The sequence below is a fragment of the Hippocampus bargibanti genome, linkage group LG16, assembly GCF_051943395.1.
Source record: "Hippocampus bargibanti isolate YZ-2025 linkage group LG16, ASM5194339v1, whole genome shotgun sequence".
NCBI classification, from domain to species: Eukaryota; Metazoa; Chordata; class Actinopteri; order Syngnathiformes; family Syngnathidae; genus Hippocampus; species Hippocampus bargibanti.
Genome location: NC_142749.1, coordinates 6,065,370 through 6,209,548, shown reverse-complemented (window position 1 = coordinate 6,209,548; position 144,179 = coordinate 6,065,370). Strand labels below are relative to the sequence as shown.

Here is a 144,179-nt window from a genome sequence, read left to right as displayed (position 1 = left end):
TATTTTTGTAAATGAAAATTGGTGTTATTCTTAAGCTACAATTTGGCACTTATGATATTTATCAGCTCTTTCTCAGGACTGGGCATTGGGAAGAGAGGGGAATCACATGTTGACACAAAAGGCAACATTATTCCCTTGTGGATTCATATTATATCCTATTGTGAAGGGAGAATTTTCCTCTTTGATCGCTGAACAATTGTTCCAAAGTTGCAAATGGTTCGTTTGAATCGGGAAGTGACACAACAGTGGATATTCAAAATGGAGTTACATAAAAAAAATTGTCCTGCCGAACAAACGTATTGCTGAAAATGAACTCATTCACGAATTTATTTGGTAATTAAAAATATGACTTACAGCGCCATTCCCGAATGTGTTTGGGTTTTTTTCAAGCTTCGGTGCCGATAAAGCGCTGGTCATGGCCTCTGTCAATGTTTTTTTCCTTCCCACAAGGGGGCTAGCATTTCACTTTCTTCTATGTTAGTGCTTGTTGCAGCTTCAGCTGTTGTTAAAGCGTTATATAAACAGCCCCCCTCATTCCAAGCTCATATAACTCCAGAGCCATATAATTTAGGAATTAACTTTTTCTGGTGAAAGAAGAGTGTCTAAGGATTCTAACGCTCCATTGAATGTGTGCAGTCCAAAAACTCAATATTTAGTCGGTCCTGGAATTCAAGTGACTATGACAAAAACCCTGGCACTGGAATGGACGTATTTTTGCATGTTTGGCAGTGAATGAGTTATATGCATTCAATGTGCCACATGGCCTTTTCCCACACTTCCATTGCATAATCTGGCAAAAACAAAGTACATTGAACTTTATAAAACTAGCGGCTAATTGTGTCTTCCGATCGTTCAAATTATACCTTAGCTGAGCGAAACAGTGGCTAAAGATTCTAACATGCAGCCTGCCTTCCTCCTGTCGTCCAGAAGATGAGAGGCACCTCTGCGGTGTCATCAGGTGCTGAAGTGTTTTAATGACAGATTACAGGAAGCAGTGTTAGTCCTGACGATGGGGGCCATAGAAAGCAGAAATGTCTTTTTGTGCCCCGTGGGCCCGGAATGTCCACTATCTCATGGGGCCAATATCAAATTCTCCTCTCATCATCCACTCATACACATTCCTGTGTAAGGTCAGGGGGAAATCTACGAAAGAAAAAAAGCAATTCCCCAAAAGAGACACGACACATGGGAAATTCAAAACACAGACGTTATCTATTTCCAGTGATCCTATTTCCAAATGACTTGCTAACTTCCATTGTGTTCTCTCCTCGTACTATATAGATCGGTTTGATTTTGTTTCAGTCACAGTTTGTAACCATTTCAACTTCCATGAAAACATTGAACGTGCTATTTGAACAATAGTTATTCATCACGTTAGACGAATGTTCTCTTCCATCCCCCCTCCCAGCCCCGCCTTGTGCTATCTACCTCCGATTACTGAGTGATTGTCTGTGAATCCCAAAATTCTTTGTCTCAAGGGAATCCCCCTCTACAGTGAAAACCACAACACGGGTGACAGCTGCCCTCCCTCCGCCCGCCCTCCATCCTTGGGAAAACGATTAAACCAAATGTTAGCAACCATTCCACACCCCGTTGTTTTTCAAAATGGACGAAGGGAGCATTGTGATTTCAAACCACACTTTACTACAAGTCTGTGGACCATTTTGCAAAACGGCATCAATACCGACTACCGCTGCAGGCTCATTTGGTAACACAATCCAATACTATAATTAGGCTACACTGTAACGAGGCCACAAAGACGTGGTTGTTTGTTGTATGATATGCATTGCTCGGTGTGTTGATTTGTAAGACGGAAAGTATATTCGTGTTTTGCAGGCGGATGGTTATTTAATCAGCCATGCGAGCGCAGCGTGTTGTGGAGAGCCTATGCAAGTGCTGGAACCCGACTATCTGTCTCGTGGTGACCATGGTGGGATCTCTTGTTTTAGTGGCTCTCAGTGTGCTGTTGCGATTAGGTGAGTACAAGGGTTTAAGTACTCGATGTGCATTAAGCCCAATTTTGTTCATGCTAAATCACGGTTTTATATAGTATCAGTATGTTGTAATATCAAGAATACTTTTTCCACACAGTGACCGGTAGCTTTCAATACTTTTTACTGCCTTAATAATACAATGACAGATATAAAAACTGTCCTTTACAGTATGTTGACTTGAATGATTTTTGTCTGTAATTTCTATTTGTTTGATGTTTGAGTTTTCCCGGCCGCAAATGCTTGTTTTTCACATGCAACATAACATTACTCCCTTTGTCCACATGTTGGCATTAAAGATGTTGAACTGTTTCTGTCAATCCGATAGTAGTAAATGGTAACATATCTTCACCAGTTTATATTTTGTGTCATTTATTTTTGGTTTTCTGAATCCGAATGGACTGTGAATGTGCCGCACTCTGTTTACAGGGGACATCAAAATAAATAGACGAACTGCACCCAGTAAGTAATGATGAATTGCTGGTTTCTGATCTTGACAAAAGTCTTCTTTTTCTTTCACCTTTCCTCTGATTTTGATTAAAGTGACAATTAGAAAGTATGGACGATTAACTCATCTACTGCCAGATGATGTAAAAATATGTGTCCACACCAGTTTTTGTCATTTTCATTCAAATTGCAGGACCCACCGAATATTGAGTTTTACGACTACACAATCATTTAATGCAGCGTAAGAAAATTTACTGTCTTCTTTTATCAGAAAAAAAAATGAGTTAATTCCTAAGTTATGTGGGTCTGGAGCTTTCTGAGCTTGAAATTGGGGCAACTGTACATAATGCAAATGCTGGCCTCTCGTGGGAGGGAAAAACATTGCCAGTGGTCTGAGTGCAGCTTGATTCACACCCTGCCGCAAGAAAAAACATAACCCAAACAAATTCGGGAATGGCGGTCCACATCATGCTTTACAATTCCCGAATAAATTTGGGAATGGCAGTGAATATGTTTAAAAGAATCACGGAGCACTAAAGAGGAAACTACTTTTCCCATCTACTCTTTACACCTATGCAATTTGAATACTCCGACTAATCCCATGTGTAATCCAAATTTCACTGTACAAAGGAAAAGGGAGAAGTCTGACAAATGACCTCATGTGAGTATAATGTTTAGAAATATGCCTCTCAAGTCTTTGTGAGGTGTTGAAACCAAAGAAAAGTCTTCGGCGTTGCTTCTTGTTGGCGGATGCAACCAAAACAAACACAAGGTGTCATGTAGAGGTGTTGGCTCAGTCCTGTTTACAAACTTGGAAATTTGACGGGTGACTTCCACCTAATCCAGAATTTGCTCATGTGTTCACTGATTCACTTCTTGTCCTGATTGTCTTGGTTTTTTTTTTTTTAGCCAGTGACCTTCAATTCCCAGTGAGGAAGAATTACCAAAGTAAGTTTGGGCGTCCATTCACAAAAAAAATATAATAACATTGGCAATGGGCAGTTTGGAGAACCTCTTTGTGGCCAGATAAACCCTTTGGTGGGAAATGACAAAGTATTGAGTAGATATTTTAAATGACAACCGACGTCACTTTTTTGTTATTTTAACTAACATCAGAAATACGTTTGATAGCATCTAAAATACCCAAAACACGCAGTATGATATTTTTAGTCAAATGCAAAACACCAATAAAAATGATTTAAAGTGTCCAAAATCTGCAAAAAATTGAGCTGCGAATTGGGCATTTTCAGAAAGTCCCGCCCCCAGTTCGTGACGTCACGCCAAGACGTCTTGCATTGCTGGAGAATCAAAACAATGGCTTCAGATTCGGCGAAAATGCTTTCTTGTTACACATCCAGTTATGAATATGATTCAAATAGTTCTGAAGAGGAAAGCATACATGTTTGCAATCGATTAAAGAATTTATTCCATGCCATTTTGAGGCAACATTGGGGCAACAATGGATCATCAGAAAAGAGGCACAAAATGGCGACCTCCAGTGGCCACCGCCGCTTCCACAGGCTGATAAATTCCTTATATGGAGCTTGGACTCCCTCTTCTGGCGGCTTTTTGGTGCAACACGGTTCTCAGACCAAACATGCATAGCAAAATACATTGACGTGATGGAAGCACGCTACAATGCGTCTTTTTTACGGTCAGGGGGCGGTCCTTTCATGACGTCACGTACGGACTCATCACCAACTCAAAAAGAAGACTTCCTAAATATTCAGAGCGAGTCTTAAAACGTAAAATATAGCTCTATGCGGTGGAATCTTATTAAAATACGCTCAGTAGAAGTCATTTGACGCCATTTTACAAATTATGGACACAACTTGTCCGGAGACGTCCGTTGTCCTTTAAGTCTCTGTATGATCGAGCATGGGCACATTTTACTGAGTTGGAAGAATCATAATAAATAAATAGATGGAAGTCATCAATGTCGTCTTTTTTTTTCTGCTTTTTTTTTTTTTTTTTGTCCAAAGTACGACTGGCGAATGGGCTGAACAGGTGTGAGGGCCGCTTGGAAGTCTACTTCAATGATGACTGGGGCACAGTGTGCGACGACGACTGGGACATTTTGGATGCCCAAGTCGTGTGTCAACAGCTGGATTGCGGAGTGGCCGTGGCTATGGACAGCAACTCAAAATACGGGCAAGCCTTTATACCCATTGTGCTGGATAATGTGGACTGTGAGGGGAGTGAAACAAACCTTGGTCACTGTGACAGTCTGGGCTGGGGCGTCCACAACTGTTACCACTATGAGGATGTGGCGATCAAATGTCGAGGTAAAACGTTCTCATAAAGAATTTAACCAGGGTGGTGTTGAAGCATCATTCATCCGTAAGAAGAAAATCTGACTACTCTAATGCTTAATTCTGTGTGTGCGTGTTTTTTTTCTCTCTCTCTACTAGAACCACTGGTGGTAGGAGCAAAAGCTTCAGGAGATATTACAACACCACCTCCACAGAATGTAATCTTAGGTAAGTGCTCTCTCTATTTTATGGGATAAGTTGTAAAACCGATTGGTGCTTTTCCATTATTAGAACTACAGGGTATAAATTGCAATGCAGTGGGTGATCAGTCTTAGTGTGTCAAGTCAGACTGATGCAAAAAGGATGCTTTCTCCTTAAGACCGTTTTTGTCTGGTCTGGTGGAAATCAAATGATTTACCATACATTTTTGTATTATTAATTTATGTTCTAACCCTTTCATACATCCTCTAACCTAATAGTATCATTAGCTGTCCACTGTAGTATTGATATTTTTTTTGTTTTGGTATTGCATCTGATTATGTAACAGTTAACAAGAATATCCTTAAAATGGAACACAAAGGGAGAATGATTGCTATTTGGCACACATTTCCATATAAGTATCACAATATATGAATAGGTGGGGAAAAATACTTTTTACTATACCTTTACATTCCATTAGGGTCAACACGTAAATATTGGTCCTACTCTCGTCTCCACTATTCTGATGCATGAAGTTTGTGTTGCAATGGGAAAAGTCAGGTGTTCGCCATTCATCACTCTGGAGAAATAGATGACTCATAAGCTCCATCCCTATTGCTTACTAGGTTACCTTTCAAAAACATTACTTTGAGCCATAAATTTGACAAATGTCTGTGATAATCTTACCTACAGCAGATGATCCTATTGAACATCTCAAACATGAACCATTTTTGGGGGGTAAATTCCGTCATTTCATAAGTTTTTAGCTACGCCATTTGTTAAATCTTCATGAAAGGTATCCCCTCAATTAACATCTCGGTCTTTAGATGGCAGTGTACGTCTACTGGATGGAAAGGACTTCTGCCAGGGCCGTGTGGAAATCTACTATCAAGGACGGTGGGGGACAGTGTGCGATGACGATTGGGATGCAAGGGAGGCTGAGGTTGTTTGCCGGCAGTTAGGTTGTGGCCAAGTCGTTTCCGCTCACACCAACTCCTATTTTGGATACGGCACCGGCCATATTCTTCTGGACAACGTAAACTGCATGGGCGGTGAGGAGCAACTCGCTGAATGTACAAACCTTGGTTGGAGCAACCACAACTGTGGCCATCATGAAGATGCTGGGATCACCTGCTCTGGTACGTTATGCTGAATCTTGCATGCATACTTGAAGAAATATGCACCAGGTGTTGATTGCACTGTAAAATCAAATATTCCACATCAGACTTGATCTTAGTTTTACTCCCTGGTGCTTTCCACTATATTTGTGACTGCTTTATTTCCTGTACAGTATATGATAGTTGTCCAAGTAAGCGCTTTGTTTCAGCTTCAGCTGTTGTTAAAGCGCTATATAAATCCAATATGTATTGTATTGTATACATTTGGAACTAATTAAAGCGATATTCCAATATGTTGTTGTCTTTTATTATGAATCAAATTGTGTTTGAAGGTAAGATAACTTTTAACTCTAAAATGTTGTCTACTCAGGTACAGGACCCACCACAACTGTGCCTTCAGTTTACCCTTCCACTGGAAGTCAAAGGTCAACCCGCTCCACAAAGGAAATGGCAGGTATTGTTGTTTTCATATCACCTGCATGGGCATGACTTGAGCATTTTTTTTCTCTCTCTTGATGCCAAGACTTGACTGATACGTGTTGGCAATCAAAGACAATAAATGATTTTCATGGATTCTGCTTCATAAGGGGGCTCTTTGTTTTTTAAAAAAAGCAATCATGTTTGGTAGGAAAGTAGTTTTAACTAAAGTATACTCAACAAATAGAAATACCTCGGGCGACAAGGCAACGGCAAAAATGTTTCACGCACCATGGTGACAGAGGCAGCATGGTACAGCGGCCATATGCAAACTAATGAACACCCATTTAATTTAAAACAGATTCTTTACTTACAGACAGTGTATTGTAGGTGTTTCGAATACCTGACATGTCAGGTATTTGAAACACCTACAATAACTAAAGTATACTCAACAACAGTACTCAACAACAGTGTATTGTAGGTGTTTCGAATACCTGACATGTCAGGTATTTGAAACACCTACAATACACTGTCTGTAAGTAAAGAATCTGTTTTAAATTAGATATCAAGTAGACAGGATGAACTTAATACGACGATAATGAACACGCATTGTATCCAAAGTGGAATAATGAGTGCATTTATTCCATACGCATAAATTTTAATAATTAATAGTATCTAATTTTTGAAATATTATTCATTCATTTAATGAATGAAAAAATCCTAGTTCAGCGTGCAAGGCGTAAAGATGTGCACAGCTGTTAATTGACCAACAGGTGGCGACATTTCTCCCTCAGGTTTCTTATGCCACCAAGCCGGAAAACTGCAGCTGTATATTATTGTTCTCGTCATTTTTTTTCCAGTAACAAATGTTGATGTCACAGCTACAGACCGGAAAAGTATTTCAACCATTGCTCAGACAAAAGGTACTCATCAACCCGGTAACATGATGTGCTTAATTTTAACTGTACACTGTGAATGAGAAAAAAACATGTCTTAAAAAATTACTATAAATGTGTCTTTCTGTACAGATGTAATGGCTATTCGTGTGGTGGATGGATACGACACCTGCCAGGGTCGTGTAGAAGTGCAGTACAATGATGTATGGGGCACAGTGTGTGATGACGGCTGGGACATGGCCAATGCCATAGTGGTGTGTCGGCAGCTTGGCTGTGGCGTGGCTCTTGAAGTGAAATTGCAGGCCTATTATGGCTATGGTACAGGTCCCATCCTGTTGGACAATGTGCATTGTACTGGAGAAGAAACGCATCTTTCCATGTGCGCCCATTCTGGCTTGGGTCAACACAACTGTGGTCATCATGAGGATGCTGGAGTTACCTGTACACGTAAGGACTGACTATTTAACATGAGATCACTTGGGGTCAGTAGACCACATTAAGTTAAGAAAAGTAAATACACTACTGAGAATAGGCTTTGCCTACATATCCATCATGATGCTTTCACGTCCATGGAGGGCACATTTTAAATGTGTATTTGGCAAGCCCCCTCGCTGCCCATTTTTCAAACCCATCTCACAACTCACTTGTACTCTTTGGCATTGGACTCAGCATGATTCCGACTTGGTCTTGGTTTTACTCCCTGGTGCTTTCTACTATCATTTTCATTGCTTTGTTTCCTGTGTATGATAGCTGTCCATGTTAAGCACTTTGTTACAGCTTCAGTTGTTGTTAAAGCGCTATATAAATCAATATGTTTTGTATTTAAATATCATACTACAATGCTGAAACTGACAGTCAGATATCAATCCCAATCACTTTAGCATATTATACACTCTGACAAGCGGTACGGAAAATGGATGGATGGATAAAACACGAGCAATTGAAAATGACGCCATTGTGGAGTGAGTGTTCTATTTTCTTCTTTATACATTTAAAGATATCCATAACCTTGCCCCCCCATACCTTTCTGACCTTCTTCAAATGTCTATTCCTTCTCGTTCCATCAGATCCTCTTCCTCCCTCCACCTCTGTGTGCCCCGACTACCCGTCTCAGCACGTTGGGGTACAGAGCTTTCAGCTGCTTTGCCCCCAAACTCTGGAACTCACTTCCTCCCAACATCCCACCTTCAAATCCCATCTCAAAACCCACCTATTTAAAATTGCTTTTTCTGTGTAGCTCTATGTCTTGTTTCTATTTATACTTGTATTCTATTTGTCGTTGTCGTTGTTTTATTTATTATAGTATCTATGCTTGTCTATGACTGTAAAGTGTCCTTGAGAGCTTTGAAAGGCACTTAAATTAAAATGTATTATTATTATTATTTTTTCAAGCCCAGCACACAAGCTATTCAATTCTACACAGAGGCAGGTTAGACCGAGTGTTGGCATTTTCAGAGAAGTCCCACTTTGCCGCAGTCAGCGGGATGATTTAAAAACTACAATTACCATGGTGATAATAAGACTGCTGAAAATAAACTGGTTTCTACAAATGTTCAAAGGATTTGACACATTCAGGTCAACTATTTCTGAATGAAACAGCAGATCTGTTGTTTGCCTGTGAAGAAGCACACCACCTCCATCGCCATTAAATTCACAAAAATTAGAAAAGCCATCTAACTTGCGCCAAAAGACTGACTTCCAGCCACCAAATAGGCACGCATGCATGTCAAAGGAAATGCCCTTGCTAAGCCAAAATGGCCAGGACAGCACAACACCGGTTTGCCAAATTTCCAATCAGTCGCAAATAGGCTTGCACTGACTGGCAAGGGAAAAAATGTGGATGTTTTCACACTTGAAATTACAGCCCATACAGTACCAACTAACTAGCATTTACTGTATTTACATTCCACTCTCATTTAAGTTACAGTGTCAAATAATCAGCAAAGTAGGGATGTTTGTCAGTAATTATAAAATGCAGATAACATTGGCCTCTTTTTTCCCTCTCAGCGGTTACACCCTTCACTGATTTTAGCCATGACTTGAGAGCAACTGACGAGACAGCCTACGAGACTTCCACTAGCTCCACGCTATCTACTGAAGGCAAGTCGACATCATTTACACATTATCAGGAAAAGGCTATTTCAAGACTGTGTCGTCTTTCTACAGGAACACTCAGGCTGGTTGATGGTCAGCATAAATGTGAAGGTCGCCTGGAAATGTACCTACATTCTAGATGGGGAACAGTGTGTGATGATGCATGGGATATCCCTGATGCTAAAGTTGTTTGCCGTCAGCTTGGCTGTGGGGAGGCAATCGCAGCGTGGGGGGAAGCCCATTTTGGCCAAGGAAAAGGAACGATCCTATTGGACAATCTCAAGTGCAACGGTACAGAAGTCTCCCTGCGGAATTGCTCCCATATATCTTGGGATGTGCACAACTGTGACCACTCAGAAGATGCCGGTGTCACTTGCTCACTGTCATGATTTTAAAAGAACCACCCTTCCAGATTGGGTGAAATAGTAACACCAATACTGGACTTTTGTACAATATGTAAATAACAGCTATTGAATCGCAAAGGGAATATTCTGCTCCCGTCGGAATTCATGCACAACTTGTGACAGTATACAATGACACCTCAGAAATAGTAACTTCCAATGTCTTTAAAGCACTTTACAACTCGCTAGAGGTTGCAATTGTATGTAATGTAAATTTTTGACAATGGTTAAAATGCAAAAAAATATGTGGCTGGAGAATAATAATGACATTTAGCAAATTTTCCAGTGTATAAGGCGCACCCCAAAGCCTTGATTTTCTTCAAAAGATGACCCTGTGCCTTATACGCAGGTACGCCTTATATGTGAAACATTGAGCCACAATAGGTTTCGCAACTACTGTTAGCAGCCACCAACTTCATTTCCCCCTGTAGAAAAAGTAGTGCGTAACCCCAGCCTCTACTGTAGTGCCTTATACAGTAAAGTCTCGTTATATCGATATTCAAGGGAGTCCGAAAAAATATCGATATAACCGGGACCATCGATATATCCGACCCTGTTTGCATGTCATTTTCTCCGTGCGTGCAAAGAAATAGTATCGATATAACCGGGACTATCGATATATCCGATATCGATATAACGAGACTTTACTGTATTTAGAAAACCTTTCTATATTTATGTATTACAGTATATTTGGAAAGGTTTTTTTCGCTTATTGAAAGTGTGTCTTATATATGCAAAATTTTGAAAATACACCATTCATTGGGGGTGCGGCTTATACTCCGGTTCGTCTTATACACCAGTAAATCCAGTTCATGTAATACGTAACACAACATCAACAAGTCCGGTATTGTAGAATGAGAAAAGCACTAACTTGCCGCTTTTATTTCGACAGAGATTTGATAAAGAAAAGTTAGATTGTGTCAGCCATAAATTTGGTCTCAAATACAATGTCACCATAGCATACATTACTGCGTAAAATCCTACTAATGACAACAAATGGAACTCATAAAAGAATACAAAGGGAAAGAGGAACCCTAATAACAACACACCGGGAAAATATAACCATGCATGAATGAATGGCTTGTGAATATATTGTATCATCTCTTTTATGAAATCTCATACACATACGTCGATTGCAAAAGAATCCAAATATATCTTATTTTTTAGATTTACCACATGATCTTGTTGATGTTCTATTGAGTCACTGTTGTTTGTTCAGTCATAGAAGCATGCAGATATTTTATGAAGAATATTGAGTAGTGATCATTTTTTGTGGAGCATAGTTTGATTTCGTTACATGGTTAAAATAGATAAACTATTCCAACAGATAGTAGAATAAAGTGTTAAGGAAGAGTTACAATATCACTATCGAAACAGTAGTTCATTTGATTGAGATAGATGGGTTTGTCTATTTAATCTAAGAGATCAATCCATCAAGAGTGTAAATGTTATCCAGGGTTGAGTAGTAGAAACTAGTATTCAGGGTCAAACATCCTCCTCCCCAGTCACTTCATTCACCTCTTCCGGGGCATTCCCAGCCCAGTGGGGGTCTTCCCGTGCTCAGAGCATCTCACTGGGGAGGTGTCCAGAAGGCATCCGAATAAGAGGTCCAAGCTTCCTCATCTGGTTCTTGTCAATGTGGGCGAGCAGCAGCACTACTCTGAGCCGTTGGAAATTGCCACAGAGGAGCATAACCTCAACCCCAGACATACAAGAGCTCGCCTCAGAAATACGAGATTCTGCTTCCTCATGGGAAGGCATGTCAGGGAAACTGAGAAGGTGATCCAAGTATTCCACCCACTGACTCACAACATCGAGGTTAACAACGCCCTAGCCCAACTAAACATAGTTTTGATGTTGCACTGCACCTCCCTCTTGAAACACAGAATGGTGGAACCAAAGCTGCACTCTGCTTGCCCAGCTAGTACCACATCATTGTATATATGCAACGTGACAAAAAAAAAAGTTGTATTATATTGAAGTACAGCACTCCCTTGCTATTTCGCGGTTCAATTATCACAGTTTTGATGCAGCACAGATTTTTTTTCCAGGGAAAAAACATTCAGAATTAAAAAAATGCGAATGACTCAGAGGTTTTGCACATGGCTGCAGCTTGATTGGTTCCAAGCGCTGACGTCACCCAATGACAGCACGATATCCCCTCATTTACAGCCATGTGGATTGGCTGGGCACCTTCTCAGCCCCACCCAGCCCTCCCCCCCACCCTGCATCTTATCAATTGGTATTATATAATTGTATTTCGCCCATTTTCATCCATTGCGGGTGGTCCTGCTCCCCCATAAGCGCAAAAAACGAGGGATTACTGGAAATATATGCTGTGGCATTTTATTTAGTTGAATCAGTACGTTTACTTTTTTTAATCATAAGTATCTGTACTTCTACTTTATAGTACGAGCACTTTTACTACCTCCGTGTAAAATTGCTGTTTCACCACGTTACCTTGTAGTGGTAGTAACGTAGTACAGAGCCAGGTTGCCAGGTTCGTTACATCACGAACAAGGACACGCCCAGGTGGGCGGTGACAAGGCAGTGGAAAGTGTCCCGTCGGCAGGCCCCTCAGAGTCAGACAGCAGGCAGCAGCTGCAACGAGAGGAGACCACCGCATTACGCTCTCCATTATTAAAAAAAGAAGACACAAACAGACACACACATCTACACAGCGACACATTTCTTAGCTTTTGACGTACTGTGCACAAAACGACAGCACGCTCAACATCCGACATGGTGGACCGCGAGCAACTGGTGCAGAAGGCCAGGTTGGCCGAGCAGGCTGAGAGATATGACGATATGGCAGCTGCCATGAAGTCGGTAAGTCGCCCTTCCCACGATTGACCTTTTTCCTTTTTCGCTAAATATAATCATTCCGTGTTACCCGTACGCGTACGGGTGCGCTGCGCTTGTATGAGCAAAAACACGCCCATTACGCTCCAGGGTTGGAGCGCAAGGTGTCTTTCGTGGCATACATGTCCTTATTCAATCCAAATGAAAATGGTGTACGAAAGTTCTAATCAAAGACTGCAATTTTACGAACAAATTACCAGTAAGTCTGACAGCCTGCGGTTCAATAACGATTCGAACACCGTTATTTGGATCGGGGGGAGGGGGGGCTGCAAGGCCCGTTAAGCCATGTTCGCATTATAGCTTTGACATAATGTGAGAAGGGAGAGAGAGGGGGCACAGCGATACGATTTGGCTCATTTAGGGTCCGATCATTCATTTGGAGTATTAATAGTGCTGGTAGCGGTCTGTGGTCGTGAGAATGCGGACCGCTTGATCTTGGGGCGGTGCCTTTCGTCCAGGCTCCCTTTTTACGGTCTCTGTGCGTGGTCGTGTAGGCAGCCCCCCACCCCCTCGCTTTGACACACACACACACACACACTCCACGCGCAAATCATCTACACCCTGGGGTGACCAGATGAAAAGGCGTCGAATGCAATGGTTTAAAATGACAGCTCATAGAATAGTGTTCAGGGTGCCCCAGTAGCAGGGTTCGGTGGTTGTGCGCTGATCAGGATCTCGAATAGACGGTTGCCGTTGACGTGATGCTGAATTGGCATCGACTGAATATGATTTTGCAGTTTTTCACGAGGGGGTGCGCCTTTGACGCATAAGGTAGAACGATATCGGCTCAAGGTTGATCGCAATCGATCCTGGCGCAGATGCGCGCAAGATAAGCGCCCTTTTTTTCGTCGACGTGGGTGTTGGTGTACGCGCAGCCTTTTCAGCCATCTCCATTTCTATCTTTCTTAATTGTCGTATTGCACCAAAAATACGATCGAGCTGTCGCATGATGGAAGGCGCAGCCGCAATAATCGATGTCGTGTATGGCAGCCGCACATCCCACCATCGGCCCTGCTCGGCTCTGCAGCCATAGTGTAGATCCGCACAGAGGCGTGCCGCAGCATTTGCCAAGATGCGGCGCAAGCCCATCCGTAGTGCACCATTTCACGAGCAGCATATTGTCTGAATAACTACTGTAGCTACTGTATTGACAAGCTGCTCCTGTGATATGATAGTGCCTTAGACATGTTTTATTATTCCAGTGAATATGAGATACTCAATTATATACATTGTCATACTTGGATGTGCCCTGAGAAGCTCAACATAAAATCATACTGCAAGCCTATGACCACAAGCCAGTATTATGACATACTGTACGTCCGCAAAAAGGGCAAGGCAAGAAACCAACTAAATTTTTTCCATGCAGTGTGTTACACTATTTTCTTCCAAACATTAACATGTAATGGTGATATGTTAGTTATCCACAATGTTACAGGGACTGTGTTTCCAAACCGTCCCATTCATGCAGAGTCAGAGGGAAAGTGGACTGCTCCTCATCCTGCCAGTGTCTTCTCTGCAGCACTGGGCAGAAGGGGTGTGTCTGCACTCTGCAGCCTCACCCAACATTTAAAGTGGGGAATCCCTTGCTGCTGTAGACATGGCAACCGGCTTGACGGGAAAACAAAAACTGAGGTTAGGCAGGTTCAGGATTCAAGGAATTGATCCACAATCTATGTTCTTCTGCTGACTCAGTGTCCAAACCAGTGTGGCACCCGATGCACGATTTTATATCAACGCCATCGTATGAAAAGAATATCGATATTTTTCAGAAGATGAAATCACCCGGTTGAAATTCTAAAATGAAACATTAAATCGATTGAGAGTTGATGCAGAGGTTCCATTCCTTACACTAGTCATGAGCAATGAGGTGCTTGAAACACACTTGAGAAATAGACAAAAGTACCATGAGAAAAAAATAGTGCAACTACTGTATATGAAAGTATCAAAAAGTAACAAAATACATCTGTGACACTCTGATGAAGGCGGAAGTACACGCTAAAACATGTCAGGTAATTGAACACCTAAAACACCACTGTCTGTAATAAAAGAGCCTGTTGTAAATTATGTAACAAAATACCATTTTTGAATATTCTTGTGACAGCATGAGATTGTCGTTATATTTCCAACAGTCAGTGTATTTACATGTTCTTATTGCCTTTTAACTAATTCACTGCCAGACCATGTGCAAATTTGATATTGAAAATTGTCATATTCACTCAAATTGCTAGAACCACAGAGTATTGAGTGATAGGACTATATAAACATTCAATTCAGCGTAAGAAATCTTCGAATCTCTTCTTTCATCAGAAAAAAATAGTTAATTCCTAAGTTATTTGGGTCTGGAGTTATCTGATCTTGAAATGGGGGCAGATGTACAAAATGCAATACAGTATTGATTTATATAGCACTTTAACAACAGCTGAAGCTGTCATAAAGTGTGACATTGGACAAAAGGCAATTGCCGCCCACTCATAAAAGGGAAAAAAAAACATCGCCAGAGGTCTGACCAGCACTTTATCGGAAAGAAGATAGTCTGAGCTTTCTTCTATGCATTGAATATGTATGTAGTCCTAAAACTCAATATTCTGTGGGTCCTGCAATTTAAGTCAAAATGACAAAAATCCTGGCACTGGAGTGGACACATTTTTGCACATCACGTGGCAGTGAATGAGTTAAGTAGGGCCTACATGTGATTTTCATTCCCATGTTTATATATATATATATATATATATATATATATATATATATATATATATATATATATATATATATATATATATATATATATATATATATATATATATACAGTAAAGTCTCGTTATATCGATATTGGATATATCGATAGTCCCGGTTATATCGATACTATTTCTATGCACGCACGGAGAAAATTACATGCAAACAGGGTCGGATATATCGATAGTCCCGGTTATATCGATATTTTTTCGGACTCCCTTGAATATCGATATAACGAGACTTTACTGTATATATATATATATGGCAACCTCGAACTAGCAACAAGGAAAGCGGCTACAACCAAATACAAAACGGCTATGCTCTGCCAGTAATCAGATACCCTGCAGGAATAATAAGGTAGGAAGAGATTCAGACCACAGATGTTAAGACCAGAAAACTCCTCACCATGCATGAAGGGTTCCATCCCAAGTCCAGCACCCTGAGACTGTACACAAGCCGTAAGGAAGGAGGTCGAGGACTCAGAGAATGTCTCAGACAATGGGGAACAGAGGATGAGGTGCTGGAAGAGGGACAATCATCCCGTGTAGGGGACACGGGATGTACCACCGAACCATAACTGAAGTGGCGGATCTCAAGAAGTCCGATCAGTGGCTAAAGAGGGCTGGCCTAAAGGACAGCACAGAGGCATTCATCCTGGCTGCTCAAGAGCAGGCCCTGAACACCAGAGCCATAGAGGCACGGACATACCACACCAGGCAAGACCCAAGGTGTAGGTTGTGCAAAGAGGCACCTGAGACAATCCAACACATAACTGCAGGGTGTAAGATGCTGGCAGGAAAAGCCTACATGGAGCGCCATAACCAGGTGGCTGGCATAGTCTACCGAAACATCTGTGCGGAGTATGGTCAAAGGGGTCAAAATGGGAAACACCTCCCAAGGTAGTAGAGAATGACCGAGCAAAGATCCTGTGGGACTTCCAGATACAGACTGACAAGATGGTAATGGCCAACCAACCAGATATCGTGGTTATAGATAAAGGGCAAAGGAAAGCCGTTGTCCTGGATGAAGCGGTCCTGAGTGATGGAAACATCAGAAAGAAAGAACATGAGAAAATCAAGAAATACCAAGGGTTCAGAAAGGAGCTGGAGAGAGCCTGGAAGGTAAAGGTGACAGTCGTGCCTGTGGTGGTCGGAGCACTTGGGGTAGTAACCCCCAAACTCGACGAGTGGTTGCAACAGATCCCGGAAACAACATCGGATATCTCAGTCCAGAAAAGCGCAGAACCCTCAAGCTTCCTGGCCTCTGGTAGAGGACCCTTGCTAAAATGGGGGACAGACATATATACAGTATGCTCAAGACCTCAAACATGCTCATATTCAGGTTTTTAAAAACCCAAATGACACCCCCGCTGGGCTACTCATTTTTTAACCCAAATATTTGGATTGGATTGCATTTGCCTTTATTAGTCTGGCAGTGGAGAAATTTACATTTAACAGATCATACATCTGATCGGAATACCTCCACAGAAAGGGACATTGGTTTGTGCTCCGCTTTAGCCGCAGGTGGGTTTAGGTGCTTGATTACAAGAAGTACCAGTATGTGCAACGGAATCGAGAATCAAAAAGCTCCTCAGAACTGAAGCCATTTGGCGGCCATTTTACATGGCCACTGTTACTGATAACTTTTATTTTTCCTGCTGAAAACATTGTTTTCAGTTCATGTTTCATGACAAGAGAATGTCAAAGAAAGAACTTCACTACATTTGACCGTTCAGAGTATACAGTAAAGTCTCGTTATATCGATATCGGATATATCGATAGTCCCGGTTATATCGATACTATTTCTATGCACGCACGGAGAAAATTACATGCAAACAGGGTCGGATATATCGATAGTCCCGGTTATATCGATATTTTTTCGGACTCCCTTGAATATCGATATAACGAGACTTTACTGTATTATCCTACTATTGTGACCGACACAGGTTTGGTTTTAATTTTAGCGGAAATTTTCTCCCAATGGGCTTTACTTTCATATCTTTGTTGATGGTTCTGACAAAATGATGCAGTCGAATCTGAGTAGCAATCAGTATATACGTACGTTTTAAAATAAAAATATTATATTCACAGTTAAGGCACCAAGTCACGTGAAAACGGCGCAGACAAATCACATTATTCAAGTTATGCAAGCTTAGCGATCGGACATGCAAAATATTCATGGGACATAATCCATTCATTGATACCTCTGCGGTAACTCACTTTCTCACTCACATCTTATGTTGCCACTATTGTGTAGCGAGCTGAACTTGAATACTCTGTGCTGATTTCTGATTATTTTATGTCTCTGTAGCAAAATGAAACAGTCTATACAGACACTTGTGAGTGTGTGTGTGTGTGTGTGTGTGTGTGTGTGTGTGTGTGTGTGTGTGTGTGTGTGTGTGTGTGTGTGTGTGTGTGTGTGTGTGTGTGCGTGCGTGCGTGCGTGCGTGCGTGCGTGCGTGCGTGCGTGCGTGCGTGCGCGTGTGTGTGTGTGTGTGTGTGTGTGTGTGTGTGTGTGTGTGTGTGTGTGTGTGTAACTTGTAGATAATAGAGGCGAACAGATGTGGCGGAATGGAGCACAGAACCATCCTTTTGGAGTGATTTGAAACCGTATGCTTTAGTCATGTATTGATTGACATGAATGTAATGTGTTTTGAGTGATGGTAGAAAGTCCATGCGGCAGAAATAAGAAGAGGAAATGAGGTCTATTTGCATCATGACATTACCCATACGGCACCTGTTTAGATTGGGATATTCCTGTAAGAAGGGCTAACTCACACACGTTAACAGTCTACCCCGAATGTTTCAGAAACTGGAATCTTGCACAAGCTCAAGTATTGACTGCACTTTACCGGTAAACATAATCAGTGAAGTACAAAGGTAAGGCTGACAAGACCACATCCAAATAATGGCAATCAGAAAAAGCAAACAGAGACTGGGAACCAATGGCAGACACGATGGATCATAAAGACATAAACTCATCAAGCACATCCTGATACTAACAAAGTCCAACAGAAGTTCTAAAGTCCACAAGAAATTGCAACATTGATTGACTTCTTACACACCAGCACATCTTGACACAAACACAAACCTGAATCAACCAATCATGAAAATCTGTAAATTAACACTGGCTAACAAATGTTCACAATTTGTTTAACCAAAGATGCACATAAACTTTTCTCCATGATTTTTTAAAATTTCATTCCCCCTAATTAAAAATATATTTATAATTTTATGTATTTATTAATGTATTTATTTTTGGATTGGATTGGATTGGATTTGCCTTTATTAGACACGCAGTGGAGAAATTTACATTTCACAGCAGCAAAGTTATGCAAGGAATGAAAGCAGTTGAACATGGTTGCCTCATGGACTCGAGAAGTTCTTTGATTTAAAATTAACATCTCCGTTTTTGAGATTGCATTTGTGGATTTCTCCAGGAATTCACGCTTCCTTTTCCGTCTTTATTTGGACCAGAAGCAGTCGAGATACTGTCTATCACACTAATCCTATATCTGTAAAGTTATGACTCATCAAGTAATATATGACCCCGTGTGCAAGTAGCTTTACAAAAGAAAAATATATTGCAATATATTGGAATATATCATGAAGTAATATATGGATTTTCATATATGGGGTTTTATATTTGTTTTCCAATACATACATTATATATATGGATAGAGAATATGTGTATACTGTATATTGATAAATGTGTTTTAAAAAGTGTTGCGAGTATCATATATATTTTTTAATTACATCTTCTGATCATCGGATATAATTCTCATCTATCAGACTACACCCTGCTACCCCCAGCCCACATTGCCTCCCTAGTCCACACATCGCTTTTGAAATGATAAACCTGTCATTGTAACCTTTCAAAAGCCCAGCGGCTGTCTTAACAGGAAATGTTGTTCGCACGCGGCAACAAAGTGACACTTGAAGCCGCCGCCATAACTCGAAAGTGTATGGCACTGCTCCTCCCCCTCTTATTAGCCCTTTGTGGCTAAAGCAACAATCCCCATTCACGCTGCCAGTGACGTCAGGTAGTCCGCTACGCCTTTGTGCTCTGCAGCCTGAAAAGAGGGTCAGCAGGGGAGCTTGTCACATCAGCTTAGGAGAGCCAACAGACTTGGAGTAAATGAGCAAGGAAAGCCAGAGAGGAAGCGCAGAGTTGGGAAGAGATGGGAGAATGTTAAACGCCTTTGCTCTATGCATCAAAACCTCAGTAAATGAAATGTAAGATGGTGGCTTCACATACACGCACATCTCCAACACACTCCACATTTTAAAAAAATGCTGTTTCCTGTGTGCGTTTAATGACTAAGGGAGCTGTCAGAGAGGAAGCGATTGATCACCCCCAGTTGTTTGGAAGTTAGGGGCGCCGTGTGTCAAGGATGAGTCAGGAGTGAGCAGCCGCGATTGATGAACATTTCTGGGTAGACAGAGCACCATTGTCATCGCCCCATCGTGGCTTTCGTCATGGCTTTCTGCTCACATCCGAAGCCTTGAACACAAAGATAGCCATCTTATTTTCCTAAGCCTCGTCACTTGGATGCTTGGCTCATTCTTTTGTTTGCAGTCGGTATTAGCGAGGTCCTACTCTACGTAAATTGTAATTGAATGGAAATAATGCAACGGGCAGTATAGAACCACAATCATCGATGTGATGTGCTTGTACAGTGAGCCATGGGGGTTGGGTGACTTTACTCTGTGCTTGGAAGTGATCTCATTATGCAACTGATGTCACTTTATTGTTTTCCCTGCCTTTCTCCGCTTCCCGTACAGAGGTCGTTTTATTTACGTGTGTAAAAAAAATGGATCCATTGTTGAGGAAAAAATAGATAAGGGTCAAATTTTTGATATACGTTTCATCAAGCGAGAGACTGAACAATAATAAATGTCAGACTTTTGGTCCAGCTTGAGTTTTATGTCTCAGTGAATAATAGTTGACTTATTATAGATCCGGTTAATGGACGATGAAACGGCCTCTCCAAATAGATGTTGGAACTAAAAGAAAAGTCAACCCAAATGGCTTTTTGATTTATGTACGCACGCTTTGGCGTTGTTGACAATGTGTCATTTTTGTAATAAATATTTTTTTTAAATATTGAAATATCATTGTACTTTCAATGCTCAAATACCTACAGAGTCATTTAAAAAATGGAGCAGGGTGCACGGCTTTAAAGGATTGAAAAAAGGACACGTTGTAGCAGTCCTCCCATCACGTCAATGCTTGTTTGGTCTGAAAACATCGTGTTGCACCAGAAAGAGACAGAAGAGGGAGTCCAAGCTCCATGGAAGGAATTTATCAGCCGGTGGAAACGGGCTGATTCATTCCTCACTGCTCGGTGGCTGTTTTCTTGCCTCTTTTTAGGTGAGACATTCCCCCCCGCCCGTTTGCCTCAAAATGGCACGGAATATATTATTTAATCAATTGCAAACATGTATGCTTTCCTCTTCAGAACTATTCGAATTATATTAATAACTGGATGTGTAACAAGAAAGCATATTATCCGAATCTGAAGCCATTGTTTTGATTCTCCAGCAATGCAAGACGTCTTGGCGTGACGTCACGAACTGGAAGCGGGACTTTCTGAAAATGCCCAATTCGCAGCTCAATTTTTTTGCAGATTTTGGACACTTTAAGTCATTTTTATTGGTGTTTTACATTTGAATAAAAATATCATACTGCGTGTTTTGGGTTATTTTAGATGCTATAAAACGTTTTTCTGATGTCAGTTAAAAAACAAAAAAGTGACGTTGGTTGCCCTTTACACTAAGATAAGCTTTGTTGATGGCAAAGTCTGCTGCTGTTTGGTTTTCAGTTTGTGGAGCTTTTAGTCGCAATTTTATCTTCAATGGCTTGAATCTGAAACCGGCCACAAAGCAAATACGATGAATCGCCACCGCATGAGCGGGCTGAAAGGTATGAGAAAGGGAATTGGTTGATTTGGAAGGATTGCCACCCACACTGCTGCGGCTTTGTCCACACCAACAGCCATGTCAGCATCCTTTCCACTAGAGATTATAACTTTGACAAGATTTTGCAGTTGCTATGGAAACAGCTGCTTCTACCATCAGATTAGCTTTTCCTCCTACTTTTGCTTTTACATTTCAGGTATAACCTCACGGCAAGGCATAGCTCAGTTGAAAACCAACACATTTCCTATTCTAACAAATACTTTTAACTGCATTTCACATCCATGCTGGCTTCTTAAGGGTTTGTCGGAATGACGCATCTACTGTAAATTGCTCATATTGCCTGGGGTAAACCTGATGGACAAACACTTTCCTCCGTGAGTGATGCCGCTGGACAAATTGATGTGTTTTGACACTGAAAAAAAAAACCTCACGTGTCATCCCTCGGGGCTTGTTCACACTGGTTGTTCAGAATCAGAGGAAATGTGTTTCAGAAGTGACACACATGGCCAAAAATGCAATCTTCGGAGGACTAGACCTAGGATTATAGATATAGGCATAGTACAGGGCAAAGTTAGCCCGGCCCCTCCTTTCTGCTTTGGTTTGCTCATGGAACAGAATTTGGTTCAGAAAAAAAAGAAAGAAAAAAGCAACAACAGGCTTTTCACTTTGAAAAGCTCTGTAAAGACTCCTCTGTTACAGAGTCCTGGTGGGGTAAAAGGATTAAAGCTTTTAGACAGACACGGGCCGGTCAAAACACTACAAAAAAAGCTTTGAGGGATGACGACAGCCAATCGGCATTCATCAAAGTCAGTGTGATGTCAGTGTGCTGAGGCTGGGCTTCCGCTTCTGGATGGCAACGAGCACTGGTGTTGACAAAACAAGTAAATACATAGAAAACAAAATGACAGGAAAGATGAAATCTGGCACTGTAACACCCCTTAACTGGGATTCTGTTATATTGATTTTGTCTGACAGGTCACAGAGCTGAACGAAGCACTTTCCAATGAAGAGAGGAACCTGCTCTCCGTAGCTTACAAGAACGTAGTTGGCGCTCGGCGTTCATCCTGGCGCGTCATTTCCAGCATTGAGCAGAAGACGTCCGCTGACGGTAACGAGAAGAAGATCGAGATGGTGCGCGCCTACCGGGAAAAAATCGAGAAGGAGCTGGAGACCGTTTGCCAGGATGTGCTCAACCTCCTCGACAACTTCCTGATCAAGAACTGCAACGAGACGCAGCACGAGAGCAAGGTGTTCTACCTGAAGATGAAGGGCGACTACTACCGCTACCTGGCTGAGGTGGCCACTGGCGAAAAGCGAGCCGGCGTCGTGGAATCCTCCGAGAAGTCATACAGCGAAGCCCACGAGATCAGCAAGGAGCACATGCAGCCCACTCACCCCATCCGCCTGGGTCTGGCTCTCAACTACTCTGTCTTCTACTACGAGATCCAAAATGCCCCCGAGCAGGCTTGCCACCTGGCCAAGACCGCCTTTGACGACGCCATCGCTGAGCTGGACACCCTCAACGAGGACTCCTACAAAGACTCCACTCTCATCATGCAGCTGCTACGAGACAACTTGACGCTGTGGACAAGCGACCAGCAGGACGACGAAGGCGGCGAGGGCAACAACTAAGAAGAGTCTGCAACCTCATTGTGCCGAAAACACCGCAACAGTCGCGCTCACAAATGACAAAATAAAATAATACTGAAAAAGTTAGCAATTAAGATAAACAGCGGGTGGGGGGTAAGTGGTGGAACATCAGCAGCCTACGGTATTAACACGGCTGCTGTTCTTTATTTTTCCACAAAAAGTTAAAGTAGGAGAAAAGAAGACCTTAGCTTGAGGTATAAACTACAGTTATTACAAAAAAAAACTACATAAAAGAAGAACAAATCCCTATTCTTGAGAGCCTCTGCAGCATTTGCTAGGATACCACCGACAAGCAAGTGGTGTATCTTTAAGATGGCTGATAGAAGCTGGTGTCATTGCGCAAATGAAGCGGAGGTTGTTTTATCGCATTGAATGAGGGGCGAAGTACCCAGAAATTCAGTTTTGATGTTCTGAGCAACAGGGAAAAATTTCAGTAACCTTGAATGTCATGACCCTTGCTTTTCTCCAGATGGCAAGCACACGGATGACAAAATGCGGCTTTTAGGCGTGTCTACATACATGCGTAATGACGTGACATCTTTAGTTTGCAGCACACTATGACCGTTGAGTGAAACGCAGGATGTCTCCGTTATTGAAGATGAAACGTGAGAGGGGGGAAAAAAAAGTGTTCTTTTTGTTTTGCTTTGTGTCAGGTGTGTGTCCGGCTAAGTCACACAGTCATACTGTAACTAAATAGAACTTCATAAAGTAAACTTAGTGCAGCTTGTCCCGATCATGTGCTGATGTGCTTTATTGAATAAATTAACTGTTTTTTGACACCTAATCCTTAGTGTCAGTATTGTCGTCACTTATAATAGCCTCAATTGGCTCCTGTTTGGAGTAAAACGATTCTATTCACATAAATGACAGAGATAGAAAAAAGGGAAAAAATAAATAAGAAGTGGAGTTCGCTAGTGGAAAATGATCACAAGGCTAGAAAATGGTTCCACCCTTACTCTTCAGTACGTCGTCCGAAATGGCTTCTGGAACCACAAAGCTCAAGTATTCATGATGGCCAGAGTTGATGCAATGTGACCAGAAGGCTCCATTTGGGGTTTGTGGATTCACTTTATCTGCAGTTTCTTTTGCCTATGACAGTATTTCGTTTCTTCGGTGTAAGATGAGAACTGCTCCGGTATTCTCCATATTACGGTATTGTGCATGCTGGTGATGTGTTTATATAGAGTAGCTTCAATTTATTAACTTATACTGTAGATGTTATGTATTCATAGGGGTAATGGAAAATACTAGACCTTATTTCAGATGATTTTCTATTTATTTCTTTTTATCGCAATTGTTAGCTAGATCTTCTTTTGAAATGTGTTTTCTTTCTCCATTTGCTGAAGTACGCTATACCAAAACAGTAATTGTTACCAATAAATTGACCTGTTACAGACATTACGATGGTGACATCCAATTCTTGGGAAGCGGACAATAAGGTGCGAGTGATGGTTTGTCGCGTTTGTCAGTGAGGAGTCTCAAAGTCAAAACGTTCTCAACTAGTAAAACACTGTTTACAGGTTTACAAACAAAAAGCACACACACACCCCAAAATTGTCGTTGTTAACTTGTTTGATTAGTCACCACCACCACCACCACACTTCACCTTTATTCTAATATGAAATATTTTGTATGGATCATTTAAGTGATTACAAAATATTTATATTCCAGCCATCTGGCAAAGTACAAATGCTTGTACTGCACGTTTAAGATCAATACTGTACACGTCTATTGGTTCCTCACAAACCTCGAAACAAAATTTGAAAACTTTACATTTTCTTTTTTGGAAAATGAAATTCTTCTGTAACCACAAAGACCAAAACAAGATAATGCCAACTTGTACCCTGCTGCATTTTATGATTGCAGCAACCTGTCCATTTTCATATCTGATGACCCTGGAAGGATTCACTACCAGGAAATTAATTTGAATCTTAATGCAAGACATAAAGAAACAATGAATCAAATTAAATTAGTGGATGAAAAAAAGCATGACATTGAAAATTGGATGAAACATGCATTAGATGAGAGGCTCCACCCAGGCTGACTTTAGACAAACACATATAAAGGTGAACATCGTGATCCACATTTAATATTTAATTTGTACATTAAACTGTACAAATAGTAAGTGAAACCTTATCGTTCAACTCACGTTTGAGTGTCAAGAAATCATCACAGTTCAAAGTTATTACATCAAATGTTTGCACTCAATGAAAAATAATCCTAACCCATGTCGATATTTATGGATTAGTCAGGGATTTTATTTGATGCAAGCAATATTAAAAAAACAAATCAAAACAATCAATTTTTTTTTTCAGTATATAGTATCCATCACATTTTGAAACACATTTATACGGTTATGTGATGTAAAGCTTTTTACTGCCAGCATATTCAGGGCTCCAGACTATTATTTTATCATTATTATTATTTTTGTAACTCAGAGCAGTGGCCCTTAGCTGAAAGTTTAGAGTGCATTTATTTTCACGACATTACTGCAAAAGCTATATCTATTTAAAAAAATGCTAATTTTCTGGACACTCAAACATACACACGAGTTGGAAAAGGTGACTTGAACGGACTGAAATTTTCGAAGTGAAAGGCCACCAATTAGGGGCATTCTGGAGCATTGATGATGATAAACAGTTAACATTGTGTAAATGTTGTGCTCAATCAATTTAACCACAAGCCTAAAACTCAGTTAAAAAAATACGGGGTAATTTAATTGTCCATATTTTATGTGTTGTGTTTATTTTATTTACGTTAACTGTTTTGCATTTTTATGTGAAACTATTTTTTACAACTGTTAATGGTTGTGAAAGCGCAATATAAATCAGGATTTGTTTTGTTTTATTACCTTTCCAACGGGCGAAGAGCAGATGGACGGAATAATCAACCTCGAAGGTGACTTTCTTGTCATAATTTCTTCAGTTCTGCAGAGGTAAGTAAAACAAACAAAAGTAAAAATCAATTAATCCTTTGAATGAACACACGACAAAAAGAAGTGTTTTGGGTTCCTCAAATGTTTGGGGAAATAAACAAAAAAATAAAATAAACAGCTGCTTGAAGCTAACTGGTTGGAAGCTCAGTGCTCTGGTCCTTCCATTGGACGACATGTGCATTGCCTATGTTTGTATTAACCAATTCCTATTTCAGAACCAACATTTACGTTATTTTATTTTATTTTATTTTATTTTATTTTATTTTATTTTATTTTATTTTATTTTATTTTATTTTCAGGTATGTTTTGCTGTAAAGATTCATTTTCCAATTATGAATTTCAGCACAAAGTCATTTCGAACAGCTCAACTTGGAGGTGAAAAAGGGACGACTGAAGAAAAGTAAAAATGGTCACCACTAGGTGTCGCCATTATTTAGTGTCTCTTTGGAGAACACTGCAGTCCGTTTTCCAGTCTGCAAACTGAATATTCGGCAATTCTGACTGAATTGGGAATACAGAGACAAACACGAAAGGAACATGGAAAAGTCATTTAGAGAGAGGAAGGAATGGGGAGGTTTTCAGAAGAAAGCTGTGACTGCTTCTTCATGTGAGGCACTCGCCTGGTTTCAGGGCCTTGAGAGCTACTGGTTTGATGGGAAGCCACATGAATCATTTATGCCTACATTGAAGTGGAAGGGAAGGAGTGACTCAGAGGAAATGTTGAAATGTTAAGTGCTTTGGAGAAAGCAAATACAGTTTACAATAAGAGCGGTGGATTGTCATTCCTAAAATATATTCTTTCTCAAATCGTGGCTGCCGCTGCTCACCCGCAGAAAAAAGATCATGTCACTGTACAGGGTCCTTGAGAGTTTTGAAAGGCGCTTATAAATGAAATTTATTATTATTATTATTATTAAAAATATCTTCATCCACTCATTTTTCAAAACTGTTATTTGATAAAATTGTCACGTTTTGCAAGGTGGTGATGGCGGGGGCAGATCCCAAAAAGCAGGCAGGAGGGAGCAGGAGGTTGTGTTTGATAAATTGGATTAAAATAAAGTAAACAGGAACAACATCTATAACATCAAAATCTTCTGAATGGAAAAAAATACACAGTATCAAAAGAAAACCAAGATTAAAAGTCCGCCAAGGTTAAACAAACACATGCACCGCACACAATGCATACAATTACATACAATGCGTTCAACATCATACAACAGTGCATCAAACAACAATGATATTCAACAATTACCCGACATCGAATGGTCGTGCCGGGGGTCCTTTTGAGTGCCACTGATTGGAAACTACCAGCACCTGTGCAGGTGCAGGCGGGGCCGACAGCGCCCACCGTTGGTCGCCAACCAGATCATGACAAAAATGTCCTAGCCTATGAATTTGTAGGTACTGCAGAAACTTTCCAGGCCTCCATTTGATTGATGATTTTCGGAGCAAAATATGCAAAGTAATGTACTGACCACAATGTGACCAAAAGTGAAAGGGGGGGAAATAAGTATTATTTGTGTTCATTGGTTTGTCTTTGTTTGTGGCGGTTTGAGGTCTGATAGATGGGTGGTTCCCATTTGAATTCTCAGGAATGAAAGGGTTTAAAACCAAACTGACCCATATCTAGATTCTCACTGAAACAAAATGGGTTATTTTTTGCCCCATTTAAAGTTTTGTGTTCCTTTTGGATTTTTGCGAAATCCTGTTTGTTTGTAATGTTCCTTTTGTATTATTTGATACCTCAGGAAAGAAAACACTCATTGGACACCCGTTAACATTTTTTCTTAAACATACCGTATTATACAGAGTTCACTTAAATAAAAAAGCTTCAGCAGTCTTTTGTCTACTCATTGTAGACAACTATCCTATAAGTTCAAAGCCTGAATAAAAACAAACTAAAATGCAGAAGCAGTGATTCATGTGTTATCAGTCCTGTGTAACTATACAACATGCTGGAGGCTGAGTGCATAGCAGAGCGCTCTAAAAATAGCGCAGGCCTGCAGCTTCTGAGTCAAAAGTGGGGTTAGTATGTGCATTAGTGGGCTGGCACGCAACATGAACTCAGTCAGAGAGGAAGAAGAAGCACACAGCATGCGACTTCATCACCAGTTGTGTTGATACATCTTTCATTTGATCCGCCTCTGACAGTTGATTCGTCTGCACTGGATGACATCCAACTGTTCACACTGGCACAACAAGGCCGATAAACATGCATCACCCGTGTTTTAAATGTACAGAAAGGTATTAAGAGGCGAACACGCACACATGCATATACGTCTGTGTAAGCTCTCAGTCGTACAGGAGTGGTCCATCGATGAGAAGGTTTCTTCAGCCGTCATCTGTACAATTTTGAAGGTTTCGGACGTTTCGCCTCCTATCCAAGAGGCTTCGTCAGCGAACTAAAGTTTGACTGGTCGTATCGGCCCTATTTATATATCCTTAATGTCCAGACATGGTGGCGCCGGACACAGCTATGATAGGTCCCTACTCTCAGGTTGGGGGGGCAGAGGACCCCTCCCTGTGGCCCCACTGATTGTTCCTACATTCCTGACTAATATATATATATATATATATATATATATATATATATATATATATATATATATATATATATATATATATATATATATATATATATATATATATACAGTAAAGTCTCGTTATATCGATATTCAAGGGAGTCCGAAAAATATCGATATAACCGGGACTATCGATATATCCGACCCTGTTTGCATGTAATTTTCTCCGTGCGCGCATAGAAATAGCATCGATATAACCGGGACTATCGATATATCCGATATCGATATAACGAGACTTTACTGTATATATATATATATATATATATATATATATATATATATATATATATATATATATATATATATATATATATATATATATATATATATATATATATATATACATGGAGCGCCATAACCAGGTGGCTGGCATAGTCTACCGAAACATCTGTGGGGTATGAACTGGAAACCCCAAGGTCAAAATGGGAAACACCTCCCAAGGTAGTAGAGAATTACTGAGCAAAGATCCTGTGGGACTTCCAGATACAGACTGACAAGATGGTAATGGCCAACCAACCACATATCGTGGTCATAGATAAAAGGCAAAGGAAAGCCGTTGTTGTGGCTGTAGCGGTCCCGAGTGATGGAAACATCAGAAAGAAGGAACATGTGAAAATGGAGAAATACCAAGGGCTCAGAGAGGAGCTGGAGAGAGCCTGGAAGGTAAAGGTGACAGTCGTGCCTGTGGTGGTCGGAGCACTCGGGGCAGTGACCCCCAAACTCCACGAGTGGTTGCAACAGATCCCAGGAACAACATCGGATATCTCGGTCCAGAAAAGCGCAGTGCGGGGAACAGCACGGATACTGTGCAGTACCCTCAAGCTTCCTGGTCCCTGGTAGAGGACCCAGGCTAAAATGGGGGACAGACACCACCCATGGGGGGGGGGGGTGAGATGAGGACCAATGGAACCAATATATCCACTAGTATTCTTAACTGAATAGGGTTTCGAGGCTACATATTTTATTTCCAGTCAAAAGTATTCAAGGCCTTTGAATCGTTCATTTGAATTAATTTTGTGATCGCTTGTTGCTTTCTGCCAAAATCACTACTCTGTTGCTAAGATGACCTGACATGTGAGCGTATTCGTGCATGCGTGTGCAGCTAAAGTGTGAAGAATAACACGATACAATTTGGACACAATGTGAATATGGGTTGGGATTAACACATTTGGACTCATAAATTATATTTGTATCCTAATAAACAATAATTTGTTGGTTGGTTTGTTTGCGGGATTTTACAGAAACCACCACATCTGGGCAAGGACCCAAAAAGAGTGGCTGATAAAATACTGTCTTCTTCACTGACCTGTATTGAATGTGATGCACTTGCACTCGACTCGAATGGGGAGGCGACAAAGTGGATACAGCAGATGGTCCTGCTCCCATAGAGCTGGAGTGGAACCACAAGCCTTTGCAACAAATGATCTTTCAATCAAGGGATATATTTATCCCTAATAAATGTATACTTTGCACATCAGCTTCAATCCTTTTTAACAATTGCCATCAATGCAAAGACCTTTAATTTGATGACTTTTCCTAAAGGAGCCCAAATACATTAAATACAACAACATAACATTGACCATATTTACTACTGTTTTTGCATCACTACATTACGTCACTTTACATACGACACTACATCACTTTACATTTAGAAATTACGTGTATTGTCTGTTGTCAATTATCTGACTTTTTTAGCCACATTATAATTACCTTGCACGCTGGGTCCGAGAGGACATTAATTTAATCTGTGCTGTATTTCATGCATATTAGCATATTTGACAATAAAGCTGACTTTGACTAATGTATTCCTAAGTAACAGGCCAGTTGCATGCTACATTTTGATATCTTCTCCTATGAAAACAAGTATGGTATTTTCCAAGGAATAAGGCACACCGGAGTATACGGCACACCTACAATGAATTGTGTCTTTTCAAACATTGTCCATATATAAGGTAAACCAGACTATAAGGCGAACCTTCAATAAAGGAAAAGGTTTTCTAAATATAATGTAGAAAGATATAAAACATTTTCAAATATAAGGCACACCATATTATAAGGTGCTACATTAGAGGCTGGGGTGACGCACTACTTCTTCTTCAGGTTGAAATGGAGTTGTGGCTGCTTACAGTAATTAAATAAATACAGTAAAAGTAAAAAAGTAAACCTGTTGTGGCTCAATATTACTTCACATATAAGGCACACCTACGTTGAGCGAACGCGGGCTGCTCACCCACAGAAAAACTGATCCAGTGACTATAAAGTGACCTTGAGTTTTGAAAGGGGCTTATAAATGAAATGTATTATTATAAGGCGCATGGTCATCTTTTGAAGAAAATCAAGGCTTTCACCTTACACACCGGAAAATAAAAATACATTTTCCTTTTCTCTGAAAAATTAAGCATTTCATTTATTTATGTCAAAAAGTATATTGATAGATTCCAAAGAGTTGTAGTTGAGGAATTGACATTTGAAAATATATGTACTGTGTGTGAAAATGAACAATATATCAGAAAAGATTGCTTAACCGTTCAAGAAATGAGATAAAGGCAAAAATACAGGACTGCAAAACAAGACATAGTGCTTGCCATTTCATCTTTATTCTCTGTTGACATTTCGAAATCAACTGAGAATGAAACCAGCCTATTTACTGACCTCTAACTGGTATTACTCTGCTTTTTGGGGTAGGTGAAGTGCATGCTGTCAGGAGACTGTTATATTCTAGTGTGACATAAGAGCAGATGTGCTCAATAGAAATGAGGCAGAAAGAACAAAGAGATGAGGAGAAGAATTACAGTGCAAAGTGAAAAGTATAGATGCAAATGTCTCCATCATCATCTTATTTGAAAGCATGTTTGTGTGCAAGGCTCCTATTTCTTCACCACTTCACTTTTGGTGTCCACAGTGACGGGTATCGAGGTCTCTGCAGCAGTGATGGCCGGCTTGGCGAGCGGGGCCTCCACCGTCAACATGCCATCAGGAGACAAAGACGAGGTGACTTTTTCCACATTCGCGCCGGAAGGGAGGCTGCAGAGAAGGAACAATATATTTGAAAGTTTTTAGCAAAAGAATGCCCGACATGGGCATGTTTATTGGTCATTAACAAATTGGACAATTATTTGCCCCTATGACTAACCCCCAAAATGCAGAAACGTATACCAAATTACACAGCAAAATGCACACATTAAAGACATATTAGACAACCATAGAGATAATAGCTCTGACCATAGATAAAACCAAGTAAAGCTCTTAATTCAATTATTCTCTCTTCACTGCAATGATCTGTTTGAACAAATCACCACAATCTTGTAGAACAAATGAAAAAAAAGTTTTCCATTTTCCAATTGCTCACTGTGTCGTTTACCGGTTAGCATAGCAGCTAACATAGCATAGTTAACATTGAGAATAGGCTCTATAGCGGAGCTTTACAATTCAATTTGTATTGAATTAAAACGGAAATTCTTTCTTTAGTTTCCAACTTTTTTTGCAATACTTTTTCAAATACAATATAGTGTATGTTGTTCAAGTGTCGTATCTGTAACAAGGTTGCTACGTTAAAGAAAAGAAACATCTCATGAAAATTGACTTGTTGATGGTGATCTGGACGAGTTAAATGTTTTTTACTTGCCAAAACATTCTAAAACGAATCCTCATTTTGCCAACAAGGCGAGTGTCAAAAATGTTACTTGATTTGATTAAAAGCAGTTACATTGTATTGCGGCCTCTGGGTGGCAGCAAACCCAAAGCCAATGTAAAGCGAGGGGTTCACGTTGAAAGCAGGGATTGATTTTGGTTAAAGGAACCTTAATGGGATAATAAACTTGTTATGATAAACTGTCTTTTGCTATAGGAATTACACATTTTCCTATTTGAGAGAGAGAACTATGGCTATATATTTTTTTTCAATTCAGTATAGTTCAAATGTCAGGGTGGAACCATTCCATTCAATTTGTGATGACGATTTAGTGGGCGCCACACCTGTAATGAGATGTTTTCAGCAAGTTTGCTATATCAAAAGCGTCCATCAAACTGAGAGATCACTCTGAGTCTCTATTTGTCACAAGAAGGAGCTGTCAGCTGAGATGCGTGAATTACTTACGTATATTTCCTGGTGAAAGATCTGGACACAAAGCCATGTTCGTCTTTACGCTCCTCATGTTTGCCTAAGGATGAAAAGAGTAAAATTAAAACAACAACATCATCTACATCCTCTTGAGGGTAGCAGGTATGCTGGAGCCAATCTCAGCTGTCTTCGGCCTGTGGAGGGGTAACACCCTGAACTGGTGGCCAGCCAATCACAGCTTTACAAATGCACTTGAAATGATGTATCTCGAAGGGAGCACTTGTCCCCTGAGGTGAACTAGACTTGATCTCATCCAACTGTGTGGAAGAGGGGTACACCCTGGACTTACTCCCACTTCCCAAAAACATTCAGGGCGGGTTAATGGAACACTCTAATTTGTCCCGGGGTGTGATTGTGAGTGTACATGTTTGTTTGCAAATGTGTACCTTGCCAAGCATAATTATAGTCTGTAAACCTGTCATAGGTGTCCAGATTCATTTGAACTATGTGTCACAGCGTGTTGTTTGTTGTGGCAACAGGAAGATTAGGCATTTATCCCCGCGTCTTAAAAAAGACCAACTGGAGGCTTTTGAGATTTCTATATTTATATGCTGACAGTTATCATTGAAGCAGATCATCTTTGTTTGATTTGAAATAACCGGCACAAGGCAGCAAATTCCACTCTGGCTTTGTTTATCTTAGGTGCCCCCGACTCAGTGCAGTATGGCGGCGGTCACAGCAAAGCTTGGACAAGCTCCAATTGTCCTTTTAAACCCCTACCCAAGATGGCAGCACACAAAAAGCACGTTGCTTTGTGAATTCCTTTAAAAATTGTGAAAGCACTCGTCAGTGAAAATGGACCCTCCTACATGTTGAATAGTTTTTGTATCAGCTGGCTTTGATCCAAAAAAAAACCCACGCCCACTATCACACTGGGAAAATAGCCCTCCATTGTTCCAAGGTATTATGTAACTAAGTTTCCAGAACAGTTAAGCTGTAGCTGTTATGCGGAAAGGCGCAGACTTTTTTTTTTTTTTGAAACTGCTAGATACTCCTGCACAATCTAATGAGAGCCAATAGAATGATCTCATACACAAGTATATAAAGATGTACCGGTCTATATACACGCGTACATCAACTTAAAGACAATCTGAACACATATACGTAGTACAATACAATGCAAGTCCTGTAAACGTGGCATATTATCTCTCCAATACACACATCAGACAGACAGACAGACAGACAGACAGACAGACAGACTGAGAGACAGACAGATTATAATAAGCCCTTTACAGCCATTATGATTTATTTGATGTTAGTTTAAAAAGTGAGACCTTACCAGTGATTTCCACCACCCCATCCTTGGTCTTGACCACCAGCTCTTCAGGTGAGAAGTGATTCACATCCAGCGAGACTTTCCAGTTGTCTTGGGTCTGCTTGATCTCCGACATGCCCGTGCTCATCTGGCGCGACAGGGCGCGAGCCTGCTGTGCCATCATGGCACCCGGGTACATCATGGGAGCCTGAGACATCACCGTGCCCATCTCGGTGGGCATCACTGAGGGCCTCATGTAGCCGGGCCAGTGGGTGCTGGGGTACGAAGCCAAGTCTTCCATTGAGGCGGGCATGGCAAAGGTCTGGTCGAAGATGCGGCTGTGCCAGTCGCGGAAGGGGTCCCAGCTCGGGTTGCGCAGCATAGTGAAGGGGATACGTCTCTCTGCCATGATGAAGGATAGCTGTTGGTGCACTTTGGCCTCTCTGACAATGTCCGCCCAAGATGCTGGCCCCCTTGTATTTATATGTCCACTGTACACCAGCCTATCTCTTTCCACTCCCCTCTACACACGTGTGGAAGTTACCAGAATAGCTATTTGTGGCAGATGTAACACTGCAGTGGAATCCAGCAGGAAGGCCCTCCCCAAATGACAGCTGACCATTGCACTGCTGAACCCCCCTCACTTCCTCCACACACACACACACACACACACACACACACACACACACACACACACACACGCACACGCACACGCACACAAACACACACACACACACACACACACACACACACACACACACACACACACACACACACACACACACACGCACACACACGCACACACACACACACACACACACACACACACACACACACACACACACACACACACACACACACACACACGCACATTTGTGTCCCATTTGTGTGTGTGTTTTTTTTAGTGTATTAAAAACATAAGTGATTCTGAATGAAACCTCTCCTCTGTTATGGCTCCAAATTTTCTGCTGGGAAATCAGACAAGCATGAGATTCCATTTCATAGCATTTTTCATCAAGCTGAATAATAAACAGTTACAATTTTAAAAAAATACATATTTTGGAAAACTGGATTTTTAATTGCTTAAACACACATGTCAGCACAGGGTGAAATTAAACAACCACCTGAATCATTTATTTGCCAACTTGGAACTGCCATTGCATCGAAGGTTTACCATTCGCACCTCGACAATATCACATTTTAAAGTAATTAATGTCATATTGTACAGGAAAGTTAGAATTAAAACTATGCAGCAATATTCCGGGCAGCTCTATTGGATGTCGATGAAGCATAATCAACAGCGGGAAGAAGAGGCAGAGAAGGTCCCCTCCTAAACTGCAGTAATTATGACTTCTCCCACAGAGCGCAAATCAGATCTGCTTGTGAGTAATATTATATTCTCTGTTTGTATGAGTTCCTGTTCAACGTGGGGTGAAGTAGCATTTATTGGAAGGCTATCATGTTGATAGTTGAAATCTCTCACCATGAACTTGAATGTTGATTTCGGCCATTTCATCTCGGCTTGAACCGGTTGTCTGCACAATATTCAAACCCATCAGGAGAGCTCAAGCATGACAAAAGTTGTTGTTTTTTTTAGCTCCACACACATCAACATCGACAAAATGATCTTCTGACAGAAATAAAACAAACACGATATATTTTTTTGTCCATTTGTTTCCATTTATTGTCAGGAATATGAACTTGTACACTACAAAAAAAAAAAACGATCCAGAGGATAAAAAGGGGCAGTGCTAAATTTGAAATGCATTAAGGACGGGCTTTATTTTTCTGATGTTTTAAAAGAAATGCAACAAAGTGCAAATGACAAAAAACATCATAACATGGTGTGAAAATCTTTGGATGGACTGCATTTGTTTTTACAAATTATTCGCGCTTTTGCGACAAAAAAATATTTCCAAAGTGTTTGGTGGGGTTTCAGACCTTGATCTTTGAACTAAGCCATAAAAATAACCTTCTCAAAGTATTGTCTTTTTTTAGGGGGGAGCTTATAATCATCCAAGTTGGTAGGTAAAACGTCATATTAAGCAGTCTTCTCCAACTTCTAATGAACCAATTAATTAATTCAGAGGCCCTTTTTGATATTTTTGTGCATATGCTGGAAGGAGACTTTGTTAGCCTTTGTTAGCCTCCACGAAATAATGATAGTCGCGATGTGTTGATTCAATTGACGAGTTAAACAACTTCCAACATAGAAGAGTGCGTCTGCAACTAAAAGGCTATGTGAAAGTCTTCCATCCAACCAACATGAATGCATAAAGTCTATTTTCACATGAGATTACAACCGCTGCAATATTATCTTACAAACATGATTCAATCAGTTTTGCAGCCCACAGCAGCGTGCCTAAAAAGGTTCAATAATTTAAAATAATAAATAGTCAAATAAATAAATAAACAAATATGTTAATAAATACATAAATAAATACATTAATATTAGATTGACAAAACGTGCATGGAAAGTTTTGCAGTAAGTTTTTTCCTGTCATCTACTCAGAAAATCATGACAATATTAAATATTACACCTGATACATAGTTTGGTCAAATGGGGAAGTCTACTCAGAATTTTTCTTTACATTTTTTTTCTTCAAAATGTTCATTTTCTCTCCAGGTCAATTCGTCTTAACACAACATTCTGATTCATTTTATGTTTGTGGAATATGAGGCAAGACGTAAAATCCACCTATTTTGCTCCATCTCAAAGGGCGGCCATTTTGCCAGTTGCTGTTGATTGAAAATGACATCACATGTGCTCATGGCTCATTTTCATTCAAAGTAAATACATACATAAATATATGAATAAATAACACATTTTCCAGTGTATAAGGTGCCCAAAAGCCCAGATTTTCTTCAAATGATGACCATAGCCTCACCGTGGTCCCTTATAATGTGGGGTGCCTTATATTTGGAAAACTTTGATATATTTATATATTATACACTATTTGGAAAACATTTTTCATTCATTCAAGGTGCGCCTTATAGTCCGGTGCGCCTTATATATGGGAAAAAAAATGAAAATCCACAATTTCTTGGGGGTACGCCTTATACTCCGGTGCGCCTTACACACCGGAAAATACGGGAAATAAATGAATAAATAAAACAACAAAAAAAGAAAACAGCTAATCTGTGATTGGTCATTACCTGTGCCTTGAGCAACTCTGTGTCACTTTCTGTCAACTCAAAATGACAACAATGTCCTCCCCTGAAATACGAATTAATTGTTCCACTTAACTCATCTTCCAAAAACCCAAATTGTGTTATGACAAGTAGACTTGCTTTCAACATGTTACTATAAAGCAGGGGTGTCAAAGTCATTTTTTTGCCGCGGGCCACATTGTAGTTAGGGTTTCCTCTCAAGGGCCGTTATGAATTTGGGGAACCCATTAGAATGTTTAAATCCCTTCAAATATTACATATAGAGCACACAGCAAAATAATGAATAACTCGTTTTCAAATCTGAAGTCAAGAATAATGACTTTTATTGTGGTTGACATCCAAAAATATGGAATTTTGGCTCAGTCAATCATCATGGAATTTAACAAGTTTGATTTGCTTTCGCGGGCCGAAAAAAATGATGCGGCGGGCCGGATTTGGCCCGCGGGCCTTGACTTTGACACCTGTGCTATAAAGAACTATTTAGGGTTGTCTTCCTTTTTAAGATGAAGGGGAAAAAACGGTATGTGTCTACCTCGCTTGAACACAACAGTCTGTTACCAACAAATGAAGGATAAGCAGAATCAACATACACAGCACAGTAAATTAGAAAAGGGCAGACTTACGGTAATAAATAGTACATTTCATCTCATTTGCTCGTGACTGGCTGGCTGACGTTCCATTTGAGCAGCATCCCAAAGTTTAATTCGAGCCACGTTACTCGCGCAAAGGGACATTTGCTTTCCGAGTGACCGTGCTATGCTGTATCGCCTCGAATCTTGCAACTTAATGGAGTACACAGTGCATAGTTTACAAAGCCAGAAGAGAAGAAATCTATACAAACATATACAATGCGACTTTCACGCATTCACCCCTCCCAAAAAATGTCTTTTGTTCTCTTGTTCTGCTTTTCATTGATCTTGCTGCTCTCAAGGAGTGAACGACTTTGGGGAAGAGAGTGAAATACATCGTGGCTTTTTTTGTTTCACGGTTTCATGCGCGATATACACATCAGCACTTTTCTATGTACACACACACACACACACTTTGGATTTTGGTTGCTTTTTGGAAGAAACGATTAGGAATGTTTGTTCCAAGGGCTCTGCCAAATCACATCTTTGACAAGTATTAATACATTTTGGGGGGGAAGGTTTTACCATCTGCAGAATTTTTATGGATCTGCCTTTAAACACCACAACAATGGATTTGAAATTAAAAGAGAAAACGTATTTGGGGGAAAAACACAGAAGCAAGAAGAAAAGGCAGAGTAGGTCCTGTACTAAACTGCAGTAATTGGCATTTCAACAAAGTCAGACAGAATATACTGTACATCTATAAGTACTGTTAAATGCGCTGCTTGTATACGTTGCTGCTCCATGTGTGTTGCACTTATTGCAACATCTGTTTATTTCCATGATAATAAATAAAATAATAATAATAATAATACTATAATAATAATAATAATAATAATAATACATTTCAACATATGCCTGAAGAATGGAGACGAAGTGTACTCGTGCCCATTTTTAAGAACAAAGGAGATGTGCAGAGTTTTACTAACTACAGAGGAATAAAGTTGATGAAACTCTGGGAAAGAGTAGTTGAAGCGAGACTGAGAGCAGAAGTGAACATTTGTGAGCAGCAGTATGCCTTCATGCCAAAAAAAGAGTACAACAGATGCAGTGTTTGCTTTAAGAATGCTGATAGAGAAGTACAGAGAAGGTCAGAAGGAATTGCATTGTGTCTTTGTAGATCTGGAAAAAGTGTATGACAGGGTGCCCAGATAAGAGCTGTGGTATTGCATTAGGAAGTCTGGAGTGATAGAAAAGTATGTCAGAGCGGTGCAAAACATGTATCATGACTGTAAGACAGTTGTGAGGTGTGCTGTTGGTGTGACTGAGGAATTCAAGGTGGAGGTGGGACTCCACCAGGGGTCAGCTCTGAGCCCCTTCTTATTTGCTATGGTGATGGACAGGCTGACAGACGATTTTAGACAAGAATCTCCTTGGACCATGATGTTTGCAGATGACATTGTGATCTGTAGTGAGAACAGGTGGCGGAGAAACTACAGATGTGGAGATATGCCCTGGAAAGGAGAGGAATGAAGATCAGTCGCAGCAAGACGGAATATATGTGTGTGAAAGAGAGGGATCCAAGTGCAAGAGTGATGCTACAGGGAAAAGAGATAAAGAAGGTGGAGGGTTTTAAGTACTTGGGGTCAACTGTCCAGAGCAATGGAGTGTGGAAAAGAGGTGAAGAAGCGTGTCCAGGCAGGCTGGAGCGGCTGGAGAAAAATGTCACGTGTGATGTGTGATAGAAGGGTTTCAGTTAGGATGAAAGGAAAAGTGTATAAAACAGTGGTGAGACAAGCCATGATGTTTGGACTGGAGACAGTGCCACTGAAGAAAAGACAGGAAGCAGAGCTGGAGGTAGCAGAGCTGAAGATGTTGAGGTTTTCTTTGGGAGTGACCAGGTTGAATAGGATCAGGAATGAGTACTAGATTACCTTAGTATTAGAGGGACAACTCATATTAGAGGCTTTGCAGAGAAAGTCATAGAGGCCAGACTGAGATGGTTTGGACATGTCCAGAGGAGAGAGAGTGACTATATCGGGAGAAGGATGCTAAGCCTTGAACTGCCAGGCAGGAGACCGAGAGGAAGACCGAAGAGGAGGATTATGGATGTGGTCCAAGAGGACTTGAAGGTAGCTGGTGCGAGAGAAGAGGATGCACAAAACCCGGGATAGATGGAGGACATTGATTCGCTGTGGCGACCCCTGAAGGGAAAAGCCGAAAGGAAAAGAAGAAGAATACATTTCATTTATGAGCCCATCTATTGACTGTCACGTTCCATCTTGATTTCCTTGAGGAAGTGAAGTGATGATATACTGTGCAACATCATATATTTGCTGAATAAAAACAGGTGCTAAGAAAGAATTTAACACATTCACTGCCATTCACGAATTTATTCGAGAAAATATGAGCTAGAGCGCCATTCCACAATGTGTTCGGGTTTTGCTTTTTCATGCTTGGGTGCCGTCCTGAAGCATTGGCCATGGCCTTTGGCAATGTTTTTCTTTACCGCAAGGGGTAGCTTTTAACTGTTTTCCATGTTAGCACTTTGTTCCAGCTTCAGCTATTGTTAAAGCGCTTTATAAACCAATATGTATATATTGCATTGTATTTTGGACAGCTGCCCTCATTTGAAGCTCATATAACTCCAGACCTATATAATTTAGGAATTAACTCTTTTTTTCTGATGAAAGAAAAGAGTCTAAGGTTTCTAATGCTGTCTTGAATGTTTATGTTGTCCTAAAACTCAATATTTTGTGGGTGCTGCAATTCAAGTGACAATGACAAAAACCCTGGCACTGGAGTGCACACATTTTTGCACGTCTGGCAGTGAATGGGGTAAAAAGTTTTTTTTTTCTTAAAGGACAACCGACATCTCCGTACAAGTTGTGTCCATAATTTGTAAAATCACTTCAAATGACTTCTACTGAGCGCATTGTACAAAGATTCCACCGCATACATCTATATTTTACGTTTTAAGACTCTCGCTGAATCTTCAGTTTTCGAGTTTATGACGATGCCTGACGTGTCGTTACTGAAGGAACGGCCCTGACCAAGAAAGCGACACACAATGCATTTTGGGTACTTTGTTTGGTCTGAAAACATCGTGTTGATGGCGAAATTAGAAGGAAAAACATAAATAACGCGATGGTGAATCGTTGTGTGTCGCACCAACACTACCAATTGCGGTAACAACATAAAAGTGGACACATATTCTCAGCAGACAAATCAGCCCATTTCCAACGGAGCTTGTGCAGTATCTTGTGCATTTTCTGGGAGCTACATTGGAGTCCAGACGGCTCGAATTGATACGGAAGGACTTCTTTAATTGATTGCAAACATTTATGCTTTCCTCTTAAGAACTATTTGAATCATATTCATAACTGGATGAGTAACAAGAAATCATCTTCTCCGAATCTGAACACTCTGAAGCCATTGTTTTGTGTCTGGAGTATCATGGTGTGACGTCACGAACAAGGGGGCGGGACTTTCTGAAACTCGCCATTTCCGAGGTCATTTTGAAGCAGTTTTGGGACACTAAGTCATTTTTATTGGTGTTTTGCATTTGACTAAAAATATCAGCCTGCATGTTTTGGGTATTTTAGATGCTATAAAACGTTTTTCTGATGTCAGTTAGGAAACAAAAAAATGGTGTCGGTTGTCCTTTAAGTGTTCAAAACGTCTAGTTGGGGTGCACCGATAAGACATCTGGCCTATGTAGCGCAGATGGCCGCTGACGGGTTATCTGCATTCACAAGTACATAGTTGCTATTTCTGAAATAGTAAATTTGTATAATATATTTAAATAGTAAATACATATAAATAGTAAATTTATGAAACGTAAGTAAATGAATCCGGAGCTTCAATTTCATGCAATCGCTTTCATTCCAAAACCATTGTGGTGTTGTGTAAAGACAAATCCTACTGTCTGTCATTGGTCAAATACTGTACTTACCAACAACAGAGTACCGTTTTATCACATTATCCAAACAGTACAGAATAGTCTTTTAGGTAAAAGCGTATTTGGAACTTGGAGCGGAAAACGTGACAATCCCAATAGCATCTTTCTCACCCTGTTTGCGGGTTGCCTTCAGAAGCCAGGACTGTCATCGCTGCTGTGACTGGAATAACTGCGGTGACTACGAGAGCGACTTCGGCTCCAGCTGCGACTGCGAGTCCAGCTGCGGCTGCGGCTTCGACTCCTGCTCCTGCTGTGGCTCCTGCTGCGACTGCGACTGTAGCTGCTGTAGCTGCGACTGCGACTGCGGCTGGAACGCGAGGGGCTGCTGTCGTAGCTCGATGACGATGGACTTGGACGGTAGTATGGGATAGGACGTTTTCTAGCACTGGGAACGAAGGGATAGAGGGAAGCGGGAGGGGGAATGAATGTCAGAATCATTAAATCGGATATCATTTGGTTGAGTAGCTCATTGTTAGATGGTTGTGACCAGGACAGGAGCTAAAAGAGATCAGTTATGTGGGTTCAACATAAAAATTAAAAAAGCTGTGTACACTCAAAGAAGAGAAGCATGTTGTTAGTTTCCTCATTATCTCATTCACTGCCATACGATGTGCAAAAATGTGTCCAATCCAGTGCCAGGGATTTTGTCATTTTCACTCGAATTGCAGGACCCAAAGAATATTGAGTTTTAGACTACATAAACATTCAATGCAGCGTAAGAAACCTTAGACTCTCTTCTTTCATCACAAAAAGAGAGTTGTCTGAGCTTGAAATGGGTACGGCTGTACAAAAGGCAAAAGCCTCCCTCGTGGGAGGGAAAAACATTGCCAGAGGTCTGACCAGCACTTTATCAGCACCCTCCCGCAAGTGAAATCAAAACCCGAATAAATTCGGGAACGGCAGTGAATGAGTTAATAGCCACGCCGAAAGTGCTTCGGAAAATGATTATCACCCAAAAATAATTTGTCAGTGAAGCCAAACACCAAATAAATGTCAACAGTCAACAACAGTGTGGTTAGTACAGTGGTGAGTGGTGATGTTCATTACATGAAATTGGAGTGATTTATTCCCAACAGTCTCCTCGTTGTTTGTGGTTTCTCTTGGCTGCACTGATTTCAGTCTATGGGTTGTTAAACTTTTTTTTCTGTTTGCCTCATTGGCTTTCTCAAATTATCTTCCCCGGGGGCTTCAGAATCAGCAATGCTTCGATAACTGGACATATTTTAATCAATGGCGCTGCAGACGGCCCAGGCTTTTTTTCCACAGCTATATATATATATATATATATATATATATATATATATATATATATATATATATATATATATATATATATATATATATATATATATATATATATATATATATATATATATATATATATATATATATATATATATATATATATATATATATATATATATATATATACACATATTATATATATATATGCCTTTCCAGCAGCCCATGTATTTTGTTATGTTGTTTTTTTTTCATCACTTTGCTGCTGTGAAATGTAAATTTCTCCACTGCGAGACTAATAAAGGCAAGTCCATCCATCCATATAAGGCGCACCTGCGTATTAGTTGCAGGTTCATCTTTTGAAAAGAATTAAACACTTTTGGTTCCGCCTTATACGCCGGAAATTATGGTACTTTATGCACAATAAATAAAAATCAGCATTTCTGGTCACATATTATGAGATCAATATTCATTCTCAACTGCTTCAGATGATTTTTCGATGACACATTTGTGTGCGGTTGTTTTATATTTTTGTGATGATGGTTTTCTTCATGATGAGGTGACAGGTGTGAATTAAGTTGCGGAATTTCCCACCAAAGGCCAAATGCAAAGCGCACCACTTGCTTAGTACAACACTATCAAGGTATTGCTGCTGTACAATAGTTGTAAATCAATTTTGTGTTTGTGTGTGTGTGTGTGTGTGTGTGTGTGTGTGTGTGTGTGTGTGTGTGTGTGTGTGTGTGTGTGTGTGTGTGTGTGTGTGTGTCCTGAGCAAACGTGCCAATGGCAACGCACAAGCAAGAGCAAGAAAGAACCTTGATAGCGTTTGTAAATTGTTATTTTCGTGAGTGGGCAGTTTTAGAGTTGCTGTGAATTTCAGGAAAGAGTTGTGGAGGATAGAGAGATTAAAAAAACAGGAGGAAACCAGGTTTACTCTGGGGATGTTTGACTTCTCAGTCAAAGCTTCAGGAGTCAGACTAGCTGGGGTCCTACTGTGCGGCAACAGTTGCCACGGCAACTGGCCTGCAGCTCAGGCACATCTCCTTGTCTGGGCATCAGAACCTTTAAGGGCTGGAGTGAAAGACGACAGCACATTTTACCTTATTAACAATCATTTCTTTTCTGTGCACATATGCCAGATAGGTTGAAAACGGGGAAACGAAAACATGCAGTAAGACTCCATTCATCCATTTTCAAACCGTTTATCCTGTTCGGGGTGTCTTGGAGCTGAAAGGCAAACTGCACTCTGGAATGTTCACCAGTCAGTCAGGAAATTGTACCATTCACTAGACCTTCCAACCGTCAAATATTGACTGAATGTTAACGCACGACTAGAAGACTTGTGTTACCTGGTAATCCTTCGAGCTTCCATAAAACTTGGCGAATCTCTCCTCCGTTTGCGAATGGGCGAGTAACTGCGAGAGCGGCGGCGGGCCCGGCTGTCTGCGTCACTGTCGCATCTGTTTGGGCTGTCCCTGTCTCTGCGTAACATGAAAAACTCGGTAAACGCAAGAGGTGACCAATAAAAGGCAATTGAGGTGGGAGCGGGCGTGCGATCACCTGGAGGCGTTCTGTCTACTGTGAGGAGACTTGGTCGTGCTGAGGCCACGGTCCCTGTGGGCACACGATGATCGTTCGCTGCTCCAGGAGCTACTGCGATGTCTGTTCTGTTTGCTCCGCGACACCTCTTTCTTTCTGCTTGATGTATGAGAGTGTCGGCCTGACGAGGCTGATGGGCTGTGGGCCTGACCTCGACCAGAGCGATGGTGACGCTTGGAGGAATGGCTGCTTTTTGTCCTGGGGAAGGAAAGCAAAGTTTTGGATTAGATTAGCCTTTATTTGTCTCGCAGTGGAGAAATTTACATTTCACAGCAGCAAAGTTCTGGAAGGAAGAGGAAACGAGGAGGTGAAGTAGAAAAACAAAATACAGGAGATGCTGGAAATGCAGCCACTCTCGCGGCGCCATCTCAAAAGAACAAAATGACAAAATAATATGACAACACAAAGACACAGTCATTCAATCATCAGCATTTTCTGCACCCTATTTATTGTATGAAGCCATACTAGATGAAAGAGGAGAGGATCAAAGTGTCCTTTTTACCAGTAGATCAGGGACGTTATGGTGAAATTTGCACGTCTGCTTCAAGCTAAATGTTGAAAGAAAACACAAAGCTATAGCATCCATTGACGAAAGAGATTGTCTCACATCTCCTGTTCCATGTAAATCCGCTTCAATTCCAAGCCGTGACAGTTCCACTTATGCATCAGTACTCTGCTGTAACAAAGCCATGCATCCTTCCAGCCGCAGACTCTCCAACAGCACCAACCTTTCTGCTGAACAAAGCGGGGTTGTGAAAATGCTGCCCAATACAGGCTCAAAAAAGCACAATCGCCCCAGAGCTCTCCAGCGATGACAGTCAAATGGCACAGAGATTCCTCCCAATCAAAAACAGTGCTGGCATATTTGAGCTGCCGAAAAGGCGCAACCGCTCATCACGGTCTCCTCATTGGAGAATGTCGTGGCCAAACATACTGAAAAACAATCCATATCCGTTCCACACGACGCACAACAACACAAAGTGACAAAAGAAAACATAAAAACAACAAAAAACAGCAAGGCTTGTGAGAGAACATGCTGACGGCTGCCTACTTGGCGCCATCTTGGATTTCCTTTGTACACTACCTGTACCTTTTTAAATTTCTTATCTGTTGGTTCCAAAATTGACTGCAACCCCACACAACGCTCTGGCGCTATTAACAGATGTACTACATCAAATGTTCCCAACTTGTGCTGCACATTTGTCAAAGACAAACCGACGTGATAGAAGACCCCCAAAAAAGCATGTCAATGATTTGCACATGTTGGCAAGGGAGGGAGTCACTTCAAATGTAATGGCCACACACATTAGCATAGCCACTGCCATAATGTGTAACTTTTCATGCTGACCTCTTGCTCTATGGCTCTTGTTTTGACTTGTAAATGCTATTTTTGGTGCAATACATAGTGGGGGCTTTAGGGAGTGTGGTGGAGATAAGGCCATGGCATCTAATCGTAAAGGTGGTTTAAAAATAAGCGCTAACATGGTATGACACCGGGTGCATGCAATTATATAGTTGCAAGAAGGTCACTCAAATTGGATCCTCTCATTCCCTTTAAATGTGACACACCAGATGCGCACTGACATTTTCAACATGGTGGAGCACACACAACCATTTTTTTTGTTGGGGAAAAATGGATGAAGTAGCACATCGGAGTCCAAAACATTTGCGCCGGTTTTTATCACGCATGAGCAAAACTGAATGATCATGTGCTGACAATTAGTGTGGGGATGAACTACGACTAATCTTCTCCATGTCTCAAAGCATTCAGAAACCTCCCTCAGAACATGGCACGTAATTAGGTAAAAAGATCATTGAGGGGAGGCGGCCCGGTAGTTGAGTGGTTAGCGCACTGGCTTCACAGTGCAGAGGTCGCTGGTTCGCGTCCCGGTCCGGCCTCCCTGTGTGGAGCATGCATGGGTGGGTTTTCTCCGGGTCCTCCGGTTTCCTCCCACATTCCAAAAACATTCATGGCAGGGAGATTGACCACTCCAAATTGTCCCTAGGTGTGAGTGACTTATGTATGTCTTTGTGTGCCCTGCGATTGGCTGGCAACCAAATCAGGGTGTCCCCCGCCTCGTGCCCGAAGACAGCTGAAATAGGCTCCAGCACCGCCCGCGACCCTCATGAGGAATAAGCGGTACGGAAAATGGATGGATGGATCATTGAGGGGGAAAAAAGCGGACATGACACAAAAAAAGGAAATGGAAATCCTGAATATCAATTCAATGTTTACATTTGCAGACTAACCTAAATATTCATAATTGCCAAAAAAAAGATTCTGTAAAAGATTTCAATGTTGAGTCGAGAACCTGTTGCAAGAGTGCTAATTTTCCACTTGAACGCTTTCATGGCTTCTTTAAGGTGAGAACATGACAAGCTATCCACTGTATTAGCCTTTCTTCCATCGTTAATGCCATTTAGTGTTTATTGTTCATCGTGTGGATGCGTTGTGGACTGCTTTGGGCATTTATGGCTGCGGCATTTAACGGAGGACAATATCGGCGCTGGAGTCAAACGGGTGTCCCCCCCAAGAGCCTTTTTTTTTTTCATTAAAACAGAACAATCTGTGCTTGGTGGTTGCACCTTTTCGGAAGCACGCGCCTATCAAAACTGATTTTGATTGGGAGAATATCTGCGCAATTTGACTCTCGGTGTTGGCGCTTGTATTTTTTTGTGACTGTTATTGACAGCATTTTTCATAGTCCCGTTTTGTCAAGGGAAATGTCGGTGCTGTTGGACAGTCTGTGACTAGATGGATAGATGGATGATGGATGATGGATGGATGGATGATTGGTTGGCTGGATGGATGAATTGATGGATGGATGGGCTTAGATGGGCTATTGGGCTTGGATGGGTGGATGGATGAGCTTGGATGGGCTGGATGGATGGATGGATGGATGGATGGGCAGGCTTGGATGGATGGATGATTGGAGGGATGGATGGATGGATGGATGGATGGATGGATGGATGGGCGGGCTTGGCTGGGCGGTTGGGCTTGGATGGATGGATGGGCGTGGATGGGCTGGATGGATGATTGGAGGGATGGATGGATGATTGGTTGGATGGATGGGTTTGAATGGGCTTGGAGGGGCGGTTGGGCTTGGATGGATGGATGGATGGGCTTAGATGATAGATGATTGGTTGGATGGATGGGCTGGATGGATGATTGGAGGGATGGATGGATTACTATGTTTGAGCCAAATCGTTGGAAGTGAGCAGTATACTATATACTGTATATATAATGTGTGGAAGTGAATGACGTTTCCATTCTGTGTGTAGGGCGGAAGGACGCTGTTAATGTCAGTGAAGGCCTTTGCCTCTCATGCAAAGTCAGTTGGGACAGTTTCTAGCTCCAGTGATTTTAAAGCAAAGCGGCAAGGAAACAAAACATATGGATGGGTGGATGCTGACCAACAGGATATTAAAAACCTGTGTCTTACTTTCTCTGATGGCGGCTGCTTCTTCCTCTGTGAGCGTGGTTGTCGTGGGAACGTGCCGAATCGCTGCTGCGAGCAGGAGAGTGGAAGCTCTTATTCCGTCCTCGCTGATTGGCTCTCCTCCCTGATGTGTTGCCGCTGTCCACACTTCCAGCTTCACCAGCGGCACAGGTTGGCACTACTTGGTTCCGGCTGGGGGCGCTATTGGGCTTCTGTTCTTTTAGCAAAGTGGACTGGATGCCTTTGGAGCCAGTCGCCAGTATCCGAGATTTCTGGGAAAAAACATAACCAACAAAGAGAAAAAAACAAAAACAAAAAAAAAAGGAGGAAAAGGGACAAAGGAGGATTAGAATCATTTTTTTCTCTTTTTGTTTTACTGAGTGCTACGGTGAACCAAACGAAGGTAACATCAGAAAGAAAAAGATCTAGGTTTTGTCCATATGGCTTTACAGATAGATAGTCCTCTATGGTGCAGCGCATGCAATACTTGGCATGCAAAATCATAATGAGGTGAAGAAATCATATCCGCAAAAACAAACTAGAAGAAGGTAGAAAGGGAGAAATAATCCCCCACCCCCCAAAGTGAACCAAACAATAGAGCAGAGGCAGAAAGAGCTACAGATAGTGTAGAGAGAAAAAAAGAGGACTTTGTTTTAGATATTTTAAAGTCATGATGTCAAAGAAATGAAAGTAAAAAAGTAAGAGAAGACAACTGGACAGAACATCACAGAAATGGAGGGAACAAAATAAAGATCACAATTATTCAATCAGTCGAATCAGAAACAATAATCATCAGCTACTCAATTTTCTCTTTCTGGATTTTTTTTCCCCCTGAAGACAAGAGCTGACATGTGAACAGCGACCCATTTTCTTTTCTTTTCTTTTTTTCAATATTCTTGTTTAACTCCGTCCTGGTTAGCATCCACTTACCAATAAAGTGGTATTCCCTCCTTTAGTAGGTAAGGTATGAAGAAAAGGGAAAAGTGGGGCAACATAAATGCATCATTAGATTTCACAAAATGCAAGAGAAAAAAGACACAAAACCCTTCTCTGTCAGTGACTCATGAGACAGTGCATGGAAATCAATGGGAGGGAAAAGTCAGAGCAAAGAGGAGCATGACGGCTAGTGCCTCGCACAGGGAGTATTTGCTCAGCGCAAACCACCTCCAGGAATATCAGCTTTTACCCATTTCCTTCACAAGTACTTCACTCATTCACCACATAATTTTTTTTTCAAATTCTGTGTGTGTTTTTTTTTTAAGATAACTTACTCAAAGTATTAATGCTTGTTTTGAAGTGTCTTCAGGGAGTTTCCGTGAGCCTGACAGTGAAAAAGTAAGTTGTAACTGACATACCCTATAGAGCAGGGATGGGCAACTTCCTGGTAAATGATGGAGGCAGTCGATAAATTTTCATCTGCGCAACTTGGCAGCCATAAAGGACCACGCAATTCCTAATTAGACTACATAGGACCACGCAGTCCCTAATCAGACCCTATAGGAAGTCAGTCGGCCAAAATTGAGTACATTGATCTGTGGCGTTTTCGCAATATTTTGGCGTCCATTGCAAATATTCAACTGTCTGTAGCATACGGCTGCACCAATAGATTTGAGAGAAGCCTTATGTGTACATTACATCAGTAAGAATGTAATTTTAAATGTGCAAAACTGCAAAACTAATCGCGGTCCTTCACACCATACTATGAATTCGACACTATCATGCACTTCGGAATATAAGGCGCACTTTCGATGAATGACCTGTTTTAAAATTGTTTTCATATAAAGCCTGCACCACATTATACAATAGTGGCTACAGTTGTGTTATTAATCCACTAGATGGAGCTAAAATAAAGGGAATAAAATACAATGCAACAGTGTCCAAGAAATACGAATATTGATTCATATATAAGGTAAATCAGATTAGAAGACGCACTGTCAGCTTTTGAGAAAATGGAATGCAATTAGGTGTACCTTATAGCATGGTAAAGACAGTACTCTAAATGGCCGTTGCAAACAATGAAATACGTTGAGAGTGCATTCATATATATGTCTTGCATAAACTAAAATGCCATTCAAGGATGGCAGAAATGAAGAAAAAAAATATGAGGCCTTCTTACACTTAGATAGGGTACTGTAGAAAGAAGACACGTCTGCCATCTAGTGGCAAGTACTAGTTCTATTACTGGCTAAAACAAGTCGACTGCAACATATTCACAGTTTGGCACCCAGGAATTCAACCAGTGATTTTGTGTAGACAAAAACAACCACAACAACAAAAACATTCCCCATACCCTCATAAACCTGTTCTGTTTTTTTTTTTTAATTAATGAAGGGGTTTATTCAGATGGTGGTCCCAGGGATCCATACAGCCTGCAAGCCATTTGTTGCCCATCCCTGCCCTAGACTATAGTTTGTTATTGCAAATATTGAATCTGATTTTATATATTAACTGTGTCTTCATACATGAATTTGAGGCCAATAAAAGTATATTTGCCCCCGAAATCAAAAAATGAGATGAGATCATATTATAAGAGCAATTCTTAGAGTATTTCTGGATCGATTACTTAAAATACTTAAAGGACAACCGACGTCTCTGGACAAATTGTGTCCATAATTTGTAAAATGGCTTAAAATGACTTCTACTGAGCGTATTTTAATAAGATTCCACCGCATACAGCTATATTTTACGTTTTAAGACTCGCGCTGAATATTCAGGAAGTCTTGTTTTTGAGTTGGTGACGAGCCCGTACGTGACGTCACTAAAGGAACGCCCCTGACCGAATCCTTCCATCACGTCAATGTATTTTGCTGTACTGTGTTGGACGTTTTGATCCTCATCCAAAGAGCTTAGTCAGCGATCTAAAGTTGTTCTGGTAACTCTAGCCATACATATACCCGAACGGATAGAGGTGGCCGCGCCAGACCTCTGCTCTATTAGGTCCCGTGCTCTAAATTTGGGGGAGCAGGAGACTTCTCCATGAAGCTAATCTCATTCCTTATTTTATTCTGGACAAAACAAAAGAAGTAATCAGATTATATTTTGTTCTGGACTATCAGAGCCGAGGTAATAATAATAATAATACATTTAATTTACAAGCGCCTTTCTGAACACTCAAGGACACTTTACAACAAAGACAACACACAAAACAGTAAAATCATGCATAAAGCAATAAATAATAAAACAGCATAATAAATTAGACCATGTAAGCAAGTTTAAAGAGGTGGGTTTTCAGGTGAGATTTGAAAGTAGGAAGGGAGTCAATGTTGCGGATGTTGGGTGGAAGTGAGTTCCAGAGTTTAGGAGCGGAGCGGCTGAAAGCTCTGCACCCCATCGTTGTGAGACGGGCAGAGGGCGTGTAGAGGTGGAGGGAGGAAGAGGATCTGAGGGCCCGAGTAGGAACGGAGATTTGAATTAGGTCAGACAGATAGGGGGGGCAAGGTTATGGATGGCTTTAAATGTAAACAGAAGTATCTTGAATTCAATACGGAGTTTAACAGGGAGCCAGTGGAGCTGTTGGAGGACAGGAGTGATGTGGTGAAATGAGGGGGTTTTTGTGATGATCCGGGCTGAGGAATTTTGGACTAGTTGGAGTTTATGGAGACATTTTTGATTGACCCCGAAAAGAAGTGAATTACAATAATCGATACGGGAGGTGACGAGACTGTGGACGAGGATAGCAGTGGTGTGAGGGGTGAGAGAGGGACGGAGACGATTGATATTGCGGAGGTGAAAATATGCAGACCGGGTTATGTTATTTATGTGGGAGTGAAAAGATAGTGTGCTATCAAGGATGCCACCTCTGTCCATTAGGGATACATAGATATAGGGCCAGAGTTACCAGCACAACTTTAGTTCGCTGACGAAGCTCTTCAGATGAGGAGTGAAACGCCCAACACCGTCAAAGAAGTACAGATGACGGCAGAAGGAACCTTTTCATCGAAGAAAAGACCCATGTAGTCATATCGAACTGTTCTTGGCCGAGAGGAATTAATGAGATTTGGCTCACACCACAAAGTTGGTGTAGTTTTTATGTAACACAGTGATAGCTGGATTTAGAAATACCCTGATGAACACATTTTTCAAGTGAAGCGCTGCCACTTGACTTGATTTTTATTTATTTATTTATTTGTTTACTTTGAATTAATTCATCAAATTCAAATATCAAGAAAGCAGTGTAGTAATTCATCCATAAAAGACAATTAACACATATACACAGCCTTTGTATTGGATCTCATTCGATTGTTGCCAGGGTTGATGATAATGTGGATGGTCAGTGTAGCTCTGAAGGGCTTCACAACTCGAGATGCTATAAACGTGATCCTTCCGGGAAATAGATCCTCTGACTTCCAGACAGAAGACAGCTGTCATCAGAAAACTCAATTCGATCTACATACGAACAACAACTGTATTCTATTCAAAACGGTGAAAAAAAATGTTGACAAGGAAAATGCACCAATGTGATCGATCGAAATACCGAGCTTTGAGAAAAGATTTAAAGCACAAAGAGAAAAAGTAATGTTTTTAGTACGTAACAAATCAAGGGTGAAATTGTCATCGATGAAGTTCACTTTTTTTTAAAGACCACTTGTAAATCAACAGAGAGAAAGAGATAAAGAGAAACATGGACGTCACTCAGGCTAGGGTGCTTGTCACATTCTCATCTGCATAAAGATCACGTGCGTAGGGCAAAGCGTTACCTACCTTCCGTTTCAATCAGTGACACGGATGCAAATCAACAAAACAAGAAAAAAAAAGATAGAAGGGAATGTTCTCCGCAGCGATATGGGAAAAAGACAATGAGCTCTTTTAGTATCAAAGCTACATTTCCGTCCAGAGACTCACGACAAATAATCAACACCCAGAAAATATAAACTAAATTGAAAAAAAAATCCATATGGAAAATTAAGATGATTGTAGAAACGACATGATTTGCATTGCCTTTTTTCATTGTGTACAAATGCAACCATATTTGTATCCAAACAGGGATAGAGGCGAGTGGATATTTAATCATTTATTATCAAAGTAGTGGAAGGGGCAGAGGTGGTGGTGAGGGGGCATGCAGAGCTGGTAGATATGAAAGATAGAGGAACAAAAAGCAACAAGAGTCAGCTGTGAGTCACATGACACAGATGATGAGGGAGGAAAAGTGTCACCGCTAAGATGAGCTAGCGAGAGTTGGTACATTTGAAAGGGACCCCAGTCATAGTTTGGCCTGGGCCTTCATGACATTTGACTACTACTACTTCTACCAGTGGCGGACCGTCAAGGCCTGCAAAGCCTTTTCTAAAAATATCAGAATCACAGACTGATGTGAATTATATTTTGTTGATGAATTAAATAATTCCAAAATGTCTTTCAGCTTCCTTTCATTACTTTTCCCCTAGCTGTTGCGCTGCTTACACGTATGTGTTTTCGTATTTAAGTATTTAACCAATCACATTCCAGCCATCATTTGTTACCAGGGTCAGAAATCTACCTGGGCGCTTTCACAATCAGTTCTGCAGGCTCTGTCACATCAAATGTGTCGATCAAACTGTTGCTTTAAACAATCCGATTTTGAGTTGGCAACCCAAAAGGGGTCAATGTGAGAGTTTTTGCAAACTATGATTGGCTAGTCACTAACCAATCATAGTTTGCGAAAGTTGCTCTTATCGCGAGCTAGTGACAAGAGCATACTGGCCAGAGCTAGCACACTGTATCCATAGCGAGCTGCATAAGCAAATATATTGATGTTGAATTAATAGCGGTTTTGTCAACCCACAATGGCTGAAGGCGGAGAAGAAATTGATTTGCTTGCAGATTTACTGTTAAAGACATTTTCAAGACGGACTTTTCAAGAAAAGTTGGACATTAAGAAAGGTCAGACTAGTGAAGATAAAAAATAATATTGTAATTTTATGAGGCTATTATTGATGCTTTGCCATCCTTCGCCAATCCCCTTCTCTGTGATGTGAAAGAGCGACTTCTGACCCCATATCATAATTCCACACGATGATAAAAACAGTTTAATAAAAGTATTTCTTCACAAGTTATTTTCTGGCTAACTGTACCCTGGAGTACAGGACATGTAGTAAATCACACCACACCTTTTTACAGTGGCAGCTGTGGATTGATTGAGACGTAGAACTACAGAAGGCAATTGTGCTAAAACTCGTTAATACTAACACCACCACTGGTACGACCGCTATTTTGACGTCAGTACCTCTTTTTGATAGTGTTTATTTTATTTTTTGGAAACTAAAACTTTAAACGACACATATACAGCTTTTTCGGAATAACCCCCTATATGCACTATTTTCTTCTAATGGCCTATTTTGCAGTGCTCTTCAAATGTGTTCTTCGCAATGTATCCTACAATATCTTGAGAAATTGTGAACAGCCGCCGGATATGAGAAGAACAATATATTCGAGACAGAAAATTGCTAATAAAGAGCTGTGAAGCAAAACTATCTTGACTCAAAATAATGGAACAAATAACACAGCCGGCATAAAGTGTTTTGCTTATAATAATTTCGGAGCTGTTAATTTTATAATTGGCTCATATTAAAACACTATGTTATGAGAATGATGCATTTGTTTATCTTTTGTTTTTATTCATTTGTGTTTTTTTTTGATAGAACGTCTATCGCCTGAGAAATTATTTTTCTATGGATTTTTTTTCCACCATGATATAAAAATACCTTGAAAGCATTTGTGATTGGGGAGTATGGAATATGTAAATGATTCCAAACACTGCCTTAAAGGACAACCGACGCCTCCGGACAACTTGTGTCCATAATTTGTAAAATCACTTCAAATGACTTCTACTCAGCGTATTTTACACAGATTCCTCCGCATATAGCTACATTTTACGTTTTAAGACTCGTGCTGAATATTCAGGAAGTCTTGTTTTTGAGTTGATGACGATCCCCACGTGACGTCACGTTTGGAACGCCCCTGACCGAGAAAGCGACACACAATGCATTTTGCGGTACTTTGTTTGGTCTGAAAACTTCGTGTTGATGGCGAAATTAGAAGGAAAACACATAAATAACGTGATAGTGAATTGTTGTGTATTGCACCAAGACAACTATTTGATACTCGCTGACACAAATTCCCAGCAGACAAATCAGCCCATTTCCAACGAAGCTTGGGTGCCATCTTCTGCATTTTCTGGGTGCTACATTGCTGTCATTGACGGCTCGAATTGACATGGGAGGACTCCTTTAATCGATTGCAAACATGTATGCTTTCCTCTTCAGAACTATCTGAATCATATTCATCACTGGATGAGTAACAAGAAAGCATCTTCTCCGAATCTGAAGCCATTGTTTTGATTCTCGAGCAAGGCAAGACGTATTGGCGTGACGTCACGAACTGGGGGCGTGACTTTCAGAAAATCCCCAATTCACAGCTCAATTTGTTGCAGTTTTAGCACACTTTAAGTCATTTTTATTGGTGTTTTGCATTTGACTAAAAATATCAGCCTGCGTGTTTTGGGTATTTTAATGCTATAAAAGTTTTTCTGATGTCAGTTAGGAAACAAAAAAAATGGTGTTGGTTGTCCTTTAAAGCGAGGCTGTGTTTTAAATTTAGGGGACAGAAAAACAACTGAAACATGGCTTGGGTCCCTTGAATATACAAAATCAATGTGAATAATTGAAGTGTGTGATGACCCACATCATTCGTAGAGTCCGCTTCCTTTAGTTTCAGTGGCAACTCTTGTTTGGCACTGTCTCACTCTCACCCTTGGATGCTTTCCGTCTGCTGTGCTGCTTTTTATCAGAGCTGGTCGAGTTAACCATGTAACCCAGCTTGTATGCAAACACATTTAGTCATAGATTAAGGTGTCTGTATTTGTTTTCTTAAAAACAACATGTATTAAAATGAAAAAATATATATCATCTGTTCATTATTTCCACAAAACAGGATTAGGATTTAATACTTTAATATCAGACAATAATAAGAATCTCGAAAATGCTTTACTTTTCTTCACCGGCCATAATCCTCTTCCATACATTTAGGCTTGCATTGCATTATATGTCAAATCCTTTGGGAAAGCATCCAGTCGTGTTTTTGAAACGAGACAGACATAAACGTAAGTCACGAGCAAAATATAGTTCAACTATATTTATAAACTGTCAAAATAAACGAATCAAGAAATATTTCTGAAACCACACAGCTGCAGCACGGTAACTCCAATTTGATTTTATCCAGGAATGCTACCACAATATCACCTTTTGATGAAAGTTAACAACACCAAATAATGGTTGCTAAGAAATAGTCAAAGGCTTCAGCAAAAGTATAAGATCGAACAAAATTCGTTTGCCAATCGCCACCCTTGAGATCAGCAAGGACAGTAGTCAACACAGAGAAGATACTGCCACCTGGAGGCAACATGCACACTGACGCGGAAACAAAGTCGAATCGATTAACTCCTGCTGTAGTGCTCCTGCAGGAAAGGATGATCTATGACTGAGCAGAGCTTAGTTTTGACAGAAAGACGACTGGATTGACAAGAAGAAACGATTCCACATACCCAGTTAACCTACTTGGTCCAGCTCCAGAAACATTTGAGTGCTTTTTATATAAAGAAGAGAGACATTGGGGAATTTAATAATTGTTAAACACCACGTAGATTGACTAAAGGGGTTAAAAACAAAACAATAATGGCAGAAGCAGACAGGGATCAGGTGAGGCCTCAGAATACACATTCAAGAATACATAACAGGAGGCAAAAATATGTTTATAAAAAGATTAGTTTCAACGATATAGCTGTCATTCTAGTTTAGCGCTCGTTGTTTTTCCCCAAAACAATTGTTCTTGTCCGTAAGAGAGCTTGGTGGTCAAGTTAAAGACTGAATTGAGGGAGCTACGGGCACATGTATAAACTCGATCTTAGCCATTTTGTTGTTTTTAATGGAAATATGATTACAGACAAAACAATTTTTAAAGCTCGCTTTTGTTTAGTAGATTCTGACTGGCCCAGAATCTGTTTTATCAACAACTTGCTCAAGAGAATGTTGTCTCCTCCTCTCCTACTAAACTCGCGAATCACAAGCAGCATGCAATGAGTGACAGCTCATTGGAACCAATCAGCTCCAAGCTGCTTTTTTCCGCGATCTGGGAGTGTGGGGGGGGCGGGGGATGCTAACTTGCTAGCTAACTCATCAACATCGCAGCAACATCGCAACTACAGATGCGATTAAAGCAGTTCAATGGACAAAAACCACGAGCTGTGTCTGCTTTCACCAAACACCAGAAAAACTGCTACGGTGCATAATAATCGTTTCACAGAAGTGTGGCATGAACTGCAGTTGCATCAAAGCGGAGAACAACCAGCTTTGAAAAACAAACGATCGTCTAAATTGTGTCGAGAGGGAAAATACAGTGAGACCTCAACTTACAAACACCTCAACTTACAAACTTTTTGTCTTACAAACGTCAAACTTATGAAAATTAAACCTTATAATAAGCACTATTTTCATAATACACACCCACCACGGCTGGCGGAGTGATCTTCGGCGGAAGCACACGACCGAACAGCACCAGAGGTTAAGTTACCAACAGTCCTTATGGAAGGTGACTCTCCTTCCATAAGCCATCAACGACCATCAAAAAGGTAAATGAAACTTTTTTTTACAGCACAGTTTATTTCTTTAATTACAGTCATGTAATGCGCCTCTCTTTCCAAACAGCAATTCCCTTTCACCTTCGACCTCCAACGCCATTCCATCAAGCCATAAATGACACAAATGTAAATAAATTGACTTTATGATACAATGCAGTGTATTTCTTTCATTGCAATACAATAGCACATTTATTATACATAGAATAAGGTATGCTGTGTGTAGTTTTAAGGCTTATTTAGTTGAAAAGTATATTTTATGGAAACCCGGGAACGGGTTATTCCCATTGTAATGGTTTCCTATGGGAATTATTTTTTTGAGATACACACTTTCCGCCTTACACACTCTTTCTGGGAACCAATTAAGTTCGTAAGTAAAGGTCTCACTGTAGTTTTGCAAAGAATACATGAACACACACACACAGTCAGCCAGAACACAGTACGTACTTATAAGGTCAAAAGTATATTATTTAAAACACAAAAGTGTTGTAATGCTAGCAACACATTTGCAAGTCTTTGCTCATTCACACCCCATAGTTTAAGAAATTGAATGAATGTTTTGATTATTTTTTCAAAAAAAAAAGGAAATAATTGTTTTCTATTTAAATAACTAAAGTTAGAGTAAATAGATTGAGTTTATGTCATGAAATTATTTTTTGGTCATACCCTCAATTTCTTATTTGGGGAACTGAACTAAACCGGAATACAACATAAAATAATAATAATAAAATAAACACAGGTAAATTTCACTGAAATCATTCATCCCAATTGAAAAATCCTAAATTGACACACAAGAGGTCTTCTATTGATCTTTATTTGCTCTGTCACCACGTATAAACTATTTTTCATGTTCACCTGTGGCCTCGTGTGTTGATTATTTGCATTATCATTATAGTTTAAGAATGGAGTGATTACATAGATAGGTTGGGATATCACCATGTGCCTGATTGGGGTTGCCATCATTAACTGTTTTGCATTCAAAAGTTCTCTAACACCTTGGGATATCCTTGATATCTGTGCGCAATGTTTGCAGTTATACCTGCCATGAACTTGCTCTACTTTCCCCCCTTGTTGTAGTCGTATGCCTCAGTGAGCAACCACCTGAAAGGTACCACAGGTTATTTTACTCATTATTTTGGCATCATAATATTCTGAGATGGCTTCATTTTGCATCGTGAGGAACATATGCTCTTTTTTTATTTAGATTATTATTATTTATCTACAATCGGATCTATCCAGAACACACACACACACACACACACACGCACACTCGTTGAAGAAACCTTCATCTGTGGTGCCACCAAACAAGAAAAATGAACAAGATGGCGGAGGAGTAAAAAAAAAAAGCCAGATACAAAGCAGTGGGTCTTCTACATATCACGTAACAGCACAATCAGAGAGCATATGCCCTGTAACCTATGAATTTCTGATGAAAAGAATAAAGAAAATGTTTACATTAGAAAGGGTGTGCCAGGTTGGAGAAAGGGGAAGATTAAGGGGGTAGAATAGAAGAGATTACATACATCTTGCACCTTATCACCATCTGTGTGGTTGAGTCTGCCGCCTTTGTGGCAGTTGTGACTGCGCTTGGGGTGGTCTCCATTATGCCAAGCGGTGGGACTGTCGGGGCCCGGGGATAGTGAATCACTTGCTATCTTCTTTCCTCCCTTCTTGTGCTTGGTGTTCAGTCTGGAAGAAAAGAGCGATTTAATGACAGTTGGGGTTTTTTTGGTCCATGGTGAAATACAAAGTGTACCAACTACACCATCAGCGACTACATAAAGTGCTGGTTTGCAGCCCGATGTTTGAAAAGAGAGTTGACAGAAAAAAAACTAAACTAAACTAAAACATCCCGTAACTTGACTTGAACATTTTAGATCACGTGTGTCAGAGTAAAGCAGCCCACCGATTTTATACACGCCCCAATATAGTACATTTCCCACAATGTAACGGTGACACACTGAACAGTAAACCGCTTCATCTCAATATAGGCTGTATTGGCAGGGCCACAATTGTGTTGGTTTCGCAGTAAAATAAACTGTCAGATACCCATCAAAAATGGCGAAACGGAAGGTGGATGCTGAGAACCGGGGGTTTCAAATAAGGTGGGAGTCCGAGTATATGTTCACGGAGGTAGCTGGAAAACCTGTGTGGAGAAAGTGTGGCGGTACTCAAGGACTATAATCTGAGACAACATTATGAAGCAAAACACACAGACAAAAACAAGAATATGGACTTTGAACAAAGGCTACAGAAGGCCGAGGAATTAAAACGATGCCTCAAATCTCGACAGGCTCTGTTAAAACAAGCCAAATCACAAGGCCAGGCTGCTGTCAAGGCCAGTTTTATTTTGGCAGAAGAGATTGCTAAATCATTTTTGCACTTTATTTTATTGTATTTCAATCCAATTATATTTTAAAAATATTTCAGTTGAGTGGATGATAGAAAATTGCTATTATTATTTTTTTCTTTGAAGTAAATTTCGCCCACTTTTGCTAAAATGGATAATATAGGCTACTGATGGTGCCTTGAATAAGACCGGTTTCTTTCATTGAAAGGACAACCGACGTCTCCGGGCATGTTGTGTCCATAATTTGTAAAATGCCTTCAAATGACTTCTACTGAGCTTATTTTAATAAGATTCCACCGCATATAGCTATATTTTACGTTTCAAGACTCGCGCTGAATATTCCGGAAGTCTTGTTTTTGAGTTGGTGACGAGTCCGTACGTGACGTCACGAAAGGAACGCCCCTGACCGAAAAAAAGACACATTGTAGCAGTCCTTCCACACGTCAATGTATTTTGCTGTACTTGTTTGGTCTGAAAACCTCGTGTTGCACCCAAAAGCCGCCAGAAGAGGGCGTCCAAGCTCCATGGAAGGAATTTATCAGCCTGTGGAAACGGGCTGATTCATTCCTCACAACAGCTCGGTGGCCATTTTGTGCCTCTTTTTGGGGGAGACATTTCCCCCCAATGTTGCCTCAAAATGGCACGGAATTAATTATTTAATCGATTGCAAACATATATGCTTTCCTCTTCATAACTATTTGAATCATATTCATAACTGGATGTGTAACAAGAAAGCATATTCTCCGAATCTGAAGCCATTGTTTTGATTCTCCAGCAATGCAAGACTTCTTGGCGTGACGTCACGAACTTGGGGTGGGACTTTCTGAAAATGCCCAATTTGCAGTTAAGAAACAAAAAAGTGACGTCGGTTGTCCTTTAATGGTCATGTTATGGGGATTTTTATATTATGTAAATGTGTCTTTCATGTCTGTTGAAAATTAAAGATTACTGACAGAGACATAAGAAAATATTGCTTTATTTATCTGATCATATTGGAATATATTTGTTAGGTCGGTTCAATTAGGTTCACTAGACTATATGCGTCATTTAAAACATTTTCAATGAACATTCAATCAGTCCGGCCCTCGGCCTATAGTTACATTTTTTATTTGGCCCACCGTCCATTTGACTTTGACACCAATGTTTAGATCATATGTAGCAAACGTTCTTTGCTTCAACATGTTATGTTGGTATGGTATGTTATTTTATTTTTAATTTACTATGTCCATCATTGACTGCATGTACATCGATGACAATAATAGTTGAACTAGTTGAACCAAGCTAGAAAATTTGATGGCCGACTAATCAACTTATTCACATTGAGGGAACTCCTCGATGGTAGCATATTATGATGTATTTTACAATTTACAATATTAAATACCCATCTCTCTCACTCATTTTATTTTATGGTTACACAATGCTGAATGCTGTGAAATGTAAATTTCTCCACTGCGAGACTAATAAAGGCAAATCCAATCCAATCCAATCCAATGGCCATAAACACACTTGATGTAATCCTACTCATACACAACACATTTTCAGCTCATAATAATGTGTCCCATACCCACACTGTTTTTTTCTGCCATTTGAGTCATATTCATATTTCGAAATTAATGTAAACGATAGACTTGCCAAAGGGCTTTTAAAATGTTATATAAATCTAGTGATATGGATTGAACACCAGAAATTGCATTTGCGTTCTCTTCAAGTAATCGTCTCTCTCTCTCTTTTTTTTTAAATAAAAGAACCATCCAGCACTGTGACAAGCAATGATTAGCGCAATGCAGTAGTAGACTGAATTTCGACCATTCAAAGCGGGTTGGGGAGGCTTGTCATGTTAAGATATGTCAACACATCACATTTTTATTTTGAACTTCCACAAAGAAAGAAAAATAAATCAATTTTAAGTGCTTGTGACATGCCTGTGTGATTACTTCTGTGTGGGGAAAATCACGCACATGCGTGTCATTTGCTCAACGTACCTGCTGGGAGATTTGGAGGCGCTCCCAGCGGATGACAGAGAAGCGCTGCGGCTGCTGCAACAGCTGCCTTGACGCTGTACGCTCCTCCTGGGGGTCTCGGCGGGGGACCTAAGCGAAAAGCCACAAACGGACAAACAGACACGCACAAAACAGGAAGGAATTTGGATGTATGATTACACCACAGGGACATACATACACGCAAGCGTGCAAACTCAGTCATCCAACTGATTATGTATAAAGCGGGACAACGCACAGAGGAATATTTTGAGCTTAAGCCAAGGAATAGTAAAAAGTGGGGATAGAAATAATTGGTATTTTATACTCTGGAGCATTCTATATAAACAGTCTGGACATAAAAGAAAAAAAAACCAATATAAATGTATGGAAGATCTATTGCTCATAACTCAGCTGATGTTTTCCCTGTTCTATCATCTTCTGCTTTCTCAAACAAATTCTGAAATCTGCTAAATGTGCAGTATCGATCATGTATGTGTAGTACAGTGGAATTGGATTAGCCTTTATTAGTCTCGCAGTGGAGACATTTTAATTTTACAGCAGCAAAGTTATGAAAGAAATAAGTACAAAAACAAAATGCAGGACATGCTAGAAAGGCAGCCACTTTCGCAGCGCCATCTTGAAGTCAAAAGAACAAAAAAAAATAAAAAAAATGTGACATAACACAAAAGACATAAGCAGTCAATCAATTTTCAGCACTTTCTGCACCCTCTTTGTTGTATGAAGCAGTTCTAGATGAAAGAGGAGAGGATCAAAGCCTCCTTTTCCCCAGTGGATCAGGGATGTCATGGTGGAATGTGCACGTCTGCCACAAGCTAAATGTTGAAAGCAATCACAAAGTTGTAGCATAGAAGACAGAAAAACAGTTGATTTGGATTAATGAAAAGCAGCTAGCAGGGGACATTGTGAGTGAGGGTATTATCGCCGAGAAAGCACGGCAACTTCACTCGGATATCGTCAAAAGGCAACCTGGAAGTTTGTCTGTGTAAAGTCTCAGTCGTACAGGAATGGTCCATCACTGAAAAGGTTTCTTCAGCCGTCATCTGTACTTCTTTGAACTTCAAAGAAGTACAGATGACTACATCACAAAGGTAAATAAAACGACTTTATTAAACAGTACAGTTTATTTCTTTAATTATAATAGAATATCACATTTATTATAGATAAAATAAGGTATATCCTGTGTAGTTTTGAGGCTTATTTCATAGAAAATTATGTTTTATGGGGACCCGGGAACGGATTATTCTCATTTTTAATGGTTTCTTATGGGAAATAAATGTTTGGCAGATGAACTTTTTGCCTTACACAGATTTTCTGAGAACCAATTACATTCGTAAGCTGAGATATCACCGTATATGAAATAATATTGACCCTTTCGACATGGTAATAATAATATAATATGTTCTCAGGGGTGGAAGGGTGACTCACCTCTTTTTCTGTTTATTCTTATCTTTGTGTTTGTCCTTTGGGCTGCCTGACCTGAAACAAAATTGAGAGACCGCTAAGGAGAAATTTTACATTTAAACAGTACATCCACTCAAATTAGTGGACTAAATATTGAATTCTAACCAGAACACCAAAGAAATTGTGCAATATGTTGATGTGACGATCTTTGAGAACGCGGTTGGTATTAGATGAAAGTTGACCCAAAAAAACGGAATAACCAAAAACTCGCAATTAACTCATTCACTGCCATTCCTGAATTTATTTGGGAATTTAAAATATGACGTGTAGCACCATTCCTATATTTGTTCGGGTTTTGTTTTTTCTCGCGGGTGTGCCAATAAAGCGCTGGTCAGACCTCTGGTTATGTTTTTCCCTTCCGCGAAGGGACAGCATTTGTATTTTGTACAGGTGCCCCCATTTCAAGCTCAGATAACTCCAGACCCATATAATTTAGGAAATAACTCTTTTTTTATGAAAGATGAGAGTCTCAGGTTTCCTAAGCTGAATTGACCGTTTTTGTAGTCCAAAAACATAATATTCGGTGGGTCCTGGAATTTGCGTGAAAATGACAAAAACCCAGGCACTGGAGTGGACACATTTTTGCACATGTCTGGCAGTGAATGAGATAAGAGTATGATTTTTTTTTACATGTGTCGTACAGCAAATGCAGCTGACATTACTGTACAGTTTAATTTGCAATCAAACTGTATACAATTTAACATTGTAAAACCAATTACAGGAAAAAAATAACAACCGCTAAGCTTTGTTATTAGACCACGCATTATTTTTCACTTGGTTTTGAGTTTTCTTCTCTTTCCTCGCACACCTACCTGTACCTCCTCTTTTTGGCGGAGCCTGATGCCGACCTAAAAAGTAAAACAAGGCTATTAATAGACAGCTTCAGAAAGTAAATTATTCATGTGTGTACTGCAGGAAAGATATTTTTAACCGGAGAATTGATCTGACATCATTCCACATTGCGATTTGTAATGGTTCCTGACATTCTTCTCGCAGCAAAATGACAGTAAAATTTCAAACAATTGCATATTTGGAGTAAAATTCACAACCAGTCCCACCTAATACGAAATGTAATGGCTGAATCCCCAAACAGGCATGTCGTTACATCCAGTTTGAAAAGAAAGGAAGCCGTTGTGTAGTCAGCTGTAGCTTCCTGCTTTCTGCACAACATACACTAAACTGACTTTATTGATTGATTCAGGCGTTCGATGACAGGTCCCCCGTCACACGCAATCATCCATATCACTTTAATGTCACCCTTGTCGCGGTTTCCATGGAAATTCATGAAGGTCTTTGGGAGTTGTTGCTATTTTGCGGAGGGGACCTGCAGAACCCGACTGATTCAAACACCTATTGCGTGCGCTGGCATGGGAGCAGTAGAAAGGTGAAGAAGGGGTAATAAAACTGTCATGGGCTGATATATGAATTATTGTAGCAACCCATTTTTCCCCATCGGAGGGAGCCACCTGTGTGCTTGTTGAAAGTGGGAGTCATTCTGAGGAACTCATTGTTCTGTTATTGTCAAAAATAGCTGCATAGGAAATGCATGACACAATTACATAAATCTCAACTGTTTTGCCAAGTCGCTGTATACATTTCATGGCATCGTAAGAATCCAGTATGCCCCCTCATTTTCCAACCGCATGTGCGATTTAAAAGGGGGGAATATCAACAAGGGATACTGCCTCTGAGGTGGAAACCTTTCTGCTTTTCCTACGTGCCTCGGCCATGCATTATTTAAACTCCGACAACATGTGCACCGCAGAGCAGCTGTAGTGTGACACAGAAGAAGGGCAGAGAGGAGCTAAATAGAGGGCGGGCGTGTGGCTGGAATCTAGGGAACAAGGGAACTGTAGTGTTCGATAATTGAGAAGAGGGTCATTTTTTTCTTCTGCTATGCAAATCTCCGACACACGCGGAGGTGGTATTGTATATTTGGACTCATTAGTGAAGCTGGAAGACAACATTCGATCATTTCTTGTAGTCCCCATGATACAATATATTAACTCATTCACTGCCCGACAATATGCAAAAATATGTCCACTCCAGTGCCAGGGTTTCTGTCATTTTCACTCAAATTGCAGGACCTACAGAATATTGAGTTTTAGGACTACATAAATATTCAATGCAGCGTGACAAACCTAAGACTTTCTTCTTTCTTCGGAAAAAAAATGACTTAATTCCTAAATTATATGGGTCTGGGGTTATCTGAGTTTCAAATGGGGGCGGCTGTACAAAAGGCAAATGCTGCCCCCTCGTGGGAGGGAAAAACATTGCCAGAGGTCTGACCAGCGGTTTATAGGCACACCCCCGCAATAAAAACCAAAACAAATTCGGGAATGGCTCTACACGCCATGCTTTTCAATTCCCGAGTAAATGGCAGTGAATGAGTTAACAAGCATATTGTGTGTACAAGCGTAGTTTTGAAAAAGTGCCATGATGTGTGTGACTGGATTGGCATTTTTGTATTATTCTGTATGTATGCAAATGAGAGAAGGTCATATTATCTGTATGCAAGAGTGAATGCACAGGCAGAATTTTTTTTTCGTTATGTTTCTCTACCTGAAAGGGCAAAATTTTTCATGAGGCAAAAAGTCATATTTTTAGCAAAATATTCCCTATATAAAAGTTGACATTTTGATATGGTAGTAAGTTTGCCGTGGGCTTTATTTTTGTGCGCAGTGAAAGTTTATTACGTGCTGGCTTGGCTGGGTATTTCTATTTCCGCAGGCGTGTGCAGTATGACGCAGTTAAAACTGGGTGTCTTGCGCTGTTGTGGGTGTGTACAGACCTGACTTTCTTCATCCTCACAAAGCCACACAATAAACATTCCTGCTTTCTTACCTTCTCCCTCATTTATTCCTATCTGTCTGCACCTTCCTGTCTGTCTCGCCACTTTTTCATCTTCCCTTTTTCTTCCTTTTCTTTCATTCCTTTCTTAGCCTCTTTCTCCTCTTCTCTGCCAAGGCACACGGAAGCAAGATTTGTCAACCAATGAAAGGCAACTGTGGTTAACGAGAGGGGAGATCAGTTGCTCCTCAAAAGCAAGAGTGAGATTTCATCCCTGAACATTAATAGCTTCCAGTGATGAGTCACATACACTTTATACATTGTTCATAAATAAACACACCTGGCATGCTTGTGTTTCTTCCCACTCTTTTTCTTCTTCTGTTTGCGATTGGGTGATGAGCTGCCAAACCTGTCAATGAAAATTTCATGTGTCACTCTGAGTCAACAACACTGTCAGGCAATCAGTGAGAAACTGAAAAATCTGTTTGCCCTCAAATGTATTATTTATTTTGCTTTTCTTCCTTTTTTATTTTTGGCTTTTCCCTTCTGGGGCCACCACAGCGAATATGTGTCCACCATCTTTAGAAGTTTGATTCGCATGTTTGTCAATGCCGGTGACATATAATGACAAGCAGAACTTCTTTTCCACCACAATCCAACTGCTTCCATTTATAAATTAGAATAATTCGCTTTTCACTTAAACAGATTATTTATTTCATAGCACAAACACACACGCATGCACATACAAGGCTATATGATAATTATCAAGAATGCTGCAGAAATCTTTTTTAAATGACATTATTATATCAGCCACTCCGAGCAGCACAGATCCACTCACCGACTTCTTCGACGTCCAGATTTCTTCTTCTTTCTTTTCTTTGGTCGTGGGGATGGAGAGCTGCTTGATTTTCTCTTTGTTCTGAAATATCCATCAGACAGAAGTGGATGAGCTCACATTCAGACTATTTCACAATTTAAAAATGAATATCACGATACTGCAATACACCGATATAAATAGACTGATGAACTGAAAAGTTTTCTGCATAAGCTGGAAATACAAACGCATCGAGCACATAATATTGATATATCTCTGCTGCAATTGGAAAGAAGCGCTTGTTGAGGACAATTCAAGTGCATTTTTTATCTTAAAGGACAACCGACGTCACTTTATTGTTTTCCTAACTGACATAAGAAAAATGTTATAATGTTATAATGTTATAGCATCTAAAATAACAAAAACTGTATGTATGATAGTTTTATTCAAATGCAAAACAACAATAAAACTGACTTAAAGTGTCCAAAATCTGCAAAAAATTGAGCTGCGAATTGGGCATTTTCAGAAAGTCCCGCCCCCAGTTTGTGACGTTACGCCAAGACGTCTTGCATTGCTGGAGAATCCAAACAATGGCTTCAGATTCGGAGAATATGCTTTCCTGTTACACATCCAGTTAGGAATATGATTCAAATAGTTCTGAAGAGGAAAGCATACATGTTTGCAATCGATTAAAGAATTTATTCCGTGCCATTTTGAGGCAACATTGGGGGGAAATGTCTCATCCAAAAAAAGGCAGAAAATGGCCACTGAGCTCCAGTGAGGAATGAATCAGCCTGTTTCCACAGGCTGACAAATTCCTTACATGGAGCTTGGACGCCCTCTTTTGGCTTTTACTGGTGCAACACGAGGTTTTCAGACCAAACAAGCATTGACGTGATGGAAGGACTGCTACAATGTGTCCTTTTTTCGGTCAGGGGCGTTCCTTCAGTGATGTCACGTACGGACTCGTCACCAACTCAAAAACAAGACTTCCGGAATATTCAGCACAAGTCTTAAAACGTAAAATATAGCTATATGGGGTGGAATCTTTGTAAAATATGCTCAGTAGAAGTCATTTGAAGCCATTTTACAAATTATGGACACAAAGTGTCCGGAGACGTCGGTTGTCCTTTAAAACTCGCATTTTATCTGTTCTAATCAAATTAAATCCTGGTCGGGTCCGCGTGAAGATAATGCACAGATTTCATGAATGACATGAGTATTAAGAGCGGGTCAAAAAGTCAATGTGATTCAATGTGTATAGAGTGTGTCTGTCATTGACCTGTTGTCACTGTGATAATCATCTGCGTAGTCTCCATCTTCATCGGCAGGCAATTCACCGCCATCCTCTGCGTAATAGTGCATGTGGTTGACCCTGAAAGAAAATAAAAAATAGCATCTACTGTTGAAGTGGTTTTTTTTTTTCATTTTATGTCTTGTGGGATTTCGAGCAGGACGGAAGCATTGAAACAATAAAAACAAGTAACTGCTTGAAAATAAAGGCGTCAGCGGGGGATTAAACAACTAAAGTACTGCTTTTATTCTGGCCAATAAATAGATGGTCATCCTGGTTGAGTCGCATTTCATTCACTGAGACTTTTTTTTAATGTAGTGCGTTATATCACAACAATTGTTATTGAAAATAACGAAGCTTCTTACTGAAGGCATTTTTAAATTGTTCTATTCCACCTTCATTTTCTAATTTAAAAAAAGCACAATATTTTTTTAGCATGCTATACAGGGCAATTATTTTCATATAGTCTGGTTTCATCCCATATTCCAAAAACATGCAAGTCATGGAAACTGAAGACACTACTGTAGGATGTGAATGGGTGTCCATTTGCGTGTGAGTGCTTCTATGTCTACTATATTGTACATGCCTTGTGATTACCTGCCGACCGGTCCAGGGTGTGTAGCCTACCTCTCACCCAAAACCAATTGCAAAAAGGTATTTAAAAAACTGATATCAGAAATGGATGAAAAAATCTTTTTGATAACATGAGTAAACAGCGGCAGCCGCGCACACAATTCTCCTTTCCACACCACACTCCTAGTGAGTAAACTGAGTGGACATATTTGACCTTGCTGCCGCCATGGGCGCTAAATAAAAGGTAGGGGGGCTCAGGGGGTGCACTGATTAGTTTGCCTCATGCAATTCAATTATCTTGACCGAACCTCTTCCCAGAACTGTGACCAACAGAGAGGCAGTTCACAAGACAGAGTGGATTTGTAGTTATTTAAATTAGAGCAATGGTGATGAGCCCTCACAATCAAGAATTCTCCATTTGAGGTGAATTGAGTAAAAAAAGAACGAGGGTGGAGTAACGCACAAAAAGAAGCTGTAAAGCTATAAAGCCAATTTATTCTCGAATCCCATTAAGTGCAAGGGCAGACCAGACATGTCAATATATTGAGTGTCAAGAGGAAGAGCTCGTACAATATACACTATAATGTATTACATATATTTTGGTTTAGTGAGAATGGAGCCGTAGAGTAACAGTATGTAGTACTGTTTTCCTACATAAGGAAAAAAAAACCTTACACTGGTTGTGAGCCGTCTCTGGTGATGACCCCCTCTTTGTCCATCAACATTTGCCGGAATGTGCTCACTTTCTGTTGAATCTCCTCCTCCGTGTACCTGAGAATGGTCAAGAAGACAAAAATAAGTGTGATTGCAGTGCTTTGCAGCTGTATTGACCTGTCTTAGTTGACAAGGATGACGACATCTGGAAAAGACTGTTAATGTCAATGTCATCACTGCAACCTTTTTTGCATACAGTAACAGTAAAATCAATATCAAAATGATCAACAGTTCCTTCAGCTTGATTAAATATTGTCCATATATGTGATTTTTTTGAGGCAGAAAGTACAACTATTATGTTCAACTCATTCTCTGCCATTCACGGATTTATTTGGAAATTGAAAAGCATGATGTGGCGCGCCATTCTCAAAGTTATTTGGGTTTTGTTTTTTTCATGATTGGGTGCCGACAAAGCGCTGGCCGTGGCCTCTGGCAATGTTTTTCCCCCTTCCACAAAGGGGCAGCATTTCTATATTTTCCATGTTAGCGCTTTGTTCCAACTTCAGCTGTAGCACCATATCAACCAATATGTATGTATTGCATTGTATTTTGGACAGCCGCCCTCATTTCAAGATCATATAACTCCAAACTCATATAATTTAGGAATTGAGTCTTTTTTCTGATGAAAGAAGAGAGTCGAAAGTTTCTAACGCTGTATTTAATATTTACTGGATGTCGTCCTAAAAGTCAATATTCTGTGAGTCCTGGAATTCGAGTGACAATGACAAAAACCCTGGCCTGGAGTGGACATATATTTGCACATTGTCTGGTAGTTAATAAGTTAATGTCGCCCATCTATTGGTATATTTCAATCTGTTTTGTCAAATTATCACTGGACCGACAGAGACAACTGCATCAAACCCTATTAACTCATTCACTGCCAGATGATGTGCAAAATTGTGTCCACTCCAGTGCCAGTTTTGTTGTCATTTTTCACTCAAATTTCAGGACCCGCAGAATATTGAGTTTTAGGACCACGTAAACATTCAATGCAGCGTAAGCAACCTTGGACTCTCTTCTTTCATCAGGAAAAAGAGTGATTTATTACGTTATATTGTTCTGGAGTTATCTGAGTTTAAAATCGGAGCGGCTGTACAAAATACCATACAATGCATCGACATATATTGAATTATAGACAGATTTAACAACAGCTGAAGCTGTAACAAAGCGCTAACATGGACAAAAGGCCCCCTCTTGGAAGGAGAAACAACATTGCAAGAGGTCTGACCAGTGCTTCATCAGCACTCCGCAAGAAAATCAGAATCAGAAAGCCTTTAGTCGTCCCACAATGGGGAAATGTGCAATGTACAGCAGTAAAATTGAAAGGTGTGGGGGGTGGGGTCAAAAGATAAAACAAAGTATTCTATGCAAAAAAGAAAATGTCAGGAGACTGAAATGTACAACTGCACAAAAAAATTGAATGGCGCTCAATGTCACACTTTTCAATTCCCGAATAAATTCGGTCATGGCAGTGAATGAGTTAAAATGCACCATGCGGCCTTTCACAACAACAAAGCTGTCTTTGCAAGATTGACAATAATAATTCAGACCAGTTTCACTAAACAACCGTAGGTACAGCTGTTATAGTACGCCTTCCTGTTCGCTTAATAGATAGACATTCAATTCAGTACATGTGGGAACAGGGCACTGCGCACTGAGCGGATGTGCAGATGGACTCACACCTGTCACATCAGCCACCCCGCATTCTGCCACTGTACTTGCAGTAATGAGCTCTAATGAGCGAAAGGGAAGAATGGAGATAAAGAATAGAAAAAAAAAGAATGATGAAGCTGTAAAAATGTGGTCACAAGCCAGATATTACACAATGAGTGAGGGGGCGGAGTAATGCACGATCGCTATCGGCTTTATTAAGCATGAACTCTTTCGTAGCTCTTTGATATGTGATCGGCTGTCACATGACATGTGGAGGCAGGATAGAATTAGACATTTGGAAATATTTTGAATAGACACAAAAAGCAGGACAGTGGAGTTGCATAAAATAAAATACTTTCCAAAACAACAGTGGCATTATTTAATGAATACTTATATTGACATTATTTTGATTGTTGCTGGTTTTAGAATCAGAATCTGTCTGCAGGGATTTGCTACCGTCAAGGATTATCAGTAATTGGAACTGGGGCTGATTCTCTCTGTAGGTCTCCCATTTTTCTCAAGGTGATTAGATGGTTGATTCTCGCTTCTCTGACGGAGGCGGAAGTATACGCCGAAACATGTACGGTAATTGAACACCTAAAAAAAGCCACTGTCTGTAAGAAAATAATCTGTTGTAAATTAGATAACAAGTAGACAGTATGAATTTAATACAACTAGTGATTAGATGGGTTTGATCATTCCCCCATACCTGGAAAAAAAATTAGAAAAGTAAAATTGAATTTCTGCATCATTGTTGCATCAGACTCGATGCTCTGTCTTTTTTAAACAATTACAGAAATATTGGAAAATAAATCACATACAATGTTACAAAATACAACTTGACATGGTTATGAAATATGAGATCAGTTTTGGGGTGACCTAAAGGTAATAATCTTGTAAAAACCAGGACTGTTTTCTTTAAATGTTTGTTATCTAAACAATACCTGTGGATTCAGACCACTAAAAACAACTGAACACGCTGGAATATGCAAACCAGGCACACTGAAGTGGCTCCACTATGCTGTCAGATACAGTAAAAAAACATATTTATGGAGACATTAACGTTTGTTTTTGTATAAACACTCAATCGGAATTCTACACTTAGAACCACTGTGTCAACCCAGTAACCCAGAAGTCCAAGATGGCGCCTGAGAAGGCAGCTGTCGGCAAGTGCTTTCACGAATCGTGCTTTTTTTAGGGCCACGACATTCATCAAGAACGAGACTGTCATGAGCGGTTGTGCCTTCTCGACAGCACGAATATGCCAGCACTGTTTTTGATTGCGGAAAAGGGCGGTTGCTGTTGGACAGTTTACAGCTGGATGGATGCATGGCTTGAGGAGCCCGCGATGAGAAGAAAGGAGCGTCAGCGCAGAGCACCAATGCGTATTATGGAACTATCGCGGCTTGGAATTGAAGCGGATTTACGTGGGACAGGAGATGCGACACAATCTATTTTCGTCAATGGATCCTACAGCGCCGTGTTTGCTTTCAAAACTTAGCTTGCAGCAGACGTGCACATTCCACCGTGACGTCTCTGATCCACTGGTGAAAAGGCGGCGCGTTGATACTCTCCTATTTTATCTAGAACTGCATCATGTAACAAAGAAGGTACAGAAAGTGCTGAGGATTGAATGACTGTGTCATTTGTGTTGTGTCACATTATTTGGTTTTGTTTTTGTCTTCAAGATGGCGCCGCATGAATGGCTGCCTTTACAGCAGTTGCTGTATTTTGTTTTTGCTGCTGTGAAATGTAAATGTATCCAATGTGAAACAAATAAAGGCTCACCTCATGTAATCTAACTCAAATGCAGCAAGATCAGCTCAGAGACATCTTCTGAGTTAACCAGCGGCATATTTTAGGGTAGAAAAAAGGGTATTCACTTTTCAGGAATTAAAAGAAAAAAAAATTAAAAGATAAAGATACCATCTTTTTAGCTGCAGCCATCAAAGTACCGAGAGCGAGGAGAATGACATTAGTACGAGTGTGATGGAGCGTTGCAATAGCTCGAAGATGCCCCAGCAAATCTGACAGCAACATTGGGTCTCAGTGTTGGCCAATCGCTCAAGTCAGCAGCTGTCACCTGAGCACAATGCAAACCCTAAACACTTACTTTATATTCATGGCTTTCACACCCAGCACACGACACATTACCATGTTCGGTGCTACTTGACATTTTACAATAGCCCCGCTTTGTAGCCAAAGTGATTGAAAACGGGGGTCAGTTGATGTGAAAGTCGCAAAAAAAAGCAGACAAGATACACGTTATCCAAGGGCTGCAAGAGCTTTCTACTTGACATTGCCCGAGTCTGTCACGAAGGAGATGTGTTGAAATTTGCTTTCTCACCAAGGGAGATGACTTGGTATGGAAAATGTACTTTTGAGTCGCATAAGAAAAATAATCTCTGAAGTGTCTGTGCAGCCATCATTTGTGAAATGAAAATAAATTGGCACTTGAAACATTTTCCATGCAATTAATTTTTTTCCCCATATCATCCAACATTGCGATTTCAGATGAATGTATTTTGAAATGCAGCTTTTTTTTAATTCATCCTCATTATTTTTTTGTTCCAACTATCTTAGACCCGCAACAAAATGAACAAATGTAAATAAATAAAATAAAAATAATTTCTGGTGAGCCATACCAAACAGTGAGTTTTCCATCATGGTATACACTATTTAACTGTAGTCAATGGATAAACTGCCGAGAAATACGCTTTCAGGTTTTGTCCTTTATCCATCCATTCATCCATTTTACTTCACATATGATGGTCATCATTGGAAGAAAATCAAGGCATTGGTTGCACCGTATACACCAGAAAATAGGATAATTCAAAGGATCATGATTGTTATCCTGCTTTCTGCAGATCTTGCTGAAGAGCGGATCATTTGAATCAGGTATGACACAGAAAGCATGTAGGATACTGGTCCTGCATGACCAAAGGTGACCACAAGCAAATTGATGAGACCACAAGGTACATCTAAAGTGACAGGAGTGGAGCTGAATGGTCCACACAACAGGCATGGCTGACGAGAACAGGTCATAACATAACCAAATTTGTCCAAGTCAAAATAGTCAAGAAATAAAATGAATAAATGTAATGTTCAAAATCTAAATTAAAGTCTAACTGACAGGATGGTAAGCCAAAAGACACTGATTCGATTTGTGGAGCTCCCTGTCAAGCTCAACATAACAGAGCACCACAATTAGAGAACACAATTCGAGTAGTTGTCGATCATCTCCATTAACTCATAACACTCTAAACCGAAATGCAACCCTGTGACGGCACTCGTGTTATTATCCCTCTATTAAATACGTGTTTGCATGCGAGTGCTATCTGTGTTTGATCCATGAAAATTCCACTTCCACAAGTCGAGCCCAGGGACTGTTGCGCATCCATTAAATGGTGCAGCCATCAATTTCGCAGCAGTGTAGTTAGGAAGATTGAAAGGCGGTGGGAAGGCAGGCGAACAACGTCAACACCCCCACTTTGTCATTTCAAATTAGTGCCATTGTAAAATGCTTTGACTCTGAAACGGTGCCATGTCTGTCTTTACTTTTGTTCCAGCTGCAGCTGGAGTGGAGGGCGTTTCCCTCCAGCATGCACACCTAGCCTCCCCCTCCCCCCAATTATACCCTTGCCTTTTATTTAAGGACTGTGAAGTTTCCAATTCATTGTTGGATAGAACAATATTTATTTTCTTTTTTTAACTGAGATACATTTTATATGAAAAAAAAAAACATACCAGTATTAGTAGTGTATAAGCCGCACTACAGTATAAGACGCACCCCCAATGGTTGGTGTATTTTCAAACTTTTTCCATATATAAGACGCACCGGACTATAAGGCGCGCCTTAAATGAATGAAAAACGTTTTCCAAATATAATACTACATATGAATATATAAAAGTGTTCCAAATATAAGGCACACCACATTATAAGGCGCTGCTGTTGACGCTGGGGTTATGCACTACTTCTACTGGGTGAAATGGAGGTGGTGGCTGCTGACAGTAGTTGCAAGACCTGTTGTGGCTGAATATTATTATTATGATTATACTTATTCTTCTTATTATTATTCTTATTATTATCATTATTTTATCATTATTATGATCATTATTATTACTGTAATTTAGGTTTTTTTTACTTCAAGATGGCACCGCAAGAGTGGCTGCCCTTCCAGCAGCTCCTGGATTTTGTTTTTCTACTTCTTTCATTCCTTTCATCTTCCTTTCATAACTTTGCTGCTGTGAAATGTAATTTTCTCCACTGAGAGACTAATAAAGGTAAATCCAATCCAAATACCTCACATATAAGGTGCACCCGCATATAAGGTGCAGGTCATCTTTAAAAAGAAAAATCAAGGCTTTTGGGTGCGCCTTATAAACCGGAAACTATGGTACATATATACCATGGAAAATGTTAAGATCCGAGATCATTGGTGTCAAAGTTGAGGCCCACGGGCCAGATCTGGTCCGGCGCATCTTTCCGTGTGGCCCGCGAAAGCAAATCAAGCATGTCAAGTTGCTAAAGTCTGAACCAAAATTTCAAATAGTCATATGGCATCCACAATAACATTTTTTTTTAATTCTGATTTTAAAACTAGTTCATTAATTTCTTGGGCTCTGTGTAATTTTGGTGGAGGAGATTTAAACATTTACATGGCTTCCCCAAATTCATACCGATCCTCGAATGAAAACCGTAACTACAATTTGTCCCGGGACAAAAGGGAGTTTGACCCCTATGTCCTAGATCTTCACACTCTAAATTCAGCAAGATTGTTAATTCTTTTACAAACACAAAGTCTAATTTTTGTGGTGCATCTGCCTACATTTGTCTTTATTTGACTACCCAATAAGCGGATGGAAGTTAAAGGTAATGATTAGTTTCAATGACTCTTTCCCAAGGACATGGCCATTGGCATTTTTAGGAGTTATTAATGGAAAACTGGGTGTGGCGAGATTGGGTGAGGGGAAGTGGAGGTCCACATTCTTGTATTAAATAAAGGGCTGCCTCATAAAAAAATAAAATACAATCCATCAACTCAAGAAAGCAAACATTCCCCCATTGAAATTTATGTTACCACAAAAAGCCCACATCACTTACTCAATGTTTATATTGTAAATATACAAGCACAATTATTTATAATGAGATGAATGAAGGGGTGACCAAAAATAAATAAATCATGCATTTCTATTATGTAGCAAATAAAACATATTCTTGGCTCATGGAAAATGTGTTTGGAAAAGTGACTGAAAATTGAATCTTTTCTTCCTTTGGTTCAGTTTAATGCGTGCAAAAGTGTGATAGCCAACAGCTTTGTGAAAACATATGCGAAGCTTATGTGTCTAAACTAAAGTGCAATGTGCTGTGAGTAGCACTTATTAGCGAACGAGGAAAAAAAACGACTCACCCGCCGCAGGACATGCACTGATGCATCACCCCTATGCCTCAATTAAACAGCTTGCAATATAATATCCATTTCATTTTTCTGAGAAATCAATGAGTTGGAAATAAATCAGCCATCACAAGGCTACCATACAATTAAAGTCAAGGTGCTTTACATGCCGTGTGTACAATATACAGAAAAATTAGAGCATTTAACAGTAAGTCAATACCCGCCCCTAAGGGGCAGAAAAACAAAGGTGCAAAACAGTCCAAACTGGAATCAAAGGAGGTTTTTTTCCTGTGACGCAGATAAACCATCAGTTTGGGTTTAAACGTCTACATACTTTAAGTAAAGTACTGTATTTTCTGCACTATAAGGCACACCTTAAAGCATTCCTGTAACTAGCACCAATTTATTTGGGCTTGTTGTTTTGAAAAGGTGTTTAATGCTTCTATGTGAACCGTCTGATATATGTTTTTCCTAAAATCCTCCTCAATACTTTATTTAGAATATTTTCCGTGTCACGTGTTTCAAAATCGCTAGAGAGAGAGAGAGAGAGAGAGAGAGAGAGAGAGAGAGAGAGAGAGAGAGAGAGAGAGAGAGAGAGAAAGAAATTGCAAGAGAAATCGCCAGTGAAAGAAACCGACAAAGTACAGTAAAGTCTCGTTATATCGATATTCAAGGGAGTCCGAAAAAATATCGATATAACCGGGACTATCGATATATCCGACCCTGTTTGCATGTAATTTTCTCCGTGCGTGCATAGAAATAGTATCGATATAACCGGGACTATCGATATATTCGATATCGATATAACGAGACTTTACTGTATATGTCATTAGTTTGTCAACTTTCGGTTTACAAGGTGCACACGGTATGTTATTAATTTGCTTTTTTACTCAATGTTTTGTGGGACATATTGTAGTAAAGTTGATTGTTGTTTTAAATGTCTTTTAGTTTTCGCGGTGTTCCATAATAAATGTTTTGGACATCAGTACAAGGCGTCATCCTTGGAGATGACAACGTGTCTTATCATCCGATGAACATTATATCTGGATCAATATTCAGATTTTTTGGTTTGTAGTATTTTAATGGTTCTGTAAAATTGCAGTGGCTATGAAAGCTGTATTGTATTGCCTTTAGCGTAGATGTAATGGATGCATGATGCAACTGCAGCCACTATTCAAGCTTTGATTCTATGCGCCCTATATGCGCCCTATATGCGCCCTATAATGTGGTGTATTTGAAAATGGGCCATTCATTGAAGATGCGGGAGTTACGGTATACACCTCAGTCTTCTGACATTTGTTATTACGCTTAGAATATCTTGTTTTTTAATCTTTTTAGCCCACCCCTACCCCATTTCAAATTGCTGCTGTGGACTGCAAATTTCCCCATTGTGGGACGATTAAAGGCTTTCTGATTCTAATACTCTAAAGTGCCTTATAGTGAAGAAAATACAGTAAATTGGGGCATAAAAAAGAATCAGGAAGCAAAAAACAATTTTGTTGTACTTGCTATTACTTGTTCACTATGTTTTCCTGTGCAGACCGTGCATCAGGTTACAAGTTTTCATCGGTTCAGAAAATCTGGGGACAAATGTTGCTGAATTAAGGTATTTATTTCATTCATAAGAACCTTTCAAAATCTTCAAGGACACTTTACAATCACAGGATAAGTTATTAATTTTGAGCTGAGCTGAACAGTTACAGTATACACCTCAGTCTCCTGACATTTTTATTATGCTGAGAATATCTTTTTTTTTATCTTTTCACCCCCTTTCAAATTGCTGCTGTGGACTGCAAAAGTCCCCATTGTGGGACTATTAAAGAACAACCGACGTCACTTTCTTGTTTTCTAATTGACATCAGAAAAACGTTTTATAGCATCTAAAATACCCAAAACACGCAGTATGATATTTTCAGTCAAATGCAAAACACCAATTAAAATGACTTAAAGTGTCCAAAATCTGCAAAAAAATTGAGCTGCGAATTGGGCATTTTCAGAAAGTCCCGCCCCCAGTTCGTGACGTCACGCCAAGACGTCTTGCATTGCTAGCGAATAAAAACAATGGCTTCAGATTCGGAGAATATGCTTTCTTGTTACACATCCAGTTATGAATATGATTCAAATAGTTCTGAAGAGGAAAGCATACATGTTTGCAATCGATTAAATAATTTATTTGTGCCATTTTGAGGCAACATTGGGGGAAATCTCTCACCGAAAAAAAAGGCACAAAATGGCGACCTCCTGTGGCCACCTTCGTTTCCACAGGCTGATAAATTACTTATATGGCGCTTGGACGCCCTCTTCTGGCCTTCTGGCGGCTTTTGGGTGCAACACGAGGTCCCCAGACAAAACAAGTGCAGCAAAATACATTGACGTGATGGAAGGACCGCTACAATGCGTCTTTTTTACGGTCAGGGGGCGGTCCTTTAGTGACGTCACGTACAGACTCGTCACCAACTCAAAAACTAGACTTCCTGAATATTCATCGCGAGTCTTAAAACGTAAAATATAGCTACTATGCGGTGGAATCTTATTAAAATACGCTCAGTAGAAGTCATTTGAAGCCATTTTACAAATTCTGGACACAACTCGTTCGGAGACGTCGGTTGTCCTTTAAATGCTTTCTGATTCTGATTACTGAGAAACAACAAAGTAATTAAAAGTACAAAAAAATTAATCAGTCATAAACAAAATCAATTTTGATGTGCACATAGATATATATATAAAAATTCAGCCTGAAATAATAACACTGGCCTGTATGAAGCATTGAGTCTCTCAAGTGAGATATTCTATTTATTGCCAAGGTTTTCTAATAACCCCGACCAACTGGCCGCCACTCTAGACATCCCTCCCCCAGTCTCATCGTTTATGGAGACCTCAGTCAACACAATAACTCAGACACACCAATCAGACTGCAGCCATCCTCTTAATTGTGTCTCCAGCCTGGCCTGTCTCTACTTCTCTTTCCCATAATCTTTTCTTTAAATTCTGTTACAAGGGCACATTAGAATAACTTTGGCGGGGGTGGTCTGAGGACAAACATGATTGCTTGAATCAGACAAGAGCTTTAATGCTGTAGCGAGTGGTTAATGTCCTTCAAGAGAGAATGTTTGCCCGTCTGGCCTTAACAGGAAGCTGTTTAAGGAGACAGGGTGGAGTCTGCTTGTTTTCTACTATCAATAGCTATATAGTATATATACAGTATATTGTAATGATCATTGTACTGTTACACTAGATCTGTGTTTTTCAATCTTTTGAAAAATAACAATCCTGCAGTACACCACTAGCTGAAAATATGAAAACAGTGTATATTGTTACTTTGAATGTTTTTAAAAATTTAAATTTAACGCAATATTCTAACACATTGAATAAGAATCAAATCAACACCGATCTAATATTTTGTGTATAGATTTCAATGGCAAGTAAAATATAGTCAATTAAAACAAACTTTTTTTTCAGTTTGACAGCCGGTTCTTTTGATTTCGGTCAAGCTAGCCACCACTCGGAAAATTGAAGTCAGCCACTGCGATTGTCAACAACACTGCATTATGTCTGTGTAAGCTCTCAGTCGTACAGGAGTGGTCCATCGATGAGAAGGTTTCTTCAGCCGTCATCTGTACAAAAGTGAAGGTTTCGGACGTTTCGCCTCCTATCCAAGAGGCTTCGTCAGCGAACTAAAGTAGGATGACACTGGCCACATTGTAGTTTCGGTTTCCTCCCGGGGGGCCATTATGAATTTGGGGAGTCATTACAATGTTTAATTCCATCCACATATTACAAATGAACAAATAAATCTGGTATCTGACCAAATCAGCCTCATACACATCTGAAGTCAGTTAAAATGAAATTCATTTATATATATAAATGGGGCCGATACGACCAGTCAGACTTTAGTTCGCTGACTATAAATGGGGCCGATACGACCAGTCAGACTTTAGTTCGCTGACGAAGCCTCTTGGATAGGAGTCGAAACGTCCGAAACCTTCACTTTTGTACAGATGACGGCTGAAGAAACCTTCTCATCGAAACACTGCATTATGGTAGCTTGTGTTGGTCACCTTCAAAATAAAAGCGACTCAACGAATGCATGCACTTTGGTGTTTTGGATTACCGTAAAAGAAATAAATATACATATAAGTAATTCCTTGGCTGCCGGGTAACATCACGTTCACCCAGGAATAATAAAAACTCTCAGAACGCTGTGCCAGGAAGCATTCTCAAATGGAGATAAAATATAAGGTCAGTGTTAATTCTACATCGATCTCACCACATATTGGATTGGATTGGATTAACCTTTATTAAAAAAACCACACACACTATTAAAAATAAATCTTAGTTATCCTGCAACCATAACACGTTGCCAACACACAAGTGTACCCAAGGTGTCCAACTAGACTATTGGTATTTGGATGTAATGTTCAATTCAAAATTAAAACGCTTCTGAAAGATGACATTTTGACCGCTTCTCCTTATTCCAAGATGATTTTTCTGTTATCCATCAAAAAGATATCTGGGGGGGGGCACTATTTACTCAGACTGCCTGATAAGGATCTGTTTTGCATTTTGGAATAAAAGGCCTCTGAAATGTGACAACGTGACCCGAGATGTGACACGGTGACCTGCATGCTCACAGGTTGATCTTTTTAGTCAATTTTTAGCACACGCGAAAAGAAAGAATCCTACTTATCGGGGAACCTAGAGCACCTGGAGTTATCTCACCTGACCAACCTTACACAGATCCGATGTGACATTTTGAAATAGAAGGCCTCTTAAAATCGGCATGTTAACCTGAGATCTGACATGTTCACCTGCATGCTAACATGTTTTTTGTCCATTTTTAAGTCCATTTTTTGTCCATCAAAAGCAAGAATGTCAAACTCATTTTTTGACACTGGCCACATTGTAGTTTCGGTTTCCTCCCGGGGGGCCATTGTGAATTTGGGGAGTCATTACAATGTTTAATTCCATCCACATATTACAAATGAACAAATAAATCAAATAGTTTTCAAATTTGAAGTAAAAAACAATGACTGTTATTGTGGTTTACATGGGACAATTTGTATTTTGGTTTGGCATCATGGAATTTCACAAGTTTGATTTGATTTTTGCGAGCCGAATAAAATGATGTAGAGGGCCACATTTGGCCGCCGGGCCTTGACATTGACACCTCTGATCTAAGGGAAAGAATCTAGTTATCCCTCAATTAGACCAACACTACAACAACCCTGCAATCTGACCAAATCAGCCTCATACACATCTGAAGTCAGTTAAAATGAAATTCAATACATCTACAGAGTAAATCGATCAGACCGAGAAAAAAAAATAGGTCTCAGTCAGCAAACATGTCAGTTTACTAACCAGCTAGAATTTTGTTTGCATGATGAACAATTATTGAGAAGTAAAATGGTGTTGCTTGAAACACTCAAACTTACCCTTGCTCTTCCATCATCTCTTGAAGCTCCATACATTTAAGTTCGACCCTCCTCTTCCTGTCATGGTCCAAGATCTCCCTGCGGGGTTTCTTCACCAAGACCGGCTCTGGCTCTTCTTCCTCTGCACCTGGCTGTCCTTCTTCAGATTTTGTTTGTAAGGCCGTTGGTGGCGTGATGCCGCCTCCTCCCGTTGTTACCCCCATCTCCGGACCGACCGCAGGCGCCGTTGACTTGGTTAGCCCGTTTGCACCATCCTTCGGAGATGGCACCCTCGCTGCATCGTACATGATGACCGTAGTCTGTGGGGTCAGAAGAGACAAAGAGAAGATGTTAAGTCGGCAACCGGCAGGCCAAATGACCGCATTTTTTAATGAAGATGGGAATTCGCCTGAAGGGATTTACTGCCAAACACTTGGATGTTAATAAAGGAAAATGGAGCAGCCCAGACATCTGCCAAGGCAAATGTAAAATCAATGCTTGAATGGCTACAATTCAGAAGTGAAGGAAAAGATTAGTAGAGATCTACAATGCCATCTGAATCAATATACCGTATTTTCCACTGTATAAGGTGCACCCAAATTTTTCTCCAAAAGATGACTTATATGCCGGTGCGCCTTATATGTCAAGTAATATTGAGCCACAACAGGTCTCGGAATTACTGTTAGCAGCCACAACTCCATTTCCCGCCATAGAAGAAGTAGTGCGTAACCCCAGCCTCAACGGTAGCGCCTTATAATGTGGTGTGCCTTATATTTGGAAAACTTTTATGTGTTTACACATTATATTTGGAAAACGTCATTTCATTCATTGAAGGTGCCCCTTATACACAGGCGCGCCTTATACCGTGAGACCTCAACTTACAAACTTTTCGTCTTACAAACGTCAAATTTATGAAAGTTAAACCTTATAATAAGCACTATTTTCATAATACACACCCACCGCGGCTGGCAGAGTGATCTTCGGCGGAAGCACACGACCGAACAGCACCAGAGGTTAAGTTACCAACAGTCCATATGGAAGGTGACTCTGCTTCCATAAGCCATCCACTACCATCAAAAAGGTAAATAAAACTTTATTTTACAGCAGTTCATTTCTTTAATTACAGTCCTCATGTAATGCGCCTCTTTCCAAACAGCAATTCCCTTTGACCTTCGACCTCCAACGCCATTCCATCAAGCCATAAATGACCATCACAAATGTAAATAAAGTGACTTTATGATACAATGCAGTGTATTTCTTTCATTACAATACAATAGCACATTTATTATACATAGAATAAGGTATATTGTGTGTAGTTTTTTAGGCTTATTTAGTTGAAAAGTATATTTTATGGAAACCCGGGAACGGATTATTCCCATTTTAATGGTTTCCTATGGGATTTTTTTTTAGATACACACTTTTCACTTTACACACTCTGTCTGGGAACCAATTAAGTTCGTAAGTTGAGGTCTCACTGTATATCGAAAAAGTTTGAAAATATACCATTCATTGGGGGTGTGCCTTATACACTGAAATATACTGTAATCAAAATATACATATCTAACATAGTTTCAACGATTTACAATGTGATCTGCTCAGGTTTTACAGAGACGCTTATATAAGCAAAGCAATACAATCCTCCTAGTATATCAAACAAGATTATTTTTCCCACATAAAAATGTCATGTCTACTAAATATAGACCAGAGTCAGCGGAGATTTAATGATGTCCTTGGTCTTAATTTAGATTCAACAATAAGCTTTCAGATAGACTGCAGTCTAATTTTGTATACAATCGAGATGAATCCATCACACATGAAAACCCACACAAGATAACGTTTGACAAGATAACCTTGACACAGTCGTACTAAATTCTCAGTCACATGCGCTCCCGCAAGGGTTTTCGAATACCAGTAAGGCAGGAAAAAAAGTTTAACGACACGCCAAACACCCCAGAAGCGGATCCTTTTGTGACTTTGATGTTAATTAGTCTTGACAAGTTGCAGGATTTCTGTCTGAATTGAGCAGCACATCAGAATGATGTGATGTGATCATCACAACAAACGCAACACAGGATTCAGGCTACATGCAGACATGCATGACTCACAACAGTGTTGGAAGCAGCCGTGCGCTTTCCGGCAAGAGCGCACCATACTGCTTGACAGTCCTACAAAAATACCGGAAATATGTATATATATTTTTTTATTTGCCAGTATCACAACATAATTTTATGTTGCATCAGTGATTATTACTATGCCAGATCTCTGTTATGCCGTGTGCGGCTTTATAAGAAAAGGCAATTAATTAACAGAGAGTGCTTTGTTCTCAGTAGACGGCATATGGGTAATTGCATTAATAGCTCTTGACAAACAACATGGTGGGATAAAAATAAAGCTTTTCTCCCATTTGCGTAAACAGTTTAAACTTTACTTGGGAATACATTTTTTCCCAACTTTTCAAACTTGTGCTTGGATTGGATTAGCCTTTAATAGACTCGCAGTGGGGACATTTACATTTCACAGCAGCAAAGTGATGAAAGTAAGAGGAAAGGAAATGAAGAAGTAGAAAACAAAATACAGGAGCTGCTAGAAAGGCAGCCACTGTAGCGGCGCCATTTTGAAGTCAAAACAACAAATAAAAAAACCCTAAATAACAAATAATGTGACACGACACAAAAAGAACAGTCAGTCATTTAATCTTAAACACGTTCTGCACCCTCTTTATTGTAAGAAGCAATTCTAGATGAAAGAGAAGAGAATCAAAGTCTCCTTTTCACTAGTGGATCAGGGACGTCATGGTGAAATGTGCACATATGCTACAAGCTAAATGTTGTAAGCAACCACGAAGCTGTAGCTTACATTGACGAAAAAAGATTGTCTCACATCTCTTGTCCCACGCTTAAATTCCAAGCCGCGACAATTCCACATTGCTCATTTGATTAGAGAGTTGTTTTTTTCTAAGAATACAACCTCATCTGGTAAAAGTGTCACGGGAACATTTTGATCGAGATGAATGGTCCGATTAAGATCAGAGTGGAAAATCGCATGTGAAGAATTACTCTGGAGTCTCCCATACCAAATCTAATGGCTTCATTTTTCGTTGAGGAGCCACAGATGAGAAGCTGAGCCACTTAAATATTGTCATAGAGGGTTGAAGCTGTCAACGGAAGACACCAGGCGAGGTGGGTAAAACCAGGCTACCACGATATTATCTCATCTCAATGTTTGTATGCCGCACAGTTGATGCTGTGTCCGCATGTGGATGTCTGAGAAGTCCTATTTGACTCTGGCTGACTCGGCCTTCATCTGACAGAACAGGTGGCACGACAGCAGGATGCGTTACAACATAAATTAGCACTTGATAATCTGTGACAATGTTTTCACAACTGCACACGATCACTCTAAACACTCTTCTGCGGAAAGATCATCTATGAATTTGGGATTAGCATAAAACTCCAAAGAGCCTTGAAGCCTTTGGGATGTGGTACACTGAATAAAAGTCATTTTTTTCATTGGTCTATAATTTCACTGTTAGAAGCAGCAGGGGTTCAGTGGATCCTCAGCCACAGAGATCCACCCCTCAATCTAGTCTGCAGTTAGTAGGCACCGTCATTGGAAGAAGGGTTCGGTGAATGAGCATATGAAACTGGTGGGGTTCGGTGCCTCCAACAAGATTAAGAACCACTGGTTTATAGCAATGGAAGTTCAAAGCCGGATTCTTTTAGTCTCTCATCATACTCAGATTTGTTATGTGTCAGGGTGAAACTAATTGAGCCCCTCCTCTGAAAGAAAAGTCTTTCTTTGCATTTTGTTACAAATTAGATAAGAAAGGGCACCGCGGCAGCCGAAAGTAGCATGCACGTGTACGACTCCTCTGCAGTGCTGCATTAATGCCGTCTTCAACCTTTTTTTTTTCCTGTGAGGGCTTGTATAATTGTCACATTTCAGGAATATTGTGTGTGTGAACCGTGCTTGGAAATATTTTTTTGTAAAATACAAATAAAAACAAATCCTTTGACAATGGTTTGTTGTGTCACAACCAAAGATGCAGGTATTGTACTGCTCATCTCACAAATAATTTAGCTCAATCATAAATGTGAAATATAAATTATGGGCAAGCTGTGATTAAAATTTCATTAGATTTTGCTCAGGAAGAAAATGAACGATCTAGACTTGCCACTGGATTAGAATATACACCCACCCATCCATTTTCCAATTCGCTTTACCCTTACAAGGGCAGTGGGGAACAAAGGAGCCTACCCCATACATCTTTGGACAGTTCACTAAAACAGTTGCCAGCCAATCACAGGGTACACGGAGTCAAACAACCATCCGCGCTCACGCTCACACATTTTGACTGTTCAATCAGCCTGCCATGCATGTTTTTGGAATGTGGAAGTAAGCCGGAGTATACCTAAAAAAACACACACAGGAAGGTGTAAGCCTGAATCGAACCCATGACCTCAGCATTAGGCTACTCTTGCTGTGAATAAAGTACAGCAAATACCCAAATCCATTGTTGTTTGTCTGTTGGTTTATTTATCTATGAATCAATCCATGAATCCATTCGTGAATCCATACATGAATCCATCCATCTATTCATCTATTTATCTATTATTATTTTATATTGGACTATACAGTACAGTATACATTTTTTCCAGTTTGAATCATATGCAGCAGGGCACTTTGAGCACAGAGCATATGGATGGCCATCTGTCTATCAAATCATAACAGATATGTTGTTGTCACCACTGCAGATGATGCAAATTCCCCATTCGAAAAGATATCAGATGATTTGTATATAAAACACAAGGCACTAATATCACATTCATATTCTCATTTTTGTGGTTCTTCGATGCTACATTGTGAACGGAAGCTCTCCTGCTGTTGTCTTGTTGAAGTGCATTCCACTTTCCTCAACCCCCATTGGCCTTTTATCATCGAATGCTTTGTCACTCTGGGCCCTGGTGATTGAATTACAGCGTTTGAACGACAGCCATCACTGCTTGGTGGAAGGAACCAAATCTTGACCTTGACTGAGAAAAGCAAAAAGCACTCACATTGCTGCTTTAGTTCATCTCCAATGTTTATATTGAACTGCAAGCAATGTCACTAAAAAGTTTGCTTCAAAACGTTTTCAGGTGTACCATGGCTTATTTTATTATTACTACGGGAGCTTTCTTGATTTTCCGGTATGTTTGATTTATTTGAGACAATCAAAATCATAAGCTTAATGGTCAGATTTCTTTAAATTACCTGGAACATGTTTCTGAGAATTTTGTCATTTATTATTTCAGTTTGCAAGTCTTTTGCAAGCCTGTAGTTAATAAAAATATGTTTCCCCCCCAGCCCCTTTGAGAGAACATGCGTTGTTGTTTGAGCTTTTTACTTAATCAATTCCAACATGAGTATGCACTTTTGATTGCTACATTATCCATTAGTGTCATTGATATGTGGAACTGTCGCGGCATGGAATTGAAGCGGATTTACATGGGACAGCAGATGTAAGACAATCTCTTTTCGTCAATGGATGCTACAGCTTAGTGTTTGCTTTCAACATTTAGCTTGTAGCAGACGTGCACATTCCACCATGACGTCCCTGATCCACTGGTGACAAGGATGTTTTGATCCTCTCTTCTTTCATTAAAACTGCTACATACAACAAAGAGGGTGCCGAAAGTTCTTAAGATTGAATGACCCTGTTTCTTTGTGTTGTGTCACAATATTTTTATTTAGTTTTTTTTTGTTTTTTATTTATTTCAAGTGGCTTTTCTACTTCTTTCTTTGCTCTCCTCTTACTCTCATGAATTTACTGCTGTGAAATGTAAATTTCTCCACTGCGAGACTAATAAGAACTAATCCAATACAATATGATACAAACACAAAATTTCAATCATACGGAATAAATGTATTTATTAATTCACATGAACACATAATTGAAACATCTGTCTGTCCAATCTCAAACGCACAATGCCAAGAAAAAAAACAGCCTGTAATTCATCAAATGTCCTCATGTCCGTCTTTGCTTTCAAATAGGCAGAACCCAAATCATTCAAGAGTGAGTGGGAATAAATTCAATGTGAGGAATTTAATATAACAACATTTATACACATATGGCAATAAAATTTCTATTTTTTTTTAATGGTCAAGCAACAAAATACTTTGAGTGACACAAAGGTAACAATTTCAGACGAACTTTGCACAGTGAATTTGGATACGATTTGGAGGTCAGTAAAAACATAATTTCTGCAGAGGATAAAAGAGCAGCTTTCTTAGATGGATTTTTCTCTTTCGTCGTATCAAATATGTGCGTGCGTACGAGTGTACATTCTCAAGGTTGGTGACTGGCAAAATTCACCAAGGCTGTTTGAGCTGTGTTTCGACATCCATTTCCATCGCTTTCTGTCACTGCCTCAGTCCCTGTTTTTCTCCACATCTCTTCAAAAAACAACCTATTTGAAGCCTGATGTTCATGTCAAGTGTTTACCTTGTTTCATGATGCCAAAATTGTGAGTCACATGATAAATAGAACTGTTCAAATGCCAATTCCAATTGAAGCAGAAAATTGTGTGGCATGGATAGCAAAATGAACATGATTTTTCCGGTGGAAATGATAATCAAAGTGAAGGTATTTACAGTTACATCTCAGGTGCACCGCTTATCTGTTATTTCCCTCCTCGTCAGGTTTGGCACACCTTATTCCTGAAATTGAACATGTATTTTTCTCCCCCGAAGGCTTCATGTGGCCATTATTGTAACAGAGGTTTTTTTTCTTGCTGCTCTGCTTGCAGAGGTTTGTTCAATCTGAGAGAGTCAAGATCGACCAGGAGTTAAAAGAGGTCAGTCGATGTCGACTGACTGCGACACTAGAAGGCACGCTTTCCACGGATGCACTTATGCTGTCACAGCATTGTGGAGTGCGGCGAGATCAGCTGTCAGATGTATAGAGGACACTTGTCACTTAACAACGCAAGATCATTCCCAGCCTGCAATCACTCGCAGCGTGCACCGGAGTCTGCTGCATCAAATCTTAATTTGCACATTTTTTTACCCAACTGACAACTGCACTAACATTTCCAGATATTTTTTTCATCAATAACCGCAAGATTTTTGATTACAAGCAGCAAGCGCCAATCGACTCCTTGGAATTAAAAATGCTTGTGAATTACGAATAAGTGGCCCTGTCGCTTACTTCGCTTCAGCCAAACGAGTCAAATTATGTCACGTGATCCCCACAAGTGGCTCATTTTTGATTAATTAGATGTTTTCTTTTTTGCGCATGATGAAAAATCTCATACAGTGCTTAATCAAAAGACTTGGGCAAAAAGTCATTTGACTTTCTCCATCTGTTGTGCATACTGTACATGAAGGACTTGCACACTGCAAGAACCAAGACATGGGCACAGAAAATCCTACTGGACCCTTTGCACCATGCCCACCACCTTTTCCAGCTACTTCCCTCAGGCAGGCGCTAGCAATCGATGCGCACCAAATCCAGCAGACATTTAAACAGATTATTTCCCAGAGTCATTAACTCTCTAAACAGTAACCAAAATATAACAATATAGTGCCTCTTTGCAATTTTTCACAAACATGTGGAACAGTATTCTGTTATAACCGTTGCAGCTCTAGCTCTGTACTCACTCAAACCACTGTTACTGATCAATATAATCTCCAGAAAAAGTCACGTTTAGGTGCTCGAGGACATCTGCATAATTGCACAGGTGGTGTACTACTAATAGAGGGACTGATCACTTTAAAATGGTTCACAAATTTTCTGCACCAACTGAACAACTGTTGTCGGATTTTATTCTACCACTGATGACTTTAGCTCTGCTTTATATTTTGCACATTGTTTGAATTGTTCCTGAGGGGTACCACTTACATTAAGAAATGATTAGATTAGCCTTTATGAGGGTCCTCCATACTAATTTGTCATATTTTTTTATGATGATACTCGTGCAGCGTGGTCTACCAAAGACAAATTCCTTGTGTGTTGTACACACTTGGCCAATAAAGATTATTCTGATTCTGATATGTGGATGATCTCTCCAAGGAAAGGTTAACATTCACATTTTTGGCAGTTGTATTATAATCATGAAAAGTGTGGTTTTCAAATTGCCACGAAAGATGTTGTGACTTGAACAATCATTAAGTTAATGAAAAGAGGAAAAATCAACTGGCTTATAATTGAACTACCATAGTAGTCATAATATTATATTACCATCCACTCCGTCTCTAATGTTGCCTTATTTCTGCAATACCGCAATTATTGAAATGCAATTCCTTCAATCTCAAAGGCAATGGATGAATCAGTTTTAAAGGACAACCGACGTCTCCGGACAAGTTGTGTCCATAATTTGTAAAATGGCTTCAAATGACTTCTACTGAGCGTATTTTAATAAGATTTCACCGCATATAGCTATATTTTACGTTTTAAGACTCGCTCTGAATATTCAGGAAGTCTTGTTTTTGAGTTGGTGACGAGTCCGTACGTGACGTCACGAAAGGCCCGCCCCCTGACCGAAAAAAGACATTGTAGCAGTCCTTCCATCACGTCAATGTATTTTGCTGTACATGTTTGGTCTGAGAACCGTGTTGCACCCAAAAGCCGCCAGAAGAGGGAGTCCAAGCACCATATAAGGAATTTATCAGCCTGTGGAAGCGGAGGTGGCCACTGGAGGTCGCCATTTTGCGCCTCTTTTCTGGTGATCCATTGTTGCCCCAATTTTGCCTCAAAATGGCACGGAATAAATTCTTTACTCCATTGCAAACATGTATGCTTTCATCTTCAGAACGATTTGAATCATATTCATAACTGGATGTGTAACAAGAAAGCATATTCTCCGAATCTGAAGCCATTGTTTGGATTCTCCAGCAATGCAAGACGTCTTGGCGTGACGTCACAAACTGGGGGCGGGACTTTCTGAAAATGCCCAATTCGCAGCTCATTTTTTTTTGCAGATTTTGGACACTTTAAGTCATTTTTATTGGTGTTTTGCATTTGAATAAAAATATCAGACTGCGTGTTTTGGGTATTTTAGATGCTATAAAACGTTTTTCTGATGTTAAAAAAACAAAAAAGTGAACTTGGTTGCCCTTTAAGGAGGAGTAGACGCATTTATCTCCCTCTTATCCCCCAACAGCCCACCAAGCGGTTGCCGCAATCGCCATAAAACAGAAGGATGGCTTGGAGGAAAATGCGAATCAAGACCATAAATGAGTGGGAAGAGAAGGAGAAAGAAAAGAAAGAAGGAATTACATCCGATAGGAAATTGGATTGATACGGGATACTCCTCTTTGATGTCATATGAAGCAAGATACACTCATGACGTTCAAGGGTGTTGCGCAATAGAATCTGTCTAAGCGCACTTTGCAAGCGGTTGAAACTGAATCAATAGTGATTTTTTTTCCGCCGTTGGTAGTCAAGTCGCACACTCCACTTTTCCTTAGGTGCTTCGAGATGCAATTAAATAGAAAGAAGAGAACATTCTCAACTCAGCTGGAAAAGTGAAGCGAGTCCTTGTCACAAAAGCAGGCAAGCATTCGCAGCCTGACAGCTACCTGCGCTCAAGGTTGCCAATTTTGGGAGGCTCATGTTAAATTAATAAGGTAATTTGTTTATTCTTCATTCTTCTTTATTCTTCTTTGTTTATTCTTCTAGTATTCAATTTTCTTTTAGACAACGTTCAGGGGTTAAAACATAATTTAACCCTTTCATACACCTTATAACATAACATGAAAATGTGTGCACTGCAGTAACCACTGTTCCTCAAAGGGTTAATTAAGAATACCAAACCAAATAATGGGGTGGGGGGTGGCAAAAAGTAAATCAATGACGTTGAGGTGGTGCATGTTCAGATGCTCTATATCAGAATCAGAAAGGGTGTCAAATTATTTTTTTTTTTGCCACGGGCCACCTTGTAGTTGCGGTTTCCTCTCAGGGGCCGTGATGGAGCCATTAGAATGTTAAATCCCCAACATATTACATTCAAAGTGCACAAAAAATTAACTCATTCACTGCCATCACTAAATGTATCAGGTATTGAAAATTTGACGTGGAGCACAATTCCTAAATTTGTTCTGGTTTTGGTTTTTCTTGCAGGGGGTGCCGAAACAGCGCTGGTTAGACCTCTGGAAATGTTTTTCCCCCTTCCACGAGGGGGCAGCATTTGCATTTTGTACAGCCGACCTCATTTCAAGCTCATATGCTTTCAACATTTAGCTTGTAGTCGACGTGCACATTCCACCATGATGTCCCTGATCCACTGGTGAAGAGACGCTTTGATCCTCTCCTCTTTCATCTGGAACTGCTTTACGTAACAAAGAGGGTACAGAAAGTGCTTAAGAATGAATGTCTTTCAGTGTCTTTGTGTTGTCATGTTATTTGTTATTTAGGTTTTTTTTGTTCTTTTGACTTCAAGACGGCGCCGCGAGAGTGGCTGCCTTTCCAGCAGCTCATGTGTTTTGCTTTTCTACTTTCATTTCTTTCATCACTTTGCTGCTGTGAAATGTCAATTTCTCCACTACGAGACTAATAAAGGCAGTTCCAATCCAATCCAATCCAATATAATCCCAGACGCATGTAGTTTAGGAATTAACTTTTTTTCTGATGAAAGAAGAGAGTCAAAGGTGTCTTTCACTCCAATTAATGTTTATGTTGTCCTAAAACTCAATATTTTGTTGGTCCTCCAATTTGAGTGAAAATGACAAAAGCCCTGGCACTGGAGTGGACACATTTTTGCACGTCTGGTAGTGAATGAGTTAATCAAAGAATTGTTTTCAAATTTGAAATAAAAATAATAATGACTGTTATTCATGGTTTACATGGGAGTATTTGAAAATTTGGTCCGGACTTTAGCAAGCATCATGGAATTTCACAAGTTTGATTTGCTTTTGGTGCTGAATAAAATTATGTGGCGGGCAAGATTCGGCCCCTGGGCCTTGACTTTGACACCAGCCCACTAAGTGGAGTATTCTGTACAAACGCAGTTGACGTGTCGGCAGAGATGAAGGAAACACACACACACACACACACACACACACACACACACACACACACACACACACACACACACACACACACACACACGCGCGCGCGCGCGCGCGCACACACACACACACACACACACACACACACACACACACACACCCACGGTCACCCACACATGCTGCCGGTGCGCTTCCTGAAAAGCTACTTAACTGGATAAGAGCGGTGCGAGCCAGCTGGAAGACTCAACACGTTCCACAGGAGGATGAACAATGAGGCTAAATAAGACCACAACATGTAGGATATCTGGAATCTTTGTCGCGATGTTTGCTCTCTAACAAGCTGAATTTGCAGTTCCACTTAATTGAGGAGATCAGTGATCTTGGGGAGGAAAAAAAATAAGCTCATGAAGATTTCTGTCCTATGATTCAATTTGCGAAACACAATCAGCAGCGCATGTGCAATATAATATGGATTTGTTTTTGAAAAAAAACCATCTGTGTTGATTTTTAACTCCAAACTGTGGCACACAATTTCAATGTGAATACTGATGACTTGCCAGTTTCACCAATTTGGATTTGTTCCTCTATCTTTTTATTTGTTTATCAATCTGCAGTTTTGTTTCCTCCCATTTGTTATCCTGCAGCTTTCTGGTGGCTATTTTAATGACATTTTTAAATAAAAAAATGATGACAAGAGTCCGGATGTTTACTCGTTAGCAATCATTTATCATGAGCAAAACTTAATTTGCTAATGATATGCAAATTACAGGCCATTCTAACCAATATTTATTTCTTCCTAATTGTACTTAACTCATTCACTGCCATTCACAAATGTATTTGCAAATTGAAAATATGACATAGAGCGCCATTGCGGAATTTGTTTGCCGTTTTTGTTAGGCTTGAGTGCCGATAAAGTGCTGGCCAGACCTCTGGCAATGTTTTTTTTTCTTTTCTGCATTTCCCTTTTTCCATGTTAGCACTTTGTTCCAGCTTCAGCTGTTGTTAAAGCGCTATATAGACCGATATCTATGTATTACATAGTGTTTTGGACAGCCGCCCTCATTTTCAAGATTATATAACTCCAGATAAATTAGGAATTAACTCTTTTTCTTCTGATGAAAGAAGAGAGTCTAAGGTTTCTTAAGCTTAATTGAATATTTATGTAGTCCTAAAACTCAATATTCTGTGGGTCCTGGAATTCAAGTGACATTGACAAAAAACCTGCCACTGGAGTCGACACATTTTTGCACGCCGAGCAGTGAATGAGTTAAACATGATGAAACTGGAATTGTCATTTGTTGTTAACGTTAACTTTCCCTTAAAGGACTAGCTGACATCAGAAAAACGTCTTATAGCATCTAAAATACCCAAAACACGCAGTATGATACTTTTATTCAAATGCAAAACACCAATAAAAATGACTTAGTGTCCAAAATCTGCAAAAAATTGAGCTGCGAATTGGGCATTTTCAGAAAGTCCCGCCCCCAGTTTGTGACGTCACGCCAAGACGTCTTGCATTCCTTGAGAATCAAAACAATGGCTTCAGATTCAGAGAATATGCTTTCTTGTTACACATCCAGTTATGAATATGGTTCAAATAGTTCTGAAGAGGAAAGCATACATGTTTGAAATTGATTAAAGAAGTCCTTCCGTGTCATTTTGAGGCAACATTGGGGAGAAACGATCACCAGAAAAGAGGCACAAAATGGCGACCTCCTGTGGCCACCTCCGTTTCCACAGGCTGATAAATTCCTTATATGGAGCTTGGACACACTCTTCTGGCGGCTTTTGGGTGCAACACAAGGTTTTCATACCAAACAATACAGCAAAATACATTGACGTGATGGAAGGACTGCTACAATGTGTCTTTTTTTTTGGTCAGGGGGCGTTCCTTTAGTGACGTCACGTACGGACTCGTCACCAACTCAAAAACAAGACTTCCTGAATATTCAGCACGAGTCTTAAAACGTAAAATATAGCTATATGCGGTGGAATCTTTTTAAAATACGCTCAGTAGAAGTCATTTGAAGCATTTTACAAATTATGGACACAACTTGTTCGGAGACGTCGGTTGTCCTTTCAGTAGTGGCTGCAAAGAAATATATGTGACTCAATGTTGGATGGACAGTTTTTCATTTGAAGTTTGGTTATACATACTACGCAAGTGTACTACGCTCACATTGTAAAGAAAAAAAATACAACAACAAAAAATGTAAACAATAAAAAAAGCTTTGCTTTGAAATGTATATCTCCAAACATCTCTGAAGAGCCATTGTAGGAAAAAAAAAATACAATCTAAATGAATTATTGTTAAATTCAAAAGTATCCTTCTGTGTGAAAGAGAGTGGGAAGGGTTGTCAGTCTCTAAGTGCCAATCAATTGTGCCAAAGTCAGCTCTGAATTGCATACACGTGCTTGTTACCCAAATGAGGAAAAACATTCAGGGAAATAGACAGAAAGAAGATATAATTTCATGTTGTGATTTTTCTGCTCACCTAAAATACCAGGTTAGACGACTGCCTCGGCACGACTAACGTAAACTACAGATTAATTTGCAAATTAATGTGAAATCACAGTCGGGGTGCCACTCCGGTCTGTTATATTAACATTCAGAATTAAACTTTTTGTGTCTTGGTTCGCTTCACTGATATTTGAGATTGTTGGTTGACAAGGGGGATGGTAATCGAGCGCAAAAGACATCTGGATGTGTCACAATTTCAAATTCATCATCCAATTTATAATCTGTACTCTGATTGTCCTTGAATATTCCCCATCGCCATGACAACACCAACACACTAATCATGGATGCAGAGATGCCAGGCATCTGTCAACTGCCCTTCTGCCAATGCTCAGAACAAATCCTGCCCTTTATCGGATTCCCTCTGCGCATCATTAGCGTATTCAATCGCTATACTTTTTGTATCGACGGCGGCGAATCTGAAGGGCTGCTTACTGGGGCAACACTGACTTTGCTGACAGCTCTGAAACACCTCTGCACCCCAGGAGAAAAATCATGCCAAGGTTGTTGTATTTTCGTAGTCTACTTTTTCCCCGCCTTTCATTCTCTTCAAAGCAAAGAAACTCTCGCTTGTTAGTTCTCTGTGAACCAAACGTCGAACGGATGACTCGAGAAAGAAAAAGAGCCACTTTTGGAGCAGAGTCTCCGAATAAGGGATATTGGCTTCCACAAGCAGACACCGCCCAAATGACGACAGAACTTTCAAGACAGCAAACTGAAACGAGATGAAAACTGAAGTCTGCACTGGTCAGTCGCCAGCCAATCGCCGGGAAAATGGAGGCTAACATGCCTTTATGCTCCCATGAACACTTATGGAAAATTTAGAGGGCTATTAAACCTCACATGCATGTTTTAAAAACCAACAAGGAAGGCCTTTCAAAGTACACAATGCAAAGCGGGAGCCATGATAAGAATCATAAACCTCAGAAATGTGGGGAATATTTGCTAACCATTAGAGCAACATTAGTGTCGTATCGTTAAATGTCAGACTTGAGCAATTTATAGCCAAAAGGTGAATAATGTCATGCATTACAATTCAGAGACAGTAATGTTGTACAATTAGTCATGAGATTGACATGACGGTAATGAGTACTATAAAATGATTGATGTAATAAAAGTCATTTACGACATACTGATAGCGAGAGTGGGATACCTCTGCTTTTGATTCCCTTCACCAAGACAGGAGAGATAGGAAAACGATGGAAGTCATCTACTTTCTATTGATCTCACTACACTAAAAGACTGCATGCACACATCACAAACAACCTGAATGCTGCCAAAAAGAAAACCGGCTAAAGTTGAGATCGGTTATTTCTGCTTTATTATTCATTACGTCACTGTTGTGCCGTTACATCTGATGGCCACACTCCTATGTCGTAGGCCACGGCTAAAGAAACAACATGAGGTGACCACGTCTCTCTGACAATTCAGATTCCTCCACCAGCCATATGTCGATGAAGAACGATATGTGCTTGGGTGCTCTGAAAGCGGCCGGCTGTACCACCTATGGAGATGGTGCAGGCATGAATAGAAATAAATAAACAAATACGTACATACATGGATAAATAAATAAATACACACATTGATAAATAAAAAATACACAAATGGACAAATACAAAAATACGCAAATGGGCAAATATAAAAAGACACAGATGGATAAATAAAAAAACATACACAAATGGATAAATAAAAAAATACGCAAATGGATAAATAAAAAAATACACACCTACACACACAAAATAAACAAATTCACAAACACACATACATACAGTGATACACGATTACGAACGGCTTGGTTAACGAACTTTTTGGCTTACGAACGTTAAATTCACGATAATGTAATCTTGGCATACAAACTACAGTAAAGTCTCGTTATATCGATATTCAAGGGAGTCCGAAAAAATATCGATATAACCGGGACTATCGATATATCCGACCCTGTTTGCATGTAATTTTCTCCGTGCGTGCATAGAAAAAGTATCGATATAACCGGGACTATCGATATATCCGACATCGATATAACGAGACTTTACTGTATTTTTCGGGATACACATGGAGCGCCACAATGAGTGATGTGTCGTTCGTGAACGAGCCGGTTCTCCTAACAAGTTGTCCTCTCTTCCCTGCCCTCAGTCTTCGGGGGCGGGGTCAAGAACACAGCAGTGAGGAGCGGCGGGGGTTACAGAAACACAGAGCAGCAAATAAATAGATAGGCAGATGACGGAGAGAGAGTGACAAAATGGATAGAAAACTGTGAAATTTGGACTCGTTTCAACTTTATCGATAGTTCAAAGGCAGAGTGTAGACTGCCAGGTTAAAATATCCCATCAATCAGGCTCCACAAATAACCCGCACAAGCCATCTGTACACTTGATGCAAAAAGCTGTCAACCCAGCTAAACAGAACACAATTGATGAGAAACTAGGTAAAATTAACGCAGAAAAAGCACGGCAACTTCACTCGGATATTGTCAAGAGGCAACCTGGAAGTTCGTCATCCATTGATGATTTCAAGGCTAGCCACGGATGGTTCGAGAACTTTAAGCGTCGTACAGGGATTCATAGTGTCATTTGTCATGGTGAAGCAGCCAGTTCTGACGATAAAACTGCTTATAAAGCTTGTTCCTCATCAAGCCAACGACATTATACAGTACAGTTTATTTCATTAATTACAATACTATAGCACATTTATTATACATAAAATAATGTTTGTAATATTTTGTGTAATTTTAAGTCAACAGATTATTCTCATTTTAATGGTTTCCTATGGGAAATTAATGTTTGGGATACATATTTTTCGCCTTATACACTTTGTCTGGGAACCAATTAAATTCGTAAGGCAAGGTATTACTGTACCTACATACGATAATGCTGTTTGCCTTGCAGAAACTGTTTATTTCTTAGAGGTGGGGATGTAACGGACTAAAGCAATATTTCTGAGCTAATCGGTGTTTACATGCCAAGGGAGGGTGTCGATATAAGCAGAAATCTTCAAAAGGCAGAAGTTTCTCTAATCTGCAAAATAGGGCGGAGGATTAAGACATCTTTCAGAGTAGGCGTGCAGCTGTAATCCTTGCCTGTGTGCAAATAAATTTTGTTTCTACGAGTGGAGTTGGGATGCTGTGGAAGAGCATATCAGACAATAAAAAGAGCAAATAAGGGCCAATGTAACAAGCATGGCATGTGTGCAACCTTGAGTAAAAGGTGCATCACTATTGCTTTTGTTGCAGGGGATTTTTTTTTATCATCTCATTTATTCCGTCAGTGACAGGAGGTCACTTAAGCTGATGTGACGTATCACATCAATCACATCATAGCAAGAGCCCCATTCAATCATTCAGTGATGTCGAGAAAAGACTTCATCTGCTTTGAGCCATTCAGATAAGCGAATGTCTCACTAGACTACAGGTGTCAAAGTCAAGGTCCAGGGGCCAAATCTGGCCCATCACGTCATTTTATTCGGCTCGCGATTGCAAGTCAAACATATCAAGTGCCATGAGGCTTGCTAAAGTCTGAACAAAAATTTTAAATTGACGTACGTTAACAACAATAGGCATTATTCTTGACTTCAAATTTGAAAACTAGTTAGTTATTAATTTGCTTTGCACTCTATATGTAATATGTGGAGGGGATTAAACATTCTAATGGCTTTCCCAAATTCATAACGGCCCTCAAGAGGAAACAGTAACTACAATGTGCCCTGCGGCAAAACATGAGTGTGACAACCCTGCACTAGACCATCCATCCATCTTCTACATCTTATCCAGGGTCTGGTCCCTGCTTTCGCAGGGAGGCCCAGACTATCATCCCCCTGGTTCCGAGGTCAACTGAGCTCTTCCCCAAAGTCCCCCTGCCATTGGCACATTCCCAGGACACCTCCACAAGGAGGCGTTCAGGAGGCATCCTAATCAGATGCGCGAGTCACCTCATGCGGCTTCTTTCAATGTGCAGGATAAGCGGTTCAACTCTGACCCCCTCCTGGATGACTGAGCATCTCGTTTTATCTCTGAGGGAGAGCCTGTGGAGAAAACTCATTTCGGCCACTCGTATCCACTACTCAAATTTAAACCCCAATTCTTTTTCCCCTTCAATGGTGAAAGCTGTTGTGATAAAGTGTCAGCACGTACACAGATGTTGCCAGCAACTCTGATCTAGAACATAGTTCCGTAGAGAGAGGTCTGACAGATGGTTTCATCACAAATAGGCTGGTCATTTGCAGTATAAAACCCATCCGCAGGATGTACCTCAAAGTTAATTCGCTATGTCAGCTTCCGCAGTATGCTGTTTGTGTCAACAGACTGAAGCGGGCTGGTCCTTTGGGGTGCAGAGGACCGCAACGCATTTGATTGTGGAGGCGGCAACGCTCCGTAAATTAGCCGCGAAGGGTGAAAGTAGTCTTGGTGAAAGCACGCGCAAAAGGTCAGGTGAGCTGGGGCTTCACCAGTGGGCTCACGCTAGGCAGCTCAAAGGTCACACAAAGCCTCAGGCCAGACAGACCAGAATGAAGAAGAAGACAGAACATATCACCAGGAGCAAATAAGCTGCAGAAAAAGTCGAAATTGAGTGAGCGGCAAGAGTGTCCAAACACTTGCGTCTTTCAAAGGACAATAGCAGGTGGACAGTTGTCTATTTGTAGAGTACAATTACCTAATTAACTTAACTTCCAAGACAGCAGACCTGCGCCAAAGCTCAACTGTTTACAAAAATAAACATTGTGTAATGATTTATTTGCAACGCTCATCTGTTTATTAACACATTCACTGCCATTCCCCATTGAATTGAAAAGCATGACATGAAGCCCCATTCCCAAATGTGTTCAGGTTTTGGTTTGGGGGGGGGGGGGTACCGATAAAGCACTGGTCAGACTTCTGGCAAGGATTTTCCCTCCCACAAGGGGGATTCATTTGCCTTTTGTACAGCCACTTTTTGTACCCACACTTGCACCTCATATTACTCCAGACCCATATAATTTAGGAATTAAATCTTTTTTCTGATGAAAGAAGAGATTCTAAGGTTTCTTAAACTTAATTGGATTTCTTTGTAGACCAAAAATTCAATATTCTGTGGGTCTTGCGATTTGACTGAGAATGACAAAAACCCTGGCACTGGAGTGGTTACATTTTTGCACGTCTGGGCAGTAAATGACTTAATTAACAGGCTATTTATCTATTTAATTATCTATGTATCCATGTATTTACTCATGTATTTATTTACATATGTATTTATTGTGGCGGGTAAGTCCACGCGTGTTTTTTTTTGTTTTGTGTTTTGCTTAAGTGAAAGGATGTTAGTCATTTTTGACTGCGGGCCACATTGTCATTACGATTTCCGCGAGGGCCGTTATGAATTTGGGGAAGCCATCAGAATGTTTCATCCCCTCCGCCTATTACATTCAGAATGCACATTCAATTGATTAATGACAAATTTCCAAATCTGAAAGAACAATAACTCTTATTGTGGTTTTCGCGGGACAATTTGAAATTTTGGTTTGGACTTTAGCAAGCATCATGGCACTTGACATAATAATAATAATAATAATAATAATAATAATAATAATAATAATAATAATAATACATTTACTTTATAAGCGCCTTTCTAAACTCTCAAGGACACTTAACAGGCATGCTTGATTTGCCTTCGCAGGCCGAATAAAATGATCTGGCGGACCATATCTGGCCCCCGAGCCTTGACTTTGACACCTGTGCTATAGTAAGTCAAAAAGTAAAATGCAATCAAAATGAGAGCATTTTTCTTTGGGGGGGGGGGGGGGGGGCCTCTTATCCATCATCTTCATTCAACCATTTTCTCTTCCACATACTGTATCCTCATTCGTGTGATGGGTGAGTTGGAGTCTACCGGAGCTAATTGAACATGGAGTACACCATAGAATGGTTGCCACACATATTGAAACCACAATCTCTCATTTTGTGTCACATGCGCGCAATCCCACTCTGCCAAGATGCAACGGTCAATCGAATCTTTTGTTTAATTTAGATCAAAATGGTTAAAAACAATAGATATCACAAGCTAATGGAGGTTTTTGACTTGTAGCAGTATATTGATCATGTATTAAATTTATGTGCATGAATTGTTTCTTATTCTGTCATCAGCATGGTTGATAAATAAGAGCTGTGTTCTTTGGATGAAGAGATAAATTGACTTTCTCACCCGTAAAAAAATAAAAATAAAAAAAATACATTTTGACATCCGAAGATGCAGGGAAAAAAATGGATCATGGCTAACATAATTCCATCCCCCTAATCTGTCACTGCCACAGTCCATCTTTGGCCTTCTCCAGCCAGTTTATTAATCCTCTCGCAAAGTGTGTCCATGCAATATCCTCTGGCCATGCAGCACACCTAACGATGTACCGCCCGTCCCTTGCCCTTTCCCTCCCCCACCACCATCTGTTTCCTGCACAGCATTTTGGCATACATCTCTCAAGAGCTAGTTATAACAAGAAAAGAAAGAAATTAAACTTGTGCAATCATTGCATCTCATAACAGGTGACGGGAGTATAAAAATAATTCTTTAAAATGAGAAGTATACAAAGCCAGTTAGTTAAATAAAAACGGAGTATGTGACTGTCTATAGTACTATATAGGTTTGACCATTTACAGTTTCTATCCGTAAACCCCCAAAGACAAATTCTTCTCTAATGACTTTTCTCTTGACAAAACAGTCCTTCAAACAATCTCAAAATCTGTGGCGGGTAATTGATCTTTTTGGAAGATACAGAGCAGAATAGAGATTTGGAAAAGAGGGGCTGGAAGCGAAAGCAACACCCATTTGTCACATAGACCCGAGGAACATGAAAACGTCTTTGGAAATATTTGAGCGACAGCTATTTTCAGATATTTACATTGCGTTGCTACTGCTGTGAGACACGCTTAATCTTAACCATTAAACTTCAGTTGAGAAAAGAGATACAGAGGCTCTTTCATGAGATTGGCCATGATACCGAAACGAGTCCCCATAGCAAATAGAAGTGCCATAGGGCCAGCATCAAATATTCCAAAGGCAATCTCTTAATCGAACTGGCCTGCAATCACATTCCTCAAAATGTAACGAGGCTCAAGTGGTCATCTGAGAGCAGCTCAGTGACTCAGCTGTATCTCACCTTGACTTTGTTGTCTAGGACCAAAGACACACACATGGACAAAACTGACAAGAACTTGAATCTGACAAAAACACAAAAGAATAAAAATGGAATAAAAATCAAACATCGCTTTTGAATTGTGGTTAAGTTGATTTTTTTTAACTCATGAAACAAGCCTGCACAAAAATGATGGTCCATCCAAGAAAAAAAGTGTCTTCAAGTTAGCATCACAGGTTCTTCTGACTTGTAACCAGCCTGTCTGCCTATTTCAAATGTAATACAGCAAGTCGGTGCTGTTTGGTGACATGGCGAATACCACACTGAACGTGGACCATGAGTAGAGAAGGAGAATATTGTCTCAGGAGATGCGAAAGAGAATAATCGGCAAACATAAAACACAATAACTATAAGGCGCACCTAAAAGCCATCGTTTTTTTCAAAAGCTGACCACGCGCCTTATAATCCGGTGTGGCGTACACATGGATCAATATTGAGCCGCAACAGGTCTCGCAATTACGGTAAGCAGCCATTTTCCCTCGTAGAAGAAGTAGTACGCGGTGCATAACATACGCCACTATCTGCCAGTGGATCGTAAATGCCTGGGCTGATAGGAAGGCAGGAATTGTCACTGAACTGCCAGACAACAACAGCGACACTGACTCCATGAATGACGACTTGGATGAGACGGAGCCGGGCGTGTTGGATGCCGCATTCCATTCGGACACGGAAGAAAAATTCCAGGGATTCGTAGATGAGGAATGAACTGATGAAGTGAGTTTTATGTGTTTCCTTTGTGTGTTTACAGTTCAAAAAGGTGTCACGGTTTGCGAGGTGGTGATGGCGGGTGCGGATCCCAAAAAGCAGGCAGGAGGGAGCAGGAGGTTGTTTGACAAATTGTATTAAAATAAAGTCAGCAGGAACAAAATGTAAAACATCAAAATCATCTGAATGAAAAAAAATACAAAGTAGCAAAAGAAGACCAAAAGTAAAAGTCCGCCAAGGTTAAACAAACACATACACAGCATGCAATTGCAGACAAAGCATGCAGCAAACAAGCAGCAAACAATGAACCGACACCGGATGGTCGTGCCGGGTGTCCTTTTAAGTGTCAGTGATTAAACGACCAGCACCTGCGAGGCTGCAGGCAGGGCTGACGTCGCTACCCGTTGGTCGCCAATCTAATCGGGACGACCAGCACCTGTGCAGGTGCAGGCGGGGCCGACAGCGCCCCCCGTTGGTCGCCAACCAGATCATGACACCCTGAAGGGGTTCATTGTGTTGACATATAATGATAATAATACATTTCATTTATAAGCGCCTTTCAAAACTCTCAAGGACACTTCACACATCAATGGATACTACGTGAAATACATTCTTACATTTTCTCAACATAACAAATGGCAAACCACACCGCTTACTTACTGTTCTGCCGCCTACTCATGCAAAGACACAGAATGCCATGAGGGATGCCAGATCATGTCCTCACTTCCCTCTCCCTCTCAGTCTGCCTGCCACCCAACGCCCGATCAACCTTTTAAATAATTCACAAGGCACTATCCATGTCAATTACCTGCTGACGCTCTCCCTGAAGTGGAAGGTTACCATATCTGCACACGGGGCTGCCCTGCAGTTTGAGTGGCCATGCTCCAATAATAATCTACCGCTCCAATAATTTCCAAAATATATTTTGACTGCTGCAATTTCTTGCGAACCTGAGGCAAGCGGGTTTGTCTGATTTCATAAAAGGGATATGAACACGATAGATGATCGCAAATGCAATTTGCTACACGACCACATTGGCGATATTCAACCAGAAAGGGGGAAAAACAAAAAGTACTATCACACACACTGATTGCATGACTGTCAATGTTTGATGCTATGTGTTTTGTTTATGATTTGACTTTAACTGTTTTGTTCAGTGCTTTGTGACAGCTCCAGCTGTTGTTAAAGCGCAAAATATGTATTTTATTGTACTACTCGTGCATGTCCAGTGTTTTTTTAACTCATTCACTCCCATTCAGAAATGTATTTGCGAATTGAAAAAACGACGTCGAGCGCCATTCCTGAATTTGTTCGGGTTTTGTTTTTTCATACTTGGGTGCCGATAAAGCGATGACCATGGCCTTTGGCAATGTTTTTCTTTTCCACAAGGGGGCAGCATTTCCATTCTTTCCATGTTAGCACTTTGTTCCAGCGTCAGCTGCTGTTAAAGCACTATATAAATGTATGTATTGTCTTGTATTTTGGACAGGCGCCCTCATTTCAAGCTCATAAATCCAGACCCATACAATTTAGGAATTAACTATTTTTCTCTGACGAAAGAAGAGAGTCTAAGGTTTTTAACGCTGCATTGAATATTTATGTAGTCTTAAAACTCAATATTCTGTGGGTCCTAGAATTTCAGTGACAATGACAAAAACCCTGGCACTGGAGTGGACAAATGTTTGCACATCGTCTGGCAGTGAATTAGTTAATAAAGTGGATTTGCATTTAATGTCCAGTGAGTGTCCAACTACTTATTTTAGAGCATAAAAAAGGAAGGGAGGATTTAACATTTTATTTTTTTCTGCAAAGGGAAGTTCAAAGCTCCACATCATATTTTTATGCACACAGCATCACTTTTATTCCTGCCTGTGCTTCTATGTCCAATTTCCTGTCTTGTGACCAAATAAATGAAATTGTATCCCCCAATGCTGCTGAGCTCTCATGACATTTTGTCATCCGCTGCTGCCTGCTGCTGGTTTCACTTGATGACAGACTGTCACTTATTAAGGTGGTCGGGACTGTTCCTTCAGCGCAATTACACTCTTGCTGTTGTTGTCATCAAATGTAACAACTCTTTAGCAAAGATCAATTAGCATGTTAATTGCAAATTTTGTCGCGTCATTGTTCCAAAAGACCCAAAAAAAACACAATGACAAATAAATTGATTGCTCTCATTTCCTCAATTGGGGAGCTTCTCATTGCGTGTCGTTCTTTTCTGTCTCATCAGCCGTGTATGTAGCATACAGTGGTATGTTCAAAATCACTTTGCTCAAATAATTTAAAACAATTTAACAGTCCACCGTAATCCCTTTTCAGCGATAAATTATTTTATCAAGCCACGGAGTGAAATCAGATGTTCATGACATCAGATGTAAATAAACACACATTATATTTATCGGACTCATTCACTGCCATTCCCGAATTTATTTAGGAATTGAAAAGCATGACGTTGAGCGCCATTCCCAAATGTGTTTGGGTTTTGGTTTTTCTTGCGAGTGAGGTGCCAATAAAGCGCTGGTCAGACCTCGGGCAATGTTTTCCCTCCCACGAGCAGCATTTGCCTTTTGTACAGCTGCCCCATTTCAAGCTCATATAACTCCAGACCCATACAATTTAGGAATTAACTATTTTTCTCTGTTGAAAGAAGGGAGTCTAAGATTTTATACGCTGTATTGAATGTTTATGTAATCCTAAAACTAAATATTCTGTGGGTCCTGCAATTTGAGTGAAAATGACAAAAACCCTGGCACTGGAGTGGAAACATTTTTGCACATCAAGTCTCGCAGTGAATTAGTTCATATGATGTCACAGCGCCATATTTGCTCAGTTCAGCCAAGTATCCGTCAATCTTAGAATTGTGTTTTGTGCCAAAATTGTGGTGCGTTGTCACTGATCATCCAAAAAAACATTAATCAAACCAACGAGTGAAGTCCCACCTACCAAATTGCTTCATAATTCCTTATCATATTTTAGCTTCTCTCTCATCCCCGTCTCTCTGCATTACCCTGGTTACCTCAACGGCTGCTCTGAAGTCCTTCAAAGTAGATTTGAAATTGGTGAGGTAGAAGAAAGGGATCCCTGTGGGACAGCGTCACATATACGTGCCCTAATGCATCCACACAGTTCCAGAGAGCACTAAGAAGTGGCCTAACGGTGCCCTTTGAACATTCGCCAAGTAGTGGCTTCAAAAGGGCATAGCTCAAATAGAATACCTCAGTGTCAAGAGTATATGGAATTCAAGAAACCAGTATTGTGCCATTTTTCCACTATTGCTCAAATTCAAACACAGACAACAGATCAGATTGCAGAAGTACAGAACGACTGGTTTAAAAGGGCTATAGCAAAAACGGATGAAATAATAATAGCGTTCAAGCACTTGTAAGACCGAAATGAATAACTGGGAATAAACGTGGGATGGGCAAAAATCTTTAGCAACGCCTTCTTTCTAACCTCACAAGTTGAGTTAAATAATTCAGTTGTGATCTTGAATGGAAATTTTTAATCAATGTCTTTTTTGCCCATGTTCATGAGAGGAAGGGCTGCAATGCGGAATTAGATTTCCCTTCGATCACAGGTTGAAGCAGACGCTCTTATGATCTTCAAAGTTACTTAAAAGCTTCCCGCAGAGCAAGAGTCATACTCTGAAAATGAAGTTTACATAGCAGATTGCCAGAAGACAATTTCAGATTCTATCTTCATGAAAATTTAAAAAATGGGTCGATCACTGTATTCATCTTCACTTTAACATAAATGTTGCCCAGAAAGTAATCCCACTTATAGACAGTCTTAACTCATTCACTGCCAAACATGTGCAAAAATGTGTCCACTCTAGTGCCAGGGTTTTTGTCATTGTCACTTGAATTCCAGGACACGCAGAATATTGAGTTTTATGATGACATCAACATTCAATGCAGCGCAAGAAACCTTAGGCTCTCTTCTTTCATCAGAAAAAAAGTTAATTCCTAAATTATATGGGTCTGGAGTTATTGAGCTTGAAATGAGGCTGGCTATCCTAAATACAATGCAATACATGCATATTGGTTTATATAGCGCTTTAAAAACAGCTGAAGCTGGAACAAAGCGCGAACATGGTAAAAAGAGAAATGCTCCCCCCTCGTGGAAGGGAAAAAACATTGCCAGAGGCCATGGTCAGCGCTTTATGGGCACCTAAGCATAAAACAGAACAAAACCTGAACAAATTCGGGACTGGTCCTCTAGGACATATTTTCAATTCCCAAATACTTTCGTGAATGGCAGTGAATGAGTTAATACAAAACAAATATTTTCCACCCAGCTCATCTCCCTCCGTGGAGTAATAAAAAACTGATGTAAAACTTATTAGCGGTGCACCCCTACATAAAAGAGATCCATCTGCTCATTTAGGAAAAGTGTTTGAATATCAAAAATACAGTTGTCGAGTAATAGAAGTAGCAATAAGGCTGAGAAGCAACAGACTGCTAGTAGTTGTGTTTCAAATAAATATATGATACACACAGGCTTGGGAAATAACCACAATAAGTCCACAAATAAACGAAAACTTTGTGGAGATTCTTAAAATAATGCATACAGAAACTTAAAATTGCTACAGGGTGAGCAAGATTTAAAGGACAACCGACACCTACGGACAAGTGCATTTTGCAAAGATTCCACCGCATATATTTCATAGTAAGAGAAAGACATGCCCATTTCATGGTAAGATCAGAGGATTGTCATCAAATGGTGAGTATAGTTTTGCTTTTTTGATTGTTGCTGTGCTCATGACCATTTTGTGTTTGGGAGCCGTTTACTGAGCGTGTTGCTTGTTCTGTAGCCACAAAGGGACACAAGTCTTCTTGTGCCGGTCCCAAGTCCGGATAAATACAGAGGGTTGTGTCAGGAAGGGCATCCGACGTAAAAGCTGGGCCAAAACAAACATGCGCATCATACCTCTGAAGATGGAGGTTACTGATTCGCTGTGGCGGCCCCTTGAAGGGAAAAGCCCAAAGGAAAAGAAGAAGATAGCTATATTTTACCTTTTAGACTGGCGCTGAATATTCATTGTTTTCGAGTTGATGACGATGCCCTAAGTGACATCACGTTTGGAACGCCCCTGATCGAGAAAGCGACACACAATGCATTTTGGGACTTTTGCATTTTGTCTGAAAACACAGTGTTGATCGCAAAATTAGAAGGAAAACTACATAACGCGATGGTGAATCATTGTGTGTCACAGACAATTGCGGTAACACGCATAAAGAAGCTGTAAGTTTACACAAATTCCCAGCGGACAAATCATCTTGTGCATTTTCTGGGACGCTACATTGGAGTCCAGATGGCTCGAATTGACCCGGAAGGACTTCTTTAATCGATTGCAAACATTTATGCTTTCCTCTTCAGAACTATTTGAATCATATTCATAACTGGATGTGTAACACGAAAGCACCTTTTCCGAATCTGAACTCTCCGAAGCCATTGGTTTGATTCTGGAGCAATGCAGTTTGTGAAGGAGTATCCTGGCGTGACGTCACAAACAAGGGGGCGGGACTTTCTGAACCTGCCCAGTTTCGAGCTCATTTTGTGGCAGTTTTGGGACACTTTTCATTTGTGTTTTGCATTAGACTACAAATATCAGCCTGCGTGTTTTGGGTATTTTAGATGCAATAAAAAAATGTTTTTCTGATGTCTGTTAGGAAACAAAAAAATGGTGTCCTTTAAGTAATTCTATGTGTGCTTATATACATACACACACTTCAAAACAAAATGGTCAGTAATAAGAAAAAAGTGAAAGCCGCGTGTGTGTGTGTGTTCTTGTGAAAATAAATGCACAAGGGACAATTCTAAATCACTTGTACATTGAAGGATTGACTTGTTATTTTCTCTTCCCGAGCAGTATGAGAGAAGCTTGCGTCAAAGGCCAGGTTGGGGATTTGCTGAGAGTGATAAGCCTTTTCAGGTGTAACCTCAAAGAAAGAGAAGACGGTGTAGCGCGCTTGCAAGAAGGTTGGCGATGATGAGACAGAACAAAGAAAGCACGGACCTTATGATTTTGCTCATACATGCGTGCTTTGAAAAGGCAATGAATCAAAATGCGGATTTCTCAAACTACAGAGACAGTATGTAATGAGGAAAGCTAATAAACGAAACCTAGTACAGTAATCCCGTGCTACTTTGCGGTTCGATTATCGCGCCCCTTGATGCATCATGTATGTTTTTTCTAACTTAAAAAAAAGGCCGCAAATGGCAGCAATAGTCACAACAGTACAGTACAGTAAAACAACATCAGGTCACAGGGAGCAGCATACAGCATTCATGATATTTACTGTTGTTACTTTTGAATTTCTACACCCATTTTGAGGCATTACTGTTCTGTAAATGCACAAAACCAAACATTAGTTCAGTAACCAAAAACATTTATTATATTTGGCCACACCTGAAAATGATTTGACGATTAATGTACATTTTCATCACTTTGCTGACTGGACATTAATCGTCTTGACTCTGTTTACATTTTTGTAATGCCACTCTGTCAACTCTAGTTTTTCTGTTTTCGCTTGTTTTCGTGCTGACTCGGGCCGAAGCTGATTGGCCGAGGGACGACATTACTGGACAGCGTTCAACATACCTGAATGCTTCTCCCTCCTTTGTTCTCGCATTGCGTTAGTTCAGGTTACGTACTGTACGTATTCTCATATTTTTATTCGTACTTAATATGCCCCCACTGACAATGGCTCCTAAACGCCCCGTGCTTTCAAAATCTTCCAGCGAACCCAAAAAGCAGAAAATGATGACAGTGAGTGAAAAAGTAACATTTCTTGACAAACTGAAGGAAGGCAAAAGTCATGCCGCTGTTGCACGCCATTACAACGCCAATGAATTGACGGTGCATTACATCAAGAAAGACCTGTAAATATTATACTCTATATACTGTATGTTGATAGCGGACTGATTATTGCATTAGTTTTTTTTTTTTTCTCCAAGCATTTACTGTGCTTTTTTATGCATATGGCGGACTGTGTTCCACTAAATTTGGCCTTGTAAATGTTTTTTGTACACATACACATGGAAATTTACCAATATATGTAGGGTTTGCTAGATCACGATTTTTCGTCTATCGCGGGTGGTCCGGGTCCGTATTAAATGCGATAAATAAGGGATTACTGTAATATATTCATATATCAAATGCGGGAGAACATGCAAAAGCCAAGCAAAGATTCAAAAGCCAAATCAGAACTTTCACCCCTGCAAGAGGCTAAGATTTTTATTTCCAGTAAAGTCAACACCATGGAAAGAGGGTTGTATCCACTTCATACTGTATTCCCATTTATTTGAACGCAACCGATGAGCTTTCTGAAAGTGACACTTGAGCAATCATACAGCACTCAAAATATTGTCTGTCATCCTCTCTCTCACAAGCTGACAAGACTTTCATACAAAGCAAAGACATTGCCACCAGACATAAAGCCCAGGCGGTGCCAAGTTGCAGTTTCAAGTAGAAGCTGATCTTAATTGCTCTGACTAATGTTCCCCACGGATCTCCACCTATTAGGTTTAGAATTAGCAGAGGGAACTCCTGCTGCTCTTCCAATGCAGCTCGCTTCACCATTCTCTGTGTCCTGCCGTTCATGCATGGAGGGAAGTAGGACAGGGGGAGGAGCAGTTTGAGACTGCCAGAAGGATCCTCGAATGTAGGAGAACAACTGGAGGCACTGCAGAATGGATGTGGAAGGGGCAAGTTGGTCTTGCTGCAAATCTCAGGTTAATGACAACCATAAATTGCGTCCAAACAGATGTGCTGCCAAACAGAAGTGCAGTCAGGGGTGCTGAAATGTAAAAAGTAGTCCTTTGTGTACTAAGTAACTTGTGAGGAACTTTAGATCTATTTATGTATTTATCCAATCAAGGCATGAATGTCAAAAAGACAAAACTATAAAATAGGAATGTGCTACTTCTGATATGTTGAAAGCCTTTAGGGGGTCGTGTGCAGTCGTGTCTCTGCTTGGCTCTGTGTTTTTGGTGAAACAAGGTCAAACAGTGTAACCGATTACGTCGGATTGGTCAAACACGTGACTGCACCACAGATACAATTTTCTCTGTTTCTATTGAACCCAAAAAATTGAGGTGGCATTAAAACTACTCTGACAATTACACTTAATTCAAAAAGTTATATGAGGAATTTAGCAACGCAGTAACTGAGGCTCTCTCGTACATAACTACATTGTGAATAAAAGACTTATTTCATTCATTGGCCATCCTTACACTCGAGTTAAATTCTACTCCTACCAGAAAAAAAAAGTCTGAATCGAATGCAATCTGCATCGACACTTCCACCATTCAATAATAGCTCATATATGACTAATCCGTTCATCCACCTGTAGTTAGCATGTGTACATATCTTGTGACTATTCCCACGTTGTAGAATAGAATAGAATAGAATACAATACAATACAATAATACGTATAATATAATATAATATAATATAATATAATATAATATAATATAATATATAATCAAGTTTGTTGTTTTTTTTCACAATATACTATACTATACTATAATAAAATATAATCAAGTTTGTTGTTCTTTTCATAAAGATGGCTTTGCTTTTCCGTGGTAAAACAAAAACAAACAAGCTGGATTTTTCTGTGGAAAGTTTACTCTGAACAATTTACCTTTACCTTCTACTGCTTAGATTGGGACCAACTAGAGTCATTTTAGAGTAAAATATACGTCCGTAAATCAGTCAGTAATTTCCTGTGTATCGATCTTAAGGTATCCGTACTTCCGTATAAAAGTCGGAATATGAGTGCAAAAAAAAGGTTTACCGCGCATTGGCAGGTTTCATTTAAGTCCACCAAAAAGAGAAATGTGCCATGTTGTCCCGTGGCGACAGATGGGGGTGGGATGGGGGTGGGGTGGTTGACAATGAAGCGGCAGCTGGCCGAGGGGAGCGAAACATGGACGAGGGATACAACGGCACCATCTGCACAGCAAGGGGACGTTGCCTTTGTCAGACAAAACGAACTACTAAACAGTCTTTTCAGACGCATATACGCCGCGTTCACCAACGCTGACACTATATTTACAACACCAGTTCGTTCTCTTTCCTTCGGCGATGCCACACTATTACCGACTTAATCCGACGTAAGCTTTTTCGAAAACTCTTACCTTTCCTTTTGTGTAGTCTTCGGAAAGGTAACCGGAGGCGTCCCCAGCCGCTTTCGGCGTGCGTGCCTCGTTCTTGTGCGCAGAGGAGCTGCTGCTGTTGTTGTTGTAGAGCCGAAGCTTGGTCCTCTTCGTTCCTCCTTTGCGGCATTACCAAAGTCCCCGCAGCCTGTGCTCGGCTTGTGGTGCTGAAGTGGACAGCTCACCGAGCGGCTGTGGAGAAGACAGAAGAAGGGCAAATGAACCTTTTTTCCAGATAGTCTGTCGACGGCGACCTCTGTTGAAAGGGAGGTTCACATTGCAACGTCAAAACCTTCATGATAGCGACATCTATTGGAAGAGGTAAAACGTGGAGGTGGTGGCTCGTCCCATTAGGATGGCGACGAAGCGTGGAGCATAGGATGCACAATATGCATTGGTGGTTCATTGGTAGAATTCTTGCCTGGCCAGTGCACACAAAAGAAAAAACGTGCAATTTTCTCCGTCGTGGGACTATTACATAAAGGCTTTCTGATTCTGTTTAACACCCATAGAAACAGAGAGACATGGATGGCTGGTAGATAGATTGAACAAAATATGTAAAACACAACAGCAAAAATGGAAAAACAAACAGATAAACGGTAATATTTTATATTTTCATGTTGTGCAGTTTTTTTTGTATTTTTGACACGTTGCTGTCAAAGTAGTTTGTTTTTTCAATATGGTTATGTTTTTCTCTTTTTATGTTTTTGATGCTCAATTTATGTTGTTCTCTTATGCTGTTGTATTCACGTTTTTTTCTTGATGTTTTACACTACTATTACCCTGCATCTCGTCCTGGAAAAACAACGTTTCCGTACTTAGATCTTAATTGGCTGGCAATCAATTCAGGGTGTTGGGATAGGCTCCAGCCCCCCCCCCCCCCCCCCCCCCCCCCCCCCCGCGACTCTAATGAGGATAAAATGGATGGATGGGATGGATATACAGTATATAATTTATTTATTATTTAGACAACCACAACTTTAGACAAACATGTTTTTGGGGGACTCTTCAAAAGTGATTGGAGATTTGCAATGTGGGAGGAAACCAGAGCAGCGCGCTATGAAAAACTACATTAATGAACCTTGTGATTTAAAATGTTAGAGTGGGCTACATAAGGAATGAATGCAGTACACTTACAACTTTTACTGCTTAATTGGAGTAACACTTAAAAGTACACTGTCTCTCTCTCTCTCTCTCTCTCTCGCTCACACACACACACACACACACACACACACACACACACACACACACACACACACACACACACACACACACACACACACACACACACGCACACACACACGCACACACACACGCACAATAAACACTTTTTTTTCTACATACTGTTTTCTGAGAAATAGCACTGAAACATTGCAGATTTTTTTTACCTAGCATAGGAACAAGATATGAATGCAAGTGACATTTTTTTCAGCGTACAGTATTTTCTTTTAACGGCGAGTAAATTTGAGAGGAAACTATACAGAATTCAAAGTCTAAAAACAGACTATTGAGACATTTTTTTCAGTCACATATTGCCAATATTTTCTTGAGAAGAGTGCTGTGTGGAGTGGTCCAAGGTGGTAGAAGGGTCATCCTGAGTGACGGCAAGAGTGGCCTGCTCGGGTAACAGGCTTGGGTCACTTAGGATGGATGTCGTTGTGCTCAGGAGACGGAGTGAACTCAGAACCACTGGGAATCAAACAAGACGCAATTTAAAGTGAAGACAGAAATAAGGAGAATCCAATGGTTTAGATGCGTTGTGTATGCCTGACTGGGTCGTAGAGATGGCAGAGAGCAGTGTTGATCCAGCCAGGACAAAGTGGACTGGCACAGTTGTTCCACACTGGCAGTGGACACCATTCCATTATAGGACTCAAAAAGTGGCTCAATGATGATGCTGAACTGGGAGACCAGGTTGAGGAAATAAAGGCAAGTTAATGGAACTGTGACTGGCTGAGGACCGGTTCAGGGTGTACCTTGCCCCCTGCCCAAAAAAGAAGCAAAGATAAACTCCAGAAACCCAAACCTCTTGACTGTGAATAAAACATGCTCACCACGACATCACCATATTTCTATGGTGAACTAATGAACATCCAAACATTTTGATATCTGTTTTATATTTTCACGTTTCATCCCTGCCTCTTGTGCTTGTTCACAATGAAAGATACAATCCAGAACTTCCAATTTTGCAGTGTCTGTGCCTGGACGTATTCCCGGAACGTTTGCCTCATGTGGTCAAATCGCTGGCGAGTGATGGGTACACCTGTGGCTGGTAGCTGTTGTTGGCATGCACTGCAAAATAATAATAATAATAATAATAATAACAATAATAATGATAATGATAATAATAAATAATAATAATGATAATAATAATAAACCAAACACACAATACATAAACACATAAATACACAAATAGACACAGATAGATAACTAAAAATAAATAAATAAGCACGCAAGCAAGCTAAATAATGTATAAGGCACACCGGAGTATAAGGCGCACCCCCAATGGTATATTTTCAAAACATTTCCATATATAAGGCGCACCTTTAATGAATGAAGAAAGTTTTCCAGGTATAGAACTATGATTTTTTTTCAAATATAGGGCATACTACATTATAAGGTGCTACAGTAGAGGCTGGGGTTACGCACTACTTCTACGGTGGGGGGAAATGGAGTCGTGGCTGCTGACAGGAGTTGCGAGACCTGTTGTGGCTCAATATTAGGCACAGGGTCATCTTTTGGAGAAAATCAGGGGTTTTGGGGACACCTTATACACTGGAAAATAGATATATAAATGTAAAAAAAAATAACAAAATAAATATGCAGCTTGATTGAGGTGAGGGTGGTAGGTAATATAGTCAGTCGCCAGTGTTCTTATGCAACACACACAGTCCAACCAAACTATAAATGTCTCACTTGATGGCAGAATTCAGCATCCGGATCTCATCCCGGAGTCTCTGAGCCTCCTCGTGCAGCAGAGTTTTCTCCTGCTGCATCTTACTGATATACTCAGCAGTCTTCTGTAATGTGGTGGCTTTGCTGATCTGAGTCAGTAGGTAGACAAGATACCGCATGTCAGCCATTGCACCTTGCTATTTTTTTAAATCGCCGTTTCATGATTCTACATCCTTTTACACCTTTTTACCTTACCTTGATGCTTGGCTGAGAGCTGAGTGTAGTCACAATATTATGTAAAGTGTCAAATCCCAGTTTGATGTTGAATCGCCTCTTCTGTTCAGCAGAGATGTGCGTTATCCTCCTGCTCTCTGTGTGCTGCGGAATACATTTAACATCACACAGTCTATACATCTTGGCACATTTCTTGCGAACCGATTTAGCACTGCCCGTTTCAATTGAAAAACAATCTACAGTATATACCTGACTCATTTCTATCATTCCATATCCGAGGAAGCTTGAATGTGAAGATTCTGGATTAGAAGATTTGTCAAGCGGGGTTGGGGGTGATGTTTGGCCTGGATAACCTGGAAAATCAATTTGAAAATCCAATAACATGGCTAAAAGGAGGCACGATAAAAGCGATTTCTGATCTTTTAAACATTTATATCTCGTTCATCACAAAACTGTTGGATGTAGAAATGACTGCCGACCGCATGTTAACACCAGCCATACATTTCCTTTTGCGCTGGCACAAAACTCTGTGTCTTTGTGTTGTCATGTTCTTTGTTATTTAGTTTTTTTTTGTTCTTTTGACTTCAAGACGGCGCCGCGAGAGTGGCTGCCTTTCCAGCAGCTCCTGTATTTTGCTTTTCTTTCATAACTTTGCTGCTGTGAAATGTAAATTTCTCCACTGCGAGACTAATAAAGGCTAATGCAATCCAATCCAACTTTGAACTGGTTGCAAAGTGGCATTTGCAAAGAAATTCACACTGACTGGCCAATTTTAAAGTTTCAATTAACCAAGGATACAAATATCAAGGTCAAAGGTGGAATGTAAGAATTGTGAAGCCACTACTTTAAAGTGATGCCCACATACATTAAATTAACATTATTCAGGGTGTCCTGATTCAATATTGTATCAGTTCAATATCAGGAAAAAAAAACACATTTCAAAAACATTCATGTTATGCTTGTTTAAAACTTGGAAAATACGATAGGTTGTTTGTTCAAAGTTGTGCCTGAAGTAAATATGACTTCGGTAACCGCAACCCGTAGCAAAGATAAGTGGTGTGATATACAGTGGCAAAATATTAGAAAATGCCCAGTGTGGGAAACTATTTCATATCATTTAGTTGTACTGAGTTATGCTGCATACCTGTTAAGATGCTCCTGTCTGTGCCATAAAGCTGGACAGGTGACAATTTTTCGGTCTTTGGGACAAGAAGGGTTGTGCTGGTGTGAGCAGAGTCATCGGTGAGCAAGGCGGGCACCGTTGAGCCTTTGGAGGTTCGACTCTGAACATGAGCTGAACTCTGGTTGCGCAATGCTGGGATCACCCCATGCCAAGCGGCTTCATGCAATACTTGAGATGAAGCTCCTCCAACATGCTCACTCGCGGAAACCTGTTGCAAAACACATTTTTTGTTTGATGAAGAAGAACACATACTGGACGAGAAGTAAAATAAAATCGCCAAGTATGGTCATTTACAGTCGATTTGACAGCATGAAATTTAAGTTAGAGTCTTTAGAATGCATTCATTTGTGGTTGTTTTTCAATCTGAAATAAATCAGAGTTCCTATAATAATCTCCCAGACGCATGGGTAGACTATGCAAACGCCACACACAGATTTGATGCAGTTTGATGCAGACGTATTAAACATTAATAGTGTACTAAAGCTGCCAACGTTCAATATTATTATTATATTTTTGAGGGTATGTTTTTTTTATGAAATACACAAATATAATTGCCAAACTAAATACTGACCGAAGTCAGTTTCATGTCAAGTGATTTACACCTAAGCCCCTCAGTTGTGCTTTTTTGGGTTCTCCGAAGGGGAGAAATCATGGAAGAATAAAACTAGAAGCAAGACAGAACATTGTCGGGGTAACTGTAGTTTCATTTTTGTTATGTCTTTTTATGACAACTTTTATTGAGGTAATCGTGATAGATAAGTGCCACCAAACACATTGCCGCTGAAAGCATGCTCACCGAAGCATTTGAAGATGGCGACTTCTGTCCTTCACCTGTCACGTAAGTCGTTTCAAACCCAACCAATGGCTTCCCTGAAAGCACAAGACAGTAACGCGCATGTTACTTTTCAAGATAAATAACAACTGCAACAACAAACGCCCACTCACGGGTACCTGCGGAGAGCAGCTTCGCCAGGCAGCTCGTGGGGGCGGCAGACGAAGTGTAAGACAGAGCGACAGGTGGACCGAATGGCCTTTCTCCTCCTTTCATTTGCTTGCATTTCCCTCGCACGTTTGTCATCGACACCTGTTCAGGAACCGCAAAGCAGTGCAACGTGCCTCCGGGAGGCAGGGCGGCGTGAACCGGGTCAGACATGTAGCTGAGAGAGGGGCATGGAGCTTGGGGGTACGTGTCCACTGTGTGAGGGTATCTATGACCTTGTTGTGTACTGTCCATTGTGGAGGCAGTGTGAGTGATGACGGTCGGCGTTGCGCCGGTGGCTGTGTGGTAGCCGAATTTGTGACATGGGAATGGGTAAAATAAAGGGACGGCAGCAGAGAACACCTGATCAACGTTGGCGGGGAATGAAGCGGGAATAACTGGATCATTATATGACTGTGGTCCAAATCCAGAGGTGGTGGAGTGGTATGCGCTACAATGCTGGTTTAGACCGGTACCTTCTGCTTGAGATTTAGATGATGAAGCTTGAGATAAATTATCAGATGACAAAGCAGCCTGCAGGAAAAAGTGACTTATGTGTTATGCAAGACTGTAATTTGGTAAATAAAACTACTGTACATGTGCAAGTACCTGTTGGGTGTGGGTATCAATGAATAGATGAGGAGCTGCAACAGGGGCAAGCGCAGCGTTGGAGGAACTTTCAAAATAGCCCGAGTCTGCAAAATCTGACTGGTCACATGGCTGGACTCCCGCGTTCATGAAGATATCTGTGAAAAGACCAAAGTAAAACTCAGAAGGGCACGGGAAAAAAAAAAAAAATTATAAGTTTCCATTATAATGTGCATTAAAACAGTCATTTTGGCTCGACTAAGGTGGGTGACGGAAGAAAGTTGTTTCACTAATCACCTTTAGTGATCACTGTAGTCGTAAACTAACTTCTGCGTTTACTCAATAGTGGACCTGCCTTTATATATGAGCCCCACATGTCAATTCGCGGTCAATGAAAGGCCATATCAATAGGCTAACTGCACAAAGACAACGCATACTGATGTGGAAATTTCAATACTCTCGTTCAAAAATCATCAGTGCATCCAATTATTTCAGTTTATTTTTTGCGGAAAAAAAGAAAACAGACAGGTGTCAAAAAAGTACCTGGGATGTCCATGAAATCATCCAAGTTGGGTTGCAGAGGAGTCAGGCCTGGTTGAATCATGTCAGAATTTGTCGTGTATGCTAAGGAAGGGGAATCAGTAGAAGAGTGCTTCGATGTGATTAAGGATTCAATGCAGCTTTCATCAGTCCACAAAATGCCATGCCATTTGTTTTAACACCAATCAGTATGTTCTTTGACAAGAAAAAAATCCAAATGTCACGATCACACTTTTTTTACTTTCTGTAAAAGCACAAACATATTTAACTCATTCAGTGCCTGACGTGCAAAAATGCATCCACTCCAGTGCCGGGTGTTTTTTTCATTCTCACTCGATTTGAGGGATCCACATAATATTGAGTTTCAGGACTACATAAACATTCAATGTAGCGTAAGAAACCTTACTCTTTCTTTAATCAGAAAAAAAGTTAATTCCTAAATTATATGGGTCTGGAGTTATATGAGCTTGAAATGAGGGCAGCTGTCCAAAATACAATGCAATACAAACATATTGGTTTATATAGCACTTTAAAAGCTGAAGCTGGAACGCTTTATCGGCACCCAAACAAGAAAAAACAAAACCCGATTCATGAATGCAGCGAATGAGTTAATAACATCTTCGTTTAATTCTGAGAGGCACAGACGCAGCCAAAATGTGTTGCTTACTTACTGTTGTGCCACTCGCTGCTGGCCCAGGGGCATTGCTTCTGTGTCATTGTGAACAGAGTGTCAGAGATATCTGACAGAAGGTAGTCCAGGTCAAACATGTGAGCCTCCTCTGGTGTCGCTTCAGGTTCGGGATACATCTGACTGGACCATTTCTCCAACTTTGCCTGACAGATTTGACCATTGAGTACATCAGTTAATACATGAGAAAACCATTATCAATCGCCCAACGAGCCTATTTTAAAATCACAGAGATTATGTGTTATTGGCATGAAACAGCACCGTAGCAGATCGAGACTATTTTGGCGGATCATATAAGACAACACAAAATGAAATACTGCATAGATATAAAGTCTTCAGCACCAACCTCTTGTCTAAATCCAGACCTGAACGCCACATAGAAGACCCTAACAAAGCACTTTCCCTCTGCCCATGATGTTTCTCTTCATTCTGATCATCCACATCGAGATCACATTTATAGGGAAGCCCGGAGGACGACATCCTGTTTTTATTACGTCTAAGCACATGACTTGTTCCTCTTGTAATTTGTTTTGGCCAATAGATTGGCCGTTATTGAAAAATAGTATGCATGTGCAAGTTCAAAGAATAAAGATTGACTCTGTGTGTGTGTGTGTGTGTGTGTGTGTGTGTGTGTGTGTGTGTGTGTGTGTGTGTGTGTGTGTGTGTGTGTGTGTGTGTGTGTGTGTGTGTGTGTGTGTGTGTGTGTGTGTGTGTGTGTGTGTGTGTGAAAAATACATAGCAAGTATAGTGTTCAAAAGCACAAGTCCCTTCCAGGTAATCATTACGCTGGGTTTGTTCATTTATTTTGACGGCTCATCATTTCAATAAGGGTGGTCTTTTCTCCCTGACCTACATGTAATTCTACCACAGTAGGAAACTTCACGTGCAGATGAAAAGGAGGACTTAAAGTACCCATCACCACAGGTACAGTTCGTGATTACCTAGTTCCGGCGAATTACCTTTTTTTAGGGATTTCCTGTCGGCCCGTTTCATTCAAATTTTTATTATTGAGGTGGGGAAACGGGTGGGGAGATAAAATAAGGGAAAGTAATGAAGAGTTTTTATGGTCACTAGAATACAGTCGAACCTTATCTCAATATACTCTGTTTACATTTTCACCCCATGACGATTACATTTCAAAGTCCTGATTTCGTGTAATTCATTTTCCATTTGTTGACAACAAACATCTTAACAAGGTAAACATCATTATGATCTTCTTTTCCTTTCGGCTTGTCCCCTCAGGGGTCGCCACAGCGAATCAATGTCCTCCATCTATCCCGGTTTTGTACATCCTCTTCTCTCACACCAGCTACCTTCATGTCTTCTTTGACCACATCCATAAACCCCCTCTTCGGTCTTCCTCTCGGTCTCCTGCCTGGCAGTTCAAGGCTCAGCATCCTTCTCCCGATATAGTCACTCTCTCTCCTCTGGACATGTCCAAACCATCTCAGTCTGGCCTCTATGACTTTCTCTCCAAAGCCTCTAATATGAGTTGTCCCTCTAATGTACTCATTCCTGATCCGATCCAACCTGATCACTCCCAAAGAAAACCTCAACATCTTCAGCTCTGCTACCTCCAGCTCTGCTTCCTGTCTTTTCTTCAATGGCACTGTCTCCAGTCCAAACATCATGGCTGGTCTGACCACGGTTTTATACACTTTTCCTTTCATCCTAGCTGAAACCCTTCTATCACACATCACACCTGACATTTGTCTCCAGCCGCTCCAGCCTGCCTGGACATGCTTCTTCACCTCTTTTCCACACTCTCCATTGCTCTGGACAGTTGACCCCAAGTACTTAAAACCCTCCACCTTCTTTATCTCTTTTCCCGGTAGCATCACTCTTGCACTTGGATCCCTCTCTTTCACACACATATATTCCGTCTTGCTGCGACTGATCTTCATTCCTCTCCTTTCCAGGGCATATCTCCACATCTGTAGTTTCTCCGCCACCTGTTCCCCGTTCTCGTTACAGATCACAATGTCATCTGCAAACATCATGGTCCAAGGAGATTCTTGTCTAACATCGTCTGTCAGCCTGTCCATCACCATAGCAAACAAGAAGGGTCTCAGAGCTGACCCCTGGTGGAGTCCCCTGGTGGAGTCCCACCTCCACCAGGGTCTAGGTTCCTGTCTCTTCTGAAAGAAAGTATTCACAATAGCCATTTGCATTCTCTTAGCAAAGTCAACCACCATCTGTCCTTCCGTGTTCCTCATCTGGAGTCCAAACCTGCCCATCACCTCCTCATCATCTTTGTTTCCTGCGCCAACATGTCCATTGAAGTCTCCACCAATTACAACCCTCTCACTTCTCGGGATGTTCTGTATGACTTCATCAAAGTCCAACCAAAATTTCTCCTTCTCCGCCAGCTCACATCCTACGTGTGGGGCAAAACCACAAACAACATTGAACATCACGCCTTCAATTTCTAGATTCAGACTCATCATTCTATCTGATACTCTTTTTACATCTAAGACATTCCTAACAAACTCCTCTTTTAAGATAACCCCAACTCCATTTCTCTTTCTGTCTTCACCATGATAGAACAACTTAAACCCTGACCCTAAGCTTCTAGCCTTGCTCCCTTTCCATCTGGTCTCCTGGACACACAGTATGTCTACCTTCCTTCTCTGCATCATGTCAACCAGCTCTCGACCTTTACCTGTCATTGTTCCTACATTCAAAGTTCCTCCTCTTAGTTCTATACTCTTGGCGTTCCATTTCTCTCTTTTCCTCCGGGCACACCTCCCTCTCCTCTCCCTCTTCGACCAACAGTAGTCCATTTTCCACTGGCACCCTGAAGGTCAACAGTACCAATATAGAATTCATAGGTTTGATTCGCATATTTGTTTTGGCAAAATTCGGATGCCCTTACTGACACAACCTTCTGAATTGGGACCGGCTCAATAAGACACTGGCTTGTGCCCCCTTGTGGCTACATTGTAAACATCATTATGATATCCAGATTTTTTCCCACAAAATGGCAAAAAGGCCTTTGTTGAACAATGACCCATGCGACACTAATTGCTGCCGCAACCTTGCTTGTGAACGAAACGTATAATGCTGGACTCCCCTCCATTGCTCTGCAATGCGAACTATCGAACCATGCGTTGTTGTACTTCCAGAAACATGTCGACGGCACTAGCAGTTGCCTACGGAGGGTAACACGTCGCTGGCATGTTTGTAGTGGATTACATGTTCATGTTTTTACATTTACACATATTGTATTATGCATGTTAGTTGGCGGCCATTTTATTAGAAATGGTGACACTGAACTATCGTTTTAGTGTACAGATTCATTATGGCCCTTGAGATTCGACTGTATTGGATAGTTGTTGGATTGGAGACCTTTATTAATCTCACAGTGGAAAAGTTTACATTTAACAACGGCAAAGATATGAAGAGTAAAGAAAAGGAAGAAGTAGAAAAAAATACAGGAGCTGCTGTAAAGGCAACCACTCTCGCGTCACCATCTTGAAGTCAAACAACAACAAAACTAAATAGATAATGTGACACAACACAAAAAACACAGACAATCATTCAGTTTTAAGCACTTTCTGCACCGTCTACTGTATGTTGTATGAAGGAGTTGTCGATGAAGGAGGAGAGAATCAAAGCCTTTTCACCAATGGATCAGGGACGTCATTGTGAAATGTGCACGTCTGTGACAAGCTAAATGTTGAAAGCAAACATGAAGCTGTAGCATCCATTGAGGAAAATAAATTGTCTCACATCTCCTGTCCCACGCAAATCTGCTTCAATTCCAAGCCGCGACAGTTCCACAAATGCATCAGCGCCCTGCGCTGACGCCCCTTTCTTCTCATTGTGGGTATTTTGGTTAAATATGGTACAAATGTTTTTCCAAAATTACTCAGGGGGTGAGGCAATTAAATTACAGTTTTTGTATTACATTTATTTATTGTTACACAAAATTGGTCAGTATATTTTAAAGGCCCCTTTGAAATTAGGGACACTTTTAATCAAGCTAAAGTATATGAAGAATTATTAGTTGCTTTTTAATTTTCAAGAGAGCATGTGTAGCTTTGAAAATGCTGGAATATTTTTGCCTAAACAAGTTTTACATGCAACATAGATCCATACATAGTACAGAGACAGCCAGGTTGACTTCAGATCACACGGTGGTCTCCTTCCCAGTTTTGAGTAAGGTTTCAAATTGCTGCAACGATCTTCCTGTTTGGAACTTCCATGTTATTCCCATGATTTTGCGTCCTGAATGAGTTTGCAAAATAATCCAAATGTGATGAAAAATAGTGTGGCATTTGCCATTCAAAGATTACAATCCACAGCAGACACCAATCTTCTTTAGCGCACCTTAACCTATCAATCGGAAGACATCCTTTGATTTAATTTGACATGATCTTGAACTTTGCATCCACTGACATGGAGGCAAAGATGGCTGCAATGAAAACAAACTAATTGTGAGGTTGCTCAGTTGATCACTGCTGTGTTTTGGCAAAGCACGTGTCCTCACTTGAATACTATTCTCAGTGAGGTGCTTACAGAGCATACGTCCTCATTGCCTTCTTCTGACGCGACTTCCTTTCACCATCTTTTGATTGTCTCTGATTTTGACATCACTGTCGAACGTGCTGTCTTTTTTTTATCGGGCAAATCAGGAAATAGGTCACATTTGATTAAATTGTGGCGCTTTTGCCGTGCAAAATAAATATGAGGCTTCAAGAGGGTGATATTTACTGCTGGCGATGATAATGGCTCACTTTGCAGCTTGACGCAAGTTCTGTTGTTGTTGTTATCAGATTGAGGATGAACCCGCAAGGTAAAAATTGTTGTGTGGGTGATCGTACAGTATGTTGGACTCAGACTGCATTCAAAAGTCAACAGCCAAAATGAGGCCAATGTCAATGTCAAATTCAGCTCTAAGGGGTCAAACTCCATGTTTGTGTTGCCTGCCAAACACAAGGTGCATATGGCAATTAAAGTCTTCATTTGACATCATGATGGGATTATTATTATTTTTTTTAATGGGGGAGATTACCAAGAAAATAAATTTTGCGGATGGAAACTCCACATTGGAGGGCCCGAGTTGGATCCAAATCGCCAACCACAGAACTGTGAGCTAAATGCGCCAACCACGAGGTTAGCGCATCGTCCTTCACATGTACATCACTTGACCAACATCTGTCCCTTCCTGTTCACTTTAGATTTGACCAGCAGCCAGTTTACACAGCTAATTGGTAAAACAGGTGAGCCTGAATTAATTGTACCCTCTGCTGGCTCCACAAAGCCTACTGTATATTTCTTGCTGACAGAGAGACGACATTAACACAGTGTTGTCGATAACAACATCTGCTGGGTAAATTTCCACGTGAGTGAAGAAACATTTTATTTTAAAAAATACAAATAAAAAGCCATGTAAGGATTTCTCGCGTCCATCCCAAAATGTGCAGTCGGTTTTTGACTGACATATGCTTGTCCTTTGAACCATTGCTGACTTATTTTGTACGAATAGAACAACAATCTTTCTAAAGTTATAATTGTCACTACTGTCCCACACATTTACATCTATTACAACTAACGTTTGAACATGACAATAATACAGCAGGATTCAAACTTGTCATACCTCTTGCAGCATTGATAGAATGCCATCCTTCTCTTTCTGAAGCTGTAAAGGAACAAAAAGATATCAGGTCAAAGGTGCAAGTGGAGAAAAAAAAATATAAAACAGAAAAAAATAGAAAGACTGACTCTTTTCTTGTAATATATCCTCCACTTGTGATACTCCTTGATGACCACCTCAATCCGCCGCTTCCAGTAGCTGCCTTCTAGGACAATCGCCTGTATCAATGAAACAGTTGCATTATGGAAAGCAACAAAAGGAATCCACAATAATACCGATAACTTACTTCGGGCTTTCGGTGGGCGTCTGCCTCAGATCCCTCCAATGGGGTGACAAAGCCACACACTGGATTTTTCCGCTTCTCCACATCTAAACAGTCATCAAACAGTCAACTTTACAAATTCTGAACATATTCTGCAACTTTACTGTGCAGAAGTATGTTTATAAGTGCAAAGGACTCACACTGGATGAACCATGCTCTCCAAATTGCATTGTTCAGACGGATTTTATCTCGCCACAGTAACCTCAGTCCCTTGAAAGACTTCCACTTTGGAGAGACAATCTTGCCACTAAAAAAGGCACAAACAAACAACAAAATTGTAGTATGTTACTTTTCGAACCTGAAATAATTAGGAAGAAACCACCACACCCGAGGAAAAACATTCAACAAGAGGAAAACGGCATGACTACCAAGGTGTCAATTATCACAGCCACTGTACTTGGCACAACCCACCGCATCTGAACTGAGGAGCAACCTGCGAATTTGGGATTCAGGAGCCTTGCTGAAACTGTAAAGTGGTACCTATATAAACATCCTGAAAAGTTGTATTTTATTTTTCTTGTACATTCATTAAATTGCAGTCACAATACCTGTAATGTAAAGTTTCGGAGGGGGTGGGGGTTGCAATTGTATTCTTTTTCAAAATCTGTCAAAACTAATTCAGTGGTTTTGAAGAATTGGCAACATTTCCGCTTGACGGGTGCATTTATCAGATCCTTTTTGGATTTTCAATAGTGTGCATTCTAAAAAAAACATTTAAAATGATCCCATTTAGAGTGAGAGAAACACGGTACTAACTAATTCACTGCCAGACGATGTGGTCTGTCGACGCGAGCACAATAAAAAAAGGCGTAGCAGAGCTGATATACAGTACTGTTGTTCAACACCAATTTCAACCATGGGGAAACGTAAGAATTGTGATATCCGAACAACGTACAAGGCAATAATGGCTGTGGAGGACAATCCAACAAGCAAATCCTTCATCGCGTAAGAGTTTGACGTGCAACAGAATACTTCATCAACATAAGTAATGTAAACGTTGCAGTTTTGGTTTTTTTTTTTAATTGTGTTGCATTCAGATATCTTTATCGCTTGCAACGATCACTGTTTTTCATATGTATTTGTACATGCTGGCGTTCGTGGTTTTGTGTGAATAGAACAATGTGAGGATTTTGCATTGGTTTCATTTTTGAAAGGAAATAGTCATTAAAAAAGTGTAAAGACGTTTTTATTTGATGCACAAGTTTATTTTTCACTTCACTACTGTACAAAAAGCATGCTACATACGCAATCCATGAATCCAATGATAAAATTACATGCCATATCAACATACATGCCATATCCCCCATTTACGTGTTGCCCCCCACCCCCCTTTTAATGCAGTTCGGCGCAGCACGGATATATCGATAGTCCGGTTATATCGACATTTTTTCCGACTCCCGAGAATATCGATATAACGAGACTTTACTGTATGTGTCCACTCCAGTGCCAGGGTTGTCATTTTCACTCAAATTGCAAGACCCACAAAATATTTAATTTTAGGACTACATGAACATTCAGTGCTGTGTAAGAAACCTTAGACTCCTTTCGTAAGAAAAAAAGCTAATTCCTCAATTACATGCGTTTGGAGTTTTCTGCATTGAAAGTGGGGTGGGCTGTACAAAAGGTATATGCTGCCCACTCGTGAGAGGGGAAAAATTGCCAGAGGTCTGACCGAAGCTTGAAATGCAACCCCCCCCTCCCCTCGCAAGAAAAAAAAAAAAACAAATTTGTCATTTACATGTCAGTAAATTTGAGAATTGTGCTTGCATGGCATGGCTTTGTTCAGGCAGTTCAATTTTTCACACTGCAAATACCCCCTTCAGGGCACTCTAACATTTTAGCGAAGACAGTGATGAATGTCTTTGTTGAAAAGCTGTTCCAATCTTGACTAATGAGACTGCATCTCGCTAATTTGGCTTCTTCAGAGTTTCCTGCTTTTACAGAATCGAGAGAGACGCCTAATGTGACACACTCAGAGTTGCTAGGAAGCCATGCCAAAGAGCACATTTGAAAATGCTTCTAATGAAGGGGCATCAGGGGTTCTCACATAGACACAAAACGTCTGAGGCAGCAATTTGCAGCATGAGGAAAAAAAAAACCTGTGCTCCAGTCCTGTGAATGAAAAATATTTGCCGCACAAAATAATAGCAGGGGGGGGCATAACATCAATTTAATATCGAAACAATTATGCAAATTTACTTGCATTTGATGTAAGTCAATTTCCATTAAACAGTAACTCAAATAGAACTGTCTAGTGCAGGGGTGCTCATTACATCGATCGCGATCTACTGGTCTATCGTGGAGGTAGTACTGGTCAATCGCAGCGTGACAGTAAAAAAAACATTTGTCAGCCTATCAAACGTCCCGTCACTTGATTGACATACAGGGCAACCATTCAGATGACAACTGAATTTTTACCTTTAGGTCGCCGTGCATGCGTAAACAACGGCGCTAAACGCAGCAAAATTTACGAGCTAGTCAGCGAATTACCTCTGATTTTAAGCCCTTGCTAAAACATATGGTGGTCAAAATGAGTGAGAAAGCGGGACCAAGTAAGGGGGCAAAACACATTACTTTCATACGGAATGGGAAAATGTGGAGCGGCATTTTCGGACTGTTCATGGAAAATACGACATTGACTTCACGCCGAAAAGCCAGCTGAGAAAGAGAACGGTGGACGAACTAAAATCCCAGTTGTCCGGACAGCAGTCATTTTTCACTCAACATACTTCAAAAGCGAAAGTCGCCACCGAAGCATCTTTCCGGGTGAGTCACGCCATCGTTAAAAACAACAAGTCCTTCCAAGACGGAGAGATGGTAAAAGAAGCATTCGTTGAAGCAGCTGACTCCTTGTTCAGAGACTTGGACAGTTCTGTCACTTCCTCACAGAGGAAAAGTACCCCAACTTAAGGAAATGTGCTACCTCCTTGGCTGCATTATTCGGCTCCACTTATTTATGTGAGTCAGCCTTTTCCTACATGAAGATCATTAAGTCCAAATACCGTTCCACCATGAATGATGAACATTTGGAAATGTGCTTGAGGCTGGCTGTCAGCAGCTACTGTCCGGACTCTGCATCCCTGGCTGATTCAGTTCAGTGCAAGTCATCAAAGTAAACTCAGGTAATTACAAAAAAATGTTAAGTTATTTATTATGTTATGTATATGTAGTTATTATGTGTGTTGTGCAATATTGGCTTATTCAGTTATGCAAGGTACATCAACATACATTGTACATACAAAGAATCCTTAAAACATTTGAAAATAATTATGTTTTGCATTTTTGTCGTGGGTAGATCATTTTGACTTGGTAGTTTTTGTAAGTAGCTCGTATGCTGAAAAAGTGTCAGCACCCCTGGTCTAGTGCCTCCATTTTTCTCCCTTTTTTGATTATACGAGTGCAGGCCTTGTCTCACATCATAGATAGCTGATCACTATTTCTCATTTACTGTTTCAAATATTGTAGTTCAAATGATTAGTCAGCTTATATTAATAAAAGTACAACCCTCTATAAAGCTCTATAAAAACAGGGGGGTGCAGGAAACAAACTGTTAAAATAAGACAGGGGTGTTATTGTAACAAGGTTGCATTACCTCAACCCCACTCAAATCTATCAGATGCAAACAACTCAAATCAAAGTCCAGTTTGTAGTTACGTTTCCAAACAGTTGCACAACAAACAGGAGCAACACACATACAGATGCACACGAGCAAGATCACCTTTAAACAAGTCTTGAACAATATCAACAAACCAATTGAATGCTTGTAACTTCTGCAATTCCCATCATTTTCTTTTATATGCTGCATTTTTAATTCAAAGGAAACCAACATGAAAATACACCATGCAAGGACAGCATAACTAACATGAAATGCAAGAACTCACTTGGTGAATTTTTCCACAAAACAATTCTCTCAAAGTTTATTATGGTGGTATGTCTGTCTGTCATCATTCCAAATCCACAACAGGTTTGTTAAAATAAATAAATAACCCTTTTGTCCCCTTTTTTAAACCAATTGGGCCACCAATTCTTCATTACAAGTACATGTGTGCATGATGTTTAAGAACTGCTTTTAAACGTTTAACTAATACAGTATGCTTTATTTATTGTCCTCACGTTTAACTGTGAATTTCAATATTTTAAACTATCATTTGTTTGTTTTTTATTCAGAGTTAACACTTAGACCTGCGACAGTATGCAACACAATTTTAATGTTGGGCATTATGCTGGTGAGAACTAAGAATTATTTTTATTTTTCTCCTAATTGAGTGTAAATGCTTTATGTTAAAAAAATCACAGACTTTCTATGTTGGTCTTCTAAACAATTTAACTTGTTTTTTTTTTTTTTTTTTTTTGAAAGCAACATTTATTTACTCAAATTAAAAATGTGTTTTCTGTTAATGTGGGTAAATTGTCAATTACGTTCTGTTTAATTGTTGTACCAAGAAACATTTTTTGCTGTGCATTAGAATGTTTATTTTAGAGTTGCTGCATAAATAAAACCGGGTTGTGTTGGATTGCGCAAAAACGTAACAAAATACCGCACTAGTAAATGGATCTTGAAGTTGATATCAAGAAGAGTGCAAATGCGCAAACGGTTTTCCATCGAAGCAAGTTTTCAAACAAAGTTATCGGAGTCAAAAAATCATTAAAACATGCTGTCGAGGTTTTGGAGTGGCTCACGTACCTGTAAGCCAGGGACATGCACTCAAACAGGCGGGTTAGTGTGGGGTCGATGCTCAGGCTTCCGGAGCTGAGCGGCCCGTAGCGGTACGTCTGACACCAGGTCCGATTCACCGTGTCGAAATCGTACCTCGGGCACCGTCCGCCTTTCAGGGCTGCGGGTGACGCGTCGCGGTGGGGTGACGACACCATGAAGTGCCCGCTGTGGATGACCTGCGTGTAGTTGAAAGGCCCGTACGCTGGCCCGGTGGCAGATGACTGAGCGTGTTCTGCTGCCATTGCCGTTTTCAGTCCGTGATACCATTCACAAAATTGTAACGGTCAGGAGGACCCTCCCGCTCGTCTTCCTTCAGTTAGTGACCGACTTACAGCTGAGCCACTTCACAAGGTGTCTCGATTTTTTCCTCCGAGTGGACGATTGTGCAAAAACACTCCGTCCACTTTGTTTAGTGTTAAAGTCCTGAAGGGAAGCCCGCGGTGGTAATGATTAATAGACATTTTTTGAGGGAATAACCGTCATTCAGCGTTAAGCCAAATCGAGCAATATTCCACCAGACGGCACCCTGGAGTGTGTGTGTCGGGGCGGGAAGCTCTCTACATTACATACATTTGTGGTTAGGAACTGTGCAGCTTTCGAATATGTTTCACTGATAGGCAATCTTTCATTTCTGGCCTTACTCGTGATGAAGCAAAGTGAGGCCTCGTGAACCAATGAGACATTGTCTCTGATGTATCAGCCCAGCAAATGGTTCATTCCAGGTGCTTCATTTTAACCCTTTAAAGGCTACTGCTGCACAATAATTCGTATCGCAGTTTGCATTTGAGATGAACGCTGGTCATGTCACTTCACTGCAAATTCCGACCTGAAATACAGTACATTTATTTGACTAAACGAATCCTAAAACTATACACGCTAAACAGTATGACTTAATTTCAAATACTGCTTAATGTTCAGCTAAACTGATTAACTCTTTATGAACTTACTGTGAGTCAATAAATGAATTAATTACCCGGTTAGCACATCATCCTACCTGACAAACTATCTTGATTTAATAGCCATTTTAAGACTAACTACTATTTAAAAACTCACATCTCTCCCTCAACACCTGCTCTGAAAACTAGCACTGTTTGGCGGGCACGAGGACCAGGCATCTCACCCAGCAGGTGCACAGGTGCGTGTTTATGTTCAGTGTATTTCACTGCATTTTCTATGTTGAGATCAGATCCACTTGTTAGTCGTTGGAATAAACGCATGTCGACGTTCAGTCGTGTGTGCTCCTTCCTCGGCGGCTACAACGTGACCTTTTAAGTCGGACAGGCACACTGCAAACGAGAAGTCGGTTCCCCCTGTTCACGTGCAACCAACGTCACTGACACGCGCCTCGATTCTCCTCCCCGACTTTTACACTTTGCTAGCTTAGAAGTCATGCAGAATTTTGCCCACGAGTCTGCAAACAATGGACGCTACACGAGGAAGCGTCTCACCAAACACTGCTGTTTTTATCTTTATTGAACAATACTAAAACGCCTGCCACAATGTAATGCTACCCGAGGATAACGTCTGATTTGCGCAGATCTCATTCAAACCTATTCAACAATACTAATGCTTTGGTCACATTGTGGAAAGCACGACACAGGGACGTGACGCATTCGGAAGTGACGTTGGTAAGTTGAGTCGAGTGGTGCGCTCAGTTTGGTTTGAGAACCGCATTTCGGTTGTATAACGGAGCACAAAAAACCCGAATTTTTTGTATGAAAACCGAATTGGATGAGAACTGAGACGTTTGAAACCCGAGATTTGTCTGTACTTGGTCCAGATAACATTTGGTTTAAAGGACAACCGACGTCATTTTTTTGTTTCTTAACTGACATCATATAAACGTTTATAGCATCTAAAATACCCAAAACACGCAAGTGTCCAAAATCTGCAAAAATATTGAGCTGCGAATTGCACATTTTCAGAAAGTCCCACCCCCAGTTTGTGACATCACACCATGACGTCTTGCATTGCTGGAGAATCAAAACAATGGCTTCAGATTCGGAGAATATTCTTTCTTGTTACACATCCAGTTATGAATATAATTCAAATAGTTCTGAAGAGGAAAGCATACATGTTTGCAATCGATTAAAGATTTTTTTTCCGTGTCATTTTGAGGCATTTGGACTGCAATGTAGTATCCCAGAAAAGAGGCAGAAAAATGGCGACCAGCTCCTGTGAGGAATGAATCTTCCCGTTTCCACAGGCTGATAAATTCCTTCCATGGAGCTTGGACGCCCTCTCCTGGCGGCTTTTGGGTGTAACACGAGGTTTTCAGACCAAACAAGTACAGCAAAATAAATTGACGTGATGGCTACAATGTGTCGTCAGGGACGTTCCTTTAGTGAAGTCACGTACGGACTCGTAACCAACTCAAAAACAAAACTTCCTGAATATTCAGCGAGAGTCTTAAAACGTAAAATACAGCTATATGCGGTGCAATCTTATTAAAATACGCTCAGTAGAAGTCATTTGAAGCCATTTTACAAATTATGGATACAACTTGTCTGGAGACGTCGGTTGTCCTTTAAAGAAAGTTCAACACTCCCAATTATGAATATAAAATAGATGCAAAATAATTTTGGTACAACATAACCACTCTAAGTTCGAAAACAGTTTAATGGCATTTTGACCTACAAAAACAATACACCTAATTAACCCAAGGAACATGTCTGTTGTCGAATGATGCCCCTAACTGATATCTTTTAATCCTTAAGTGCTACTAATATTTGCATTAGTTACAAGTGGATGTGGGATCAGACGAAATGGACAATGCGATTCAATAAATAAAATTAGTTACATTTCACAAAGATTTTGAGTTCTTCAAGAAACTTGATGTACTGTTGATGCTCGATGGCAGTGCTCAGCTCCATAAGTTCATCGGCAAAGGTGTTGTCAACACCCCGGTCGGCCAGAAAGTCCATCATGTGATCATAGAGGGACTGAAAAAACAAAACTGGGGTTATTGGCTGTGTTAAAAAGAAATATGGTAGTTTTATGACTTTGACCATGGGACAAAATGTCAAGTTTGAACAAGAAACTGTGAAATACATCAGGTCAGGCCATTGTGCAGAAACTCACATCATTCAAAGAGTCTTTGGTGAGGGTGTAGCTAGTCTCTTTCCAGTCTTGATCCCCTTCTGGCTGGAAGCTAACCTCAAAGATACCGAAAATGTCGCCCTCCTCCTCTTCGCCACGTGCCAGCTAGCCCAAACAGATCAAGATTAAGTTGACCAACCATTGGAGCTGTGCTGCCACTTTTTTTTGTTCAAAATGGTGTTGGCTGAGTGTACCTCATCTTGAAGGAATTGGCAATCAATCACCAGTGTCTCCTTTGCAGCCTCTTTTGTCACTTCAACAACAAAGTTGGGTGTTGACAAAATTTCAGGCTGCAAGTACAAGCGCGATACTTATTTAAAAACTGGACATTAAAGTACTACTTGTAAGCGTTTTTTTTAAACAAGGCTGTTTAATTCAGTTACTGAAAATCATGACTTTAATTACCTCTTCCCCTGATTTTTGCTCTCCTTCATCTGCCTCCTCCGCAAAATTGGGAAGAATGCTGTTATTGACATTGAATGTGACAGTGACCCTGCAAGGGGATAATAAACAATCTGAGGTGTAGATAATCACAGATTTTTGACAGTAGTTTGAACAAGTGGCCTACTTTTCTCCAGCAACGCGTTTTGTGAGTAGAGCTTCAGTGCCATCCATCGACAGTTCCCAACCTCCAGATATCTTGGGTAGAGTTCCGCTTTTCTGAAGCTTTTTCTCCTCTTTAATTTCATCAAATAGGAATTCCCCAAATGCCTTGTCACCTGCAATAGGAAAGAAAAAAAATGGACAAATCGGTGAGATTTGAGTTTTCTGATTTGTAACAATTTGCAAAGTCTGACATGGCTTGTTGCCAATGCACAACCTCATCATTGACAACCACGGCGGCACATTCAAAATACGTATCAGTGGTTTTCTTTTCCGCTTCTGACATTTTTGATATCAATTTGCTGATCCACAAAAAATGTTTGGTTACCTTGGTGTTACTTTGGCCCACAACAATTTCTTATACATACAGCGTTTTCTTATACATAAATTGTATCCATGATCAATCCTTCTCAACTGGGCTATATTGATTCCTTCCTGTTATACGAGAACTCGTATTTGGTCATTCCAGTCATATATTTGTGCATATTTGAGTGCCAAATTAAATCACGTTATATCCTCCCGACCACTATCTGTAAGACTTTTTTTCCCCTGTATACATATGAAGTTCATCAAATTCTCTTTTCTATAGAACAAAACTTTCAAATAATACAAATATTGAAAGCATACAGTAGTGAAGGAACAGAAATGTTTCAAAGTCAAATTAAACGAAAAGGTCACACTCAAAATCTCAGCCGCTATTGGAGAAAATGGCACATTTTCACCAGTTACCAAGAGTCAACTTTCTTGATATGCATCTCGTGATATGACACTTTTCACTGTCATTATTCATCGGTCTGATAGTTTGTGTCGTATAGATTGTTTGTGAGATTGCACACAGTGACTTTGTGGCATTTCTTTGGTGGTGTACAATCCAATTTTTTGAATTAAACATTTGAAATTCAGGTTCAGAAATGAAAATGAATCACTCACATTAGTGTACACACAACCGGAAATGATTGTCAGCACATTCATTCGAGGTTGAGAGCCAACCAGATAGTTATACAATGGTTATCGTATAATAGAACTGAAGGTTCCCAACGACCAAATGTTTTTTAACACCGGATTAGCATATTGTGGATGTTTTACCAATACATATGTTGGAAAATAAGCCATTATCCAATTGATGCACTCTTTAGGTGCTGTTACGCCGGTTAGCGCGCACTTAACTTTGCATCAACTATACTAACTTGCCATTTACCCTCTGTGTGCATTGCACCGCATCCACACGACGCCGAAGGATTCAACACTTTTGTAGTAAATAGTTTAGGCCTGTATCCCGACGCTCCATTGCCGTTCATCATCCAGAGTGAGCGGGTGAAGGTCCTGGTCGTTGCCGCGTTCGCTGAGTACAATGTCGGGCAATTGAGCGGCAAAGCCCGTGTCGTGGATGTGTAAGCCGTCGGAAGGCGGATCGCGGCTGCCACCGCGCGGACTACAGACTTGAGCATATTGGAAAAATGGGAAGACAACGAATCCTTCTGACTGGATTTTTTTTGCGGCTACTGCACACAACCGCCGCTACACACGTGTATGGAAGGACACATTGACCTGTCGTAATGTATGCCATATGCGCCGGAAGTAATGACTGACTGAGAGGAAGCAGAGAACCAAAGGCCATCTTTTGCACAAAAATGTAAGTCTACCTCGTGGCCATATTTGATGTGGCATTCATGTACGGTTTGTCACTTGGAACATTGTTATACCAAGAGTTCATAGCTTTAAGACTAAATGGCTTTTGATTACCTCTGGCTATTTCACATCATTGCCTTTGGGAACATGTTTTTCTTACGCTGCAACTGGTTGTCAAGGAACTTTGACTCCCATTATTCGTGGGAATACTCATGTTGATCTCACCGGTCAGAATCCCGTGACGTTTGGCAGTAAAATGCAAAGAAGCCGAGTGATGTTTTCCATCCTGTTAAAATCTACTGCGTCTTCCCAACAATAACATTTGTGCATGTAAGCATCAATGTCAGCTTTCTTCACACACGCACGCGCGCACACACACACACGCCGAGGAAATCAAATTTGCGTGACTTTTATTTTAACTCAGATTATGCGTTATGTTGCACTGTTGGGTATGTGTTGGGCTACTGATCTGCCATCTCAGTAGAGAGATGTGTGTCTCATTTATGACACCGAACGTGCAATAAACAACGTACGTCATCATTTGTCGTATTTTGTCATCCGTTTGACCAATCACGTCAAATGAAGGGGAGGGGTTGTGAATCGGATTCTCAAGCGGCTCCCTTTTAAGAGCCGGCTCCAGCCGTTCACTTCAAACATCCGGCCTCAACAGCCTAATCGTTCGCGAACGACAAACACTCCAACATATCAGTATACAACCAAGGTCTGCAATTGCCGTCGGTGTCGTCTTTGGGGAGTAGTTTCTGACTTCAGTCAATTCTGATGAGGATTTTTTTAATGTATAAAATAATGATCAAAACCGTAAATATGGGTATTTACAGGAGTTCACAGCATATTTCTAAAAATAAACACAAATCCGTTGTTAATGACTACATTTGCTTCGACATGATGACACATTCACACGTGCGTGCAATTCCCAATGCACCTTGAAACTCGTCGCTTTTGTGAAATGCGAGCTACCATATCACGATCATAGTCTGTCGATCTGTTGTTGGCACAAACACAATCACACCGTAATGTTCATTAATAACAATTACATACCTCGTTTTGGTCAGCTCACTCCTCTTGCAGCTCTCCCACTTCTTTACTTTATTAGTCCTTACTCAAATCCCCCACACCCCACTTCTTACAAAACATGACATCACATTTGAAGTCTGAGTAGTGTTCAACCCTCACATTAATGATGTTCCACATTAAAGCCTACCAAGAACGTTTCGTTTCAACTGTATATTTTGAGTGTTTTTTATTCAATTCGTGTAACACCATTTGAATTTCAGAAAGAGATGGGGTACACTCCATTCTGGTCGACAGTGAACCGGGTTGCTTGTTTTTCATAGAAAATGTCGGTAAATCCTACCACTATACTGCTAACTTCGCATTCCAGTATAGGTAGCTCTATCTCATCAGTGTGGGTTGCTTTTCCACTTTGTTCGCAGAATAAATAACTCAAAATTAACTGCAACCGAGTGCTGCGTTAAAAAACTCTAAAGGCAAATAACCTTGTCAAACACAGTCATTTTATTAGAATAGTACATGCTGGTGTTCATACATGGTTTCCATGGTGTAAAAATATGTGAATGTATTTATTGTACAATCCTGAGTCCAAGTGTAAAAAAAGAGAAACGCTCACAAGCTGTGATCGACTTTCTACAAAGTGCAAAAGAAATCAGTCATTAGATATTTGCTTGTAATTGTCTTCTGCATGCATATCATACATTTTCTGAGCTACCTACAGAGAATATCAATGGTATAATCAACAGATGCTGTCATGCATCTTCCCCTGATGGGCCACTACAGTATTTGGGAATTACGTCAAAGCATGCACCAGGTGAGTGCAGATAATACAAAGACAAGCTTATATGAGATGGCGCAACAAATCAAGTCAAAACTTGTAACAATTTTAAATACTTTGTTGCCTGAATCAACTACAGCCAATGCATGTGTAAAACCTCTTCAAGAGCACTTTGCATTTATACAATACAATAGAAGGCCTAGTTTAGTCTGAGATTAACTTTCTTTGGAAGATTGTCAACATTTGGTTTCCAAATATTTCTCTTCTCGTGGGCTGACATTCACAGCAAAAAAATATGTAGACGGTAAACAATGATTCATATTATTTTAAAATCCAAGCGAATGAGAAGAAATGTTAACATCCCAAAACAAATCCCTGTTTAGCCGCCAAACATTTTGCAAAATGGAATAATTAAAATGGGCAAATCTGAGTTCTGAGACATCAATGTGCAGATTCATACTGCAGTGAAACCTTAAAGGACAACCAACGTCTCCGGACAAGTTGTGTCCATAATTTGTAAAATGGCTTCAAATGACCTCTACTGAGTGTATTTTACAAAGATTCCACCGCATATAGCTATATTTTACATTTTAAGACTCATGCTGAATATTCAGGAAGTCTTGTTTTAGAGTTGGTGACGAGTCCGTACGTGACGTCATGAAAGGACCCCCCGCGACCGACAAAAAGACACATTGTAGCAGTCCTTCATCAATCACGTCAATGTATTTTGCTGTACTGTTTGTCTGAAAACCTTGATGTTGCGCCCAAAAGCGGCCAGAAGAGGGCATCCAAGCTCCATCGAAGGAATTTATCAGCCTGTGGAAACGGGCTGATTCATTCCTCACGGTAGCTGGTCGCCATTTTTGGGTGTGACATTTCACCCCGCCCGTTTGCCTCAATATGACACGGATTTTTTTTTTTTAATCGATTGCAAACTTGTATGCTTTCCTCTTCAGAACTATTTGAATCATATTCATAACTGGATGAGTAAGAAGAAAGCATATTCTCCGAATCTGAAGCCATTGTTTGGATTCTCCAGCAACGCAAGACGTCTTGGCGTGACGTCACGAACTGGGGGCGGGACTTTCTGAAAATGCCCAATTCGCAGCTCAATTTTTTGCAGATTTTGGACACTAAGTCATTTTTATTGGTGTTTTGCATTTGAATAAAACTATCATACTGTGTGTTTTGTGTATTTTAGATGGTATAAAACGTTTTTCTGATGTCAGTTACGAAACAAAAAAGTGACGTCGGTTGTCCTTTAAGACTCAAGTTGTAGGTAGTGTAATCCATCACTATATACAGTATTACAATATGATTTATTGAGCACTCTTATGACCAAAGGATGTGTCCAAAAATGTTATGATGTAGAGGCGTTCCTTAGTTCACAACAGTTACTTTGCTTTGGCAAATATATCTCGATATATTCCTACCTTCATTCTTTTACCCACGATTTCACGCTGGAAGCGCAACTCAAGGACCGCCCCCCAACTCTGTGTTAGCGAGGTGCGCTAAACACAAACGGCTAACTCTTATTTGGCCGCAGTTTGCGACCAAAGTACTCCGGTGCTGCATCAAGCAACCAATCAGCATCTACCAGACACAAGTCCCTCATGTAGCAACGTGAGGTGTGCAGCAGCTCATTAAACACCACATACGCTGGCTTAGCCTGGAAAAGAACAGAGGAAGGGTGGATGGCCACCGACTGGTGTGTGTCCAGAGCTAAGTAGCTGCCGTCGGGTTGAAGCTCCGCAGCGTTGATAAACATCCCGTGGGCGAGGCATTGGCGAACCTTCCCTGTGTCTGCTCCACATGACTCCAGCTTTAAGTTCAGCTGTAATAAGACAAACAGAACAGTCATAATTACAGTAATTATAATTTTTATATACCGACGCTCCCCAACTTAAACGAGATACGTTCCGAACAGTCGTTCGTAAGGTGAATTTGTTCATAAGTTGTTCCAGTGTTATATTTTGTATGGAATGTATGTTTACCGCTTACATAAGTATGTTTAAGGTTTATATAATTATGTTTTAGGCTCGTATAAGTAACCTATATTGGTTTGTACTGAAAAATAAACATTTAATAAAACCTATGCTCTATAAAGATATGTGTATGTACAACTGGAGAGAAGACTACATGTTACTACAAAAATGTTCATATGTACCGTTGTTCGTAACTTGAATGTTCGTAAGTAGGGGAGTGTCTGTATTTTTTTAAATCAACACAAAAAATGGCTTCGCCTGAGTAGGATTTTCACCATTCACTCTAAAATGTTTTTGTGTTGCTGCTTCACATGTCTGAAAGCAGCAGTTGTTTGAAAGTTTATAATTACCCTGACAGGCATGCCAAAACATGTGAAATTGTTTTTCAAATGTTTTCTGGAAACTGTAATTTGCACAAAACAGAAGTTCATTGAAGTTGGTTTGCAATAATAATTTGTTCATAACAACCCCAAAAAAGGTCTATGCAGTACTTGAAGCCATTTACAACATTGATTTGTGTAAAATAACACTGACAGAGCCTCTATTAATCAGCACTCCAGCCCTTAACTTGGACCCATTATTCCTGTTCTGGGCAGCTGTCATCTAAGTAGTAACACTTTCGATCAGAACTTTGTCAACGGCCTTAACGTTTTATCCAGCAGATGTAATTCACTCTAGCAGAATAGCTAGTTCATCGCGACAACTTCTCTGACAACCTGAACTGTGGCTTGTTTTAGTACAAATTCTCCTGTCTCAATTGATTATTTGATTGAAAGAAGTCCAAGATGGCACGCAGGTAGGCAGCCGTCAGCAAGTGCTCTCACAAGCCTTGCTTTTTTGGTTGTTTTTGTGATTTCTTTTGTCACTTTGAGTTGTTGTGCGTCGTGTGGAATGGATACTGATTATTTGTAAGCATTTTTGGCCACGACATTCATCAAGGAGGAGACTGTGCTGAGCGGTTGCTCCTTTTCGACAGCACGAATATGCCAGCACTGTTTTTAATTTCGGAGGAATGTTGGTGCTTTTTGACTGTCATCACTGGACAGCTCTGTGGCGATTATGCTTTTTTGTGCCTGTAATGGGCAGCATTTTCACAGCCCCGCTTTGTTCAGCAGAAAGGTCGGTGCTGTTTGACAGTCTGCAGCGGGATGGATGCAAGGCCTGAGGAGCCCACGATGAGAAGGAGCGTCAGTGCAGAGCGCCAATGCGTATGTGGAACTATCGCGGCTTGGAAGTGAAGCGGATTTACGTGGGAGAGGAGATGTGAGACAGTCTCTTTTTGTCAATGGATGCTACAGCTTCATGTTTGCTTTCAACATTTAGCTTGTAGCAGATGTTCACGATCCACTGGTGAAAAGGACGCTTTGATTCTCTCCTCTTTCATCTAGAACTGCTTCATGCAACAAAGAGGGTGGAGAAAGTCCTTAAGATTGAATGACTGTGTCTTTTGTGTTGTGTTCTTTAGTTTTTTGTTGTTGTTTTGACTTCAAGATGGCACAGCGAAAGTGGCTGCCTTTACAGCAGTCCTGTATATTGTTTTTCCACTTCTTCCTTTCCATTCCTCTTACTTTTCATAAATGTATCCACTGCAAGACTAATAAATGCTAATCCAATCCGATTCTTTCAATTCGATGGTTCTCTCGACAATTTATCAATTAAATTTCCACGATTTCAGTTCCGCAATCCAACTCCTCTCAGATATTATCTTCCTTCTTCTTCACCACTTGGCTTAAATAATTGTATGTTTGGATTGGATTTGCCTTTATTAGTCTCGCAGTGGAGAAATTTACATTTCACATCAGAAAAGTTATTAAAGGAATGAAAGGAGAAAAACAAAAGAGAGGAGCTGCTGGAAAGGCAGCCACTCTCGCAGCGCCATCTTGAAGTCAAAAGAACCAAAAAAAAAAACTAAATAACAAATAATATGACAACACAAAGCCACAGAGAGTCATTCATTCTTAAGCACTTTCTGTGCCCTCTTTATACACAAAGCAGTTCCAGATAAGAGGATCAAGGCGTCTCTTCACCGGTGGATCAGGGACATCATGGTGGAATGTGCGCGTCGACTACAAGCTAAATGTTGAAAACAAACACCCATTATCTGATCCGCTTACCCTCACAAGGATTGCAGGTGTACTGAGGCCTATCCCAACTGTCTTTGGGAAACTAAGCGGGGGACACCCTGAACTGGTTGCCAGCCAATCGCAGGCCACACATAAAAAAACAACAATTCATGCTCACACCTACACCTCGGGAACATTTGTACTGTTAAATACATATTTATATAATTGTCATACATTTATGCAGCACCTATTGAACGCAGATAATTCATGCTATGTTTTAAATTTTCTTTTAAATACGCTACTGCAACTCTACCTGGAAGCACGGCATCATAAGTTACACCGTAGAGCCAATCTCTCATGACTGTTGCCTGCTACGCGTCATGGGAAATACACACATTGATGCACAGAAGGTGTTTTGTTTATGAGTTTTGCATTTACATCCGGCAGTGCTGTCACCTGAATACAAACATTGGAACGCACTCCCGTCAATCGTTAATCAATGCTAATGCAGCAGTTAAAACGTTATTACAGCAAACATCTGAACTGAAAAACACTTCAGTTCATACTCAAACTGTTTCCGACCATATCAAACTCCTCTTAAAGCATTGTTTGGGGTTTTTTTTTTCATAAAAAAATAAGCCTGAAGTGTGCAAGTGCATGCATCAAAAACTTCGCTCACTTCAACAAACGACCTAACACTCCTCCCCAGCATGGTTCACACATACATGTTGTTTTCAATGTAGACAGTGTTATGGTGACATTTTGTGACACCAGAGCATTATTGAAAGAGCCCAGAAACACAAATAGAATAGAAAATTAGTTTGTTTTTCCATCTAATTAACAGAACAGGTTGTAAAATCAACAAATAGCAAACGCAAAATATTGTAGGCAGGGAATTTCCAGATCAGAATTTGTGGAGATGTACCTTAAAGCAGATTTCTCTGAGTTGACCTTGGACATCTTTCACGAGGACCATGTTCCTGCTGTTGACAAAGTTCTCACGACACCATTCCTTGACAGAAAAAGTATAAAAACAGTCATCCATCAAGTACCTGGGTTAAACCTGATTAACTCATGCACTGCCATACGTGCAAAAATGTGTCCACTCCAGTGCCAGGGTTTTTGGCATTGTCACATGAATTCCAGGACCCACAGAATATTGAGTTTTAGGACTACATAAACATTCAATGCAGTGTAAGAAACCTTAGACTCTCTTCTATCACCAGAAAAAAAGAGCTAATTTCTAAATGATATGGATCTGGCGTTGTATGAGCTTGAAATGAGGGTGGCTGTCCAAAATACAGTGCAATATATACATATTGGTTTATTTAGCACTTTAACAACAGCTGAAGCTGGAACAAAGCTCTAACATGGAAAAAAGGGAAATCCTGCTCCCTTGTGGAAGGGAAAAATATTGCCAGAGGCCATGGCCAGCGCTTTATTGGCACCCAAACAAGAAAAAAACAAAACCCGAAAACATTCGGGAATGACGCTATATTTGCAATTCCTGAACACATTTGTGAATGGCAGTGACTGAGTTAACTGTCACTCAGTCCCAATGTACAATACTTGCCTTATTCCCATCGACTTTCTTGAATGCTCTATAAATGCCGAGGAGCGTCATGTGATCTCCTTCACTGGACATGAACTTCTTGCGCACAGCAAGAACCTCGTCACGTCGCGCCGGTGGGTTGTACAGAACGCTGTCCACTGACAGCAAAGACACGATGCTCAAAATCTCCTCAGAGCAGGCATAGTTGGGGGACAACAGGATGGTCTGCAAAAACATGAAAGTCTCAAAAACTAGTCGGCTACATACAATATTATCTGTGGGCAATTTGTCAAATCAGCCTCCATAAAGTACAAATTTGTACTTGTCATGGAGGGATGGGGGCAGGCCATGCCGCAAATAGTACAAATCCAGTACAGTAGTTGATGCACGCCAAAATTCACCACTTCACGACACAAGATGATTGCAAAACACCACTTGTGTCGAAAGAAAGATCCTGAATTGAAATCCACAGTTTCTCAGCACCAAATGAGTTGCGTTTAAAAAAAATATTTGTCACTCATTCACTGCGATTGCCGAATTTTTGGGGGGAATTGAAACTATGACGTGGAGCACCATTCCCGAATTTGTTCCGGTTTTGGTATTTCTTGCGGCGGTGCCGATAAAGCGCTGGTCAGACCTGTGGCAATGTTCTTCGCTTCCACGAGGGGGCAGCATTTGCCTTTTGAACAGCCACCTAATATTACTCCAGACCCATATAATTTAGGAATTAACTTTTTTTTCCTGATGAAAGAAGAGAGTCTTAGCTTTTTTACGCTGTATTGAATGTTTATGTAGTCCTAAAACTCAACATTCTGTGGGTCCTGGAATTTGAGTGAAAATAACAAAAGCCCTGGCACTGGAGTGGACACATTTTTGCACGTCAATTAGTGAATGGGTTAATATTTTTAGTTTTAAATATTTTTTCGTTATCTTGCCAAAGTTTTTGGAATGTCAGAATTTGTATCTCAATTTCAGAAATTCCACAACAATCTTCACATGTGCAACTTTTGATCTCAAGAGCTACTTAGAGACTTACCGATTAAGAGTACCGGGGATGTTACTATATCTTGAAATGAACAATAAACAAACTGAGAAGGGAGTTGTTGCAGTTGATTATGAGGTATGAGTTCTGAGAATCTTGGAACACATTTTTTTTTTTTCATTCAAACAAGGTAGTTCATGTTTGATTATAAAAGAGAAAAGTCAACAGAATATATTTGCCAAACAATTACCTCGGATGTGCTTTC

At 40.4% G+C, this 144,179-nt stretch overlaps 7 protein-coding genes across 8 annotated transcripts in view; 2 read left to right on the top strand and 5 right to left on the bottom strand.

Moving 5' to 3' along the window:
* The first annotated feature begins 2,398 nt into the window (after nucleotides 1-2,398).
* Nucleotides 2,399-11,037, top strand: ssc4d (scavenger receptor cysteine rich family member with 4 domains). The gene is made up of 9 exons (XM_089017047.1): nucleotides 2,399-2,453; nucleotides 3,348-3,386; nucleotides 4,421-4,723; nucleotides 4,850-4,918; nucleotides 5,716-6,027; nucleotides 6,377-6,460; nucleotides 7,284-7,346; nucleotides 7,452-7,766; nucleotides 9,327-11,037. Exons 1-9 carry the CDS (start codon nucleotides 2,399-2,401, stop codon nucleotides 9,800-9,802), a joined length of 1,716 nt encoding a protein of 571 aa, XP_088873173.1. The 3' UTR covers nucleotides 9,803-11,037.
* Nucleotides 11,038-12,389: 1,352 nt separating this feature from the next.
* ywhag1 (3-monooxygenase/tryptophan 5-monooxygenase activation protein, gamma polypeptide 1) lies at nucleotides 12,390-24,378 on the top strand. Its single transcript, XM_089016748.1, has 2 exons — nucleotides 12,390-12,643; nucleotides 22,306-24,378. The coding sequence occupies exons 1-2, from the start codon at nucleotides 12,557-12,559 to the stop codon at nucleotides 22,960-22,962; spliced, it is 744 nt and encodes a 247-aa protein (XP_088872874.1). The 5' UTR covers nucleotides 12,390-12,556; the 3' UTR covers nucleotides 22,963-24,378.
* Nucleotides 24,379-31,072: 6,694 nt separating this feature from the next.
* hspb1 (heat shock protein family B (small) member 1) lies at nucleotides 31,073-34,377 on the bottom strand. Its single transcript, XM_089017409.1, has 3 exons — nucleotides 33,897-34,377; nucleotides 32,594-32,657; nucleotides 31,073-31,521 (listed from the first exon to the last, which is right to left on the bottom strand). Exons 1-3 carry the CDS (start codon nucleotides 34,279-34,281, stop codon nucleotides 31,365-31,367), a joined length of 606 nt encoding a protein of 201 aa, XP_088873535.1. The 5' UTR covers nucleotides 34,282-34,377; the 3' UTR covers nucleotides 31,073-31,364.
* A 4,117-nt stretch (nucleotides 34,378-38,494) lies between these two features.
* Nucleotides 38,495-112,669, bottom strand: srrm3 (serine/arginine repetitive matrix 3). 2 transcript variants are annotated; one of them, XM_089017510.1, is made up of 14 exons: nucleotides 112,429-112,669; nucleotides 81,939-82,237; nucleotides 69,419-69,514; nucleotides 68,159-68,251; nucleotides 66,901-66,981; nucleotides 66,403-66,471; nucleotides 64,085-64,120; nucleotides 63,237-63,287; nucleotides 61,794-61,901; nucleotides 58,985-59,150; nucleotides 47,858-48,126; nucleotides 44,376-44,612; nucleotides 44,165-44,296; nucleotides 38,495-41,958 (listed from the first exon to the last, which is right to left on the bottom strand). In XM_089017510.1, exons 2-14 carry the CDS (start codon nucleotides 82,223-82,225, stop codon nucleotides 41,703-41,705), a joined length of 1,881 nt encoding a protein of 626 aa, XP_088873636.1. In that variant the 5' UTR covers nucleotides 82,226-82,237; nucleotides 112,429-112,669; the 3' UTR covers nucleotides 38,495-41,702. The 2 variants fall into 2 exon arrangements, with proteins under 2 accessions (XP_088873636.1, XP_088873637.1); XM_089017511.1 differs by having other exon boundaries at nucleotides 44,165-44,290.
* Nucleotides 112,670-113,386: 717 nt separating this feature from the next.
* On the bottom strand, nucleotides 113,387-130,646 carry mlxipl (MLX interacting protein like). Its single transcript, XM_089017809.1, has 17 exons — nucleotides 130,159-130,646; nucleotides 125,615-125,721; nucleotides 125,439-125,521; nucleotides 125,281-125,370; nucleotides 125,156-125,197; nucleotides 119,537-119,699; nucleotides 118,869-118,949; nucleotides 118,347-118,483; nucleotides 117,710-118,271; nucleotides 117,555-117,628; nucleotides 116,720-116,966; nucleotides 115,825-115,928; nucleotides 115,597-115,719; nucleotides 115,363-115,490; nucleotides 114,615-114,738; nucleotides 114,219-114,348; nucleotides 113,387-114,135 (listed from the first exon to the last, which is right to left on the bottom strand). Exons 1-17 carry the CDS (start codon nucleotides 130,431-130,433, stop codon nucleotides 113,972-113,974), a joined length of 2,634 nt encoding a protein of 877 aa, XP_088873935.1. The 5' UTR covers nucleotides 130,434-130,646; the 3' UTR covers nucleotides 113,387-113,971.
* A 2,146-nt stretch (nucleotides 130,647-132,792) lies between these two features.
* Nucleotides 132,793-135,457, bottom strand: c1qbp (complement C1q binding protein). Its single transcript, XM_089016956.1, has 6 exons — nucleotides 135,092-135,457; nucleotides 133,859-134,009; nucleotides 133,696-133,783; nucleotides 133,485-133,580; nucleotides 133,273-133,395; nucleotides 132,793-133,133 (listed from the first exon to the last, which is right to left on the bottom strand). The coding sequence occupies exons 1-6, from the start codon at nucleotides 135,339-135,341 to the stop codon at nucleotides 132,984-132,986; spliced, it is 858 nt and encodes a 285-aa protein (XP_088873082.1). The 5' UTR covers nucleotides 135,342-135,457; the 3' UTR covers nucleotides 132,793-132,983.
* Nucleotides 135,458-137,035: 1,578 nt separating this feature from the next.
* dhx33 (DEAH-box helicase 33) overlaps nucleotides 137,036-144,179 on the bottom strand; it is a 10,937-nt gene continuing 3,793 nt past the window's right edge. The window contains exons 11-13 of the mRNA XM_089017810.1: nucleotides 142,954-143,157; nucleotides 142,306-142,392; nucleotides 137,036-139,166 (exon numbers count right to left, since the gene is read on the bottom strand). Coding sequence (XP_088873936.1) covers nucleotides 138,858-139,166; nucleotides 142,306-142,392; nucleotides 142,954-143,157 — 600 coding nt within the window. The 3' untranslated portion in view covers nucleotides 137,036-138,857. The remainder of the gene's footprint in view (nucleotides 139,167-142,305; nucleotides 142,393-142,953; nucleotides 143,158-144,179) is intronic.

What these genes read in the sequence shown, in the direction of transcription:
- ssc4d (XM_089017047.1), top strand. Translation starts at nt 2,399, where the DNA reads ATGTGCCGCACTCTGTTTACAGGGGACATCAAAATAAATAGACGAACT. An exon ending in AAATAGACGAACTGCACCCA is followed by an intron (nt 2,454 to 3,347) that starts GTAAGTAATGAT and finishes TTTTTTTTTTAG; the next exon opens with CCAGTGACCTTCAATTCCCA. An exon ending in TGCTGGGATCACCTGCTCTG is followed by an intron (nt 6,028 to 6,376) that starts GTACGTTATGCT and finishes TTGTCTACTCAG; the next exon opens with GTACAGGACCCACCACAACT.
- ywhag1 (XM_089016748.1), top strand. Translation starts at nt 12,557, where the DNA reads ATGGTGGACCGCGAGCAACTGGTGCAGAAGGCCAGGTTGGCCGAGCAG. An exon ending in TGGCAGCTGCCATGAAGTCG is followed by an intron (nt 12,644 to 22,305) that starts GTAAGTCGCCCT and finishes TTTGTCTGACAG; the next exon opens with GTCACAGAGCTGAACGAAGC.
- hspb1 (XM_089017409.1), bottom strand. Translation starts at nt 34,281, where the DNA reads ATGGCAGAGAGACGTATCCCCTTCACTATGCTGCGCAACCCGAGCTGG. An exon ending in TGGGGTGGTGGAAATCACTG is followed by an intron (nt 32,658 to 33,896) that starts GTAAGGTCTCAC and finishes TTTCATCCTTAG; the next exon opens with GCAAACATGAGGAGCGTAAA. An exon ending in TCTTTCACCAGGAAATATAC is followed by an intron (nt 31,522 to 32,593) that starts GTAAGTAATTCA and finishes CCTTCTCTGCAG; the next exon opens with CCTCCCTTCCGGCGCGAATG.
- srrm3 (XM_089017510.1), bottom strand. Translation starts at nt 82,225, where the DNA reads ATGTACGATGCAGCGAGGGTGCCATCTCCGAAGGATGGTGCAAACGGG. An exon ending in GCCTCCAAATCTCCCAGCAG is followed by an intron (nt 59,151 to 61,793) that starts GTACGTTGAGCA and finishes CTTTTCTTCCAG; the next exon opens with ACTGAACACCAAGCACAAGA. An exon ending in ATGGTGATAAGGTGCAAGAT is followed by an intron (nt 48,127 to 58,984) that starts GTATGTAATCTC and finishes GTTTTTTCCCAG; the next exon opens with AAATCTCGGATACTGGCGAC.
- mlxipl (XM_089017809.1), bottom strand. Translation starts at nt 130,433, where the DNA reads ATGGCAGCAGAACACGCTCAGTCATCTGCCACCGGGCCAGCGTACGGG. An exon ending in TTCTATCAATGCTGCAAGAG is followed by an intron (nt 119,700 to 125,155) that starts GTATGACAAGTT and finishes CAAATCTGTCAG; the next exon opens with GCAAAGTTGGAGAAATGGTC. An exon ending in ATGCTGAATTCTGCCATCAA is followed by an intron (nt 114,739 to 115,362) that starts GTGAGACATTTA and finishes ATTATTTTGCAG; the next exon opens with TGCATGCCAACAACAGCTAC.
- c1qbp (XM_089016956.1), bottom strand. Translation starts at nt 135,341, where the DNA reads ATGCTCAAGTCTGTAGTCCGCGCGGTGGCAGCCGCGATCCGCCTTCCG. An exon ending in AAACGCGTTGCTGGAGAAAA is followed by an intron (nt 133,784 to 133,858) that starts GTAGGCCACTTG and finishes ATCCCCTTGCAG; the next exon opens with GGTCACTGTCACATTCAATG. An exon ending in CCAAAGACTCTTTGAATGAT is followed by an intron (nt 133,134 to 133,272) that starts GTGAGTTTCTGC and finishes TTGTTTTTTCAG; the next exon opens with TCCCTCTATGATCACATGAT.